We start from the raw sequence: 144,179 nt of genomic DNA, 5'->3' as shown, positions 1-144,179 counted from the left end.
TGCCACCCTGTGCCCTCAGACTCGCTGCAGCAAAATTGGCCTGATCCCTTCATCAGGAGCGGAGAAATCACCACTGTCCCACCACAGAACCATTCTTGGAACGCAGCCCCTGAAAGCAACTGCAGGATTTGAAGTGAACTTGACTGCCAAAGTTTGTTCCAGAGTGCGCCGAGGGTAGGTGAGCACTTGCAACCCTTACTGGTGGCCCCTGGCGTATGCATCCATTTTTCCACACGAGTGTCCCCTGAGAACCACTCTTCTTTATCGAGGCAGCCTGTGCTACCAAGCTATTCCTAATTCTTGGATCCTGTTCTGCCCTCTTGGGGAGACCTTCCTCAAATAGTGGCAACTTATTTTTCACTGCCTCACCCACCTTCCTGAGTCGCTACAGCCCCTGAAAGAGACCCCATTTTGACTTAACCATACGATCGCATGCACTAGCACCGAAAGTACGTCTGATCTCAAGGCTCCACTCATTTTAGGGACTGGACTGCCTCTGAAGTTAGGGTTTGAATTGTGAAGGTCTGCCACAGAGATATTAGCACTGTATATAAGTAATTTCCCTGTTGGCCATTGGTTGATGTATATATGTTTTCTAGATTAGTGTTGTGTTGGTTATGTCATTACTGCTGAATGATTAATTTGTGTTTTACTTAAAAGGCCTTTAATAAACGTATCTATATTTTTAATATAACCTGACTGAGAGTAATTTGTGGTATTGTTTGCTATGTGTGCTCATTGTGGGCTTTCAATCACCCTCACGCCTCCTGAGATCTAGTCTTGACCTCCAACAATGCTACAGTGATTGGTCTGGCTTGTCCAGAAGGTTACCCTGTACCAGGAACCTAGGCTGGCTTTCTGAATCTCTGCCCACCAGGTGAGAGTTCAAAAATCCACCTTAACAAATTGGTGGCAGCGGTGGGATAGGATCAAAGCTACCCAGTGTTGTGCACTGGTAAAGGTACTCAGATAACACTTACCCAGGACACATAGTGACCTTAGTAGTAACCTAACAGTAAAGGCTAACAACCTATCTTAAAACATGGAAGCAATACCCAACATAACCTTGAATGCTTCCAAGTCAGAAACACTGAGGATGATGTGTACCGAGACAGGCTTATCTGCTCAAGGTACAAAAAATAAAATTATCCAAATGATCATGGATTGGCAAGAGGTGCAACTTGATGTCACTACCTCAGATGAAAGTGTACAAGGTGCTGGGGCTGCTCTCACTGACAGCTCTATCAGAGCTGTCACTGCCCTCATCCGTGGGGACCATGAAGAAAGGGATGATGTGGAGTCCCAAGTTTTATCTTTCAGCTCTGATGCCGAAGCCATGCTTGAATTCAAGAAGCAAGAACTGCTGTTTAAGCAGAAAGAGCTTGAGTTCAACATGGCAAAGCTGAGAGTTGAGCAGGCAGATAAACAGAAGGACACAGATCACCAGTTGGAGCTGGCCAGGATTCAGGCTACAACAGGCTCCTCCAAGGGATCTGGACATGGGTCTGGGTCCTCCTCTCATCCAATATTTCCTAAAGATCTGCTCGGTATGTATGATGAGATGAATGACATTATGGACTGGCTGACTACATTTGAGTATGCAAGTGAGGTCCAAGAAGTTGTAGATGCTGACAAGATCACATGGCGGCTCAGTCGACTACCCCATTCTGGCTGCAGTGCAGTGCCATTATGGAAATGTCTAAGGCTGAAAGAGTAGATTTTGCTAAATTAAAGCAAACTCACATCGTAAAGTTTGGGAGGACTCCTGCCCAATACTTAAAGAGATTTGGAGAGTACAAAAAGAAAGAAGATAACACTTGGGTGTCCTATGTTACTGATTCCTTGAAAAACTTGACTGGCTGGGTTGAAGGCTATAAGGTCACCACATTTGATGGTATGATATGTTTAGTCATGCTTGAACATATTTTTATATCTTGTTCCTCTGAGCTTAAGCTGCTCTTGGCATGAGATAGATCATAAGAAGCTGGCTAGTGCAACAGATTTGTGGGTGTCAGGATGAGGGAAAAAGGCCAAAGTTATACTCCCAGACATAACTCTGGTTATAGTAAGCCTCCCTATGTCCCAAGACCCAGCGGATCTTGTGTGGCTTGTGGAGCAAATGACCATGTGAAAGGGGACACCAGGTGTAATGTCAAAACCTTGGGGGTCCACTCTGCGAGTCTGTCCTTCCCCTCCTATGAGGAGGAACAGATCACAGGTGCATTCTACTTCATAGACTCCCTTCCCAGTGGGATAGAATCTGCGGTAGTCCTAGCTTCCCTGGGTTCCTGGGAGCCTAAAGTCTCAGAGGATTAAGCTAGCATTCCAGTCAATACCAAGCACTACTTTAAGGACAGTGTGCTAATCAATGGAGTAGATACTCCTGCCCTTAGGGATAGTGGGTCCAGCAGAACTGTGGTGGATTCCACTTTGGTAAACCCAGAGGAGCTTGCCAGAGCTCCCCTGATGCTCACCAAGTTAGCTGATGACCCCCCTCTCAAGTTCCCAGCAATGCCTGTAAATCGTACTATCAATGGTACAATGGTCAGGATTCCAGTGAGCATACAGAGGCAGGTCCCAGGTAAGGTCCTGCTGGTGAATGATCTCATATACTTAGGTCTTGTGGGTCACACAGCAGAGAGACCATGCACAAGGTCACAAACAAGGGCTGCATTGGCCAAGACCAAAGCCATACCCAAGCCAAAGGGGAAACCCAAGGTTAAAGGAGTCAAGAAAGACAAGAGAGGTAAAGAAAACATTCCCCCTAACTCACCTACCACTGAGGTGGAGGTAGTTGGCCAAACACTTGAACCTAATGAGGAAGAGGTGTTGCCTGATATTCTTAATCCACATGACCATCCTGAATTCCGAAGTTTATTGGTTGAAGGTGGTCCTGATAGGTTTGAGTTCAGTAAGGACCAACGTGAGTGCCCATCTCTGGGAAGCCTAAGGAGACAGGCCTGCTCCCAGCTTGAGGGTGAACCAGGGGTGGACTGGCCTATAGGGAACTCTGGAGATTTCCCGGTAGGCCTCTGCACCCTGGGCCTCTTCTGTGTGGCATTTCCACATGTTCTCATAGTAACAGGGTTGGGCTTGCTGAAAATGTCTAATATGGGGCCACATTGAGAATTATTTTCAGGGCCTCTTTTGGTTCCCCGTCCACCCCTGGGGTGAACCTGCTGGGAAGCACAGGGTTTATTGGGAAGGTGGGCTCTTTTACAGTAAACCCACAGGGTCTACAGAAGGAGACCATCGGAGGTTGATGCTTCCCATTCAGGTAAAAGACCCTTCCTTGTGCAGCTGGTGCATGAAGTCCTCCTTGCTCGTCACCTTGGCATCAAGAGAACCAAGCAAAGGTTAGCCATGCACTCCTACTGGCCCAAGATGGGGGTCGAGGTAGAAAGCCACTGCAGGAGTTTTGCCACTTGCAAGTTATCTGGGAAAAGTGGCACAACAATCCAAGCTCCAGTGGTACCACTCCCAGTTGGGGGGGTACCATTTGAGAGGGTAGGGATTGACATTGTTGGTCCCTTTGACCCTTAGACATCCTCAGGCAATAGGTTTATCCTGGTGCTGGTGGACCATGCCACCAGGTATCCTGAGGCCATCCCATTAACAACTGTAACTGCCAAGTCAGTTGCAAAAGCTTTACTTGGAATATTCACTAGGGTTGGCTTCCCTAAAGAAATTGTGTCTGAGAGGGGCAGCAATGTCATGTCCAAGTACATGCAAGCCATCTGGAAGGAGTGTGGGTTACTTATAAGTTTTCCTCAGCATATCACCCCCAAACCAACGGCTTAGTTGAGCAGTTCAATATAACCCTCATAAGCATGATTGGAGCTGGGGTAGAGCCCCAGAGGAGAACATGGGATCTCCTTCTTTCATGCTTATTGTTTGCCTATAGAGAGGTACTTCAAGAGGTTGATGGCTTCAAACCCGTTGAGCTTCATTTTGGTCACCATGTAAGGGGACCCTTGGCTATAGTCAAGGAGACATGGGAGATGCCTACTCCCCCTATCACTACCAATGTAGAAGACTATGGCCCTCATTACGACCTTGGTGGAGGACCATGGTGCTATTAGCACCATGGTCCATGCCGCTAAGGTTGCAATTCCGCCATGGTGGTAGGCGGACTTACCGCCCCATTCCGAGGTCGGCGGGCGGTAAGTCCCCATTTCCCATTTTACCCTTCCCCATTCCCATTTTTGCCCCATAGGGCATAATGGTAGTGGGGAAGGCGTTAATTACGCCACTGTAAATTACGGTGGCGTAATTAACTCCATGGTCCCTTAGCGCCATGGATTTTAACACCTGCTAAAAGCAGGTGTTAAAAGCTCCATGGCGCTAAGGGACCTCGTACTCAGGCGGTAAGGGTCGGCGCTGTTTACGCTGCCGTAAACCCCTTACCGCCTGGGTCGTAATGAGGGCCTATGTGCTAGGACTAAGGAAGAGAATAGTACTCCTGATGGGTCAGGCTAGTGAGAAGTTGAAGGCTGGGCAAGCTCTGGCAAAACACTGGTATGACCAGAAAGCTTCCCATGTCAACTTCACACAAGGCCAGCAAGTCCTGATCATGAACCCTGTAAGGCATAGAGCTTTACAGGATAAATAGTCAGACCCTTACTCAGTAGTGGAGTCACTGGGTGAGGTCAACTATTTAGTGGACCTTGGAAGGGCTGGGCAGGCTCCAAAAGTGTTCCACGTAAATAGGCTAAAGGCTTTCATCCGTAGGGTTGAAATAGCTGAACTGCAGTTAGCTTCAGATGTAGAGGAGGAAGAGTCAGAAGCTCTTCCTGATCTGTTCCAGGGCAGTCCTTCAGACAACTGCATTCAGGGTGTCAAAGTGGCCCCTCACCTGACTTCTGATCAGCAAGGTGAGGTGAGAAGTCTGCTGAGGCAATCCTCCCCCTTGTTCTCCCTAGCTCCTGGTTTGACACCTTGGTGCAAACATGACATTGACACAGGATATAGTGTACCTACCAAAAGTAGGGGATGCAGGATGTCAGATAAGGTGAGTTCTTACATCAAGACAGAGGTTAACAAGATGTTTGATCTTAGGGTGATTGAAAGCTCCAGCAGTCTTTGGACCAGTCCTGTGATTCTGGTTCCAAAAGCAGGTTCCTCTGAGTTGAGGTTCTGTGTGTATTACAGGGCTCTGAATGCTGTCACCAAGACAGATGCACACCCCTTTTGTAGAACAAATGAGCTGGTGGATACCTTGGGTGCCACCAAGTGCTTCATCATATTTGACCTCACTGCAGGGTATTGGCAAATAGCCCTAGCAGAACATGCCAAGGGAAAGACAGCATACTCAACTCCAGAAGCCCTTTACCAATTCAGGGTAATGCCATTTGGGTTGAAGATGGCACCTGCTACTTTTCAGAGGCTTGCGAATCATGTCCTTAATGGGTTGGATGAATTCTGTCTTGCATATCTGGATGATATAGCAGTTGTCAGTGACACCTGGGAGGATCATGTGAAACACCTTAGAATTGTGTTGCAGGCTCTTCAGAAGGCCACTTGACCATAAAGGCCAGCAAGTGTCAGATTGGTCAAGGTTCAGTGGTCTACCTTGGGCATGAAGTAGGTGGAGGGAGGATTCAGCCTCCCCCCAGTAAAGTACAAGCAGTACAAGACTGGCCTACCCCCACTGCACAAACCCAGGTGAGAGCCTTCCTAGGTCTCACTGGGTATTACAGAAACCTTATAACAGACTATGGTACCATAGCTGCCCCTCGGACTGTTCTCACAACTCCTAAGAAACCCCATTGGTCCGAGGAGTGTGGGAACGTCATCAATCATTTAAAAGAGTCCTTGTGCCACACCCCTTTTCTCAGGGCCCCTGATTACAAAATACCTTTTATTGTGTAGACAGATGCCTCTGACACCGGGATAAGTGCTCTACTATCACAGATAGATGACAAGGGCAAGGAACACTGTATTGGATTCATAAGTCGTCAGCTTAAGGACAGAGAGCTCAGGTGATCCAAAGTAGAGAAATTATGTTTATCTGTTTTGCGGGCCCGGAGGAAGCTGAGGCCCTACCTCTATGTGACCCACTTCACTCTGCAAACTGACCATAAACCCTTAAAGTGGACCTTAAAGTGGCTCATGAACATCAAGGAAGATAATCCTAAATTGTTCAGGTGGTCCATAAGCCTGCAAGGGCTTGACTTCACCATTTAGCATAGGCCAGGTGTCCAACATGGCAATGCTGATGGGTTGTCCAGAATATTTAACCGACCTGAACAATAGGTTTATCCAGGGGTGGATTAGTTCCCCATCCCCTTGGTCTGGGTGGGGCGAGTGTTAGAAAAAATTTCCATTTATGGGTAATTTTCCCTCCAGTTTTGTGGGGAAACTGACATGCCCTTAAAACAGTCAGTGCTGTGAGAATTTCTCTCCCTTAGTCTTTCGCTTTGTTGCTATTTCTTAGTAACATTTTATCAGTGCACAAAGTACCTTACAGTACAGTGTGCTGGGGTCCTCTTTTCATTTTGAAGGCCCTAGACACCCTCAAAGGCTTTTTCAGTGAATTGACAAGTGTGCCTTGGACAGAGTTGGTGGCAGCTGTTACTTTTCATATGTTTTCAACTATTTTTGAGGGTCCTTACCGCATTTACCACCTTTGGCCCAGGACAGTGGCCAGTGCCTAAAATGGCCATGCCACAAGGTCCTTTATCTGTCCTTTGGTCATCTTGTCCCTTTACCTTCCTCAGCTCGAGCAGACCATGGAAATTCCTCATTTGGTCATGCAGACCCCCACGCAAACCAAAGCTTTCACCGGCTTCTCCATGCCTTGTGTGTGTGCTGTCAGGATGTGGGCTGGAGCTGTCTACTTCCAATACACATCCTGGGTGCCAGGATGTCTGGTGTGCTGGGATGACTGGGATCACTGTGGTCCATGATTGGTCCACGTCTGGGGTGGCTGTATGTGAGCAGATCTCTCATTGGTTTCTCTTCGTTTTGGTGCGAAGGAGATTTTGGATAAGAGAAGGCATCTTACACCCGTTCCAGGGCGATCTTCTGAGTTCACACCAAACTTAGTAAAGGAGCCAAGTATCCTGAATCAATTAAGCAGATCCGTGGAACCGCTGCTGACCCGCTGGTGACCCGCTGGAAGGTTTGGCACCCTGAGCCCACTGTTGTCCCATCAGACCCCCTGTTTCTGATTGAACCTAGAAGGCCTGCAAGGGCACTTCGACCCATTGGAATGGTGGGACCAACTATTCTCAGCAACACCAACTTAACCTGCAAGTGAGCCACTTCGAAAGTGTTCTTGGACCGCACAGTGACTGACCAGCTCGTACAGGACCTTTGCCCTGGAACCACCGCTGTCTCGAGTTTTTACTTAAGCCGTTGAAGACTGTAAACTCAGGCTATAATGCACTCTCCCGCAGAGTTTCGTACACCTAGCATTCCTAGGTCTGGAATTAGGAGAGTATGCCTGAACCCGAGCATACACGGTCACTGTGTTGCCCAGCTGTAGTGACGAACTTCATGGTTGTCTTTTCTGCTGTGCCCCTCTGTGCACTCAGACTTGCTGCAGTGGAATTGGCCTGATCCCTTCATGAGGAGTGGACTAATTGCCACTGTCCCGCCACAGAATAATTTCTGGTATGCAACCCCTGGAAGCCACAGAGCGGCGCAACTGGAGGTATTGAACCTGCGACCGAAGTGGACTCGACTGCCGAGGTTTGGTCCGGAGTGCGCCCAGGGTCGGTGAGTACTTGCAACCCGTACCGGTGGCCCCTGGAGCATCCATCTATTTTTACGTACGAGTGTCCCCTGATGGCCACTCTTCTTTACCAAGGTAACCTGTGCTACCGAGCTATTCCTAATTCTTGGATCCTGTTCTGCCTTCTTGGGGAGATTCTCCTTGAATAGGGTAAACGTATTCTTCACTGCCTCACCCACCTTCCTGAGTCGCTACAGCCCCTGAAAGAGACCCCGTTTGACTTAACCGCATTCACTTGTGCGCCAGCACTGAAAGTACTTTTGAGCTCAAGGCTCCACTCATCCTAAGGTCTGGACTGCCTCTCAAGTAAGGGTTTGAATTGTGAAGGACTGCTACAGAGATATTCGCACTGTATAACCCCTTTCTTTACAGGTTCTGGAACTGTACTAAGTAATATCCCTTTTGGCCATTGGTTGATGTATATATGTTTGCTAGATTAGTGTTGTGCTGTTTTTTTTATAACTGCTGAATAATTACTTTGTGTTTTACTTAAAAGGCCTTAAAAACATGTATCTATATTTTTAATATACACCTGACTGAGAGTAATTTGTGGTATTATTTGCTCTGTGCTCATTGTGGGCTTTCGATCACCCTCACCCCACCCTCACCCCTCCTGAGACCTAGTCTTAACCGCAGCCAATGCTACTGTGATTGTTCTGGCTTGTCCAGAAGGTTACTCTGTTCCAAGAAACTAGGCTGGTCTTCTGAACCTCTGCCCTCCAGGTCAGAGTTCAGAAATCCATCTTAACAGCAAGGAGTGCTGTTAATACTGCAGCATGTTGAATGAGTTGGCCCCTGTTCTTGCCTCGCTATCTCAGCTGCAACAACACCCTTACTTATTTCCAAATGTGTGGCCTGTTGCTGCTAACCAATGGTACTCCTGTTATGCATTGTTGGGTGGTATTGCCATTAGTATGCCTTTCTCGTTGTTACAGTGAGGTAGTTATTGTCACAGAAAGTGTTGCACACTTCAGTGCATCCTGTGTGCCCTACTATCATGCAGACGCATATCACATTGTGCTGGGGGCGGGTGTGATATTGGCCCTGACCTATTCGCTCTGAAGTTTATCAAGCGCTGCCTGTTGTGGGCATGCATTATTTTGACACAATGGTGTGGCTATGCATGATGTGTATGGCAGTACTCCTGTGCCTAACCTAAGTTATCTCCTTGTCTCTCTTTGCTCCACATGTCCATTGCATTGTCTGTCGTTCTACTTACCCAATATCCATGTATGATGTCCCTGTGGGAGTCCATGTTTCTGGGCAGGGTGCTGATCTGGGAAAAGGGCACAGCAGTTGCTCATCGTCAGATTTGCATCATACATCATTTACACATTCACCGAATGGTTCTGCTTCCTGTTGCAGTAGATTTGCTCCGGTACCTAGGGTGATACCAAAGCCACATGCATACAGTCCAGTGTACCAATCGCATTAGGGAATCGGGCTGTTGCATAGATATGTGTTTTGGTGGCATACACCTGGTTCAGGATGGTGCACATTGTTTTTTTGTGCTCACAATGCATTAGTGTACACATTAGACAACTTAACAAGTTCCCTCTACATACTTGGTGTGAAGCTATTTGTATTGGCTTGGCTTTTTTCTTACCCCTAAAACCCCCTCCCTATCCCAACAGATAACCCTTAACAACAGCACAGTGTCTTCCCACCACTTGTAACTCGCCATAGTACCCATTTATGATGTATGGGCTTCAATAGTATACTACTGTGGTTGGCATGCCTGCCTCTGTTATGGGGGTCACACTTCCTGGTGCACCTGTGGTAGTTGTGAACAGTTCTTGTATGAGTAATCTCCAGTCTGCCCTGGCGATTCCTTTATCTGCCTAGCCCCAGTGGGTAGTCCTTTGCCAAACCGAGATTTCTGCCATTGTCCATTGTCCTAGGTACTTCCACCATAGACAAGTTGCTGGACTGTTCTAAGACTTCCATCCCATTGCTATTCTGCATTTTGCCAGTACGTACGCCAAATGTTTCAGTTTGTTAATGTGCTTCCCTTTTTTGGGCCGTGGGAACAATCCTAACAGACAGGTGCAGGGGGAGTTAACATTGAGCCTCACATCTGCCCCAGCCAGCGTATCTTTTATTTCTACCGAGTATTGCTGCACTTTGGGGGTAGGACCAGAACATATGTATCATTCCAACATTCTCTAGCCCTCACTTTGGACAACACTGCGTCTCTGAGTTCTGGAATCTAGAGACTTTCTGGGATGTTAGGTATGCCCTATGCATGGTGAACAGTTGTAGCATTTGCAATTTGGCTTTCCTGGATACCTGTTTGTGATATGAGAGCACCCGTACCCATGTTGTGTCAGTGAATGGTTCCCCGAGATACTTTTCCCAATGCCTGTCTCGCTTTTCCCCCAGGGGCCGAGTGCTGTGTGAGAAGCAGTTCATATATGCGGGACACTGTATGCCCTCCCTCTGCCACATTGTGCAAGGTTTAATTTGTTTCACTTGGGTCAGGCTGGGCGTTTGGAGTCAGACAGTTTTTGTTTTCAGAGTGCTAAGCGGTGTGTTGTACATTATGGCTAAGCCCGTCGCGGTGACAAGGGCGTCGTTGTCTGCTGTTTCCCGCTGTTTACGCTGGATACGCAGTAACTAAGTGAGAACCTGCAACCTCTACGTCCCTACACATTCAAAAGGAAAAAAACAAATATGGAGAACACCAAACCCAGAACACGCCTCCAAGAGAAATTAGAAGAAACTGTTCCTAACTTTTCAAAACATACTTCAACACTGAACTCACAACCCACTGCACCTAAAGAATCCAGCAATATCACAAGCAAAACAAAGCCTCTTACCCTTTGTCCGCCACAAATCCTCAACAACAACAAAGACAAATCAGTATCTCTCAGTCCTACGAACCAAGAACCGTCACTTACCCCTACCACTGAGCTACCAAGCAATTCACCATGCTCTTCCAACCATCCTGATGAAGAACTGAAGCACCAAAAACCCTCAACTGCAGTTAAAACACAGAAGAACTACAAAAGTCAGAAAACTATTAACAATCAAACACCAGAAACGACTTCCAAATCATCCCCACTAGTTTGTGGAAAAAGAGGCTTCCCACCTGCACTCCAATCTGATCTCCAGTTCCATACTCATGTAACCAAAAAATCGAAAGATCCAACGCTGAACCTAACACTGCGACAAAGAGCACTCATAGCAAAGCAACAGTGGCAGTCAACTTACCACCTCACAGACTCCCCCCAAGACAACCTCTCCAAACCTTCAATCCGAGCGTCTCGAACTTCAATCGACATCACAGCAATAGATGCCATCATGGACTTCCAAGAACAGAAGAAAACGAAAGCCGTAACAGACAAACACAAGGGAAACACGAATGTGATATCTAGTACATCGACACCACTTCCCACCAAAGCAAACTTGTTCTTCCCTAAAACATTCCCGGAAGAGAACCAATTGAATGCAACGACGGCTGCCCTAAACCAACAAGAGTCAAATTACCCTTCACAAAATGCTGAAAAAACACCCAGTACTCCAGAATCCAGCAAAAGAATTCCAACGACCGTGTTGGATCTCGAAAATACGCTAGTGGCTGTCCTATCAGTAGCGATGCTCCCCTTCTTAAAGATCCAAGAAGCAACAGTTGATGCCACCAAAGAACAAGCCACTCTACTTGCAATGATCCTAACAAAACAAACAAACATAGACTGCTTCATAACCTCAATACAAGACCGACTGAATCATGAAGCAGAATCTACAAGAATATGGCAGAATCGCCTAGCCGAAATAGCAAGAACTGATCGACTAGATAAGCAAACTCTCATAGAAACACTGACAACATTTACCACCAAAATGATGGACGACAAAGCCAAAGGACACGTCCAACCGTTCAGGCCCCAAGAGCAAGGTAAAAGGCACCCTCATGCAGAATATTCCTCACCAAAAGGCGAATCTAAAAAAGACAAAACAACCCAATATGAACTTCAAATGCACAACCTACCCACTCATCTCGATATCGCCAGCACAGAACCTCCAGCATGCACCCCGTTTGACATTTTTGATCTAACCAAACGCAATCAGTCGGGTAAAGCAATAACTACAAAAGAAACAACCAAAACAAAACATCAAACAGGATCAAGAGCCTTTCTGCAAAAATTGCAACTCAACCAAGAGCACAAGTCGAAACCCCACCCCTCAACAACAAAGAATCCCATCAACAACAAAAATGACAAGTACTAATCCATTGACCAAAGAAACGACAATGACTAATACAAAGAATAACAAAAAACGGACACCCCAACCACAAGGAGAATTGATCTCAATCGAAGAACAAGAACCATTAGACGCATTACTGGATGCCATCGACCACGACACCGAGCCTAAAACACCAACGGCAGTAGATACACAAAATACAGCGTTGATTACGTCTTCACTCCAAACTAACAACAGAGAACATGACTCCCAAGAAGACTCAATGATCATAATAGATGAATACTGTGAGATCTCTTCAACCTCCATCTACACGAACAGCGACGAATCAACGCCAAACATGTCACTTGTGTATTCATCAATATCTACTGAAGAATCCTGGTTTTCGTTGGAACCTGAGGTCCCTTCTGATACCACGGGAAATAAACTGATTGATATGAATACATCTCTAATTAGAGCAACGTTTACAGATCCGCGTCAGGAACCAAGCATATTCAGACTCTCGCTAACTGCTATGAATCTAAGACTGGATGAAAAACTAATCTTGAACAGAGTAAACATCCTTCGCCTACTGAACGCTATCCCAACATTGTCGAAGATCGCTACACAAGACATCAACGTCATACATTTTCCGAACAAGAAAAAGATGGAAACAGTCCACATTGATTTTTATCACAACCAAACAATCCAACTAGTTATGTCTGCCAAAAAACAACTTGCCAAATGGGGCTTCATCATAGAACCAATCCAAGTAACAAGATTTATGGCTCTCAAAGAAAAAAAATTGGACACCAACTTCAGGCCTTAAGTTGCCCCGATTCATCGCAAACATGACCAACAACAATCTTCAAGTATACCACGAACAACCGAAGAACCATACCTAAAAAGAAATGACAACCAGTTCAGGCAAACAAATTCACACCAGACAACCAGAATCCCAGAAGTACCAAGGGAGACAATCACCCCTAAATATTCGACCAGAAATTCACCACCCAGAAACACTTTCCAAAGTATACAAAGGAAAACCTTTTTATAACAACCAACCTCAAATTGAAATCCAACAACAGAAACAACATTATCTTTATGGAATACGAGAGGGTTCAAACATCTCCTCTCAGAGGGACCTATAAAACAAAATGAAACAGCTATAATATGCCTCCAAGAGACTTGGCTATCCACAGAAGTGGCCTGCGATGGGTTTTCCACTTTCATGAACCCAGCAATTAAAGCACAACAAGGCAGGCCATCATCTGGCATGGTAATCTTGACTAAGATAGACCCCAACAGGTCAATTGTCAAAAAGGAAAATATCCATCCATGGGCCCAATACATTGTCATCTGTATTTTGATCCCGCCATCCAAACCAGAGCAACCTCCGAATAAAACACGCTTAACAATCTTCAATATCTATTAGAACGCAATATCAATGACTGATAATAAATTCATAGATTCCATCTATGAAGAGTACGATAGAATAGCAAACTCTTTCGCGCAAACTGAGTTTGTAGTCGCCGGCGATTTAAACATCCACCTTTACAACTCTGAAGGAATTTGTCTAGACACCCAGGAAATATCTCCAAGAGCAAGAAAATTGACCAAAGAGATCGAGATCCGTAATTTGACCCTAACAGAACAACCGTTAAACACACAAGGTCAAATGCCCCCAACATGGTCCAGTGGTAACTCCAAATTGATTATTGACTATATTTCCATCTCTGAAGGAATAAAGAACAACTTAATTGCCACTGAAAACTCTGCACAATCTAACAGCGATCACTGTCAAATCTCAATAACATGGCAAACAGAACAAATCGAGAACTCGTCCCTGGACCTCACAAAACTCTAAATAAACAACGGACTAACGAAACTAAGAATAAAACAGCATCAAACGATCGACTTAGTATCCAAATTTGAAAGATCTTCGATGCCTGACAATGTAAAACTCAACTATGAATGGGTACTCAGAGACTACCAATCCTTCGAAAGTACCAATCCCATTGTTACACATAAACATGCATTCAATATGGAAATTAAAGAAAAGAAAAAAATGCTTCGAAAAAAAATACGTCAACTAAAAAAACTGAATACAACAGCAGCAAATATCGCCATAAAAAAAGAAAAACAGATCTATTCTAACTCGCTTAAATCAGTCAAAGTATTATTGCAACAAGCTGACGCTGAAGCTATTCTAGCGGCAATCAAAGGGAAAAATACGAGGCAATTATGGTCACTCATAAACGAAAACAACAGAACAACAAACATGATCCAAGAAGTTGATCCAGAAGGGTGGACTGCACATTTTAACACCTTATATAACAACAGTGCACATGCAGAGGCTATCCCACAAGAATCCACTTGCCCAACATGGAATCTGAAATGGGAAACTGAGGACATCATTCAAAGCATTAGAACTCTAAATCCATCAAGAGCGCCAGGTCCAGACGGATTATCAAACGCAATCCTGAAGGCTGCACCGGAAAATTGGGCCAGCCTCTTCTCCCACCTGGTCCTTATCATTGAAAAAACCCAACAAATCCCACATAGCTGGACACTAGCCATCTTGATCCCTATTTACAAAACTGGTGACAGAAAGAACCCACATAACTACAGACCCATAGCCCTGCTCGACCCGTTAGGAAAACGTTTTGCAAACTTTCTACTGAAAAAACTTACTGATTGGGCAACAAACAACGGGAAAGTTGAAAAAAGGCAAACAGGATTCGTAGGCAAAATCGGAACCAACGTCAACTTGATAATACTGAGCCTCCTCAAATACGAGGCGGCATTAAGAAATCAACAGGTTTATGCGGTTTTCATCGACCTAAAAATGGCATTCGATTCAGTAAACAGAACCAAACTATGGACCAAACTGACAACAAGGGACTGTCCACCAGCAAATCTTCATCCAATCAAGCAACTATACACTAAAACCTCAGTCCGAGTCAGGCTAACAAAACAAGGTAAAGTCACACAACCGATCAATACCTCCAACGGTCTCAAGCAAGGATGTCCCTTAGCCGCCTGCCTCTACAATCTATACACCTACGACTTTGTCAACTCAATCAAAGATCCACTCTCAAATCCTCGAAAATAAATAATGAATCAGTTCTATCATTAATATATAGGCTGATGACATCACAGTCATGGACAAAACCCCATCGGGTCTACAAAAAACTCTGGACAAAGTAGCAACCTACATGACAGCCAATGAACTTCAGATCAACATAAACAAAACCAAAGTAATGAACCTAAAAACCCAAAAAACAAAGAAGAACCGAAAAACCCCAAAGTTCTATCTTGAAAGCAAAGAAATTGAAACAACAAAATCCATCAAATATCTAGGGGTAATGGTCAATGCGTCATCCACGGAACAACAGTGGAAAATGCACATCGAAGACAAAGCCAGATCCCTAGCCAGACTAGGTCGGTTCTATCACTGCAAATTCGGGACATATTCCTTTAAATCAACAATCATTTTCTATAAACAAAAAGTTGTTCCCATATTGACCTACGCTGGCGAAACCCTGGCAAACAAACAAGGACTGAAATGGCACCTCTACGAAGCAATATTCTGGAGGAAAACACTAGCACTACCAAAAAACTTCCCCATGACAAGGATCGTTGGAATCATTACAATCCATAATATCATGGAAACAGATGGATCTCTACAGAAAAATAATAAGCCACGAAAAGATCCCAGCCATAGAAATATTGAAAAGCAAAAAAAACGCTATGAACTCAACGATTCTCCAACAATGGACCAACAAGATCCAGACTCAAATGGAAGCTGAAGGCATCACCGAAGAAACGTTAATGAACAGGCCACAACACGCAAAGCTAACACTACAAAGGAGCGACTGGATAAAAACTCTCGAAGATCATACTAAATATAAATGCCACCAAGTATGCGAAATAGACATAAGAGCCCTTCATGAACTTCCACCATACTTGACCTGTTTTCCAGATCGACATACCCGAGATCTCTTCTTAAGGTTCTGATTGAACATCTTACCAACCCAAGGCTATCTGAGTATCACCCAACAGAAAGAATTCAAATCCTCAGACTGTCGCTTCTGCCAGAGCAACGGAACCAAAGAGACATTGTTCCACATCATCATGATTTGTCCAGCCCTACAAGAAAAAAGAAATCTATTCAAGGATTTCTTTAGAATATCAAAAAAAACAGATGACTACAAAAGAACACTGGAACCATCTGCTAAAGGGCAACGACGAACATCTAAATCTAACGGCCATTAAATTTTGGATCGAGACCGAAAAGATCACGAAAAAAAAATAAGAAGTAAATCTTTCTTTAGCAATTATCCTAACGACTCTTCGAAAGACAAATATAATGAAAAGTTTGGATTACCAAACATACCATTTAAAAAAAAAAAAAAAAAGATTGTACATTATGTATTGGCCTTTATGTAGTGCCGTCTGTTCTGTCAAGGTTGTGAAGTCTATTAGCGTGTCTTCCTGGAACAAGTCACTGACAGTGACCACTCTGTTGGGTTTCCAGTATTTGCGTATGTTCAACCACCCTTGTTTGTTGTCTGCTTGGTGTCTGCCGTTATTGTCACTTGAGGGATTTGCAGGGAGAATGGGGCTGTTATCTTCAGGGTTTTGCAGGACCTATGCCATAATTGTATACCTAATATCACTAGATGTGGAATGTGTTAAAGGTGTTTTTTGGGTACCCACAGTATCTACATGCCAAAAGGAGAACATGTAGCTCCCAGCATCTTTTTGAATTGTCTATGTTCGACTACATGCCAACCATTCCATGCACCTCCATCCGACTCCTTCCTTCCCGCCATGCATTGTGATACCTATGCCAAAGATGCTAGGGGGCAGCATCTTGACAGTAGTGGAAAGAGGAATTTGAAACCTGCTGAAATATTGTGAGGGCACCAGAGTATGTTTACGCAAGGAAGAAATTGATACTAATACATTGTTTCAGGTTGGAGCTCCATAACATGTGCCAACATATGTTTAAAACATTGCCTCCAGCGCTCACTAGACCTAATCAGAACATGAGTGTCTCTGATGAAGCTATTATCTGTCGTGAGAAGGAGTGTGCTCTGAAAGTCAACTTTGTGAGGGAGCTGGAAAAGGATAACTGCTTGTATTGATCGAAGGTCCACAGCATTGTGGAGAATGAGCCATGCAGAGTAACTATATCTATAAGGAGTGTATCACAAGTGAAGAAGCTTGAATGTTCCTAGGTGTGGCATCTGTAACCAGCTAGGTAACTCCCAGTCCTGCCTAGCATCAGGAAGAACCTGCTCGGCCTGGGCACTTTGCCCAAGAAAGACAAACAAGGCAAGCCCAGAGTATTCTTGGTGGAAGAACTTAGGTCTCAGTTGATGAGGGTTTGTTGCTGACATGCACCTGCATTGAGGAACACTACATCACTCCTGAAGGTGATATTTACATAGCTGGCATGTGTATAAACGGCCTATGCAAGTCAGGCTCCCCCTTAGCCAAATTGAAAATGTTGTATTTCAAATGCCTAGTTGGTGAACTGAAACCCTCAGATATCAGTCCTGGAGGTTATTCAGGCTACAAGATCTGCATCACTGGGCACTTTGATGCCTCCCTACGCTTCAAGGTTTTCACAACTACGGGGAAAATGTATGTGGTCAAGAGCTGTGCAGTCTTCTAGTGCTGGCTACATCTGGCCTCATTACATGTCAAACTGCACAGTTCTGGAGAGAAACTCATTGCAGTTACAGGCATTAGCCAAGACAATGAGGCTTTTGAGGCTTTTGAAATTGTAGAAAATGTCCCTGACATTTCCTCTAAGAGGTTGGGGTTTCTTCAAAATGTTCAGCACTGAATCAGAAATATAATAAAACGCTGTGTGATTCTGGCACAAAGTACGACCCTCTCCTGTCCTCAGGAGGGGCAACGTCAGGCAGATTATAAGGGATCTAGGGAATGGTGAGGGAATATTGGAGGGAAAGTCATCTGTGTGGGTGCAGAAGGACCGTTAGGGATGTGCTCATTTGTCCAACATCATCATTAATGCACATCCTCTCCCCAACATTTTGCTTCTCTGAAACCCGGTAGCAAAGCCACTGTGCACACCACCCTATATCGCAGTTTGGCCTATCATCAAACACACATGCACCCCGCATTGGGAGAGTACCCCACCTGCGTGATTCATTTCCTTGCGCTTTTGCAGGGTTAGCATTGTCAGCTTCCTTTTCCAAAAAGTTGTGCCTCAGCTCCTAGGAATCATCAAGGGATGGTAATCTTCCAAGATGGTATCTTAGTACACTGAACCATTCGAAATGACATGTTGGAAACAGCAAAATAAAGAATTCAGACTTTGTCCCATCATTAATACCGCTGCCCCAACTGCACCCCATACATAAATATTATTGACATTTGCCCGCCACCATATTCGTTAGCTAATTGCCGAGCAGTCCAGCCTGCCATGCAAGTTCAAGCCCAATACCTCTAGTGCTTGCCTCATTGCCATTCCCATTACCCATTTCCCCAACCAAAAATCCCACACTCTTTACCAATGCAGTCCCTCCCCAGGCTGTCTCCTCCTGAGTTTTCCACCAGGCCATTCTGAGGCACCTAAAGCCCCCAGGCTCATGGCCCAGGTCCACAGATGTACACAAAACCATTTAACTTCCCCTCCACGTGAAGAGCAGTCGATGCCTGAAGCAGGTTACATTACTAAAGAAAAGTTAAGGATCTTCGGCCGATGATCAAATTCACTGAGGAGACATGTACTGCCCTATCTCCATTACCCCCTTCCTGGGAAAGCCCTTGGAGAAGTTACCATGTCCCAGCTTATCCACCACTTTGAATCTGTTGGTTGCCTCCACGACCACCAGTCTGGCTTCAGAGCTGTCAGAGGCACGGAAACTGCTCTCCTGAATACCTGTGAAGACTTACTCTCTAATCTCGACTGCAACGCTCCTTCCGTTTTCTCTTCCTTCTTGAGCGTTCCTCTGTCTTTGATATGGTCAATCATGTCACCCTTATAAATCGTCGCTGTGATACCCTTGACATCACAGACTTGGCTCTGAACTGGTTGACCTCCTTCCTCTCAGACCGACCTTCCCAGGATCAACTGTGCCTCCTTTCTACTCCATCTAACTCTCCACCTGCAGTGTCCCTCAGGGCTCCATCCACTCCATTGCCCTGCACTTGCGCGATCTCAATGTCACCTGGCCTAGTAAGATAATTGTCTCTGTCTTTCCTCTGTTCCCTCTCCCTTGCCTTGTCACGCTTTGAAAAACTTGTGTATAGGCACGTTATAAATGCAATATCATATCATATCTCGCCTTGGCTTTTCAACATCTAACTGGCCCCTCTAGCCCATTTGATCTCTACCTTCTCTCCTAACTTCCAGTGTTATGCAGCTTCAAGCTTCCCTCCTCTGCCTCCTACTCTTCCTCTCTCATTCCTGACTGCCTGTCTGCTATTCAGGCATGGTGCACTGCTAACGATCTGTGCCTTAATGGCAGTAAGGCAGAGATCCTTGTCATTGGGACACCTGCTCCCTCTTTCCCTCCCACACTCTGGCCGCCCTGCATGGGCCCTCTCTGCTCACCCTCCTGTAAGGCAAAAAACCTCAGTGTCATCTTCGACTCCCATCTCTCCTTCTCTCCTCATATCACAGACCTTGCCAAAAAGGCCCACTTTCAGCTACACCTCCTCAGAGGCATTCTACCTTTCCTCACCTTCCCCCGGAAACTCAATGTCTCCAGAGCTCTAGTCCACTCCAGGCTGGATTACTGCACCAGCCTCTTTCTCAATCTGCCTAACTCCTCCCTTCGCCCCCTTCAACTAATCCAGAACAGGAATGCAAGCCCAGGGACTGCATCTCTCCAGCCCTAAAATCTCTCCACTGACTCCCGGTTGCTGCGAGGATCAGGTTCAAGACCCTCTGCATCATTCACAAGGCTTGCTGGGGCCTGGGAACCCTGCTACACCCAACTCACTCCCCCTTAATACTTTCCTGCCAGAGCCCTTCGGTCTTTTAGCTCTAACTCTCTACAGAGAAGATGCTTTTCCAAGCAGAGAGTGGGGGGTAGATCTCTCTCCTCCGCAGGTGCTTCCCTCTGGAATGGCCTCCCTGCCCCTCTCAGACTTGAGCCAGATCTCCTTAAGTTCTGGAAGCTTCTCAAGACCTTCCCTTTCTCTTCCTCCTTCCCTCTCCCCTCCCCTGCTAATATCTGCCTCTTGACAGGCTGTCTGGTTCCTTTAGATTGCTAAATGTAGAAGAATGTGTCTTATCAATCCTTACCTCGTCCTTGGAAGGCAGCCTTGTGTACATTGCCTAAGGAGCCCAGCCTGGGAAACATGTATCATGAACTGCTGTTTTCCAACTTATCATTATGTGTACAGAGACAACCCTTATTCATTGATTATGATTTGTTTGTACTGATACTGTATACATAAATAAAGAGGCTGATGAGTTTGGCATGGGACCTGTGCCTGTTTGTGTTTGCTGCGGATGTATGTTGTCCTTAACTTTCCACCGCACAGAGTCTAGTCTCACGGGAGATGGGACCTAGGCATTCCTGTTCCTTCAGTACAGGACAGTGGTGAGTAATTTAGAAGGAAATCGGGAAGGAAAAATGTAATTTCTTCCAAGGGAAGGTGAGCTACCTTACCCACGCTATTTATTATCCATGGGGTAAGGTCATAGGAAAGCTTTTTGCAGGCCATTTTCGGAGCCCCGAGTCCTGAGAGTCACGACCAACAGAGGTCCATCATTCATCTGCACAAATGTAATTCCAAACACATCTAAAACCTTGCCACCATTATGAGGCAGGCAGAAGAGGACAAACACAGCTTCAATGAAGTGAAGAGGGAAATCATGGCAGAAAAAACCTTGCCACCATTATGAGGCAGGCAGAAACGGTGCTTCAACCTTTTGATCGCAAAGTGCTATTATAGCTAGGAAGCCACCTGCTCAAGAGAAGGGGGAAAGGAAGTCAACGTGGCTTATGGCTCAGGCATGCTCAAGCAAGCTGAGCTCAAATATTCTCTCATCAGCAAAGAGAATCTGACGGTGTGTGTGGGGAGCAGAACAATGCAGATAATATCTGTGGGGCTCTATGTTTACATTGAAGAAGGGTGACAAGCCCCTGGTGAGATTGATTTTCAAGGATGCTTGTGAAAAGGTGCCCCCAGGCGTGTTAAGCTCAAAACAAAGTTGCAGTAGTATGCCTTCACGGTCAAGCATGCCCCAGGCTGAGCGAATGTGATAGTAGGTTGTTCTCACATTTGCCATTTAACAAGGCGTCCCCTGGGTTGTGTGCCTCTGACTTCTCTATTGACAATTCCCAGAGGTGAGAGTTTGCTGGGGACAGTTTATACAAGATATGTGGGTGCAATCACAGGAAGCTGACCCTGTACTCAGAAATGTTCGGCAAGAGCTTGTGAATGGTTGGTCACTTTCAAGCTAGTGGACACAAAACTTCATCCCCAACAGCAAGTGCATGAGGATTGCATTTTAGTTGGAGGGTTGGTCTTTCAGGGGCGAGGTGGTTCCTCCCAGGACCTTGCAATGAGGCTGGCAGCAGCTGATCACTCAGGTCATGTTGTAATCTCTGCCACCAAGCACTTGTTTAGGTGTGAGTACTGGTGGTCTTGGATTTTCCTTGTGGTGAACAGTCTGGTGCTTGAGTGTGATATTTGTGTTGGGAGGCAAAAGGGCTCAAGCTGAGGACCACTTTGAAGGATCTACTAGAGTTGGCATCTGGAGCATTGACCAAGGTGAATGTAGATGCAATGCGTCCAGTAAGGTGCCTTCTCTGCTTTGAGCAGTGTTCCATAGCCATCATGAACAAATATAACAATTGGCCGAAGGCAGGCTTTATTGAGTCCCTATGCTTGGCTAGGGTTGTAGCTTCGTTTCTTGAATTCCTCATAAGGGCAAGTTTCATGAATGGAATATACTGTATCAGGCACATACAGGTCTGTGAAAATGTCTGATTTCCTGGGAAACATTATTTCCCTTCCATAAAAGGGTCATCAAGCTGTTGATGTGAGTGCCATGCACAAGCAGACTGTCAATAAGGACTGCAGTAGAAAGCCAGCCATATACAAAACTGTACATGTGAGGGATGTGGTCTGGATCAAAAGGTCCCAGGTCACTGCAACCTGGAGTGTTACATATGCTTTGCAAATCTTTGCATGTCTTATAGGTGAGCAGAACCACTACTGTGGTGAGTGATCGACAGTGAGATGTCGCTGCATCTCTCAAGTCTAAACACATGGAGCTGGGGGGCTACATTTCATTTACATCAGCTACTCTCGTTTCTCTTCATCACCTACTTCCTAAAGGTTTTTTCTCCTCAGGATGTTCATCATGTGCTTGACACCTGATCCAGGTGTACTTTAGTTTCTAGTGTGCTTTGTTGAGAGTTGCATAGTCGAGGCTCGTAGAGGTAGTTCGTATTTCTATGACAAATCAGATAATCCCAGATTTTAGACCAGATCCATGTCTACTGTGTGATTTTCTTGGCTGGAGACTAGCAGACCTTGTATGGATTAGTAGACACTGAAGGACTCTTAGGTGCAACCCTGGGAAAGTAAACTACACGATGAGGTATAGGTAAGAAGCAGACATCTTGATTTGGGTTATATGGAAGATGTTGTACACGTCCAGGCTGGGAAAAAGCTAGCTCTGTGTGAGACACAGATGGAAAGAGAAAGTGCCTATACAGAAACCAAGGAATTAGATATCAAGGGTATGGAAAGAAAGAATTATACATGATAAAATCAAAAACAATCTTCATGTGGGAGATCATCCTGTTGCATGGTTTCAGTTTCATAGAAATAATCATTGCACCTCGGAGCAGAGTGTACATATGCATTGTGCCTTGTTTTGTACTGGGATGGCAAGAATTTAAGTTATTTTCATGTGAATTCCCATGTTTGCCTAGGGGGGAAAAGGAGCTTACCATGGGTGGATGCATTGCTCCATACTGTTTTAAAACGGTTAAATCAAGGTGGTACAGGAAGCCAGAGTTTATTCTGCATGTTAGCAACCCAAGGCCCCAGGTGGAAGGCTACAGAGGCCCCAGTTTTCTGCTTCAACAAACATGTAGCTAAGCACAGACATATTCTTTTATGGGGTGGTGATACCATGGCTTATTTCCATCATTCCACTGCCGCCTTTGTCCTCATGAAATTCTAAGGCGTGGACCAATGGTGAAGCTAAAACCTAGATGCGGGCCCTGTATCCACGCTTGGCCGACATGACAGATGCACCGCAAGAACTGGATGAGAGGAGAGTGAGTGGTTGGGGACGTCTTTTAACCTCACATAGTATAATGCTAAACCAAAAGAATGAGGAGTTCGGGGAAAGGTGGGTTGCAAATAAAGCAATCAGGAAAGGACATACTATTCAATGATGGCAAACCACAGAGAAACTTCAATAAGTGAAACTCTGCACCTCAAATAAAGGTGGTGGCTTCTTTATTTGTTTCCTGGCTAAGAACCCCAGGAAGACTGGCAACATTGATGATTGTTGGGTTTACTATTGCTCAGTTTTCATTTAGCTTCATACCATTGCACTTCCTCCCTTCAACCCTTGTGGGTCCTTGGACTTGCTTCTCACCTGTGTTCTCTGAAGCTGTGTTCTCTGAAGCTTAGCATAATGAGGGCTTCTTCTAGCAGGACTTTATTAATTCCCAAGGTTTCTATTGGCTGCTGAGTAAGAAATGTGTGCTCTCATTTTGACCCTGAGTGATATAGATATATTCATCTATTGCTCTTGTTGATCAACGTACTAATGGCTGCCTTTGTTACTACTAGGCTCCATTCTCTCTCTCTTTGCCGTCTTTCTACAACATGCTGATAACTGCCATTTTGCCTGTTTTGCTTGCTTTTTGTACACTGTGGACCTCCTCACGAGGTTAGTGTTAGCCCTTAAATGCATCGGTTACGGTATTACCGCTACATTTAAGGGCTAGCCCTATCACGAGTCTGGCTTATTTACCCCCAGCTCTGAGCTTGAGGTAAATTTGCTGAGAAAATTCCAATTTTGCTGCAATTACCGCCGGTAATTGCACTGAAAATTGCCCATTGGGTCCAATGTGGAATGGTGAATAACAGTTAGCGCCCAACCCATGATCCGGCGGTAATGCTGTCGGAATGGTGGGCGCTGTCGCTAATATAGTTGGGTGGTATCTCAGCCGGGATTCTGTCCAACTCGTGATCAGGCATTGTGTGTCCTGGAACTTCTTTTTCAAACATCCCATCAATTCAGTAACTAGATACCATGTTGCAGTATCATTGACAACTTGATCTCATATCCTGATGTGTTCTGGCGGTCGCTTTTGTCAGACATCTGTTCTGAGCCACGCAGCTTTGTATGGCCACTGATTGAAAGCAGTATTAAAACCTGAATATTTGCTGATTTCTTCTTAAGGCTAGAGTGGTCAGTGGCCCAAGGAAGAGACTATTGTGATACATTTCTGTTAACAGATCTATATCACAGAGAATGATTATGAAGCCATGATGACCCTCCTGATGGTCAAACACCAAGCACCTCAGAAATGTAGGTTCCCTACCTTCTCCATCATGTATCTAATGGCCCTAATCCTGTCGCTGAAAGTCTTCATCCCCTCCTCGGAATGGAAAGGAATCCTCAATTACTGAGACAACACAACCACAAAGTTTCATGTCAACAAAGGTGAGTTCCGCAACTTACGCAAGTTGCTTTTATAAATAGAGACTCTTTCTGGGAACACTAGTCTGTCTGCCACCCAGTTGGCCGTATTCAACAGTGTTCAGGGATTTACTGGACAGACTTGCTCACTCTTCTCATATGTGAGAGCTTCACTCAGAGTGGGATCCCTGCTCTTTCCTAAGTAAAGGACTGTTGTCTCCTTGTTTTACACCCCGGATTCTCTGATACATTAATAGTTCTGGCAGTGCAAAGAAGGCCCTCCATAATGCTGAACATCTTGGTTTTCCCACAAGTCTAGAAAGTTATGGTCATTCAATTGCTGATTCTCCCACAAGGATTTGTTTTTGTGTTTATTTATTAAAAGGGTGTAGTTTTGAACAGAGTGACTTATAAAGTAGGCAATAACAGAAAACAGGGGCAGTCCTGGATTGAAGGAATTATACCAGGTGGCAAAGGGTATGACTAGGAACCTAAACCAAGGACAGGGACTGGAGGTAATTATAAATGTTTTACATTGAGAGACTGAGGCCAGTGTTTACATATTTACAAACTGCGTAGAGTAGCCAAGGTGGGTTGTGTTGTTATTTTGGATAGGAGGGTAGAGGGATTTGGAGGGTGGGGGGTGGCGGCAGCAAAGTTCAGGTCCTGCAATAATGGGTTTAGAATAAGACAACATTTTGCTGCCATGGGTGTGCTAGGGACAAATCAATCAGTTCAGCTCCATAGTAAGTCCACTTCAAGGACTTCTCTCTGGTGAAGCATCCTGCTGTGACTGAAGATTGCATGTCAACCGTTACCTCCTGCTCCTTCCCCAAAATCCATAACTGAAGAAGGTTTTCTCTTATATACTGGTACCAAAGTTTGTTTCTCACCGACATTCTTTTGATTTTCCCCTTTATTGTTGCATTTAAATGTTTGACTTCCATATCTGGCTAGGTCTGGTCCTCGACCTTCACTATTACCACGTTTTCCAATGGATATGGGCTTGGCCCCTAGAACCTTTCCCCCCGGCCCCATTCTGGCTCAGGAGAAATGCTTAGGGACATCTTAAGGACCTGACAAGTGAAACTCTGGTTTTTGACTTGATGGAAAAGGTCTCTGGAACCTGGGAAAAGCCTCTGAATACAACACAAAGTCTCTTAAGTGGTCCAAAAGATGTTCCTGGGGTACCTTCAAGTAAGGGATGATAGAAGGTCTGACTAGCTCTCTGAGATGACATCCATCTGAGATTAGGTGAGCTTGTGCTTAAGGTCTAGACAGTGGCTTGAGGCAGGGATGTAGGCCACTGGACACAGCCTCAAAGTTTCTACCAACGGTGGGCCAACGGGCTGGGTGCTTTACTCTGCTTACCCTCCCCATCCATGAGACCTGTCTATACTCCCCTAATCCATGCCTGTCTTTTCCTTCACACCATACCAGGACAATCCAATTTCTAAGGCCTTCTGACTGATTCATGTCTAATGACATTCACTTACTCCTCCTGACCCTCATTCCTCAACCTGACTGGCCTGCCATCACCTTGATGCTTTTCCACTTGCTTGTTCATCCTGCTTACCTCCACTCTCATCCACCAGGCATATGATGTTCATGGGGTTCCTTCTCCCTCTATGTAGGCCTTTCTGGGGTATTCTTTCTTGTCTTATGTAACTCTAGCCATCCCTCCTGTGTCTTCCCATCTGCCTTATAATGTCTCACCACCTCTGCTTCCTATGTCTACAGTCTCCTTGTCTCTCCTCCTAATTCTCCTTCTCTGACCTCCAGCTTTCTCCACACCAGCCTTAGTCTCTCTTTTCCAGATGTATCCTCCTTTAATTTGCTCCTTCTGCGTACTTGGCTACCTGTGACTTCCATGCCCTTCTGCCTGGCTCTGTCTCCTGGCACCTCTACTCTCTTAGGAGTGTGAGTTTGGCTTTAGCGAATATGATTGGTTCATTTTGGAGATTATGCCGTGTTTAAGCCATTCATTTGTCCCCGACTCCCCTTTGCATGTCCACGGGACAAGTCAAAATCTGGGGCCGGAGCCAAGACTAGCCAAAACATTGATTGGAATAGGAGATTCAAAATGGCTGCACAAACCTTAGTAATCATGCTCTGCCCTGTCATCTGACAAGGGTCAGTTTACAAGAAATGCTGGGGAGTGTACGGATATATTTAGCATTTTTATTGCCAGCATACAGTAGGTAGCATTTTATTGCCAGCAGATAATAGCATTTTGCAGTATGTAATATGGCATTTATTTTTTCAGAGCACACATAGAAAAACGTAGTGTGCTGCCAGGTTCAAATAATGAAGTGCACCATGTATTTTGGATGATTCATGTATGGAGACTACATTAGAATACATAAACGACTAACATTATTAACATAACTACTAAATGCTAACTTTTAACATGAGAATGTAGTCTTCTATGCAAAATGAGGTGAAATCCATGTTTTGGTGGCACTGCTGAGATTCATTTTTAAATGCACACTGGCGTTTTCTTCAGCTTGTGGAGAACAGAAAATATGCAAGCTGCAGGAAGCAAAGTGAAACAGTAACTCTGGGCCTGAAGCTTTCATTATTCTGAAAATGAAGACTGGCACATAGCACATTCTTTTTAACCTGTTTGGGAGAAAATGTAGGCAGACAAGCCACATCAATAAAGGGACAGGTAAAAGTTTTATTGGAAAATAGAAATGAAGAGAGCAGTTAGTTCATGCTGGGATGAGGAGACAGACAGACGGAGTTTCCAGGGGGTAGAGCGCAGACTTTGGGATCTAATCAGTTGGCGCTTCCCCACATAAGCTTACGGAAGAGTTTCGTGCTGACACTGGTTCTGCATCTGCGAACACAGCGAGGTTGTGCGGGGACTTCAAAGAATTACCGACTTTGGTAAGATAAGTGCTAAGTGAGGACCAGATAAAATGCTGTATGTGTTACTAAGATTTATTGCAGTGTAAAGAAGTTAGAAAATCATTGCATGTTTATTTGTCTCTATTTTCAGAATGTGGAAACATTAATCCATGTTACAAAATACCTGCTTGTTCTATTTGTTCTTTTATATTGCAGATGATGCTGTAAATAACATGGTAAGATTTTGTGACTTGTAAATGAGATGCAATACAAAAAGCATATATAAAAACAAACGGGATTTTTGTGTCATTCATGCATCTGTGAATTATTTACATAAGTGAAGTACAAAGGGGAGGTTTATATCAGTGCAGTAGTGCATTTACTAATTTACCACTGTAATTGAAATAGCAAATAAGAGAAAGTCAGTACTAAATATCTACAAAGTAAAGGATGTGTGCGCTATGTCATGAGTGAGCCCTTCCTTGCATGCTGATGGGAAGGTGTCTAATCTGATACATAGATGACTGGATGTACATAAACCAGTAATGCCAAATGGCACATAGATTACTGGATGTACATAAGCCAGTAATGCCAGCCACAAACTATAGGTGGCGCATTGAATAAACTCATTGGGTTCACTGAAGTGTATAAGTCTGGGGTTCTCTACAGACAACTAGAAGGTATTATAATAGAAAGAAAAGGGTTGTTTTATAATGGGGTTATAGTATAAAAAAGAAACCATGCTCACCACTACACCACAGGAATAATATACCACAGGAATAAAATAGTGCAAAACAAGATACCACTAAAATTACCACTAATACAAGCTAACAAGGTATGGTCACTAAAATAGTGTGATACCAAACCCGCTCTAAATTTAAGACTAATTTACTGCCAAATTACTGCCAATATTTTTACGGTAAGAAAATACCGTCAAATCCCGCATTACCCAAATAAAACAAAATCTCCTAGAGATAATGGTGCGTTGGCCGGGAATCGAACCCGGGTCAACTGCTTGGAAGGCAGCTCTGCTCACCACTATACCACCTGACCACTATGCCACTATACCAGCTGACAGTGCAAAGTCATATTTTGATAAAAAGACGTCTGTGAAAGAGTATAATGTAGGGGATCAGGTATATACATTTCATTTTGGAAAAGATAAACATAAAAATTCTAAATTTCTTGCGGCCTGGCAAAGGCCATTTCGAATAGTGGATAAGATGTCCCCAGTAGTTTACAAAATATTAAAGACAGAGGGTGAAATGGTGACAGAACAATTTGTTCATGTTAACCAAATTCAACCCTGTCACCCCAAACATGAAATCAGGAGACTTGAGCAAGTAGAGACAGCTTAAGTGACCTGAATGCATGGAGAGAAAGACACAGTTACTGTTTTCATAGTGTCCCAAGCCATAAAAATAAAAATAGATGTAATGTTTATGGTGGAGATAAATGGAGATAAAAATACCACATTTGAGAATGGTGTGGTAATAAAAATTGATAGAAGGTGCTGGATCAGGTTAACTTACTATGGTACAAATGAGATATTCTACATAAAAATTGTTTTGATGTATGATGTTGTTATGTGTATGTTATTGTTTCTCTAATATGTGCTTAGTTGCAGATATCGGAAGAGTCAGTCGGAATGTTTTGGAATACATTTTATTTTTGGTGAAGTGGTAGAAAGGGTAAAATTGGTATTGTGCTATATACTTAATGTGTCCCTTTTCTATTTAATTTAGACAATTAACTAACATTGATTGGAGTCGGAGGTCGCAGGGCCGGAGGACACGAGAGATGACGGAGTCCTGGAGTCTGCAGGAGGAAATTCCAAAAAAGCCCCCGGCACGGGCGAAGACCAAGTCTGCAGGATGGATGACACTGATCACCAGCAACATGGATGATGATTCTTATGGTTGCAGGGAGTTTTAAAGCCACAGAAGCACAGGTTATCATTGAGCCTGGACCAGCATCTGGCATTGCAGTGGAGGAAGCGCCTGGGTTTATAATGGGTAATAGAAGGCTGATTTTCCAGAATATCTACATACCCATGAACCCTGTTAATTTAATTGAAAGATTTATTAACAAAACTGGAATTGTAACTGACCAGACTAGAGATTGGCTATAATTGAGAAAAGAGGACGCTAAGCAGACAATAAGAGAAATGGTAATGCAATTAGAAAAGACATTTGTGAATTCAGCGGATATAAAGAAAAGGAGGGGAAAGAGAGGGGCAGTAATGCTTGTGGTATCTTTGGTAATGTCTATTATTGGAGCTGTAATAGGTACTACAGTGTCAACAGCTAATGCCATTTCAGTAGGGACATTGAGTGCCAAAGCACAACAATTGACTCATGATCTAGAGATGATCCAAAAGGTTTTGGATGGAATTAGAGGTGGATTGGACGAACAAGTGAAAGTTGTTAATGAGACTGTTGTATTACTAAATGAACAGGCTGAAATTCTACAACATGGTACAAAGGTAATAATTAAGCATGAACGAATATTGAGCGATATTATGAATGTAATAAATCCTCTTGATAGATTGGTGACAAATTACATGAGGGAGGTCCAAACTGCAATTTCCCAATTAATTCAAGGACATATACCGTTATATTTTGTTTCGCAAGACATTATTCATCAAATGATGGAGAGGATCACAAAAAGGGAAATAGAGGTAATGCAGGTGAAAGTTGCATTTGAATTGGGCAGTGCAATGCCACTATATGTGAATTTGAAAATAATGGATATAGGGATTTTGCTGTGTATTACATATATTGCTCCTGAACTTATTTACCAAACTGAGTGGGTACATAATGTGGGATTTTGGCAAGAGGGGAAATACATACAAATGAAAACCCCAGAGGTGGTGGCATTCCAGTCATTGGAGCCTGAGGTTTACTTGATTCCAAACCTGGAAACATGTATAAGGTTTAAAGAACAGAATTACATGTGTCCAGGTAAACCATTTGTTCCTGATGCTACAGATGCTATCTGTGGATTAAAATCTGACCCAGGGGTGTCAGGGGGATGTGAGGTAGTTAGCAATTTCGGCGGTGAGGAGTTAGCACAAGCCAAACTGGTTAAAAATAGATGGTTGGTCAGCACCTCTATGAAAAATTGAAATATAATGTATTTTACTTGCAGGTTCCAAAAGATACAATCGTCTCGGTTGGGGGTCTAACACTATTCCATATTGCAAATGATATTTGGGAAAGCCAAGTGGAAAATATTGAGTTTTTTCAAAGGGATACCTTTCCGATAGACCCGGATATAGAATTTCTATTGAGTCATAAGGAAAAGCACACCATTTAGATGAATCTGAGGAAGAATAACATTACAGTTAGTAGTCTGGGTGTAATGGAGGTGGATATGTTTAACTGGGGAACCTGGGTGGAACGTACCATGGTGTGCTTGGCAGTAGTGGTTTTAGTGATGGGAGGATGGTTGATTATTTTGTCTATAAAGATGAAGATGTTACTTATGATATTGGCAACAATGGGAAATGAAAGATATCCCAATGCGCATACATTCTAAGGTAGAATGAAGAAGAATTTGTGTTTCCTCCAATTGTGGGTTTGTTGGCCAGAATTGTCGGAAAAAGGAGGGTATATGTAAGGATATATATAGCATTTTTATTGCCAGCATACAGTAGGTAGCATTTTTATTGCCAGCATACAGTAGGTAGCATTTTATTGCCAGCAGATAATACCATTTTGCCAGTATGTAATATAGCATTTTTTTTGCCAGTATAATATATAGCATTATTGGTAGTATGCAAAGTACAGGATTTATAACAGAGCCAGGCCCAATTTGAACTGCAGATATTCAGAGCACACATAGAAAACCTTAGTGTGCTGCCAGGTTCAAATAATGAAGTGCACCATGTATTTTGGATGCTTCATGTATGGAGACTACATTAGAATACATAACCGACTAACATTATTAACATAACTACTAAATGCTAACTTTTAACATGAGAATGTAGTCTTCTATGCAAAATGAGGTGAAATCCATGTTTTGGTGGCACTGCTGAGATTCATTTTTAAATGCACACTGGCGTTTTCTTCAGCTTGTGGAGAACAGAAAATATGCAAGCTGCAGGAAGCAAAGTGAAACAGTAACTCTGGGCCTGAAGCTTTCATTATTCTGAAAATGAAGGCTGGCACAGAGCACATTCTTTTTAACCTGATTTGGAGAAAATGTAGGCAGACAAGCCACGTCAATAAAGGGACGGGTAAAAGTTTTATTGGAAAATAGAAATGAAGAGAGCAGTTAGTTCATGCTGGGATGAGGAGACAGACAGACAGAGTTTCCAGGGGGTAGAGCGCTGACTTGGGATCTAATCAGTTGCCGCTTCCCCACACAAGCTTACGGAAGAGTTTTGCGCTGACACTGGGTCTGCATCTGCGAACACAGCGAGGTTGTGCGGGGACTTCAAAGAATTACCGACCTTGGTAAGATAAGTGCTAAGTGAGGACCAGATAAAATGCCGTATGTGTGACTAAGATTTATTGCAGTGTAAAGAAGTTAGCAAATCATTGAATGTTTATTTGTCTCTATTTTCAGAATGTGGGAACATTAATCCATGTTACAAAATACCTGCTTGTTCTATTTGTTCTTTTATATTGCAGATGATGCTGTAAATAACATGGTAAGATTTTGTGACTTGTAAATGAGATGCAATACAAAAAGCATTTATAAAAAAAATGGGATTTTTGTGTCATTCATGCATCTGTGAATTATTTACATAAGTGAAGTACAAAGGGGAGGTTTATATCAGTGCAGTAGTGCATTTACTAATTTACCACTGTAATTGAAATAGCAAATAAGAGAAAGTCAGTACTAAATATCTACAAGGTAAAGGATGTGTGTGCTATGTCATGAGTGAGCCCTTCCTTGCATGCTGATGGGAAGGTGTCTAATCTGATACATAGATTACTGGATATACATAAGACAGTAATGCCTAATGGCACATAGATTACTGGATGTACATAAGCCAGTAATGCCAGCCACAAACTATAGGTGGCGCATTGAACAAACTCATTGGGTTCAATGAAATGTATAAGTCTGGGGTTCTCTACAGACAACTAGAAGGTATTATAATAGAAAGAAAAGGTTTGTTTTATGATGGGGTTATAGTATAAAAAAAGAAACCATGCTCACCACTATACCACAGGAATAATATACACACAGGAATAGAATACTGCAAAACAAGATACCACTAAAATTACCACCAATACAAGCTAACAAGGTATGGTCACTAAAATAGTGTGATACCAAACCTGCTCTAAATGTAAGACTAATTTACTGCCAAATTACCACCAATATTTTATGGTAAGAAAATACCGCCAAATCCCGAATTTACCCCAATAAAACAAAATCTCCTACAGGAGGAAGACTGTGCTAGAAGTTTACCCAATCAGAGGCAGGAGAACCAGGAGTGACTCTCCCTGCCAGTCATACCCTGTGAGGTGGTGAATAAAAACGAGAAGATGGGGGAAAGAGGAGAGTTACCAACCAGACTTGAAGGTGGAAGGATCAGTAGAGTCACTGAAGCTGCAGACCTTGGCAGATCAGCAGAAAAGGTCTATTGTCCATTTAATGTTGAGTGGAACTAAACCTGGCCCTGATCTCCAATGAATGTTAAATAGGCAACATATTCGGGCCCTAATTACCTTCATTCCTAATTGGGTGACTGGACCTCTGGATAGTATCCATTAAACCCTGGATCTAAAACTGCATCTGTGTGCTGTTCATAATGAAACATGCAAACACTAGTCTTTAACCTCAATTGTTCTGTCACTCCTGAAAGGACTGTGAACCCTGAAAGCACTTTAAACTACAAAGAAGCTGTAAACCTCAAAACCGCAATTAACCCAGGAAACAATGTGAGCCCTGAAAGTGCTGTACACCCAAAAGCACTGTGGACCATGAAGTTGCTGTGAATGTTGCTGTATATGGTCTCTTGCCTCCACTACCTTCAGGGCTCTGTCCTGCTCACACCACTGAAATTGAACCTGTACATTTCATAAACTCCCTTACCTCTTCTCGCCATTCTAAACAGTCTTCTATTTTTATTCATCTAGTTTTTTTCTGGGACTTTTAAAACAGGATAATTCATATTCCCTGCTCTTATTTATCTTCTGTGGGTATATCTAGTTCAACTCTTGCCCCTTTGACTAGTTATAGTCGACCAGGCATTTTAGTTCTCTCAGAGTTAACAGGTGTTGAATGCCAGTGTACTCACAGTTTGGCTGAAAGAAGCTTCTATTGATGAGAAGTGGAAAGATGTTATTGTTCGGCAAATGTTTTTATGTTTTCAGCTTGCAGGTCAATAGACGGCTCAGCCTTGTGTGAGAAACCAAGGGGGTATCCTCACTCCTGCTCCGCCTGGGTCCTCTTCTGTGGAGGCCAGGGAAAGGCCATTGCTATTGAATCCTGACCCTGGGGGTGGAGAAGCGACAGAGGATCACCTAGGTCGAAGGTCCTTGGGGATTGGGAGTGGGGTACCCACAGGTGAGACATGGGGCCTCATTACGAGTATGGAGGCAGCCATGCCCTTACTAAGGCCATAGCTGCCTCCATACCGGGTTCCAGTATCGGGTTCCTTCAATGAGGAATTACTAGGTCATTCCAACCTTGGAGGACCCAGTAATTCCTCATTGAAACACCCCACCCCCATAGGGCTCAATGGGAATGGGGAGGGAGCTAATAACGGGCCCGTTAATAACAGGCCCGTTATTAGCTGCCTGGTCCCCTTGCGGGACCCAGTAAGGACACCTAGTTTTACCAGGCGATCTTACCGGGTCCCGCAAGGGAACCTCGTAATAGGGCGTCCTGTAATGAATGGTGCCGGTCCCGTACCGGCACCCTTCATTACGGGAGCGCCTGGGTCGTAATGATGCCCATGGTATCCCCCTTTTCCCACTGAGAACCAACCTAACCCTCCCTGGCCTTTTTAGACTTTTGTAGATCCTTTCCCCACTCTCCCCTTCATAGTCTAAGTTCAGAACACCGCTTTGGTACAGGGACGAAAAAGAGGATGAAAAACCTCCTGACAAGGAAGACATGGAGAAGGAACCCCACAGATAGCAACCGAGGAGAAAGCGGAATGCAGAGGTAGAGAGCCCGACATACCCTGTGAGTCCATTGTGTGGTTATGGCCCCATGCACTTGGTCTCCCATTACCCCTCCCCCGTGCACTATCCTGGCTATGCCTGCACCCCTTGATGAGCCCCTTCAGTCCCTTACCTTGCACTAAGCACATGGCCCTTCCTTCCTCTGCACTCTTTGCATTGCCCTGGCTCTGTCCGTCCTGACCTGCACTCCCACCTAAACCTGCTGCACTTCTATTTACTGCAGTTGCATGATCCCAGTATTACAAGTTCTGGTAGGACCGTTTTTGTTGTCTCCCCTGTTCCCCCCTTGTCTTGTTGCACCTTGAAACACAGTGCGTATAAGCGCATTATAAATACCCAATGAATAAAAATAAAAAATTAAATAAATAAAGTATGAACCTTGTCAAAGACCCATAGAGAACACATTTTGGCAAGAGCCATAGGAAATTGAATGTACAAAATATGAAATAAAGGTGCAAGTGAGAAAGAGCATGACAGAAAGGTGGGGAACAAATGAGACCACCACAAAGCGAATTCTATAGAGAAACACAGTGCGGCAAAGCCAAAGACTGGCCTAGGATGTATGACACATTGTGGCAAAGCCAAGAGGCTAGTCAGAAGAAGCAAGAGAGTGTGAATTTGCACATAAAGCTAATAGGTCGACAAGGAGAAGTTAAATCAATGTGAATCTGCCCAGAGGTAAATGCAGACGAACATGTGTGGGCTAAAGAGCCTAGGGTTCCTGGTTGCACGACCTGTGATGGGTGGACCGTGTGTTCTGACAACTGCGCCTAGACCAGGGAACCCTGAATCGCGAAAGCCAAGGACATTGTGACTTAAAGAAAGAAGGAGCCTCTTTGGGTGAACTGTTGGTACTATCCCGAAGGAGTGTAAAGTTGACCTGAAATTATGGTGAACCTTGAAAACGGAAACCAAGTATGAGTTGATACGTTTGAGTCTTGGGGAACCGAACCCTCAGTCTTGGTGAACTGCAATACTGTCTTGAGGACAGAGCCCTCAAGACCCTTTTGTGTGGAACTGTGTTGCCTTGAACTTGGGAAAGGGACAGGATATGATGCACTGTTTGAACTTGGGAAAGGTAATCTTGAGACTTTTGTGGAACTTTCTTGAATTTATGGAAGGGGAGCTGAACAGGAAGCTAAGAGCTAGAAGAAGCTCAGAACTTTGTGTTGATAACTATTTCTTTTATTATTGTCATCCCTACACATTGGTTAGCTTTAGCTGTGAGGGAAAGGATAGGTTTTGGACACAAACAGACACTTAAGTTGAACTGTCTGACTTTGTCTTTTCTTGGTTTTGTTCAGGTAGGGAAATCCCACCTTGGCAAAGGGCAAGTTAGGCCTTCCACCATCCCGACATTTGATTTAATAAACCATTTTATTTTGAACTTTGAATTTGCTGTCTGTCTCTTGCTTCATGATGCCTTCACACTTATGAGACAGGACTGGATTCCATCAGCAAGGAATGTTTATCAAATATCTGTGTAGCTGTCCAATCACAGTGACAGGTTCTGGTACATTTGATGGTGTGGAGAGAAGACGGCAAATGTTCAGAGATGTTGTTCCAATTTTGTGCAAATATATACAGAAGAGAACAGACAGCTAGAGCATAAGAAGCAGATGTGTCTTCTAAGAATCAGCAAATATGAGGTAAATCATAAACTGAAAAATTATGACAAGTATCACTCCCATAATAAAAAGGTTGGTGAGCTTAGAAAGATAAAAGATAACTAGTACATATATTAGGTATATGGGTGACTGGTTTAATAGTGGAATTAGTTACAAGATAATCAAGCTCCATAGACATAAAAGCAAGTGCATATCATTCAAGTCTTAAAAGGAAAAATATCACAAAAAGTTGATTCAGAGGCTAAATTAAGAAGTGTTCACGGATAAAAGGGAAAACAAGTATTAGTTAACTAATTGTAGATCACTGTAAATTGAGGAAAAGGCTTGTAGTGAATTCAGATGTGAAGTGAGTTGATAGTTAATAGAGTAGGTGAATTGGATGATCTTGCAAGGGCGAGGGATTGAGCTCATTAGTATAGAGTCCAAAGAGCCCAAAGCATTGCTCAAAAGTCGTCAATTAATTTATGTGTCTTAAATGACAGGGGTAAGTGTTCCCGCAACTGAGGGCCATGACTAAACTGTGGAGTCCTCCATCCTCATTGTTATCAATGGTAGAGGGAAACAAAATATGAGTCAACTCTCAATGTAAATTAGTTCCCTTGGCGGGTCTTGCTAGAGGGGTGCTTACAATTAATCAAACGTGCAGAAGCAGACCCACTTATCTTAACAGGCATACAATCATGCGATTCCAACTGTGTGGGGTTGATGCACCTGCGGCTAATATAATGTTACCATCCTAACTATCATATGCATCCCTACTAAGGAAAGCATATTCTTCTGAGGCATAAAGCACCTACCAATAATATGAATGATGTTAGCATCTCTTGATCACTTCGTGCTGCTTTTTCCACTTGTGACTGCCCCACAATGCCAACCAAACGGGTCCTTTACTGAGCTAATTACGTGCTCGGGCAGATGTGGTCATCTGTGGGGATGACCTTTGGACAAGAGCAGAAGCTCATCCATACATGGCTGACTACATGAAAAGTTGAAGAAGTCAGATACACATTGCCGCCTAAATGGACGACCAAGGATGAGGGTGTTGGCTTACCCATTCACAGCCGTGCAATTCAATGAGTAATGGTCATGAGTAGGAGCTGTGCGGTATAACTGAATGAATAATCAAGAGAAATAGGAGCTTACATATATATCGACACTCGAATGAGAAGGCATAACACAGAGGGCCTGCACATGTTGCAAGCAATGATGATGTATACCACCCCCCACCCTCCCGGTGCTGAAGAAACACAGCTCACAAGCCTCCACACAGTGAGTAAAAGGATGAAAACTGTGATTACAGAATCTAGAATGTACGTGAAACTGTTATAATAAGAGTCTGGAAATACACTTTTATGTGTAGCTTGTGGGGTGCATTTAAAGGCCCCAAACAGAAGTCCCTTTCACATGAATAGCAAGATGTTAAACACTGAAACAAAAACGGCCTGACATTCGTTTTTGTTTTTCAAATAAAGTTAAAGAGCCATGTGGAAAGGGTCCTACCTGTCATTACCAATGGACAAACAGCATTTTTTTTTTACAAAAGATGGAGGAATCAAAGATCCTTGTCACATGGAAAACATGATTTTTAAACATTGAAAACAAAAAAAGCCTGAACATGTGTGTGCAAATAAAAACGTTTTGAAAAACGAAATTGAACTGAAAAAAATATCACTGCTCACTGAAAAATGTCAGGAAGACAAAACATGATGTGTGGGTTGACAAAAGCAATTTGTTTTATGTTTCACCTACAAAACTCCAGTGGCATTTGAAGAGCCACTTGGTCTTCATGGAAAATGTCAGCCCAAGGCAGACGCTGTTTCTGGCTGTGTGCAAAACATCTCAAAGGAAAACTCCCACCTCCAGCCTGGATTTCACCTCTCCCATCTAATGTCCACCTGCAGTAAAAATGTGCTTCTAAAGGCATCGAAATTCAGTGTTCCCCAGACCTGCTGGGTCTGAAAGCAGGGACTTCAAGGAAAGTCACCCTTGGCTGGAGCACGACTAATATGTGTGGAATGGGGACACCCACTTCAAAGAGCAAGCTTCCAACACAAAGGAGACTGATTAAGGGACAGGCTGACCCAGCGAAAACAGATGGCTGGAAGGCAGAAACTGCCATTTGTCCCACATGAACACTCACAATTAATTTAAAGGGACTATTATCATTTAGGCCTATTTCTCAGCAGCCATGATGTTTTCGTACCTTTTGTTATGTAATTTCTAGGCGATTTTGGGGATATAAAAGGCATCTACCTGTGACTCTGGGAACTGTAATGGCCAGTTAGACTAGGTTTCTGGCTGATCTGAACATGTTCCAAGTGTGGTAGTTCATGAGTGAGTGGAAAATGAAATTAGGGATATGCTTAATAACTTTCTTATTCTTAACTGTTGTTCTTTTTATGGAAACGGCAGGAATGTGCCACATGGTCATGCTACATCGTACGGATTGGTCCATGATCAGCTAAAACAGGAAATATGTGTAGTATGGCAGTTGCTAGTAAAATTATGAAGTTGTGATACATAACTGGTTTTTGGCAAAAAGTTGAAAGGAGTACAAAGTGGCGATTACAAATAGCAATTGCCATATGTTGCTCCAGACCCCTAAACCAATCCTGACTTGGAGGCTGCTTTGGGATGAGAGAGAAGGGTAACTGTGCAATCCTAGTGGCAGGAATTCTTGCAGGGTACCTCCCCAAGATTGTAAAATTGGTGATGTCATTGCTGCTATATAAGGGGGACTGCACTAGGACAGAGGAGACACACAAAAACTGGGGGGAAAGAAAAAGGAGAAAGGAAGGAGGACAGAGAGGAGAGACAGACCATCAGGAAGACTGCTGAAATGTACCATCTGACAGTTGTAAGGAGACCCCAGAGGAGATTGGTAAGAGTTCATCTGGGTGGAGCTGTCTATTTCTAGGAAGGCATCAAAGCTGACTGGGTCCTGTGGTGGAGAACAGGAGGCTATCTTTGAGAGTGGAGTGACCAGGTCCCTGCCCTACCTTTGCAGAGTGTCCTAGATGCAGCATGGCTTTCCTGAACCTTAAACAGAGGCTTGCTATGTAAGTAGAACTAAGCCCTGGAAAACCAAAAGGTGGGGGGAGTCTGCTTGAATTGAATCCTTTCCCTTTATAGTGGGTGGGCAGGGGGGCACAACTGTGTAGATCCTTAGCCTATTTAACCAAAAAATATTAATTTAATTAATTCCTCATTTGGCAGAACACTGGGAGGTGTATTTGAAATTAATAAAGCTCACTACCCAGTGTGCGCTGAAAACTATAGCGTATAATTTAATTGGGTAATCCTTGTTGTCCAGCTGACCCCAACTTCTTTAAGGAAGAGGGGTGTCTTTGTTTTTAAATTAGTCCAACCTTTTTATCCCGCTTCCCCAACACAGGCCTTTCAATAAGGGGGGTCTTAAATCTAAAATTCCCCAAAGCATTCCAATTTTTCTGTCTGACTTCCGAGCATAGATCAAAGTAAGGGAGGGGTCTGAAAAAAAAGCGATAAATCACCATGGGCCTCATTATAACCCAGGCCAGACGGGGTTAAAAGCACCGGTAAAGGTGCTGGCGCCGTCAACCCCATCCTGCCAGATTACGAGGTCCCCTCGCGGGACCCGGTCTGCACGTCTGCAGACCTGCAGAGCACTTCCCGCGAGGGGAGGAGGGAGCAAACAACGGGCCGCTCGTAATCGGCCCGTTGTTTGCTCCCTTGCCCATTCCCATTCAGCCCTATGGGGGCTGAAATGGGAATGGGGAAGGTCCGGGTCCGGGTTCCTAGTAGGAGGAATTACCGGGCCCTCCGAACTCGGAATGGCCCGGTAATTCCTCATTCTGGGAACCCGGACGTGATTTCGGCAGCAGCCATGCCGCCAATAGCGGCATGGCTATGGCCGAGGTCGTAATGAGGCCCAATGTGTTTGTTTTAAACCAAAGATTTGGGCAAAATTATATTACTGAACAGTGCAATTGGCAGAAAGTGTACAAATGTGATTGTGTTCTTTTTAACCCACTTTTGTGATTTGTTTATGCTGGTCGAAGTAGATTGTGTTGTGCTACGGATAAAGTGGTGTTTTGACCTTTTTGTGCTAATTTCTATTACTTTTAATTTAAATAAATACCAATATATTTCCTGTACACCGGCCTGGTTCTTGGCTCATTGTTAGTTCAGGGGAGGGGGATCCAAGGGGCATTATATGTGTCTGAGATAGGTCTAAGAAAAGAATCTGTTAAACAGTTTGTTGCATGACCACTTCATTGGGAAGGGAAGCAACTCCCCCTGTTGAGGGCGGCTTCTCAATAAATCATTACAAGCTGATGCTACACAGAAGCCCTAAGTAGAATGCACTGCTATGCGCATGCAAACTGGTGTTTGAATTTAACTGATGATAAAAATGCTGAAAAGATGAGGTCCTAATATGAGTATAGAGTGTGCCAAATTAAGGTCTGAATTGTAAAATATGAAACAAAGAAATAAATGAAAAGTTCTGACCATTAAACTATTTGCTTCTAACATTTGAGCAAACCTTCATTTGAACTGGAGTGTGGCTGATTCATAGTTGCAGAGAATGCATAGATTCTACCGAGCCCCATTTCATGCTGGAGAGACTTATTCAGATGTTTTACTTTTTCTTGCATTCTTGGACTTGTAGTCTTCTACTGATAATCGGAAGACACATCTGCAAGCCCTAGAATGCAAAGAAAAAACTGCACAGGGTGAGTATGGTATTGGTGTTTGTGGGCATGCATATGCAACTGTCCCTCCAAAATGTGCTACACTGTAAAAGAACATGATACATACACCATCATTGCAAGTTCGACATGTAGTACATTTCTGGCAGTAACTCTATTACTGCCACTAGGTGTGACAGTAACACAATTACTGCCAGTTGTACACGCATTATGAGATTTATGTCAGCATAACTGCTTACAGTCATTCCCACTAAATCTAAAACGGGCAGGTGAACATCACCAAAGCAGGGATCAGAACCTGGAAGTTCGAGGTATGTGACTAGCGAGATTAAAACCTCTACGGTTTAAGACACGGATGTTGTACACGTGGATGGTTTTATTGAAGGCACGAGAGAATTTTAGCATTTTCTGACGGGCATATGTAAAGAAATGTGATCACACAGGATAAGTGAAAGCTTTGGTTTATTCTGTACGACGCACAGCAGGCACTGCTCATGGTAGCAGGCTCTAACTGCCCATACACTCGAGAACCCCAAGCAAATGTAATCATTCCAGTAAGAATCAATTGAGGTCACAATATTGTTTGTGTCATACATGTGATTAATACAAATACAAATGGTTATGGAAATACCTATAACGTGCTTAAATATCTATATGATAACTAAAGTTGCAGCATACATTAAACATGTCATTTCAAGTAACCAAAACCCAACAGCATGCTACTAGACATCCTTGGTATACCAGAGAAATAGTGAACACACGAATGATGAGCCCAATTTAGAAATGGCCAAGGCTCGGTGGTCAAGTAAACGAGTTACTTAACAGTCAGCGTGTTCAAGTTTTAACTTCAGCAAGACAATTGTGAGTATCTTGGATTTATTTAAGCTTTAGAAGCTACAACAAGAAAACAAATCGTTTCTTGTTAGTAATATTTTACTGTTGTCACACACGGTACACAAACAATTTCAGCGGTGCGGCACTTATTCCTCAGTATTCAGTAACTCTTGCACTTTTAAGCTGTAGAGGATTCAACAAGGAAACAAATCGTTTCTTGTTAGTAATATTTTAATGCTGTCACACCTGGTACACAAACAATTATAACGGTGTGGCACTTATTCCTCGGTATTCAGTAAAGATACACCTCATTACAACTCTGGCGGTAGCCGGAGTTGCATTTTTTCTGGCACCCGCGAATGGGCAAGAACCGGGTCATGCCGAGCTGGGCAGATCCAGTAATTGCCCATTTGCCGGTGCCGGAATTAAGGGCCTCCCGATCCCCATTCTGCCCCATAGGGCTGAATGGGGATGGGGATGTCGTATGCACCGGCACATTCAGAGTTGTGCCGGTGCATCCGGCGTGCTCTGCTCGCGGGTGCCGTTACACCCACAAGGAAAAACCTGGCGGGTGAGACAGCACCCGCGAGCAGAGCTCCTAGTATGGCGGTCTGGGAACTACTGTACCGGCATGCTTACCGGTAGCGTAGTTCCCAGACCGCCATGCTTGTAATGAAGCCCACTGTGTCCTTGCCGCATATCTTGCAGCCCAAACTTTCTTGTCATGTATAACTGGCTCTGGAGCTGCTACATAAACAACGGTGCATAGCGTACCTTAATATCATATCTTTTTTCTGTTTACAATAAGCCCCAGGCACTCTGATCGCTTAACTCTGGTGCCTGTTTCAATTACATTGGTCGATCGCGGGCGTTTCAACCTCTGATCACGCTCCATGCAGCCAATCTATTGTGGGCTGTGTTATCTACCTCATTTGCGGGCCTTTTAGTTTATACACGGTACACACACATTTTCAGCGGTCCAGCACTTATTCCTTGGTATTCCATACAAATATACACTGTGTCCTCACCACATATCTTGCTGCCAGCACTTTCTTGTCGCTATAACCGACTCTAGAGCTGGTGCCATATATTAAACGATGGCGCGCAGCATAACTTATTATCATATCTTTTCTCTGTTTACATTAAGCCTCAGACACTCTGATCGCTTACCTCCGGTAACTGTGTCCGTTACGTAGTTCGATTCCAGGAGTTTCAACCTACGTTCGCGCTCCATACAGCCAATTTGTTATGGGCTGTTACTGTGTGTTAGCTGTCGTTTCAATCGCTGGCGTTTCAGTTTATGCTCACACTCCATGCACCTGGCGTGCTGCAGGCCAATAAACATAGAAAGAGGACAGAATGTTTTGTGCGGTAGATGTATTCTAAATCAGGTCACCTTTCCTTAGGCATTCTATTTCAAAGGTTACTACCTAATAAAGCATTAATGCTTGATTTTATTACCTTGCATGGCATAGATAAAACAAAAACAATGTTGTTTCTGTTTGTGTCTAGATCACAATGGGATATATAGTACCTTCCTTTGATCGTATTCCCCGTCATACACCCCAGAAATCAGTCTTAGTCTGATGTTAGGCAGCACACAGTGTGTCTTTAGCCGCTTGTATTGGACCCAAGACAGAATTAGTCTCATACATCTGGTCCATTAAAGAGCTGATTTCTCTGACTTTACTTTTACCATGTACATTCTCCTAGGTGTTGAATTGTAAGGAAGCCATTTCCAGCAGTATTTAGTTATTCTTCACTCCTTCGTCTGTCCCAGTCATACTAAGACATATGGTTTCTAGCTGTCCACTACAGGAATACGTCTTATTTTCCTTCTTCTTCTGTTTAGTCTTTGTTTTTTTTATGGGTATCCCCAAATCACACGCCTAGTATAATCAGTGTGTCATCTGTTAGTGATTAGGTTATTCCACTCTACCAAAACATTTAGTCTGTGGCAAACTGTGTCCAGTGTATAAATCCACCATTGTTCAATTCTGTGAAGCGTCATTGCCATATCCCCACCATGTGCTTGTGGTTTAATGGCCTGCAGTATGAACCACTTTAGTTCAGTATCTTTGTGATTCTTTTGGATGAAATGGTCCACCAGGGGCTTGTCTGCCACTTTATTTCAAAGACACGATCTATGTTCGGATATCCTCTGCCTTGTTTGCTTGGTGGTATTCCTACATATATCAGCTCACATGGGCATGAGATGATATAGATTACATTTCTTCTTAGGCAGTTTGTAAGGTTTTGCAATTGCCATTTTATGCTGCCATGGTTGAATACATATCTATTTTCTGTCAAGGGGCAGGCAGCGCACTTCCCGCATTTATGGTGTCCTATTAATGGGGGAAGACCTAATTGGTTTGTTCCCTAATGTTTTCATTGTATGTGTGCACTAACTTATTTTCAAATGACTGCTTCTTTTGAAAACAAACATTGTTTTTTTTTAACAAACTGCCTGGTTGTTTTAACAGACTCCAATTTCGATTGACAATTTTTTAAATTTCGAATGTGGTGACACATACCAATCTGTCATTTGTACTCTTTTCTTGAGGGGTTAGGCAGACGTCCCTCTTAGTGTTAGCTGCCCCTTTCAAGTTGTCTTTGACCAGTTTTTTTGGGTACCCTTGTTCGGGCAGCCTTTCCTTAAGTTGTGCTGCATGTAAATTGAATTCTACTTTTTCAGTACAATTCTGGTGAATTCTCAAAAATTGGCCATACGGAAGGTTTTGTCTAAGTCCTGCTGGATGAAAACTAGAATAGTGCCACAAAGTGTTCCTATCCGTCGATTTCCTGTACAGTGTAGTAATGAGCTTATCACCTGATTTTCTAATCATCAGATGCAAGAAGCTTACTTCACTCTGTCTACACTTGATAGTAAATTTAATATTACCATCGCATATCTTAGGCCATTGGTGAAAGTTTAGCAAAGAGGCACTCGACCCCCTACAAATGATAAACACGTCGTAGATGTATCTTTGTCACACCCTCAGATGGTTCTTATGTTCCAGATGTTATTCCAAAGTATTGTTGGTGCCTGAAATGAATTATTGTTCAAATTTGGCCATGTAAAGATTAGCAATATCGGGAGCGAATGTCGCCCCCATGCTTACTCCTTTTTGCTGCTTGTACAGTTGGTTTTTTCACAGATTTTTTTTATATGTCATAGCAAGTCATGCACACTCTAGGATAAATCCTGTCAGTGTTGTATGCAGTGTGCTTCGTTGGTCAAGAACATCCCCCCATAGAGCTAGGCAGTCCATTTGAGGTATTGATCTACATAAGGATTCAACATCCATTGTCACCAGAATGTCATTAGGTTCAACAGTGACATTTTGTGTGCTCCTAATCATGTCTGAGGTGTCCTTCACATAAGCTGGCATTTGGAGAACGAACGGTTTAAGGTAGAATTCGCTATACACCGAGAGTGGTTCAAGTAGGGAATCAATAGCGGAAACAATTGGTCTTCCAGGGGGAATGAGCTGTTCAAAAACCAACTGTACAAGCAGCAAAAATGAGTAAGCATGGGATATCTACTTCGTCGTTATAACTGTTGTACTCTCACCTGGAGGACCATAGATTATTTTCAGGTACCCTTTATTTTTGAAAATGATTAACAAATTACAAAACTGAATATACCAATGAAATGTTTATGAATTTCTCTGCCCTTGTTTCTTTCTTCTTTTTTCCCTTATCTCTTCTCATTTTTCTTTAACTTTTCATCTCCGCATAATTTAGCCTTCATTAACTAATTGGCAACTGGTTTATGTTGCATGATTACGGGTTTATTACATAAAAACTTGTCTACTCCTGTAACTTTAGTTACTGTGATCCAACTTCAACTAACATAAGGAGTTAGGAAGCGATTAGAGAGAATGTTCTAACTGTTAACTACCTGAAATATATTAGCCATAAATTGCCTTAAAAAAGCTGTAAGGGTGAAACTTCAGGCAATGGAGTTGGTACATCAGGGTAAATTAGATGGCACACTAGACTTAATTGGATAACAAACAAGTCACTGATCTTACTAACACACCACAATATCTATGACGCAAAAATGCAAATGACACTATGTGATTATGAGGCAAACTTGTAAAAGCAATTTCTGTTCAATACAACTAAACAACAAAGCAACTTTCTGATTTGTTTTATTAATGATGCATGTGAGTAGCGCTTGCAATGTGTCGGGAGGATAGCTCAGTGGCAACATGCTCGCCTTGGAAGCAAAATGACACAGAGAAACACAGGTTCAATCCCTGGGTCTGCGCTTAGAAACCTCTGGCTATTAAGCGTGTTATAAATAACCTATCATATCAATGGGGGATCTAGTGCTCAGAATCTTTAACAAGGCCTAGGTTATGGGCCTTCCCTCGGGCGAGCAGCTCTCTGTATTTACCGAAAGACAACATCGAATCACTATAATTCAAAGCGACTTGGTAGCGCAGTCAACACAACTAAACAGCCACCATTTTGTCTTGAACATCACTACACCACCACTCCTATCCTGCGATAAACCAGCAGAATCGAGTGGCAGCAACTGTAAAATAGATTGGCAGTTATTCCAACTAAATTATTGCCAAACTTGTGATGGAGATAGTGCTTACACGAGAGTATTATTACATGTGCACTCTGCAACCCTTCTTCTATGGCATGCCAAGTAGGCACTGGACAGTTCTGCTCAATACCATGATAGGCATTCTCTGTTTCATTTTTCTCATTTATTGTAATGATTCTGTATAAAATTACATGAGGTTACCTTTCAATAAGTGTTATACTCACTTTGTGTAAGGAAATACAACTGACTAACTTAATTGAAAAGATGTTGTGATTTGTAACACAATCAGGTTTACCAAACAGATATATTTATTGGGACACCTCTTACTCAGTCCTGGGCACTCATTTTATACAATAGTGTTATCAAGTGTGTTAGTCCAATTGTTTTATTTGAAACAAATAAATACTATGGCTTCCTGAATGGATTGGTTTGCCAATTCAGAGCCCAAGTCTGGAGGCGGGCCCTGGTGACATGGAGTCATCTGGAATTACATCCTCTGTGAACAAAAGGCTATTCTGAGCAGAGGTGACTGAAACTGTACTCTCCAAGCAGATGGGGTCTAGAGACAGCTGCACTTGCTCAGATCTGTTGATTGTAAGGTAGGGGGCAGTGAGAGATGACAGATTGACAGATTCCACCCGACATAATATAAAGCATTCATTTGCTACAGTATCTGATGCAGCTAAGATACATGCTTCTCTGAGCAAGTAGCCTATGCAAGTGCAGCATAAAGTAATCATGATTTAGCTGCCGGCAGTATGGCCTATGCCTGCCCTAGGACTTCCTTGTCCAAACGAGTGTCCATCCTGGATCAGACTGCCACTAACGATTAGGAAATCAACCTCCATCTGGATGATCCTGTTGGTTTAGAGAGCATCTTGAAAGGTGAGGAGAATGCTCCCTCTTCCAGCCACATGCCATACTTTGCCCTCTCCACCACCCCCCCTACACCATCCCCTACTTCATTTTTACCACTACTGCTTCATGATTTCAATATTTTGAATCTCCTCTTCTGCAACACTGTGCCGTTTTATGCTGCACAACTAAACCCATGGGTGCTGTTAGGTGCACCCGACTCACTTAAACTAACCACCCTCCCATACCACCACCAACCCATTTTTGCCGCTGCTGCGCCCTAACCTCACTCCTCTAAGCTCCTCACCACCCCACTATGTGCTGCACCATGCTGCCCACCTAAGACTAACTACGCCAGCAGTAGTGACCAGCTCATTTAAAAGTACCCTTTCCCTCCTACCACCCCTATGCTATTCTTGCCACCACTATGCCTTGAGGTCACCCCTGAGGGCCCGCTACTCCCCCACCCTACTTTGCATTGTGCTGACTTGCACCTCAGCCCACCCACTCGGACCAGCTCCTCCTATCCCTCCTCTTCCAACCCGTGCTGCACCAGCCTCACATACCCATGCTCTGGGATACTACGACCCCTTAAGCTAAGCGCCCGTTCCTGGAGTTCAGCTTCGCAAATGATTGGCCTCGCACTACCCATCTTAGGTGAATCCAGACATTCCAGGCTCGCTATGCGCACCACCCAATCCTACTCCCTCCTCCCCGCTACCTCCACACCCATTTCCCTACTGCCCACTCCAATCCCCCTCCCAACGTACAGCCCTTGCCATCTCCTAAACAGGATGTTTCCATTAACTGTTCCTTGCTAAATGTCCGCTCCCTCGGAGCCCATGCCATTGCTGTCCACAATCTCATCCCAGGCCATCCCCTTGATATTTTTGCTGCCACAGAATCCTGGCTCCATAATGCTTCTGGGCCCCTTACTCTCTCTCGCCATTCCCCCTAGCTACACCATTCTCAGGGCGGACCGCGCCAATGCGTCAGGAGGTGGTGTTGCCCTCATAGCTAAATCGTCCCTTAAAAACCAACAGATTTGCGCCCCTGATATACCTGGCTACAAAATACTCCTTACTAAACTATCCATCAACCCCCAGACCACTTATAACCTATTGCTCCTCTACCAGCAAGCCAACTCCAAGAGCTTCCCAGAGTTTGATATATCCATCCTACTCACTCCCTTCATCAAACTCACCACAACATTCATCATACTAGGAGATGTCAATCTGGGCTTTAGCGACCCATCTGATTCTAAAGCCTCTGTCCTTGCAAATTCACTGGTCAAAATGAACATCTTACAACATGTCTCCTCTCCCATGACAAATGCTGTATCCTGGACTGGATACTCGCTACCAATGCAGCTATTAACATATCAGCCATCAACCCCGTAGCCTGGTCGGATCACTCCCTGACAGAGTTTAGCATCTCCTTCTCTCAGGCTGTCTCTTAGTGATTCTCCCTACAACATCCACTCTTATGCATACACCCGCAAGCTGACTGAAACGACACGTGGGCCCAGTCTACAGACCTTACTTACTCCTTTGGTCCCTCCATACAAAGACCCCCAAATCCTTGCAGACCTCTACCACCAAAGCCTCAGATCTGCTTTGGACCAACATGCCCCCCTAAAACACAAATTAATGAAACCACATAAGATGGCTAACTCCTGGTTTACAGAAGAACTTGTGACCCTCTGCAGACAAAAAGAACTTCAGAGCACAATTGGAGGAAACATACTGTGAAACATTCTTTAACATGGCCAAAAAGTACAGACATGCCCTCATCGCTCTCAAAGCCAATTCCTACAACTCACATTTCTCTAACACTAGTTCTAATGCTAAAGAACTCTTCACTCTTAAAGAGCTAGAAAGCCCAGTCCCCACTTGCTCCCAAAGGCATCCAGAAAAAGCCTGGTGCTCCACCATTTAATCCACCCTTTCCAATACAATGGACACCTAAGAGGCAAAATTACCATGAAACAAATCCAATTTACGGCCAAACTCCATTATTCAGACACCCCAGACTGTACATACCCCCACCCCACTTCCCCACCTCCTCCACCCTTTAGCTTTGGAGACTTGGGTGAAGCTGATGTGCTCAAAACCATCCTGTTACTCAAACCATCCAATTGCAAGGGTGGCACCACACTAACCCCAGTCCTTACCGAATTCATCAATGCCTCCTGCTCAACTAGTTCCGTCCCCTGCAGCCTCAAAGCTGCTTGGGTCACCCCTCATTCTCAAGAAACCATTGCTCGACCCTCCCCTACCCACTAATTACCACTGCATCACCTCTGTACCTTTTCTCCTCAGAATTCTTGATCGCATGGCCTACCACCAAGTTTAACATTATCTCGAGCACCACCACCTCCTAGGTGCTAGACAATCAGGATTCCGTCCCATAGATAGCACAGAAACAGCCCTGCTAGACCTTAAAATCCTGTCAGCCCTGCTACGCACCATCCGAGACTCGGGTAACATTGCAATTCTCCTCCCGCTAGACCTATCCGCAGCATTTGACCAAGTGGATCATGATCTTCACTACCAACATTCGGCTAGAAATTCCAATTCTCAACCAAAGCTACAGCTTTGGTCAAATACTTTCTCAGTGAATGCACCTCTAGGGTCTTCATTGGGGACTCTGCTGCCAATCCCATTGCTGTCCCCAGTGGTGTCCCCCCAGGTTCCAGTCTCTCACTGACCCTCTATAACTCCGACACTAAACCTCTCTTCGACCTGCTTGACTCCCTTGGCATTAGCTATACTAAGTTTGTGGATGATACCCAGATCCTAATCCCCATTTCAGGCAATGGTTCTGATGACACAGCCACAGTAACTAGGGTTTACAGCATCATCCAATATTGGATGGCCACTTACAACATGTGTGCCAATACGTGGCACGGGTTTGAAAGAGAATGAGAAGGAAGGAGAATAGAGCAAAGGAGGAAACGATTGAGAGAGGATGCCATCAATGATCCGCAAGATGAAATATGAGGGAGGAAGGTTGAGAGTGATAGGTTAAGAAATAAGGTGAGAGTGTGAGAGGGGTTAGAGAGTGGGTTGGGGTGGGTGTTTGTATTGTAGAGAGAGTTGGGTGGGTGGGAGTACAGAGAGAGAGAGATGGATGGGGTAGAGATAGTGGGAGGTTGTGTGGGTGGGGGTAGCGAGAGTGGGGGTAAGGTGGGTGGGGGTAGAGGGAGTGGGGGTGGGGCAGGGTGGGCGGCGGCAGGGTGAGTGTTTGGGGATAGAGAGGGGAGGTCAGGTGGGTGGGGAGAGAGAGTGGAGGTGGGGTGGGTGTAGGTAAAGTGCAGGGAGGTAGAGTGGGTGGGCGGTAGAGAGAGTGGGGAGTAGGGTGGGTGTATGGGGAAGAGAGACTGGGGTTATGGGTAGAGAAAGTGGGTATTAGGTGGATGGGTGGGGGTAGAGATAGTGGGGATAGGGTGGGTGGTTAGAGAGATTGGGGGTAGGGTGGGTGGTGGTAGAGAGTGGGGGCAGGGTGGGTGTTTGTATTTTAGAGAGAGTTGGGTGGGTGGGGGCAGAGAGAGAGAGAGGTGGATGGGGTAGAGATAGTGGGAGGTTGTGTGGCTGGGGGTAGAGAGAGTGGGGGTAAGGTGGGTGGGGGTAGTGAGAATGGGGGTGTGGTAGGGTGGGTGGGGGTGGCGGTAGGGTGAGTGTTTGGGGATAGAGAGGGGAGGTCAGGTGGGTGGGGGAGAGAGAGTGGAGGTGGGTGGGTGTAGGTAAAGTGCGGGGAGGTAGAGTGGGTGGGCGGTAGAGAGAGTGGGGAGTAGGGTGGGTGTGTGGGGGAAGAGAGACTGGGTTTATGGGTAGAGAAAGTGGGTATTGGGTGGATGGGTGGAGGTAGAGATAGTGGGGATAGGGTGGGTGGTTAGAAAGAGTGGGGTAGGGTGGGTGGTGGTAGAGAGTGGGGGCAGTGTGGGTGTTTGTATTGTAGAGAGAGTTGGGTGGCTGGGGGTAGAGAGAGAGAGAGAGGTGGATGGGGTTGAGATAGTGGGAGGTTGTGTGGGTGGGGGTAGCGAGAGGGGGGTAAGGTGGGTGGGGGTATTGGGAATGGGGATGGGGTAGGGTGGGTGGGGGTGTTGGTAGGGTGAGTGTTTGGGGATAGAGAGGGGAAGTCAGGTGGGTGGGGGAGAGAGAGTGGAGATGGGGTGGGTGTAGGTAAAGTGCGGGGAGGTAAAGTGGGTGGGCGGTAGAGACAGTGGGGAGTAGGGTGGGTGTGTGGGGAAGAGAGACTGGGTTTATGGGTAGAGAAAGTGGGTATTGGGTGGATGTGTGGGGGTAGAGATAGTGGGGATAGGGTGGGTGGTTAGAGAGAGTGGGGGGTAGGGTGGGTGGAGGTAGAGAGTGGGGGCAGGGTGGGTAGGTGGGGGTAGAGAGGGTGGAGATAGGCTGGGTCGGTATATAGAGGGTGGTGTTAGGGTGGGTGGGTGTTCATAGAGAGAGTGGCGGTAGGGAGGTAGGGTGGGGTTTGAGAGTAGGGGTAAGTTGGGTGGGTTTGCAGAGAGTGGGGTAGGGTGGATTGGGTAGAGAGAGTGGACATAGGGTGGGTGGGGGTAGACAGAGTGGGGGTAGAGTAGGGTGGGTTGGGTAGAGAGAGTGGGGACAGTGGGGGTTGAGAGAGATGGTAGAGAGAGTGAGGATACGGTGGGTGGGGGTTGAGAGAGAGTGGGGGTCAGCTGGGTGGCAGTAGAGAGAGTGTGGGTACGGTGGGTGGGTGAGGGTAGAGAGAATGGATGACAGTAGAGAGAATGGGATTCGGGTTAGGATGGGTGTGTGGTGGTAGAGAGAGTAGAGTTAGGATGGGTGTGGGTTGAGAGTGGGGTGTAGAGTGGGTGGGTGGTGGTAGAGAGAGGGGGCAGGGTTGGTGGGTGGGTGGTAGAGTAGCAGGGAGTAGGGTCGGTAGGGGTGGGTGAGTGGGCAGGGTAAGAGAGATTGTGGGAGGGTGGGTGATAGAAGATGGTTGGGGACAAAAACAATGACGAACAAAGCAGCCTCAGGAACACTTGCCAAAAGTACCCCAAAATACTCCAAACAGAACCCAACCAGCTCAAGTAATGGGACTGTGTTGGGTGGGTGGTTGTAGAGTGAGTGGGAGTGGGGGGTAGAGAGAGTGGGTTTTAAGCGGGCATTGTGTGGGTGCTTATTTGTAGAAAGGCCGCCTTAGGAGGACAAAAAAACAGATCTGCAGTCAAAAGTAGCCCAAAAATAGCCCAACATAACCCAATGTGAAATCACTGCACAGCTGGGAAATGGAAAATAATGCACCCGACTTGCGTCTTTCAAAGCTGCTGATTGGACAAATATTGTTACGGAACTTCTCATTGCGTGGTATGGTGGCCGAGTAATTAGACATAAAAATAAATTCTCTAGTGGGATACGTAGTTGGAATCCACTGTAGAGTTTGCATTTAAATGAAAAGGGGCTTGCCTTTTAAAACTGAAAATGTGTTCCAAAAAGTGCAACATGAATTGACTAACTATAAAACACTGGCAAATACTGGTGGATTTTGTTATTGGTCCAACACGTACCTGGAACCGCTTGTGCAGGCAGGAATAGAGAGTAAAAGTGAAATAATAACAATGAGGCACTTTTTGTCAAATAAACGTGAAACTATAATACTACGTTCAGAAAATTATTCAAGTTGTCAGTCCACCAATTGAGATGGGATGCTGCTTCAAGTCCAGTATCTGCTGATGGGCAGGTGTGAATGGGAACTCGAACTCTGATTGGCCTGACCTGTTGATCCCTGCATTAGGAATATAGCTGTGGTGCCACTGAGCCTCAGCTTCTCAATTAAGAGTGCATATGCAACAATCATAAAGTTACAATATTAGTGGCACTAGGTGGGGTGAATCCCCAGATGTCACAAGACTGTATGTGCTGCTGCAAGCACTGGATGCTGAGTAGAACTATTGATAATTAGCCATGTAGTGCTCTGAGCATTGGCTGGATGACTAGGGCTGTGCCCCCGTCTTGGGCCCTGTTGTGGCCCATTGCAGCTGAATGTGTTGCACCAATGGTAATTACACCGCTACAGATTGGAGAATGAAGAAGATAATTGAATTGATCGACTGACAGATAGTATATGGGATACAGACACACTAATGATCCCCTAATTGGACAATCAAGGAAAACACAGTAGATCCCTGACACACATGTATTTATTTATTTATTTATGTACAGGGCGGCTCAATGCTCTTTTGATCACAAAAGAACTTACAATAGATAAGAAATCAGATTTCACAGGAGCCAGTTAGCTTCTTACTTTGTTAGTTTGAGGGACATTCTGACCAGGTTATGGAGGGGAGTAAATGGAACAGGCACCGGGGACAATACATAGGTGGACATACATAAATTAAGGACGAACAACATTAGGCATTTTTTTTAGTGCAGGTAGGTAGTACGGCTGTGTAAGGGATGTGACCATGATGAATGAAGTGCTAGGGTGGAGGCAGAGAAAGTGAGGGACAGAGGCAGGTTAGAGATGAGGGAACCATTTTTCCTAGAAGGCAGATGAGAGGTAAGTTAAGAGGGTAACTCAGAGGCGAGGAGGTAGGTTTTTAGTTTGTTTTTTAACAAATTTGTGTGTGCTGTTTTTCGGATGTCTGGGAGAAGAGAATCCCATGCAAGTGGAAGAAGAAGAGAGAAAGAGCGGAAGTGAGAGGAAGCACAGGGAGGGTGAGGTGCCACAAGGGTAGTCGAGGAGGCTGAGCAGAGATTATGAGAAGGCTTGTAGGGTTAGACAGGAGGATAGATAGGGTTGTGAACCAGGAGAAGAACTTTAAATTTGGCCCTGTTGTGCATCCTCAGCCATCCAGCCTGGTGACGGTGCGAAGAGAAGGAATTCAAAGAGAGTCCTGCAAAGTTAATGATCTTGTTGAGAGGACAAAAGCATAGTTTGGTGAGACCAAAGAGTATTCTTGCACACTAGTTCAGTTTAGAAAAGACTAGAGTGGTTAAAAGATGCTTGGAGGGGTTGAAAGGAAGGCAGTGCCTGATTTTCCTAATATTTAGGAGGTTGAGGTGAACTACCGTTGCAGTTTTGGAGATGAAAGCGGAGAAGGTGTGAGAAGGGTCATATATGACGCTGAGGTTTCTATCTAAAGTAGGGGAGAGTGTCAGATGGAAACTGGATAGGCAGAGGAAGAGAAGACAGAGAGTATTTGAAAGGGAAGGAGGAAGAGCACTTCTGGTGTGGTAGAGTTTAACATGAGAGAGTACAAAGCCATCCAATATTTAATAATAGTGAGACAGTTGGAATAGTTGATGGAAACATTGGAGGAGAGTTCAGGAAAAGAAAAGAAGATTTGGGTGTCATCAGCAAAGAGTTGGTACGAGAACCCAAAGGAGGAAATTAGTGCCCCAGGGGCAGAGGTGTAGAGTATAAAGAGGAGAGGGCCCAGGACAGTGCCTTGCGAAACTCTGTTAGAGGGGTGAGTTGTAAGGTGCTGTTGCTCCAGGACACAGAGAATTGGTAAGGTCGAGGTAGGATTCAATCCAGGCAAGGTCTTGATCGCGAATCCCAAGAAGAAAGAGAGTATTAAGGAGTCAGAGTGATCATTGGTATCAAAGGCAGCAAACAGGTTAAAGAGAATTTGTATAAACGATAGGTTGAAGTGCTTAGTAGAGGTGATGAAGTTTGTGACGTTGATGAAAATTGTTTCTGTGGAGTCACAGGAGTGTAATCCTGCTTGTAGGGGGCCTCAAAGGTTGTGGATGTCTAAGACATTTGTGAAACCGTTTAACCCAATGTTTTCGGGCACTTTAGAGTAGTACAGAAGGAGAGACACAGAGCAAAAGTTAGTCGGTAGGTTCGTGTGAGGGTGCTGTTTTTAAAATAAATGGAAAGCAAACAGAGTGGAAGGACAGGTTGAAGAGTTAAGCAGCTTGACAGCCCACTAACGTAGCAAGAGGGTATTATGGGGTACACGAGGGGTTAGTCTTCAGAAATAGAGATACAACATCTTCCTTATTAGTGTGACTAAAGTGGGAGATAGATGCAGGGGATGATGGTAGAGTAGGTGGAATATAAAATGGAGGAGGAGGGAATTTGAGTAAGGTCTCTAATTTTGAAATGTTTTGCATTGAAGTATTCAGCTAGGTCATTGTGAGAGTGGAATTAATAGTCATAGATTTAGGAGCGAGGAGTGGGTTTAGGGTGCCCTGTAGCTGTTGAGGCTGGTTGGAGTGAGAGTCAATGAGGGTCAGGTAGAATTCAATTTTTGCTCTATCAATAGAGGACTTGAGAGAGTTCAGGGCAAAGAGGTAGAGTTGCAGTACCTCATGCTAGTGGGTGCACCTCCTTTTACGCAACAGCTGATGAATCTCTGTGCGGAGAGAGCATATGAATGGGTTGGCCCGTGGTTGAGGATGGTGAGACTTAAGGGTGAAAACAGTGAGACGAGAATGTGTCATATAGTAGGCATTCGAAGATGGAGAAGGCAGTGTTAGTGGAAGAGGGATCAGGTGTGAACGAGGAGAATGAGAACTGTAGGTCAGTGAGAAAAGGAGAAAAGGCAGGAGTTTGAAATTTCCTTTTAGTAATATTTGAGGGAAGTGGTGAGAAGAGGTCAGAGGGTGGAAAGGAGATGTGGCGTAAACAATGGGGTGATCAGGAAGGGATGGTGTGACAGTAGTATTAGTGGCTGAGAGAGAGATGGAGATGAATAAGAGATCTAAACAGTTACCCCTAGTGTGGGTAGGTAGGTTATGGAAAGAGTGGAGAGCATGGTCACTAAGAAAAGACTGAAGTTCATGTTTCTGAGAAGCGGTTGGAGAGGGAAGGTTAAAGTCAAGAGAATGAGGTGACGTTTAGTGGAAAGAGAATCAAAGAGTTGTCCAAGTTCTTCAAAGAATGGTCCAGTGAGACCAGGAGCGCGACAGATGGAAACGAAGTGTACAGAGTGAGGCGGAGATATAGTACACATGGTGAATTCAAAAGAGGTAGGAGAGGACATGGCATTGAAGATCTGTGAGGTGTTGAGGCGGGAAACACAGTAGGTGTGTCCGATGCTTCCACCTCTGACAGTCAGATGAGGCGAGTGAATGAAGGATAGTTTGGAGTTATGTAGGGCAGCCAGAGTGGCAGTGTCAGATGGAGAAATCCATGTTTCAGTGGTAGCAAGGAGGGCTACGAGAGGAGAGCTGGCTTGAAAATAGTCCGTGATAATGTAATGTAATTGTCATTTGTATAGCCTCAAAGCGCTGTAGGTGAAAGCCCTCAGGGGACCCATGTCCAAGGTATGGGAAATTCATCAGAGGAGTTTAGAATGCGTGTGTGCGTTTTAGCCAATATGAACGTTGGTAGTGGTGGCGAAGTCCCTGCTAGCTACCCATATCTTGCTGGCATGTAAATGGATGCTATGAGGTAGTCTGGAGAGTATGTGAGTGCAGGAGACTCATTATTTGTCCAGCTAGATTGAATTTGTGTTGTGCAGGATAGCTGCATTCTTATGGCAGAGGTGTTGTGCGATGTGTCTTAAGGTAGTGTATGATAGCAGATGCATGCAGGTGGGTGGCCGTGCCTTCGGCTATCTTCCATAAGCATGAAGTGTGATATGTAACAGTGTGTCTTAGCTGGTTTATTGGTTTCGCAGATGTAACTGAATTTAGAAGGGGGCAATTTCAAAGCACAGCTAAATTCTACACAGTGGCTATATTCAAAATGCAGGTGAACTTTACTCAGTGGCTATAAACAAAATGCAGCTAAATATAACACAGCACAGTGATACCCAAGAATGCAGCTGATTTGAAAGAGCGCTATAATCACAATGCAGCTCGATTTAAAGGGGGCGAGTTCAAAGCGTGGCGAGTTTTATACAGTGGCTATATTGAAAAGACAGCTAAACATGACACAGTGGTTATACTAACAAAACTGTTGAATTTAACACAGAGCCTGCACAAAAAAATGCAGCTAAATATAAGATATTGGCTACACTCAAAAGGCAGCTAAATTCAACAAGGTTGCTTTACTCAAAAGGCAGTTAGATTTAAATGGGGGCAGGTTCTAAGCGAGGCTAAATTCTGTACATTGGCTATAATCAATAATTCAGCTAAATTCAACACCCTGGCTACATTGAAACGACAGCTGAATTTAACACACTGGAAAAATTCAAAACGCTGCAGATTTAACACAGTGGCATTACTAAGAAGGCAGCGCAATTTAACACAGGGGCAATACTGAAAGGGTAGCTAGATCTAAGAGGGGGAGATTTCTAAGCAAGACTAAATTCTACACTAAAAAAAGCAGCTGAATTCTACACAGTGGCTATACTCAGGAAGGTGTGTTGCAAACAGACTGAGAACTCAAGAGTCCAATGTACAGTTCATGCGTTAAGGAAGAGTGGAGATATTGTGCCTCAGAAGCAGAGAGCTGCAGTGGATAGTTGTTGGCTCATCATCTTTGTTTGTTGGAAGTAGGTGAAAGAGAGGTGGAGTAGTGAGAGTTTCAGGATGTGAGTTTTGTAATAGAACTAGGAAAGGAGGACATTGTAGCGTGATTGGAGACAGCGTGGGGAGAGGTGAGTAGGCGGAACAGCAGGAGGAGCAGGAGTGAATGCATTATAGGTGAGTAGCGCAGTGTGGAGACAGCACAGTAGGTACTCACAGGTGCAGTAGCTAGGAAGGCAAAGAGAAAGGCTGAGACGCAAAGAGGCTTGTCAATGGCTGGTCTTCACCCTTTTCCCTGTACAACCCTTAACTGGAAACAGCTGACTGGGTGCCGCTAGGGTACATATGGGTGACCAACATAATGAAAGATGAAGACACGGAACATCACCTAAATGAGCAAATGTAAAAGTGCAAATGGTCCCCTAGCAGACGAACAAAGTAGAGGTTGATGAGAAAAGGCACAGATGGCGCCTTCACGGTACAAAAGAAGAAGTGGACAAATAGCTCAGATGCACATAATCACTCATATGGGCAATTGAGGAAGACGAGCTGTGACTTACATGCTCACCTTAGCCAGATACCTGCTAAAGAGGACGAGAAACTCAGCGCCACATTTGTAATAACTTGGGGACCAATGAAGAAGGCAGGGTGATTATCTCTTGTAAAACCTGCAGCTCGATTAAGAAAGACCGCTTTTATTATCATTCACGTCTGCCTCACGGGAGGTAGGTCTCAGAGGTAGGCTCAGCGGCAAGAGAATGCTGGGAGGAACCTGAGCCGTGCCGGTGCCTCAGGTGCCAACAGTCACCAGGGAGTCTCTCTGAGTAGACAGGCAATCAAGAAGAGATGCTACAGTTGGAGCAACACATCTTGCTCTCCAGTCCGAGATTACAGGTGAACTCGGCCCTTTTCCAAGACTCTGTAAAACGAGATTTTTGTAATCTGAAAAGGTAACATGCTTCATGTAGCAATCTGGAGCCTCTTGTACGTTCCAGGTCATGTTTATTACAAGAGATCAATAAGTATGGTGCACAGGACATAGACAGAGGATAAAGTATAGAGATTACTGGCATCCCCATCCAAGGTTAAACTGACCAGGCTGGAACACACATTCAAACATCCACCCATCCAACATTCCAAGGGATAGCACCAAGACTCAGTCGGAGCTAGACATTCTCATGCACGCCGGGTAAAGACATGGACTCTGGATGGAAAAGAAAAGAACAGTAGCCATGAGAGTTCTCAGAAAGCATGGTTACAGGTGCAGCCATGCATCACTCTGAGATCTGAATGCACAATCTCACAAAATGCTCACAAAATCACCCCACGCAGAAGATTTAAAATTAGAGTAAGAACCAAAACAAGCACTAAAGACATACTGGTCAGAGAGCAGAAGGAAGTGCTCCGAACACACCACCCTGGGACATATACAACCAGTCTCACACCATCAAGTGGACCTTCAACCACTGAAGAAAAAAACCCAAGTGGAAAAATAGGAAAGTTGGGCATGGTTGCCCAGTTGCCCAACTTGCACCACACTGATAAATCACAGCAGTTTGTCAGCCACAGAACCAGGTGTGCAGAAACACAAACACACGTGTGCCCTTCCTAAACTCAACACTATTCGCAGAGCCCCAGCCACCAGTCCCATTCTCACTGAACTTAAAAGCAAGAAACAAGCACACGAAGAAGAAGTGCCTTCTAACTAGATGTACCCTGGAGGTCAAAACAGTCTATCCGTCATCAAGTATACCTTGCACGCCGACTAGGATAAAAGGCTAGAAGAGAAAGCACCACACCTACCAAGCCATTTCTTATAGGGCAGCAGTCACCAATAAGAATGCTCAAACATGCGAGGACCGACTTCAAACAACATCACATCAAATAAACCCCAAACGAAAGGACAGCCATACTTACTGGGCTACAACTTACATGTTAACTGGCCCGAAACCCAAACACATATTCAGGGCGCCTCCTAGACGGAGGTGGGGCCATGGGGTGTACAAAGCATATTGACACCTGGAAAGGAAATAAAATAAGAAGCCACACAGAATAGGAGTTGTTCCATTAATGGTGTACCTGAACTTCTAAAGTAGTTACTATGTTGACTGTATTGCTTGGTTTCTGATCAGATGCAGTATCCTCTCTCATAGGGAGACACTTTGAACTTTGAACAGCAGCAAGGGGGCAATGGAGTGTGGTTCCACCACCTAGTGGTGCCTGGAATGGAGCAAGCCAGAACGACTGGCAGAGACCATTTGAGAGAAGGGGAAGAGACCAGACCAGGAAAGAGAGGATGATTCCCTGACCCCCTGCTGCCCGTCATCCCCCACAGGCTTATGACAGAGTATGCTCTGGACTGCACGAATAAAGCAGCCTAGGTCGCGCCCCCTGATGGCACTGAGTTCAGGGTTATTATGTTAAGGTCTCAAGCTCATCCAGTAACCGGGAGGAGACGCTAGGATGGGGTCCCACTCACTCGGTCCTGACTCTGGGTATTCTCTACGAGTCCCATTGAGGGGAGTTCGTCCCGGTTGCATTAGATGGCTTCAAGGTGCTTTTGAAGTTACATACTCCAAAGCAAAGGAGGTAGGAGGTTCAACCTTTAATAAGAGCAGATTTCGGGAGCCCGGTTGAGGAGCAGTCTGCGGCAGTCCGCTGCAGACCCAGAGCAGGACCTGTATGGAACCCGAGGTCCGTCCCAGGAAGAAATCAGGCAGAGCCCTGAATATGTCTGCCGTGCACAGCACAAGCACTAGCAAAGTAACCACCGTGGAGGAGCTGCACGACGAGCAGGACGAGTCCGCAAGTCTGTTCACGGAGGCGAATGCGCAGGAGAAAAACAGCGGAATGAGGAACAAAATGCTGCAAAACAGACCAAAGCCGGGGGAAATCCCACCCAGTAAGAAAATTGGAGAAGAGAGTACTTACCAGCCCCGAGACCCACAGAGGGGAAGCCCGTCAGGACCATTATCGACGCCGATGCCGCAAGTGATGAGATTCGAGGTTCCCTGCCCGTGGCCGGTGGTGGTCTGTGTGCCGCCCTAGAGGCGAGTGCCCCGAACGTGGGAATGGTCGGAGGACGGTCCCCGCTCGAGGCTAACCAGAACGCCGCAGGCGGGGCGGGCGACCTCCCAGCGACAGACCCTGAAGGACCGGGGCAGGATGGAGCCGCAGCAGGAGCCGCGGAAAAGCAAGACACGCAGGACAAGCAGGAGGCAGTGTCCGGGACAATCACCTCACAAGAAAGAGGAGAGGAAAACAGAAAAAGGACCAGCCCTCACAATCTCGAAGAGTTAGGGCTCATGGAAAACCCAAACGAAAAAAGAACTGACTCAGCGCCGAGAACACTGAGCACAGACCAGTCCAGAAGGGGTCACCAAATAATGGCACAATGCCATGTGCTGGACAAGGACTTAGCTGACCCTAGGCCACTCCTAACATTGGTAAACCCAACGCTCAATACGCTGACGACTCCCTCGACAATGGCAAAGAAAGAAAAGAAGCAGAAACTAAAACCATCAAATAACTGCACAGTCTACGAAATTGAGACGGAAGAAATCTCCACAGAGGAACTGGCAAAAAACGTGGCAGTTCAGGCAAGAAACTCTGGGGTTAAACCGCAGACAGCAGCTAGAAAAGTCCTACAAACAAAGCGCAGAAAATAAAATACAAAAAAAAGCGTAAAAGTAACCGCACCAACAAGAAAAGCAGCCAAAAAAGCCAAAAAAGGTCCAGACACCACGGTGGAGGAACCAAAACTTCCTCTGAACGAGCATGAAATCGTCAAAGTCATCAAAAGAAGCAGAAAGTTAAAAGACAACTTACCAAATCTGCTTTTCTCACGTCTGTTACAGGCGTTTTTCACTAAACAATACAAAAGAAAGTTAACACCTGAATTAGAGGTCTCTGATGCCGAGATGTTGGAAATAACTTTTGAACAACCTAAGAGTTCCAAACAGAAAACTATGGAATCAATTTGGACGTACAATCATCTACAACCAAACGTGACCACAGCCAAGTGTGGAAGGGAGTGCAAAACCACAAACAACAATAAATTACCAAGCCCACAAACTCAAAACAGTACAGAGCAGGACAAACCAGCGAGGCCAGCGCAAGCAGGAAACAGGACTACGCCACTGAAGAGCCCGACAACCGAGCAACTGGTAAACGGCCAAACAGATTCCATAGAACAAAGATATGCATGGACTATACCGCATCTACCAACACCTTTACCAAAAACACCACACAGAAACAATTATGGAAACAGAAACCCCACAACCAGGCCGGGCTGGGGAAAAACAAAGGCCGACCAAGAGACAAAATAGAGTCGAACAAGACCAAAACAGATCCATAGAACTTGGAAACCAAGACCCTGAGACCACACTAAAAAAGGCCGACAACACTCCTTTTACGCCAAAAAATCATCGCCTCAGCGACATAGCAGCAGGCTTGCAGAAAGCTACCACAAACGACAAACCTGAGATGATTACTATCATGTCGGCAATGTCAGTGGTTCTAGCCCCTTTCTGCAAGCTATATGAGGCAATAAAAGAAGACATTAGAGACAACACATCGATCCTGACGAACATGATCGCAAAGATCTCACATGTGGAGAGTTACATAACGGCAATCGAAGATCAGGAAAAATGCACAAAACAAGGCAGGACCAAGAAAATCGAAGAGCTGGAAAAAAAGATTGCTATTCTAGAAGGTCGTATAGATGACCAGAGGAGGGTGGGAGATGACGCAACAAGGTCACAGCTGGTTGGAGAAAAAAGGGAGTAAAAAAGGCCAGCATCCCTTCTAAACCCTAGGGCGCAGCAACTCCAAGCAAGCACCTGCCCCAGCTCGAGCATGATTTCGGGCAGAGCCGGAGCTGAAGTCGCCCACCTCAGGCATACCATCACAGAACAAACAGTACAGCAGAAAGAAACCCAGAGGACCCACCAAATTATCATAAGCTCTCCACGAACTACACAAGACTTCCTGCGAGACAACGCCCTAATGAACTTGTCCCAACACCTGAACATTTCAATTAGCTCAGAGGAGGTTAACTCCTCCCCTAACTCGGGAAAATCATCACCAAACAGAGCAAACCGTCACAAAATAACACAAGGGACCAACCAAGGCAAACCTAACGGAGAAAAAACCAAAGAACAGTTAGACGCAACACCATCTAGAGAGTTAAGAACAGTCCCACGGAGAGCCTAAGAAAAAACAGCGACTAAATGGAGAAGTAAGACGACCTCCCAGATCCAACACACAAAGAACGAAACACGCCTCTTTAAACTTGAGCAAAAAGAAGAGGGAAAAAATTATTTGATTTTAAACCGCTCGACGGTAATGTATCTCATAAAGAAAATGAAATCCCTGAGAAATATGGAAAAGGAAGATATAAAGCGTGTGGAACCCTACCATAGAGGAAAGCTAGCGAAAGCATACCTACATGTCAAACGTGAAATAGTGGAAAAAATCAATGTCACTGCCTTTGAAGAAATGGAGAAAATGGGTTTTAAACTAACGGAACTGGCAGCACATGACAAAAAAGAAGAAAAAGAAGGTTCCGACACGAGAAGAGGAGGGAAAACAAGATCGGAAAGTACATCAAAGAAAATATATAATTCTGATCAAAAGATCCATACAGAAGACAGTTATGGGAGTGAGCCTGACAAAACAGCAAAGGAGCGCCATCAAACACTCGGAGCCATAGATGGAAAAGCAGAAAAAGAAAGAACAAAAAAGAAATCGGCAGACCAAGGTGACGAAGTCTTGGCTAAAACCACATGGTACGGCCTATTTAAGCTGGAACGATTCGACGCATCGAAGGACAGAGCACCCCTAAATTGCTCAAAGATACTTCAGATAATGAACAACGCAAAGGGGCTGAGACATCTGACAATGGAAGACATTAAATTAGTCGAACCCTATCATAGGCAGGACTGACCAAAAGCTTATATACATATTGAAGCCGATAGCAGGAAAAAAGTAGGAATAAAAGCCTACCAAGAACTGAAAGAGATGGGCCTCCTGCTAACGGACCTAAAGAAACAGAAAACAAAAAGTGAAGAAAACCAGCAGTCAACAACCAATAGACAAAAACAAAACGTAAATTTCTTAGATCATACTAAAGAACACAGTCAGAAACAGCAGGACCCAGCCACACATGGAAGAAAAGACCTGTCAGAATTCCAAGAAGTAAGGAAATGCAGAGAATTAACATCACCAGCGCGCAAATTACAAGGTCCCTGGAGCTGGCTGCGCTCAACGCTAAATGCAAACAATACCAAATAGCAACGACAAGGGTCAGTCCTCCCAAACAGCCACGGTCCAGCAGGAAAAGAGGAACGGTCCGCAAGCGGGGAATATAGCCTGGGTTCATGGAACACCCGAGGACATAACCATCTCACCCAGACAAGCGATGTAAACCTGGGCCTTTTTGACATACTATGCCTACAGGAAACTTGGCTATCAATCAAACCAACAATCGATGGCTTCACCGTTCAGATTTCTCCGGCGGTAAAAGGCCTCTTGGGCAGGCCATCACCGGGCCTACTGACGGCGGTCAAAACAGGCCGGGGCATGGAAGAACCCAAGAAATGGAAGGAAGCCTATGAAATGCTGGTATCTGTGACTACTTGGCCCGACCAAAACAACAAACAGAGAGCAAAGCGCAGCAAAAAACTTGCCATTGTCAATTGCTATTGGAACCCCCAGCGTATGTCAACTGAAACCTTCTGTCTAAATATGGGAAGCACGATAGATCAGTTATATGAGGCATTCAAGGACATCAATATCATCATATGTGGTGACCTAAACGCGAACTGCAGTGAGCTAAACAGCACAACCTCCAAACCCTCAGACCACACTCAAAAACGAGGGAAAGCGTGGAACGAATTGATCATCGGAAGAGACATCCAAAACATCACAACTTTGTTCCCAAATCAAACAAATATTCCAACCTGGGAACGTGGAGAGTCAAAAGCCACAATAGACCACATTTGCATCTCAGCAGGCATGATTGACTCGATGACGAGTTTCAGAGTGGAAAAAAACAGTAACAGTGACCATAACATGATCACATGCACGTGGAAAGGTATGATAACAACTAAACTAAGATATCCCCTAGAAACAGAAGCCAACAACCAGAGCACTCGACTAAAGCTCACGGAAAACGATATAAAGAAATTTAGGCTCGCATGGGAAAACAAACTAAAGTCGAACAAAAAGGAAAACATAAAAGAAAGACCGGACTACACACCTTTCTTAGTGTTGTACAAAAAACAAGGAGGAAAATCCAACCAAGTCACCAACCCACAACACGCCTTTAACAACGAACTGGTCAAACAAAGAAAACTGAGCCGCACCTTGAAGACAAGAGCTAAAAAATCAAATTCCAAGTCTGATTGGGACGATGATGACAAGTTTGGAGTCAAAAAAATCAAGTGCATTTTGGTCCCTCCTCAACAAGTCTTTCATTCCGAAACCATTGCCCTTATGTAATGCAGTGTCGGAGGAGAAATGGATAACACATATCTCATCAGAATTTAAAGAGGCTGAAAAATTCAGCATTACTTGAACCAGAAAGCAATGGCACAAACTGGGTAAATGTGACTAATCAGGAAGATATAAAAGCAAAAATCATGAAGCTAAAGGCCTCAAGAGCCCCTGGACCGGACGGGCTAAGCAACGTAACGCTAAAACAATTTCCCACACAATGGTCAGAGGTGATAAGCAAAATCTTTGAAGAGTGTGAACATACAAAGAAAATCCCAGAATCTTGGCTCAAAGCCGTAATAGTACCGATCAACAAAAAGGGCGCCCGCGAAGATCCGGCAAATTACAGACCTATAGCCCTGTTAGATGTTATCGGCAAAATATACGCATCCCTCTTACTTGACAACTTCAGGGTCTGGGAAAAGAACGCCCATTTCAGAGACAACCTCCAATCAGGTTTTCAAAAAAACGGATCCACAGCAACAAACATTATGATTATCAACATTTTAACGGCCAAAATAAAAGAAGGGGTCCCAAAACTTTACTTAGCCTTTATTGATCTATCAAAGGCGTTTGACAAAATAGATAGAAACCTGCTGTGGGCAAAACTCCAGAGCTGGAATTGTCCATCATCAGTTCTGGAACCAATAAAAGCGCTGCACACGGACAACACGGTCAGAGTCAAACTTAGCCATGAAGGAACTTTGTCAGAAGAAATCAAGATAACACGTGGAGTCAAACAGGGTTGCCCCTTAGCACCAACCCTCTTCATCTCATTTCTGAGCGATTTCCAACATGCCGAAAACGAAATCAGGTGCTTTCCACCGAAAATAGGCAAAACCACTGTACCAAGACTTTTATACGCCGACGATATTATCTTGCTAGACCACACGAAAATTGGTCTCCAGCGGAAACTAGACATTCTGGCGATTACATCAACCAAAACCGCCTGGTCATTAACAAGAATAAAACAAAGGTGCTGGTTCTCGAAAAAACACAGAGCTTAAAATCAAAACATCAAGTACTGTACCTGGAAAAAGAAAAACTAGAAACAGTCAAATCAATCAAATATTTGGGAGTTGACCTGGACAGCACCAACACAGCTCAATCAATGCAGAGGACTTTATGGGACAAAGCAAAGAGGCTAACATCACAGACTCGACTGGTCGATAAGAAGTTTGGGAAATTCTCCCTGACACCTGCGATTAACTTCTATAAAGGGAAAGTTATACCCGCTTTGATTTATGGAACGGAAGTATCTCTCGCAATCCCAACAAACATCTGGACAAAATTAGAAGGCTTAATTTGGAAATAGGTTTTGGGAGTTCCAAAATCAACTTCAATGGCAGCAATAAGAAGGGAACTGGGCCTGGTATCGCCCGAATCCATGGTGGACCAAGCAGCTATGAATTTCTTCAGGAAAACCATCTTGGAAGAGCGTTTGCCAGCCATCACCATGATCAAAGAGGAGATGGACTCAGCCAAATGTGCAGCCCTGGAATTATGGAAGGAAAAAGAAAAGAAAAACTACTAGAAATTGCGTGTTCAGAGAAAGAACTGAAAGAAAACCCTGACAGAATAAAGAAAAAAGTTGTCATATGGGATTGGATAAGAACTCTGGGTCTAGTAACAAAAAACAAACTCCTCACCCACCTGCCTCCAACTTTCAATAAAGTAAAATCACCAATCAAGTACTGCAAAACATTTCCAGATAAAAGGAAAAGAAACCTGCTCATAAAAGCAAGACTAAACCTGGTACCTACCAAGGAAATACTCTCGATTAGATCTACCTCTGGGGAGGAAAATTGCACACTATGCAAAAAACCTGATACAAAAGAAACTTTGAAGCACTTGATACTCAACTGCGAAAACAATAGACAGAATAGAACGATGTACTTAATTCCCTTGGCAGAAAACCCATGGATGTTCTGATTTCGGGAGAATCCACAAGGTGGTCAAAGGCCATGGTGAATTTAATTGAGGCAACCGTTAAACAGCTAAGGGAAAGCCCTTCGCCAAGCCCCTCGCCACAGACTACACCTGACGTTGAGGACTCAGTTATAGGCTTTAGGGAGACACCCACGCCGAGGTCCAACAACCAACAACTAATAGGCCTCAGTCCTTGATCAGGTCCACATAGCCAAAACTGTGTTCTTTTTCCCTTACGCGAGATATAAAAGGACTAAAATGACTAAAATGTCAGCTACGAACGATGAACTAACAAAAGCAAGAAAGAAAGAAACAAAGAAGAAGTTCAGAACGGTTCGATACATTTTTCAGATTTTTCTGAATAAAATAAATCGAAAAAAAAAATAAAAAAAAAAATAAGATTCAAACCTTGATGTTGTTTGATAAAGAATAGGTAAAAGAGTAGGTAGAAATGTGACAGTGCTTGATGTGGTGCCCTGACTTGCAGTTAGTTTGCTGATGGCATTAAATAATCTTGTCTCTTCTCCACTTGCTGAGTACGTAATGTACTTTTGAGTACAGAATGTGTCCTTAGGATGTCTTGACAATTTGAGATTACCGGGATATACCCAGTAGATCGGTGTTAGCCCACTGCATTACACGTTACGTCATTTGTTTACCAATGACGTCATCACACAAGCATGCCGTGATGATGCTATATATATAGCTGCCATTTTAGAATGGCGTGCGGGATCAGAATCAAGTACATACACGAGCGTTTTCCAGATGGGAACATTTATGGACCAGGATTTATTAATTTTGACCCACTTTGGGACCGAGCAGATTACTAGCATTCTTCACATTTTTACCTACTCTTTTACCTATTCTTTTCCCATTTTTGATTTTGATACATTAATGGTCACAGGAACCTAGCGACTCGAAACAGGATTATCCCCACTTTACATAGTGCATATCAACACATCTTTAGAGATACCAACAAGAGGTAAGCCTCTTTATACCACAGTTATTATACATACTCTTGACTCCATGCATTAGCACCACTTTAGCTTAGACTCCACTTTTGCTATGTGTATTAATACAGGCCCAGTAAGGCAGCAGTTACCACCTCTTCCCTACATATCCAAATTGGACACTAATCCTCACAGGAGTGGTGGTATGTTATAGAATTACCAGCATCAAACGCCTATGACCTTGAGCAACATGATACCTTGGGGAGAATAAATACGTGAATTCATAAGACATTATTCTCAACAGGTATGTGGCAAAGGCCAGCCTGTGGGCATGGGCAATAGTACTATGGGCTACACAGATGCTGCAGACAGTAAACATACAGAGGTGTACCAATTGCAGTCCATACGAATAGGACAGAGATGACAGGCAAACCTTCTTCGTTCCTGTGTACTTACTCTTCTCACAACCTCTTATGTCTACTCTTGTTTTCTTTTCCTTCGAGATACATTAGGGATGTGTTGTAAATGGAGTCTGGGGGTCATTACGAGTAAGCCGGTCCAGGAACAATGCTGGTAAAACGGGCGGCACTACGGCTGCAGCATTTTTCCCAACTTGGCTGACTCTGAGTCTGCCGGTGGGGCAGTGGACTACCAGCAGGCTCGACCTTGCAGGAGTTCAGGCCCCTACCGGCAGAGAAATCACTGAACCACCAGCACCATTGCTTCAGTGGTTCCCATCGATGGAGTCCTATGGGACTCCATGGAATTGGAACTTACCGCAGTGGCCCGCACCCATAAAATCCCAGTCACACTGGGATATTGGGCACTGGTAATGGTAAGGCAAATCTGCTGGTAACCCGCCAGTAGCACCAGCGGGTTACTAGCAGACTCCTAATGAGGCCCTAGCATGCATGAGAAAACCTGGCTCTCAGTGAGTGTTGATCTCATACCTTTGTTGATTGCTTACCTTTTTTAATCCATTGTGCTTCACGCTTTGGTTCTCATCCCATCCTCGTCACCAGTGTTGTAATCAGAAAAGTTAATATGCTTCAGGTATCTCTCTGAAGGCTCTTTTTAGTTTCATGTAAAGTTTACTACAAAAGCAAGAGACCCATATGTATATTGCATAGGTCATAAACAGGGCGTACAGATACGGAGATCACTGGTGTCGCCATCCCAGAATTAAGTGACCAGAGGGAGAACACTAATTCAACACCTAACATTACAAGAGATAGCATCAATACTTATTCAGAGCCAGGCATGGTCATGCTTGCAGAGAAGACACCCTCCGTTTGCAACAGAGGGAACACCCAACTTCTTACCACTGGCCATGACTTGGAGGCATTTTCCAATGCACTTGCTAATTTATGTCAGCAATGTGAAGAGACTCCACCGCCCTTCCCCAGTGCCCTTGACAGCAGCAGCACTCAGCCCTTCCTCATAACCTCTGGTATATTATGGCTGACATTGGAGGTACTACTTGGCCCTTCTACAGAGCTCCTGTAATTTATTAGCACATATGTGAGATACACATAGTCCTTCAAAGGCCCTGCTATTCGATGTATTGCAGATATGTGAAGAGTGCATGACCCTTTTGCACATCCCCAGATTGTACTGAGTAGATATGCAACATTAACGCTCAAACCTACCCCTTCTATTGCAGTGACGGTATGTTAGAGAGCAACCGCCAGCCAATCTACACTACAAATGTTCCAGGGTAAATATGCTACCAGAAACACTTAGAGGCTTTTTCACAACCTTGTGATTCCAGCATAGATATCTGTTAGAAACATCTAACCCTTTTGCACAAAACTTATTATATCATGGCAGATGTGTCACCAGAAAACTCAGTCGTTCCGCATAGCGTCTATTAAGTAGCATCTACATTCCAAGGGCAGTCCTGCAAGACTGTGACACTTACTCCTTCTCCACTGCCCATATCATTACAATGAAGATATGTGGCATGAAGACTTCATCATTCCCCTTAGCCCTTCTAATCTAGCGCAAACATGCAAACACAGCTGATACCGATCAAAGGCTGCTTGATAGTTGTAGTAGTAGTAGTCCTTTGAATAGTGCCTTTATCCCATTGGTATGGCATCAACGCACTTGTGGTGAGAACGTCCTTGCGGAGTGAAGTCCAAGGTGTGTGAAGTTGTATAAAGGCTAGTAAGTGTGTGTGCATTTGGCCAAGATAAGGAGATATGAGGTCTGGCGGGGCTCCAAAAGAGCTACCCATGAAGCCAGGCACACCGATGGGTGCTGAGTGGGGGAGAATATGTGTGATAGCAAGAGAGAATCATTAAGTGTCCAGCAAGACCGAATTTGTCATAGGTCGTCACTGCATTCCAATGGAAAAGAGGTGTTGTGAGCAGTGTTTAATTCTGTGGGAGCATTATGTGACCAGCAAGACCAAATGTTTGTTGTAGTGGTTGCTGCAATTCCACTGTGTGCGGCTGGGTAGCCTTGCCTGTGGCCGAATTTCATTGCAGAGTTCCATGTATACGAACGTTGAGGCTCGGACAGAGCCTTGTCGTTGAGGTAGTTGGTTACTAAGGTCACCTTTAAAGCCTACGTTATCCCTGGGAGGGAGAGGACATGCTGGCCTAATACATTTTCTAAGCGTAATAGACAGGTTGTCATCATAAAGTTTATGATTCCAATTTCAAGTATCTTCTGAGTGCATTTATAAGCAATCCCCATACATCTTTGACAGCCGATAGGCTAACACTATTGGTCCTCTAGGTGTGTCGCTGAGGCACGGTGCAATGGACGGGGACCCAGTACTTATTTCGTCCCTATCCTGATACATACCTTGAGAAAAAGTAGTACTGTCTACCCTCAAAACTGTCAGGAGCTATATAATGGAAGCATTTGCACACCAGGCTGAGAGAAGGAGGTCTTGTGGGCTGTTTTGTGTTAGAGTACACTGAGTGGTGTGCGGATCAAGTGAGTAGGACAGGCTGCTGCGACAACGGTCGGCATACACCTGTAGGTGTATGTGCACATGACATTGTTGGTGTTTTGAAATGTGAAGGGCGGGCCGCCATGACAACGGCCAGCCTTCGCTTGTTGGTGTATGTACATGTGACTTGTTGGTTTTCTGAAGTGAGTGAGACTAATGCATGCAAATGATGCCGTGATGATAGAAATAGGGGTGAGGAAGAGGATTTCAGGTTGCCACGGGTAATAACCAAGTTTTGAGCGCCTTTCTGAAGGAGAGATAGTTGTCAATGCAGCAGATGTGGAGGGGAAGGGAATTCCAGATGGTGGGGGCTTGGATGAAGAATGAGGATCCTTTCAATCTGGTGGAATTGTAATAGGGGATAACAAGGAGAAGAGCAGAGCCAGATCTTAGGTTTCTGTGGGGTTGATAGCATGTGAAATTATCCTCGATGAATTGAGGTCTGGTGTTATGGAGGGCCCGGTGTGTGATGCACATGGCTTTAAAGGTAGTCTGTCAGCCAATAGGGAGCCAGTGTAGCAGTCTCAGTGCAGGTCTAATATGTTCTCTTGGTGCGAGGGCAAGTAGGAGATGGACAGCAGAATTTTTGATTTTTTGGAGTTTCCTGCGCTGGTATGCTGGAGCGCCTAAGTAAAGGGAGTTTGCATAGTCTATGCGGGAAAGGATGATGGCAATGGTTGCAGCAGCTCAGTGTGGGTAGGAGAGGTGCAGGAAGATTCGCCTGATGAAGCTTAGGTGGAAGAGGCAGGTTCTGAACACGGAAATGATGTGGTGGGAGAGTGACAGATTTCAGTCCAGCGTGCACCTGAGATTTTTTACAGAAGTGGATGTTGCAGGGGATAGGTTGGGGAAAGAGAGAGGATTTGTTGCATATTAGGATTTCCATTTTGCCAGGGTTGAGGAGGAGGCGGTTCACTGTCATCCAGTGGTTGACTTCAGAAAGATAGGAGGAGTGCTCCTGACGGGGGGAGGCTGGCGTCTTAGGGATCTTGAGAATTATCTGGGTGTCATCTGCACAATTATAGCAGATAAGGTTATGAGAGTGGATGAATACTGGGAGTGGGCTATGGTAGATATTGAAGAGGAAGGGAGGGAGAGGGAGGCTCCCCGCGGGAACCCTTTTGGAATAGGGTGAGAGAGGGAGAAGAAAGGGGGAGAGCATAGTTGGTGAGTGGTTCGAGAGGAAGGAGAAAAGCCATGTTAGAGCAGAGTTTTTGATCCCTAAAGAGTGGAGCCTGCCTGCGAGTATGGTGTGATCGATGGTGTTGAAAGTGGCCGAAGACTGTGGAGGATGAGTGCAGCGCATCCTCCTGAGTCTGCTGTTCTTTTTAAGTCATCCTAAATAGTCCGGTCCAGCAGTTTGGCAATGAAGCAGGTGTTAAACATAGAGTGGTAGTTGGAGAAAACGAGGGGTTTGAGAGAAGGTTTTTGAGCAGAGGTTTGATGTGAGAAGTTTTGAAGGCCTTCGGGAGGGTACCTAAGGAGAGGGACTGGTTAATAATGGACTGTGCAATGCTGCACGCACATGTCATTAGGATGTTCTTAAGAAGGGGGGCAGGGGTCTCCAGGGGAGCCTGAAGGTCGACTTTGTGCTAGACGTTTGAGGAACGCATGGTGTGAGATGGTGGTGAAAGAGGAGTTGACGGGCATAGAGGGAGGAGTAGGTCTGGGACTTGGTGGGGAACGGGAAGCAGTGGGGGGTGCCCCAGCTTGTTTGGAGAGGATGGAACAGTTTCATCAATAGGGATATTGTGGAAGTGGATGGACAGACGGTTGCAGAGTGATTGTGAGTTAGGGGAGAGAGGGGTTGAGCAGCATGGAATTTTGAATTCTGTGATGATTCTGTGCAGGGGTGTTGCTAGGTCTGGAAAAGATCTGGGGCTACGTGAATGTCAGGACTGTCGGGACTCGGGGCTAGCTATCCTTTTGGTTGTAGCCCCTGAGCTTCTATCCAGGGCTACAACCAAAAGACCAGGAGCTATAGCCCTCTTACCCCCCCCAACAACGCCTATGATTCTGTGCAGTTCCTGGCTAGGGTTGCAGGAGTTGGAGATTTAGTTCCCATTGTTTTTTTGGGAATTTTTCTAATTTCTGTCTCGTAGACCCTGGTCAGTCTTGCAAGAGGGGTTTTGTTTTGAGGTGTAGGTTTGCTTCTCCAGGCGGTGCTTGAGGGTTTTGAGAGATTTGAGGTGGGCTGTATACCACTTGGGGTTGGGATCTGGTCTCTGAGAGGTATGCCTGATTGGACTGAGGGGGCTGAGGGCCAATGATCGAAGAGTTCAATGGAGGTAGGACCTTCCTAGGGTGAGTGCTGGGAGTGAATTAAGGAGAGAGTTGGCTAGATAAATTAATAGTGACTTTATTCCAAAGAGGAATAGGGCAAGGGGACGTTGCAGAGGGAAGGCTGGTGTCACAGGAATGCGAAAGTGAGGAGGCCAGGAGCCAAAAGATGATCACAGAATGATCTGTCCAGATTAGCGAGCAGGGGGTAGTGTGGATTTCAGGTTCGTGGAGCAAGGGTGTGTCCTGTGGTGTGGGTAGGGAGAGATATCTGTATGGTCAAATTGAAGGCTTCTAGGATATCAGTGAGAGAACGGATCATAGGGTTTAAGAGGTTGTCAAACCGAAAGATATGTGGCATGAAAATGTAATTGTTTCCCTTAGCCCCTTCCAATCTACCGCAAACATGCAAACACAGCTGATATTAATCAAAGGCTGCTTTATAGGGGAACACTCAGCCCTCTTGCACAACTTCTGCAACCCCAGGACAGGTCTGTGTGTAGTACACTCAGTCCTTCCTTACAGCCCATACTATTACCTTAAAGATATGTGGCATGCAGACTTTGCCATTCCGCTTAGTTGCTTCTGTTCTGGGGCAAATATGATACAGAAACACTCAGCTCTTTTCCTTTGCCCCTCCTAATCTATGACCGGTAACAGACCAACACATACATCTCATGTTCCCAATCACTTATTCCGTGGTAACTATTTTATGAAACAGACACACATTCTCAATAGCCCCTGAAAACTACGGCAAAGATGTGACATGGTCACTCTCCTTTTCACACAGCTCCTGCCACTGTACGGTGGCTATGTGACAGAAGCATTCTGCTCTTTTAGAAATCCTCTGTTGCTCCATAACAGAAATGTGATAGGGACACACTTAGCCTGTCCCCCCAGCCATACTATGCAATGGTAGATTTGTCATGGGTGCACTCCGCCTTTCTCCAGAGCCCCCAAGCTCAGATGTGTCACAGGAGAATGCATCCAATGCCATCACTGTTCTAAGGCAGACTTGTTAGGGGAATACTAGGTGCCTCTTCCCAATCACTGACATCCCAGGGCAGGCGTGCAATGTGGACACTCAGGCTTCTTGCACAGCTCCTACTGTTCACTATTCAATCGTTCCCTACAGCCCTTGCTATTGAATGCCAGGTATTTGATGGATATCCCTGTACTTCTTCACAGTCCCTGATATTCTAGGGGGACATACATATGAACAATCACACTTCTCTGCAGCTCCTTATTCTCCACACTACTGGGCCGGGTATGTGAGAGGATAGCACTGCTCTGCTCCACTGGACCTACTATATCAGGGCATATACTAGACAGGAGCCATCAGGTCTACTCCACAACCTTTGTGACACAGACGCTTCAACACGGCCCCAGCTGCTGTAGACTGGCAGATTGACAGGGATACTCAGCAGAGCACCTGTCATTCCATGCGAGTTACGACAGGAGGTCACTCTGCATCTTTACTTTCGAGGGGGAGTTGTGCCCTGGCCCTTTTCCACAACCCTTGATATTTCATGGCAGATTTGTGGAAAGACAACACAGCCTTCCATCACAGAACTCTGCTATTCCAAGATGATGTAGTAACATGAAGACCCAGCCCTTCGGCACAGTTCCGGCTAGACCCTGCCTGATTCAGTACATGCCAATGACAGGTAGTCCCCACCACAAGTCAATGCACTGTTCAGGGTGCCACGGATGGTCACATGTTGGTGATGCATGGCTTGATTGATTTATATGATATTCAATGTGATTTGCTTTGCTTATTTATAAAATGAATCACTCAACATATTTGTATTCCTTATTGTGCATTCGTTTTAATAAGTTCTTTAAACAAATTATTTCCAAAACTATTATCAAACATTTCTTTCATGTTGTCATTTTTTGTCTTTTGACTCAACAAGGCCACCCAGAAATGTGTTTCACTGTAAGCACAGCTTCTTCGTTTTTTATTTATTTCATATGACAACAAAATCAAAACCGAAAATGTACTTAACTACGTATTTCATTGCGAAATAACCTCACCAAATTGTGTTTATTTGTACCTTATGAACGCTTCTAATGAGCTCTAATTGAAATGTTTGAATTATAGATAATAGTAATAGTAAAGTTTGTATACATGTAATCTCTTCTTTATCTGTGTGATGTAAAAATATACATATGCCTTTTGTAGTCTCTGCTTAAACTTTATATCTGATTTTCTACTTAGGTTTGCAGTGAGGTTTATCATTTCCCTATAATTGTCTAAAATGTGTCATCATGCTAATTTTTGTTCTTAAAGGAATGGTTGGGTCAGAAATATTATTGTCCCTATGTTTCAGCCATATGGTTTTAACCATAATTCGATCGATCGTACAAACATTTCATCTGCACCTTACCCGAGTCTCATGAACACAAGCAAAATCAGGCAGCAGGGCGCGGCCATCTTGTGATAATCTTATCACTTGGCGCATCGCCCTGGATGACCTGCATTTGCGGCACTAAATCATATCTCCCACCCCTGAGCCTGACATCACCAAATCATTTATATTCTCTGCCTCTCTCCGTGATGTTGCTGGGCAGCGTGGCCTAACCGCCCAGTCGTCACCTACGTGACTAGACGCGGAACCCAGAAAACAACACACGTCATCTCACAGCACGGCACATCACAATTGGGAATATGAAACTGTACTTTAAGAGGAAACAACAAGATTGTACAATTGGTAAAGTACATTTATTTCACATTAAATGTTTCGATAACAATCAGCTTGTGACCTAATCAATTAAAATAGAACTTTTTTTCTTTGCTCTCGTTTGATAAATTTGCAAATGTTTATCATGAGTCACGCGCTGTTCCTTTTGGGTACACAGGGTGTTCGTTTTGGGTTACCGAAGCACTTTGGTCGCAAGATGAATTGCAAGGCTGGTGCTTTAATTTGGCACTAGAGCACCGCAAAGGTTGTTATGTTGCTCCTAACGGCCAGTACCGCGTACAAACAGATTGGACCTTGTCTGTTGTCCCAAAATACGATGAAGTAGATCCAGCGATTGACATGTAGCTGCAGCTGGCGGTTGAAGAAGCCATCAGTCGGGGTCTGGAATAAATGACAATCGCAGAACGGCACGATGTACCTGTTTGCAAAAGATAAAATTCGAAAAGTGTCTCAGTAGCCGATCTTTATTACAATTATTCATTTCCTTTATTAGCACAGAGGTGACACAATGTGAACCGAGAGAATACAACGTGGAATATCAAAGTACTCTGCTATTTGCTTCTGCGGATAGTGCGAATGAGAATGTTGAGCTCCAAACATAATGCGTAAACTGGGGCAAGAATTCGAGGAGCAAAAACAATGTAATGATTTATTAGCGTAGAGCCAGGGAGAAACGAGTGGTGTTCTACATGCGTCTCGATGCTGGCCTGCCCCTGTTGCCAGAGGCGTGGCCAGGATTGTCTAACAACTGGGGCCTGAAGCTAATGTAGTTGGGCCCACCACAGTGACATTAACATATGTAAATTCCTACACAGTGCTGCTGAGTGAACGTCTACAAATTTTCGGTCGGCCTTGCCTCTTAGGCCCTACCCTGTCTACGCCTTTGCCTGTTGCCCGGTAGATAGAAGTACTAGCACTTCATTGCAATATGCCAAACAGAACGAACAAGTACAATGTCACTCATCAGTAACGGTCAGCTATTCGTATTTCGATTAGTTCTGGTATGAAATTGTCTAAAGAGAAACTTACATTATATTCGCAATTTCTATTCTCTAGGTGTAATGCAGACCGTGATGCAGAATCCTCCGTTCGTGTCAACGTTTTCTCAAAAACTGAACTTATATGTATCTAGGTGCAGTTTCGGAATGGGCAACCTTGTCAGATCATACATTATTAAACCCCCCTTCAATTCAATCCCTTTCGGAATGGTCCCAGCCTCTCAAGGTCAAAATAAAATAGAACCTTATGCTGTTCGAGGCACGCGTGGGGTCTCACAGCTCCCAAGCCGAAATTCAAAGCTGGTGACCTTCACTCAAAATGAACGTAGATTCTTACTTTGCAACATCCCGTGTCAACGCATCCACGAGAAAATGAATTTTGAAACACTGGCTCAGGAAATAGGGGGCCGCTCGTTGTTCGTGGCGCTGCTCAGCTGTAGGTGAAATTTGCCACTAGGGCCACCTCTGCTTATCTCATGGCCTCCTGCCCCATGGCATGTTTTCACAGTCAGTACTTCTTGCATGCCTAGAATGTTTTGTGGCCTAGGTCTAATCCCTTTTGTAGGTCCAGCAGTTATTCAGCTTTTTGCGGAACTTTATTGCAAGTCAACTGCCAAAACCCAAATATTCTTACACACTGTTACCCATTGTTCATTAACACGAAAAATGAAGGTCCCACAGTATCTCAACTAAACTGTGAAATGTGAAAGCAATCGTAATAATTGTAATATATTTTTAAGAAAAGGACTGAGAGGATAGATTTCAAAAGACAAAATGCATACTTTATTTATACAGATTATAGAAATATTTTTTGCAAAAATAAAAACAGACGATCATCATTTCAACCGGGATTTGAACGATTTAACAAGCTCTGCTTTGGGTGGACATGGCACGCTGGCAATGTTTTGTGGCAATGTATGTGTGCTCTGAACAGATTTGTGCGCAATTCCATGACTATGCAACTCGACGACATTAACAATGAGCTCTTTCACAAAATCGAATTCCATTTTATCATATACTGGCTTGAACACCCATTTTTTGGTTCTTTTTGTAAAGGCCATATTGTAGCGAAGCATCCCTAAGTTTCCAGCTGTCCTAGAATGTTCACGCCCACATTCTCGTTATGCGCTAATACCGCTAGTAAAGTCCTACATTTCATCCCCTGGATGCCAAAATGCAATCTCTTTGGCCTGTACTTTAGGTACATATTGTGGAACACCTCCAAATCTCCTGTGTGACAGAATTCTGTGAGTCCCTTCAGATCTCTTGATAGAGTTTTATCAAACACAATCTTCTCAAGGGCTTTGTGTGGAGGTGAAGATGGCATCAACCACTTCTTCTTCCGTGCCTGCTCTGGGGACAAAGGGCCATGTTCACATTGGTGGAAATGTTGGTTTTCTGTCCAGTGGTGAACGTTGGAACAATGGTGCATAAGTGAGCGCCATTTCTCCAGTAGAATTTCCACAGGCTCATCACATGTTTTGGAGCTCCACCAAAGATGGTTGCTGAAAGACTGGGACCATTGCGAAATACTTTCTAAACCTTTTTTTTCCCTGCAGCCGAGATTTTATTAATAATTGATTTGGCAACATCCCATACATCAAACTGATGTTTAATATTTGGATACTGCTCTCTCATTGGCTTGGCTATTGAAACGTATCTGTCCGTGGTATGAGTTCGATTTGCATTCCCCTCGATTGTCGATCTTCCAGTGATTTTATAAAACCAAGTTTCTCCATGGCCACCGAGGATTTACATTGGGACACCTGCACGACCACCAAACTCACAATTTTCTTACTTTCCATGTCCTGAAGATGGTAGGTGCAGTACTTAGCAGAAAATCTGGGGCTGTCACACTGTCCATCGCTGGCTAGCCTGAACCGTTTGTCGGGGAATGTACTTTCAATAGCCAATTGTTCAATTTTCCAAGCATCACTGATGGCAGAGAATAGATAATCACGTTGGTATTTGTAGTATTGCGTTTTGGAAATGAAATGGAGTCCCACAAACTGAAAGAAACTGGATAACTTTGTGAAACTAGAGCCACTGAAAAGTAAAGCTGCTGCTCACAGTAGATTGCCAGCTGGCAGTTTCCCCAGCATCGGTTGAGCGGACCATGAAAATGCTTTATGTGACTTTTCACAGGTGGCATGTATTTTCAGGTTACTGCCTTGTGTTAGATGAGTCATGCTCACCAATGACTTTCCACATACTTCCCCTCCCACTGAATGCACACATTTCAGCATCTTTATAATCTCCATCAAACTGCTTTCGAATACTATGTATTTGGCCTCTTTTATAATACTGTCATCAGGCATCATTGTTGTTTCGGACTGACCCGTGGTGGACATATCAGCAAAACAGGACATACTATAGTTGATAGCTTGTCTGTTTTGTCGGTCAATAGTGTTGATGCTTCAGTTTCTGTCATTTCAACATCTGTTACTTGCCGATAGATAGGAGAAAACATCAATGTGGACTGTTTTCTGGGGGGGCATTTTATTGGCGGGTGTCGATTGTTTCAAGTTCTCATCGAGTAATGTAAAACTATCTTCTATAAATTCAATTGCACCTTCCTCTGGTGGAGCGGGCGCATTGTAGCAATGGTCCAAGAACACTTTGCTGGAATCGCCGGTCTTATTATATTCATTTTCTGGCCATTGGACATAGGCATCTCGAGTGTAAACACGACGCGCCTCAATGAATAGTTCCTCCATGGTGAAAACAGTTTGGCAAGCAGCATCTGTCATTTGTATCGCTGTCTGTGTCTGCATAGTCCGTACTCGATTGGGCAACTACAGGACAGATAGGAAAAGGGATATTCAGTGTAAATCCAACATACAGTGTTGTACAATTGACATTAAAAAAAGCATACAATGAAGGCCTTGTTACAAAACTTTTGCCAACAATAGAAAGTGTTTATAACTAACCTTATTTTTATTTCTTTTCTTTGAAACCTTCTTTACTCTAACATCAACAACTGGCGGACCGACTCTGATACACGTTCCTCCAGTTCAATATACGGATCTTGTATACATCCCTATAAAAAACAGTATCCATTTAAAATAAGTCATAGGCATTACACATCTAATTAGACCGACTTTCTTTTATTCGATGGTACTGTCAGTGCGCATACCTCTGGCTCCGGAGCAACTGTATGGTCTGGTTCCGGAACAACCACAATGGATAATGTAATTGTAGAGGACGCTGCAGCATCTCCCTGAAACACAGTACTTTTATTAGTATGGTCGAAAAGATTGGAAACGGGACAAAGACGACAAAGGTACATATCAACAGTAAAGTGGCAAAGAAACATTGTGCAATGCAATGACACGTTGCGAAAATATGATCAGATTATCTCGTCCTATTGAGCTATGAAGACCCATACCTCTGACACCGGAGCTACTACGAGGGATTGTAGTGGACGCTTCAGCATCTCCCTGAAACACAGTACTTTCATTAGTGAGGTCGAAAAGATTGGAAACGGGACACACAATTTGGAAAGACGACAAAGGTACTTATCAACAGTAAAGTGGTAAAGAAACATTGTGTAATGCAATGTTACATTGCAAAAATATGATCACATTATCTACAATTCCGTACATAAAACCAGTCTAGATCAGAATAGCTAGGTAAGATTACTTGATACGCGTTGGAAGTGGTTGACGACTCCAGGCAAGACATGGATGTTGAATCTTGTTCCTTCATATTCGGTGGATAGTCATGGAGTGGTAAAGGGAAAGTATTAGTCGATTTAGAAATTCCAACATTACAAAATGGCATGCAAGGAGACTGAATACGAGAAAATTACACTTATTGAAACGCATAATATAGCATAGTTATCCGTCCCCATAAATCATTTTTCTAAGTGGGTTCTACAAAACAAGAACTGATGTTTAGCAAAAAAGTCATTATTTCAACAGCTATTCAATCACATTAATATGGAAAGTACTATAAGTGGCATTTACACCAGAAATACAGGTGTAAAGCTAAATCCGGAAGCGTGACTCACTTGTGGCGGCATTTTCATAAGTAAAGTTGGAATAGCGTTTGGGAGCAATTTCCGAGTTGTTCTCGGTTGATTCCTCTTTGTGTACAAGGATGTGTCGTACATATCCGGTGAGAAGTGCAGGCTGCAGATGCGGTATTGATGACCCCTCTTGTCCTCCAAGACTTGTTTGACTCTACTTTCAAGGTCTTCCAGTGGATATCCGCAACGTCTGACCCATTCTCTTATTCGATCAACAGTCTTAGGGAATACATGCATTGTAATGCCTTCAGATTTGTCATGGGTCTTCGAAGGCCAACCGAAAATAGAACATGCAGGCATTGTTGTAAATTCTGCAAAATAAAGGTCACCATAATTAAAAAAATATTTTGCATAAGCATGTGAGAAAGAATGAATTGGACCATACATTGTTCATTGCACGCTTTCTTTTGGGCACCACAGCAAAACCAGTGCAGCGTGTGCGGCTGTATTATAGGATAAATTTCACAAACGATTCATTGATGTGTTGAAAATCAGAACATGTTACTCGCCCCTTGAATGTTCTATCATGCACGAAAAGGAAACATGCTTATACTATAGACACGGTCCGCGAAGGATGCAATACGATGCCAATTGACACTGATCAAAATTGATATATCGATAACATAACAAAAGAAACTCAAGTCAATAGCAATGATACAAATTAACATAGCAGTACGGAGTTAGATACTTCGAAATAGAAATAAATTTACAAATGAAGGAGATATGATTAGGATACATGCCCTTACCTTGACCAACAAACAGTTGGATTTAGCAAGCAGAGTAATTAGTGGCAGGAGAACAGGGAGATGTTCACAGGTAGCACACTGACGAGTTCACTCGAAGCGGTCACAGTGTAGCACGTTCAGGAGTTGACTTGCTGTGCTCAAAGATGCTCTCATGGTAAATATCCAGTGGTTTATAAAGAATAACAAAAAGGGGTGTGTTTGTGAATGAATGACGTGTATATGTCGTGGTATTATGTGTATTGCAGGGGCACGGTCTGCTTCAGGGGAGGCCTGCCTGAAGACACGGGGTCTGAGGAGGCCATGTGAGCAATGGCTCCTGGGCGTAGGATACCTTTTGAAGTGTACATGTTGTTTGGCACCTTGGCCGTTAGTGCCCCTGACAGCACCCCATGCCAGCGCACAGCCACTGGTGCGAATTGCCTTTGATAGTGGGGGGTGGGATGGATGGGCCGGGAGGCGTGCAGACAAGGCACCGGAACACTGCTGAATGGAGACACACTTATGTGGATTGCAGGGGCACGGTCTGCTTCAGCAGAGGCCTGTCTGGAGACACGGGCTCTGAGGAGGCCATGTGAGCAATGGCCCCTGGGCGTAGGATACCTTTTGAAGTGTACATGTTGTTTGGCACCTTGGCCGTTAGTGCCCCTGACAGCACCCCATGCCAGCGCACAGCCACTGGTGCGAACTGCCTTTGATAGTGGGGGGTGGGATGGATGGGCCGGGAGGCGTGCAGACAAGGCACCGGAACACTGCTGAATGGAGACACACTTATGTGGATTGCAGGGGCACGGTCTGCTTCAGCGGAGGCCTGCCTGGAGACACGGGCTCTGAGAAGGCCATGTGAGCAATGGCCCCTGGGCGTAGGATACCTTTTGAAGTGTAAATGTTGTTTGGCACCTTGGCCGTTCGAGCCCCTGACAGCACCCCATGGCAGCTCACATCCACTGGTGCGAACTGCCTTTGATAGTGGGGGGTGGGATGGATGGGCCGGGAGGCATGCAGACAAGGCACCGGAACACTGCTGAATGGAGACATACTTGATTCACTTAAAAACTGAAACAACAATTGATAAAAAATATGTTGCATTTTATTTGGTTTCTTATTTTGATGGCACAATAATACTAGACATTGTAAAGGTCTGATTGCAGCTCAGTGAGGGAAAATCCCCTGTACTGACCACTGTAGCTGGGGAAATTTTGTCTAATGGCGTCAACGACACAGGCGGGTATTACTCGTCGAACGCGGTTTCCAAGTCTCCCTTGAAGCCACCATGTGTACGAACGATAGGCCACCAGCCGGTACCACCTATGAAAGAGAAAGATACAATCTGTTTTTAAATGACCAAGATAAGTGTATTAAACATTAGTTGTCAATGACAATTCTTGTATGCAATGGCATTTTTGCCATGAAAAATGTTAACTAGACACTGCACAATATTGAACGACTTTTATGCGACTATTACTAAAGAATTGCAAGACTAAACGGATATGACAATGATATCTTGAAGGTACGAGAATATAGTGGACAACCAAGAAATAGTAGTGGCCTAACTGACATCACAACCATACTACACTTACTCGTTACTTGGATTACGAGGACAAACTGTTGCGCGAATTTCGTGAAAAAAGAACCATCAAAATCCTCAACCCGGACTGTGTGAGACAGACTGCCGTGAAGTCTGGCAGCTTGGTAACGCATTGCGGCTGTGGATCACCTTGCGATATGTAGGACAAGCATCCAGAGTTTTCTCGTCAGCAGCAGTTCTCCACCTCGGTTGCCATTAGCGTGCACTGATTGCAGGTACACCAGGTGGAAACACTGTCCATGCGACTACGCCCAGCTCTTCATCTGTTGAAACGTCCGCCCAACTATTGTCCAAATCCCCATCGTCTACAGAGCTTGCTCCTTTTCAATAATTCCTCCTCGGAATACTCGGGCTCTTACAGGTAGGGCATTATTGTTGCCATTGTGTGGTAAAGAAACGAAAATAATTTATAGCGGTCGTACTGGTATCTGTTCACACGGGCTACAAGCAACGAAGGTAGCTGACCAGAGCACAGAAACGAGTCACAGAATACTCAAAGAAATACAGCGAGAGGAATGGAAAAGAAAATCTGCTGTTGTGTGTTGTGAAACGCTCTATTTATACTTATCGAGGAAAGAGGCTTCCAGCTGTTTCCATGGCGACACATCATTAGCTGAGGCGCAGAGAATGTCGACACGAGACGTGCTTTGGCGTTGTGAAATGGGCAGTACGCGTCTAGTGATGTCAGGCACAGGGGCGGGGGATATGATTTAGTGCCGCAAACGCAGGTCATGCAGGGCGATGCGGCAAATGATAGGATTATCACAAAATGGCCGCGCCCTGCTGCCTGATTTTGCTTGTGTTCAAGAGACGAAAACTCGGGTAAGGTGCATAGGAAATGTTTGTACGATCGATCGAATTATGATTAAAAGCACATGGCCGACCCATAGCGACAATAATATTTTTTGACCGAACCATTCCTTTAAAAAGAATTGGTGATTTTTTTTTTTTTTTGCCTGCAAGGTTCAATGTACAGAGTTTCTATCCATCAATGTTATTTTTTTTATTTTTTTTATTTCTTTCTTTATTAACATTTCACAGAAACAACACCCCAAACCAAACCCCAAGCCTCCCTCCCCTCCCCCTTCCTCCCCCCCCGGCACGAGAATGTTCCACACGCCTGAAGACAAACAGAGGTACATGGATGGTGAAATACCTAATGCAATAATACAAAATATACACCCCACAGGGGCAGATCCCAAACCCACATAGTACTACAAGAGAAACACAAGTCAATACAAGTCAATACAACCCCCCTCCTTTACCCAGCATTCCAATAGTCCAGGGTACTCCTCATCCCCTAATGAACAGGGCGCTCAGTCTGGTGATGGTGTAGCCGAAAACTCCTCTGATGGTGCGGCACCCGCTTCCCCACCGCTGCCATCAAGGAGATATGACGTATATGCGTCCCACATTCCAGTATCTCCCCAGTTCTTTCCTTTCACCACCCCCCATCTCAGCTCCATGTCGTTACATTACAGAATATCCTGGGACCATTGGGCAATCGTTGGAGCAGTGCTCTTACCCCACCCCATAGCAACCCTGCGCTTGGCCAGGATCAACAGAAGACTTATCCACTTACGAAATCTCTTCGGTACCTGAGCAGTGTATCCCAACAGGCCCATCACCGGATCCGGAGTATACCGCTGACCCACAATCTGCCCCACCACATCAAACGCTACACCCCCAAATTGACCAAGCGATGCACAGCCCCACGCCACATGGAGAAAGCCCACAGGCTCATAACCACACCTAATACAAGCCGCAGACCTGTGAGGGAAATATTGATGTAGCCGATCCGGGGGGTGATAGTATTGGTGTAGAAATTTAAAATGGACAAGTTTGAAACTTGTATTAATAGCCCCTTTTCTCGTGCCTTCACAACAATACAACCTTGTCTCCTCTGAGATCTCCCTACCCAGCAGCTTTTCCCAGTCCAACCTCGAAGACAGAGCAGACAGTGGCCTGCCCCTCGACCCTTCAGCGTAGAGCTGTGAAATCAACCCCTGATCCAAGTCACCTCTTACCACCTTATCTAACAATTCCGCCACTTGGGGCTGCCCCGGAAAGGTCAGAAAGAGCCGCCGCAGTGCCACCCAGAGCCTATAGTAATGAAATATGTCTCGGATCGATAGAGCCCCCCTGCCTTTCAGTTGATCAATAGTAATAAAGTTGCCATCCGGAAACAAATCCACAAACTTGGCAAGATCCATCCGCTTTGTCATAGCAACATAGCTTGCCTCACTAGTCACGGGCACCCCAGGGATAAATATAACCGGGAGTTCTGGAGAATAAAGCACACCCTCCCCAGGCGCACGCCCCAACCGAGACCACGCTCAGCTCCACCAGGTTTCGTGCAAACCCAGAGTGACCCCGGGCCGTCAGAATAACCGACGTCAGAAGGGCCGGGGACGCAATTGACTGCTCCACCTCAACATGCCTATGTTCAGCCGCCAACCCATACCAATACCTTAGGTAGCTAGCCTGAGCCACACAGTAATACAATTCGAAATCAGGGAGCGCCAGGCCCCCCTGCGGACAGGTGCCGTAAGCTTATCCCATGCGACTTGCGCCTGCTTCCCAGCCCAAAGAAATCGAATCACTGCTGACTTGAGGTCCTGAAAAAATGTTTTAGGCAGTCGAATGGGAACATTGAGAAAGACATACAAAAATCGGGGCAGAATGGTCATTTTAACTACCGAAACCCTACCAAACAAGTTAAGCGGGAGCGTAGCCCACCTTTGCTTCGCGTCCTTAGCCTGCTGCAACACCGCTCCATAGTTACTACGGAACACTTCATCTTCGGACCTAGCCAAGGTAATCCCCAAGTACCGAGTACTATGCATGTCCCATTGAAACCCCCACTCATCCTGAAAACGAACCAGTCCCTCAGTCAAAGGGAATGTCACCAATTTAGTAGGGTTCACCCGCAGCCCCGAGAGTTCACCAAAGTTCTGGATATCTAGCATAACAGGGTTCAAATTGACCTCCGGATGGCGTAGAAACAAAACCATATCGTCTGCATACAGCGAAATCACCACTTTATGGATATGCAACTGGATTCCCCTATGAATATGAAACTCCCTCACCCTCTCAGCCCAAGGCTCTATTGCCAGAGCGAACAATAAGGGGGACAAAGGACACCCCTGGCGTGTTCCCCTTTCCAGTGGAATTAATGCGGTCATCTGCCCATTAACCCTCACCCTTGCAACAGGCTTTTCATATAAGAGAGCTATTAAGGCCAGAAAGGACCCCCCCAAGCCCAATCTACGCAAGACCGCGAATAATAACGGCCACTCGATAGAATCAAAAGCCTTAGTGGCATCCAATAAGACTGCAACAGCTGCGTCTGTGCACGGCAAAGCAGCCAACAACCCAAACATTCACTGCAACCCAAACGACGTCGACTGCTCAGGGATAAATCCCGCCTGATCGGCCCTAACCAGCGTAGGCATTAATGGTGCTAAGCGGGATGCTAGGATCTTGGCCAAGATTTTATTATCCAAGTTAATCAGGGATATTGGGCGAGACGAAGAACAATCCCCCTCCGGTTTCCCCGGCTTCAACAACACCACCACCAGGGCCTCCCTGAGCGATTCCGGCAGCCGACCCGTAGATACTGCCTCTTGATATATCCGCAGCAGGTAAGGAGCCAATTTATCGACAAAACATTTATAAAACTCAGAAGTGAACCCGTCCGGGCCTGGGGATTTCCTATTAGGCAATGACTTTATAGCCTCCTGCACCTCAGTCATTTTCACTGGTCTATTCAGCCACTCCCTCTGCTCCTCAGAGCACCAAAACAAGCTCACCTGGTCGAGGTATGCTTCTATATCCGCTTGCGAGGCCCGGGACTGGGTAGCATACAGACAAGTGTAAAAGGAATGGAACTCCCGAAGTATCGCCTCATCCTCGAAGTGATTCGTCCCCCGCTCATCCGTGATTACCGCCACTCTGCCCCTGAGGCGTTTAAACGTGTGACCTGAGCTAACGACCTACCCGGAGCCTGCCCCTCACCATATCTTCGAGGGGCTGATCTGTCCCACAGGTACTTAACCTCCCGCTGGGCCAATGTGCGGAATTCCTGGAGTTTCCTCACCATCTCCCCTTGCTGAGATTTGGAAGGAATAGGAGAAGCCTTTTGCATGGCGCGTATCTCCTCCTCCTTTTCCACCAAGTCTTTACGTATCTTTTTCAGTATCCCGCCTCCTTAGTGATACACTCCCCCCGCATCACACATTTAAACCCTTCCCACAAAATGCCCATCGAGGACACCGACCCCTCATTCATCTCAAAGTAGTTATCAATAGCCTTCCCCAGTTCTTCTCTGAAAACTATATCCGTGACCCCATCACTTTTGAATCTCCACGGTGGCCTCCCCTCGGCTCGGCCCTTCAACCGGACAGCTAATACCACCGGAGCATGATCAGAGAGAGTGCGAGCCAATATTCCCACCTCGGACGCCTGTCCCAACAGACTATCAGATACCAAAAAATAGTCCAGCCGCGTGCTGCCGAGTTATGCGGCACAGAGAAGTGAGTATATTGAGTTGCCCCCGGGTTCTGCACCCTCCAAACATCCGCCAATTGCCACACGTCCAGCATACCCCGAAGTTTAACCGAGCATCTGCTATATAACCACGGATGTTGCTCCGTCCGATCCTGGGCAGGGTCTAACACCGCGTTTAAGTCCCCCGCCCACAGTACCTCCCCCGCAGGCATATCCACCAGTTGCCGCTCCACCCACTCTAGCGACCCAGTCATATCCTGATTAGGGCCATAATAACAAATAAAAGTATATAGCCTACCCTAGACAACCCCTTGGACTATGAGTGCTCTCCCCTCCTGATCTCTGAGCACCTTGGTCAGGCGAAACCCCAGTGACTTGTGCACTAGGATACACACCCCCCTAGAGAAGGAGGAATATGAAGAAAAATACCTATGGCACCCACAGCATTTACCGAACTTTGTTTCCGAGTATACCGTCAAGTGGGTTTCCTGAAGAAAGGCCACCTCCACCTGGTGCCGCTGCAAATATTGCAGCACCTTCCGACACTTCGGTAGACTGTTAAGGCCCCTCACATTCCAGGACAGAAGTTTAAGTGACGCCATCACCAAGCTTCTCAGAGCACATCGAGCATTTGCCAGCCAACCCCCCCAGACCTGTGTTTCTCGTGCCATTTCTCCCCCCTCCTCCCTAGAACTCCCCCCTTACCCCCCCTTGCCCCTCCCCTACCGACAACCCCCCAACTCGTCGGTGCATTCCCAACTTACCGCCCCCCCACACAACCCACCCCCCTGCTTGCCAGACACCCCAACTCTCCAGCAGTGGCAACACCCATAACATGGCAGACAGCTTTCGCGCCGGAGGGAGCTACCAGCCCGACCCTCCGGTCCCCCTACTGCAGAATCCCCGACTCCTCCTACAGGATCCAAACATAAAGCTTATGCCAGCCGCAACATACCAAAACCAAACATAATTCTGCCCCCTCATCAGACCAAAGTATTGCTCACGAGCCAGGGTCCTCTGGCAACATATCCAAAAAGGACGCTGCTTCCCCAGGAGTTTGAAAAAAGAGCGATTTGCTCTTATGCTATCCATCAATGTTAACACATCATATGTCTGTGCCCAGAGTATACGTCCTGTTGCCCACATGACTGTTTTTTTGTACACAAGTCTTTTTTTTGTGTCGTTCATGTATAACTTCACTGTGCAAGATGCACTGATGTGTCAACTCTGCCTTTGCACAATTACGTCATTGATGCAATTTTGCCGTGTTGTTGATATTGAACTACATTTTCTTTCAGGGACACGATTATGCTTTAGAAATAATGGCTTGAAAGAAAGCGTGTGTTGTTTGCATCATGCGTTATAAAGCGATTAACATTGGGAGTGTTAATTTTATGTTTTAACTGTTTATCCAATTGAAAACTAAAAATGTAATATAATGTATTGTTTATTTTGTCAAATTGTATCTTGTACTGAATGAATTGTTGCCAGTGACCCATTGCTCTATGAGGAAAATTATGCAGTGACAAGAAGGGGTATTGGGGCGGGGGGGGGGGGGGAGTACACCTCCTACACAAGTGCAAAAGGGCGTACGCCAAGGTAGTGTTTTGGACCCAACCCGGTTTCTACTGTATATTAAGGGTTTAATAACCAGATTCTTCAACAATTCCACAGATGTCCATGTCTTGGCAGGTCAGAAAATTCCAGTTTTACTATTTGTGGATGATGCTATCCTGATTTCACGAACTGTCTCAGGCCAGAAAATTCAAATGTGTGTTTGTACTGAATTTTGCAAAGACGGGGGCTTATCCAATAAAAAATATGACCTTTTCCAAGAAAAGGAAAAAACTTGGTTCTACAAGCTCGCTGGGGGTGTTGTGTGCCAGCGGTTCTCCCAGCCCGCATTTCCTGCTTCTGAATCGTCGTTTCAAGCCACGCCCCCTAGACTTAACTGGAGCTGCCATTCCCCTGGGACAAGGGCAATGGGGGTGTTGTGCGCCCTCTGGGTATTACACACCCACGTGGGGTGCACTTTGTGTCTACGGTTCGTGTGGCCTGTGTACTGTAGCCGCTTGTCGAATTAAAGCAGAAAGGAGAAGGCTACCAACAGCCATGGTGAGCAGCTTTGTTAAAGTGGCTCGGGGGTGAGCTACATCCGAACTGTTGTGTTTGTCTGATCTGCTTGATCTGTTAGTCAGACAACCTCATTTTTACCTATTACCACCTCTGCCTATCTATATCCAGTATGCTAGCCACTACTACAATAACGTCAATGGCGCACATGGCTGGCCCCTCCCCACCACCGTTACAAAGCTCTCCAGTATTTAATGGATCCAAGAGGAGAATTCTAACAGTTAAATGGAAAATGCTGGTGCTGCCCCCTGCATCAGGTGTTGCTCCCGGGAGAGGCAAGGTGCAGCCCCATGGCCCTAGTGTGCTCATGGGCAACGCCTGTCAGCTTAATAAACCACTTCCTTGGGAGCCCTCTGGACGTTATGGGGAGCAAAGCCTCCGGTTGTGACGGGGAGGGCAATCCACCTACGAAGGACAGAGCAATAAACATCAGTAGTGCGATCACTCACAGCCTAGGGAATAGTGGTTTGGATTGCCTTGTAGCAAGCTTGTACACCCAAAGTGCAATGCAAGAGGACTTTTTAGAGGCACCATCCAACAGAGAAGGATGTCACGAGCAAACTGTCCCCACTACTACAGCTGCAGCCCCCAATATCTCAATGGGACGAAATCCCTCCTTATCCTCTAGTCTTGTTGGCGATGACGTCCTAAATCCTGTTACACCTAGCTTTGACATGGGAACCCAGAATGTATGGTGCACCCCACCCCCAAAATGTTTGCAGGGGGATGGATCCCATTACGTATTACTACCCTGTCCACAATTGTATCAAGGGATGATCTCGAAAAACATAATGAAAAGGCACAGGCCTTGTGCGCTGCAAGGACCCACTACTCGAGTACCAACTCTTTCTGCACTCCAGTCACCATTACAACTTCTTCCATCCCAACTCCGACTCAGGCAAATGAGGGAGCGCAAACGGAATGCAAATGTAACCTCATCTTAAGCGAATTAGCAGAAGTGAAGAAGCTTCTTTTGCTTAGTTTACAAGAATGTGGGGTAGTTGGTGTAATGGGGGAGCGACAACCAAGCCCGGTGGACCCCATAAGGGTCCCCCAGCAAGCGGCTGAGAAATCATATAGCACCCGGGCAAGTGCCCCAATCCAGAGTGACAGAATTTTTGCCGGCATCCCCCAGATGGATGAGGGGCCATTGTTACAAGTGGATCCTAGCATTTGTCCTGAAAGTTGAACCCAGATATGGATATCTTTGCACAGATTCCCCAGAGGTGCAAGTGATCAACCCAAATCCAGCGACTCACCAATCAACAAGTGTACTCACTGGCTTTGAACGGTGTGTGGTTGCCGTTCTTTAATTCAAGAGGATTTATTAAACTGCACGAGAAGCCATCCTAATAACAGAGGGTGCCCCTTTGACTCTATTTGTATCGATCTGTGGGTCATGAGAGTGGCCAAAGGAATTTTGGGAATGGCTATGAGACAGTGCTTATCGCCCTGTAGCATGATTGAAATCAGTGCTTCTCCTTACTATAACAATGCTTCCCTGGAATAAGACACCAACTTCCTTTGCTCTCCACTGCTAATGTAGTCCCACTAGGATAAATAACTGGGATGGGGGGGGGGGTTCTGAAGGCAGTGGGGTGGCAGTCTGCATGGCCAAATGAGCTGAGCCTAATGGCGGCATTGCTTGGTGATATTTAGTTTAGTTCGGGGAGCATAACCACTGTAGATATGTTTATTCCGCTGCCTGGAAGTCCTGCAGGCAATCAGAGCCACTGTAAATGTACTTGAGAAATGTGTTTTGTATTTGTTGTACTCTGATGGCCCTAAGGCCAAATAAAGTTAACAGTGACTGACTGAATATGGGTATAGAGCATGTTAATTACTAGTTATCTTGGTGTGCGATTTACTACGTCTTGCAACTGGGATTAGAAACTTACAAGAGCAGAAAATATTCTTGTGAGATATAGTGGTGCCATCACCAAATTCTCATATAGCTAGGGATGTGGAGCATTAGGACGGCTCTTGCAAGTCTACAAGGCCCAGTCTAGACTGACTGATATATATATGGTGCTGAACTCTGGGGTACTTCAAAATGTGACAAGCTTGCGATTGTAGAGAATGCTTTTCGAAAAGAAAACTGTGGGACTCCCAACAGGGACATCGACTGCTCTCATCCATGAGGAAACAGGTTTAGCTTCTATTGGGGACGTGGTGGCACTTATGCCAGTTCTGTATTGATTTAGATTGTGGCGTAGTGAGGAGCTCCTTAAATTTAAGGAAGCTGTTATTGACATTTTGGGTCAGTTAGGGGGATCATTGCTGAAATGGTTCTTACATGACCTGGCTGACAGTGCTAGCATATGCTGATCTATGGAATTACCCAGCTGACACTGTGTCAAATGACAAGCAAAAAGTTAAGGCAAGTTACTGGCTGAAAATTGATCAAGAGGCCCAGAGCACTGCACAGACTTCCCCGGCCACGACAACCTATTGGAAAACCAATATCAATATGGGCTGTTAGGCAGAATTATATGCAGTACCCTTTGGGAACACCACACACAATTAAGACTACAAGTGACAAATTAAATCCACCTTTGGTATAAGCCTGTACTATACAGAAAAGTGGTAGCAATGGCTGAGCAGCCAGATTTATCTCAAGAGCAAGTGAGCAGTATCAGATAGTTACAAAAAGGACAGCAATTACTATGATTCAAACAAACACTGACTCAAGGTTTCTGAGTAAAAGAATATACATTTATTTACACATCAGTTGTAAAACATTTCACTAAAGTAACGCAGTTTAAAAATCACACTCTTAATACACCACACCCCTCCCAATAGGTTTCAGACAAGTTAAGCTCACAAATCAAGTGGGAGCAAAATGGCAACCCAGAAATGTAAAAGGGAGGGAAAGACAAAGTTAGGCAGAAATTGAAAAGCACCAACAGGTAAGTAAGCAGGGCAATGTAGAAAGAGGAACTACAGTGACGGAATCAAATCAAAAAGGCTAAGGGCCAAAGTCAATAGGACAAAAGTCTTTTGCTCAAGATCACACAGTTCAGGGTAGTTCACGGTTAAGTCTTTGCCAAGAGTTCCAGACGAGTTTGGTCAGCAGAAAAGTTAGTTTAAAGAGAAGAGAAGGTCAAGCCCTCGGATTGGAGAAAGATTTCACACACTTTCACTGCGGCTGAATGAAACGAACAACCGGATTTTCACAGTACCTTTGAATGGAGAAGAAGCTGTAGCTGAGGAGGACATTCCTGATAGTTCCTGCAGGCTCACTGTTCCTGAAGCGACTGTCGGACTGACATGAAGTAGGAAGACTGGGGGGTCCTGCACTACCCAGGGAAGAAAAAGCAGTAGAGCAAAACAAAATATAAAAGGCGCGCTCCTTAAAACCCAAGCAGGGTCCGACCTTCCTGGCTATCCGGCCCACTGTAGCTCTGTACAGTGAATTCGACCAGAGGAGGGAGTCCTGGCTTGCAGTTTGGGTGAACTGATTGGTCCCACCAGCTATGGGGAAGAAGATTCCTGGAGGATCTTCTATGTCGTTGGAGTTCGAAGATTCGGACCTGCAGCAGGGCTTCACCGGGCGGTTCATTCGTGGTAGGGGTCCTCTTCTGTCAGCTCCTCTTCGGTTCTTTTGTTCCAGTGTCGACTCTGCCTTTCCAGCCCCAGAGACCTGCTTTTTATGCAGTTTTCTCCCATTCACACAGCCTGGCTGTCAATCACACAGCAGGGTGGCTTTCCCACTGGGACAGTCACCTAGCCAATCAAACAGGGGTGTGAATTGGGTTACCAAGGAAACCCATGGCAGGAGTACTAAAACCGCTCCCTCACATCCTGCCTACCCAGACTTTCAGGTGCCTAAGGAGGGCTTCTGTGCAGAAGCCCACGAAAGGACGGTGAACAAAGGAACCAAACCTGGGTTGGCATGCAGAGAAAAAAACGAGAAAGACATTTTCAAAAGAAATGGCAAATAAACCCAGCTGGAACCAAATTAAAACAAATATGGTCCAGTGGATTTAAGTTCGAAGCTACCAAGATAGCCTAGAACTATACCAAAGTTATTTAAGATAACCGCGGTAGGAAAAATAGGGTAGTTACCACTGCCACCAGCCAAGTCTTGATGAAAAGGGAGCAAAACAATGCTCCAAGAGAAACAGACAAAAAGGGATACGTATTAACCCTTTGCAGTACTCTATGTAAGATAGTTTGTACTGGGTCTGTGGTTTTAAAGAGACTATTAAAGTTAATGGTAACTTTAAATGTTCTGGGAGACAGTGGTCAGTCCCAGAAAATGGAGTCTGAGTTTGGAAGTCTAAGACAACCCTGTGTCACTGCACCGAGGGTGCTGTGTAACACACACATTAAAAAGATGATGCCTGTGGATTAGGTGAGGCTCGACAGTCTCTGAACACAAGAAAATGTTAAACACACACAGCAAAACACATGTAAGAGTGGGAAAAAGGCTCACACTCCTACCAGGTGAAAAAAATAAATCCTACAAATCCAGCAAAGGTGCTGAGGGACTAAGTAGGTAAGGGAAATTAGCCATTTTGGAGAATTCTCCCTAACCTGGGCTATAGATATACCAGGATACGATTAGACCTAGATTATTACAGTCATTATATATTAAATTCAGGTTTGGCATCCTGCCAGGGGCTGCATTACATAACTCTTGGAATCCCAATGAAACAAATAAATGCCCATATTGCCGGGATGGGGTCGAAACTGTAGCTCATGTCCTCTAGGTCTGTCCCTTGTATATATCTTATAGAAGGGGGAACTTGAATCCCAGATTTAGGGAATTTGATATTAGGGAATATAGAGAAGCTATGGTCCTTTGCAGAAGAACCAACAACAAACAGCCCAAATGTCTTCGCTTTTGCAAATATATTTTCAGAGAATGGCTAAAAAGGTCTGCATACCTTTTAATCAGGATATGCTTTTTCAAATTGTAGATTAATTCACTATATTTATAGATACATGACTTTGTTGTAATATGTTTTCTTTATGTTTTATGTTTTTAATTTTCATTTTGGTCATCTGTGTTGTATTTTAGATTTATCGTGATATTTTAACTGTCTGTATTTGTATATTGGGAAAGTACCAAGATGTCGACTTTGGTACATATCCTTTTGCTGACTCCCATTACTGCGCCCATGCATGACCATGCGGGTTGTGGGGGTGTCCCCCACTCTCCAAAGGTGCAGTAACAGGAGTCAGGGGTTAAAAGTGAAAACTTAATACAAAGCACCCTGCAGTGTAAGCTCCGACCCACGTAAATCAGGTCTTGATCCAGCAGCAGGCCCCTTCTTTTTTAATTTTTTTTAATTTTTATATTTATAAAGCACTCACACAGCCCGCAGGCATCGAGGTGCTGTTACAGGAATTGTTTGTTTTTCTTAGTTGCGTAATTGTGTTTTTTTTGTCTTAGTTACGTATTTATAACGCGCTTAAACACCCAGTAGTTTCTAAGCGCAGACCCGGGGATCGAACCTGTTGTTGCTTCATGTCGTCTTGCTTCCAAGACGCGCACGCTGCCGCTGAGCTATCCTCCCTTCTCACGCTCTAGGGACTCAGGGGTCAGATGGGTTCTTGTTCTAGCGCTATCAAACATGGGGGAGGCTGGCACACAACTGCAGGGGACCTTCAACATGCAGAGGGTCTGTATAAAAATGTGGCTGGCAAAGAGGCAGGTCTTGTTCCATCAGCAGGTTCACCCACAATGGTCCCTGGGGATGGTTCAGGGACTGAGATCACCTCTGCCTTGGAACACCTGCCCCCCTCCAGCCTCCTTCTGCAGGAGTCTGTCCTGATACATTCTGGTTTCACCATCACCTTCTTGTGGCCAATGCGTTTTGGACTTCATTGATTCACGGTGTGTCACCCTTTCTCTGAATCATGCTGTTCCCATCTTCATCTTGTATCCAGGCATGGAACATTATGTGTTACTTCGACTTCTGAAATTGTATTCGCTCTGCCCTCTTGCTTCTCCACTCTTTTTGACAGTTTAATCTCTGTTATCTCCTCTATCCCTTTCTCCCTTTTCCTATATCCTACCTTCCTCCCTTTACTTTCTTCTATGCACTTACTCTATCAGAATTGTCCCTGGACCTAGTATTATAACAACCTCGTCTGTCTCCTCCCCCATGCCCTTACATGTTTTTTCTTACCCTCAACCCCCCTTCAGAACTATCTGAAATGTCGTCAGGCCTAGTACGATAGTTGCTTGTTTTGTTCCTCCCCTCCCTTTCTGCACCCCTCTCCCTCACCTTTTGTTTTCTCCAGCTGTACCAGAAATGTCTTCAGGCCTAGTACGGTAGTTGCCTGTCAGTTTCCATTTTCTTCCCACTCTCCCCCTCCCTTCCTTATCTATGGCTTAGCTCTTGAACTATCTGAAATGGCGTCAGGCTGAATACGATAGTTAATTTCACATCCTTACTGTTCATGGCCTGTAAGAATGTAATTGTATTTTTCCTTGTTCCCTCCCTTGCCTTGAAGTGCTTTGAAACACATTGTGTATAGGCGCTATATATATAAATAAACTATCATATCACATCATACCTCACAACTGGAGGACTCTGGAAAGGACTTCTCGCCCAGCAAGGTCCACAATAGATGATAACACGATAATTAAAAGAAGTGGTATGAGACCCCTTTTTTAAAGGAAAAGGTCTACAGGTGGTTGTAGTAAAGCCAGCCTGTTTCTGAGGCCCAATACATGCACTTGAAACAAGTCTGCTTTGCCCACCTGACATCACATCAAAAGTGCTTTGCTCCAGAGGTAGTGGAGGGGACAGGCAGGAGAGGCAGAGAGAAACAAGATGTTGGAAGTCTACCGCCACTGTTCAGAACCCTTATCTACTCTAATCTCTCCCCTTCCCTTCTCACTAGGAACAAAGGCCCTTAGAAATGTAGCACCCTGGTATGAGGATACTCCCTTTGAATGGGTGTGCTCCTTTGATGCCCGACCCAGGACATCTGCCTGTTGTGCGGCTGTCTATGGCAAAGGTTATCGGCTCTCAGAAAAAAGATCAAAGAAGAGGCATGGTCATCCAGTTTCCTGTCCTGTCACTTTGGCAGGATCAGACTGTCTGGCCAGAATAGACATTGCCTTCAACAGGTGTGGTGGCTCACTGGTACTGTTACCTGATATCAAATTGGATGCAGCTGCAAGGATCAAAGGTAGTGCCATGCACCACTCCTTAACTCAGGCATAGCCTATTTTAACAGTTTACCCTGCCACCATCATGATCTACTTATGATCATCACAGTTTTGGAACAGGGTTGCATATCTTAAATGCCTTCCCTGCAGTGCAGAAACCTGGCTGTAACTGCAGCTGTCAAATGGGCAACTCTGGCCTCTGAACCTGCTACGTGACACTGGTAGAGTAGTCACAGAAAATCAGGATACTGATAGAGCAGGACACAGGTGCACACTATGATTTGGACATGGAGCTTATGGACCTGAGATTACCAGTTTCCCCGGGAGTCCATACGAGATGAGGTTCATCAGCCACCCAGTGTCAACACAAATTATGCAAAAAGGGATATTGGAGCAGCCAATCATGGGGGACACAATGACCCAAATCCTAAATACTACAGTGCACCTATATCTCGGAACCGGGAGGGCTTGATTAACAACAAAGAATATGGGGGCCAAAGGAAGGGTGTAGTACTTCTCCTAAATAAATGTATGCATTAGCTTTGCACAGTTAGGGGCTGTTGATTTGTCAACTGGGAAGTAATAGTGAACTGCTCTAGATTATACTTTGAGGTTGACACTTCCAGTGACTTTGTGAAGATGGTTTTCAGGGACCAGAAAATGGCCAAAGGGGTGTTGAATAGCAATGTGAATCATGGCTGGAAAACAAATAGTACAATTTACATCAGTCCCATCCTTCCAGTAGTACCAGCTGTCTGGAAATAATTATATAAATCCTGTCCTTTCTGGTGGCAACATAATACCATTGGGGAAGAAGAGGCTCATGGCAATCTCCTTGTTACAGGAACCAAGTGCTCCCCAGTTTACAGATGAAAATGAAAGGGGTCTGTACCGTTGTGTTTCATGATTTTTGATAATGTAAACTATTTTGGTTATGTTGTATTAGGATGTACTTTGATGGCCTCATTGCCGAATAAAGTTATTTGATGATGTATGCTGCATTGAGCAAGGTACACAAGAGTCTCAGAATTAAGTGTATGAAGAACCTGAGGTACTTGTGAATTGTCCCACGAAGGGGTTTCTGAACCCATATGTATAGGAAGAAAGCAAAGTGAAGACAACAGTGAATGTTAAAGAGAATTCATTATTTAGTATCCTACAGTTAAATCGATAACTTTTAATACATCTCACATCAACATTTAATTCCATCAATTCATCGTTTTTGTTAAAACCACAAAGAGGAGTGAAAAGAAAAAACAGCATTCACACATCTAAAACCAGTATGATTTCATAAATTTCTTTCCACAATTTAGTAAAAAAGATAATACAACCCTTGTGTGCTGCAGACAGGAACATTTCCGATAGCACATCAGAAGTAACGGATATTTCAAGCCTTGACACTTTGATCGCCTTTGCTCGACGGACTATCATTGCACTGCACTCAAAGAGAAGGTACCAAACTGATTGCACTTCCAACTCCTGGGAAAAGTGGCATAATATGTTATTTCTTGGGATCTTACGTCAACTCCCAGTGATCTCAAAAGATTTGATCACATCAAATTTTAGACACATTTAGTCCCAGACATTGGTTACCAATCAAACTGTGGATGTATAAGGGAACAAACTGTCTTTCAGAGATGTATCTGAGAACACCTCACAGAGCATCCCCATGAGTGTATTTTGATGTGCATGGGCTAACTTCCAGTGCAGCGTCAAACCCTTCGGAAAGATACGCTCTCTGATCAGTAATATGCTGAACTCCAAGTAAAACATTTCAGATGAGACAAACAAGGGTAATCTTAAAATCCTCTTTAAGATTCCAGTTTTTAGAAACTGCCTCCAGGGACCCCAAAGCCCACACCTCCGCAGCATACGAAATAATGGGTGATATTTTCATGAAGTACAATTTTACTAGTGTGCCCACGGAATAACCTCCTCCCTTGGGAGCAAGGGAGCAGACCGCCCCTGATGTTTGTGCAGATTGAACCTTAAGTTTGTTCAATGAAGGACGCTTGTGATTTTTGGATCAATGATGATTCCAAGATAAATATACTGAGTGACGACTTCTATAGAGGCGCCCTTCAATTTCCAATTGGCTTGAACCGCTTGTTTATGTTGGAAATCAAACACCATAATCTTGGTTTAAGAGGTATTCACTTTGAATGAGTTTGCCGCCGAATAGGAATTGAGGTCATCCAGAGCTGTTTGGTGTCCAAAGGGGGTTAGATCGAGGATAACAATGTCATTGGTGTAACCCATCCATTGAACCACTTGATCACCAAGTTTAGGCAAAGCAGTGCAGTCCTCTGCAAACAAGTCCTGGCAGGTGAGTATATCAGGCAAAGACAAGTGTATGAGAAAGACTACAAGCTAAGCGGTTTCAAGAATGCATACACGTCCTGGCAGACAGTATACCAGGCAGAGCTACGTATTTGAGAAGGACTGCAAGTTAAATGATGAAAGTCTGTATAAAAAGACCTGGCAATGAAATACACCAGGCACAGTCATGTTTGAACCTTACGCATTAATGGAAACAGTGGAAAAGAACCAGGGGGCATACAAGGTGACCCGCGAGTCTGAGTCTCCCACCTAAGTTGTAACTTGAAAGAAAACTCCAAGGAAGACCCATGCCTTTGGGATTTTGAACTATCTTGTGTGTAAAGAGGAGCTTCGTGAAGGGAAACATTTCCCCGATAATAGTGGACCTTTCAATAGGAAAGAACCTCTCTCTTCATTTACCAGGAACTTGGCCATTCTTTTGTTTATGAACTGATGAAGTTGAGCCTGGCGAAGGGAATCCTCCCCTGGAACTTTGAGCATTTTTTTGTTTGGAACTCTTTGGTGAACTTACATTTTTGTATTGGATTTGAACATGTGTGCACCTTCAAGATCCGGAGACAATACCCGTTACACCTTAGATTTAGTTTTACAGTGTGAGTGCCAGAATAGGATTATGGACACAGGACATATACGTTTGGATATCTTAACAAATGACAGGCTTATTAGTTTTGGTTGAGGCAGGGAACTACCTTTAAGACTATGGATAGAAAGACAGTTTCCCAACACCTTTTGGTTTCATAAAAGACTTTATCCCAAACCATGAGTCCTCTGTGTCTGAGTCTCATTCCTGGCTCTTCACACTTGACTTCCTGTCGACCGAGGGTGCTGGATACTTTACCTTTCCCTCAGTCATCTAAGTGGCTCTTGTAACACACTTTAAATTTACCTACTTTTGATTTGATATGATGAGGCATTTATAACATGCCTCTACACAAGTGTTTCTAGGCGCGACAAGACAAGGAAGGTAAGGACAAATGGGATCAAAATAAGCAATCTTACTAGGCCTTGTGTCATTCGGATTCTAAAAGTGCAAGGGGAAGAGAGAGGAGAAGTGCCGGGTCAAGGGAAAGGGAGAGTGCAATAGCAAAGTTCAAGTAAGTGCTGCTAGGGTGGCCGGTTCTAATTAAGTGCAAGGAGGTAGGGGACTGCAGGGTTGCAGATACAGTCCCTAGTGTGTAGTAGGCCCAGAGAACGTGCATCGCAGCTACTGGTCATGAACGATCCTCGTCCTCATAAGATTCAGGGGGTGGCCAGGTAATCAATTAGTGCAGCAGACAGGAACATCAGCAGGGATGAGAGAGAAATCAGAAGCGAAAATTAAGGTCTAGACTTGCTTCTGAAACCTAAGGTGGCACTGCTCAAGTTTGAGGGAAGCAGGGAGGCTTTTCTAGAGGAAGGGACCAACCGAGGAGCGAGATCTACCCTCCACACTCAGCCTGGAGAAGTGTCTGACCCTCAGAGAGTTGGAGGTGGATGAGCGGAGGACTCAAAAAGGAAAGTACTTAGGAAGAGAGAGGTGGATGTAGTGTGGTCCCCGGCCACAGAAAGCCTTGTGGACAATAGAGAGGGTCTTGAACTTGATCCTTGCAGCCCCCTGGAGCCAGTAGAGAGATTTCAGGGCTGGAGAGATATGATACCTGGGATTGAGGCCAAGGATAAGTCTTGCATTCGTGTTCTGGATTAGTTGAAGAGGATGAAGAGTAGAGGCAGACATATTTAGAAGGAGGCTGATGCAGTAGTCCAGCCTAGAGAGAACCAGGGCTTTGGAGACAGTGAGCTTCTGGGGGACAGTGAGAAAAGGAAGAATACCTTTGAGGAGATTCAGCTGGTAGTGGGACTTCTTAGCGATGTCTGTGATGAGAGGAGAGAAGATGAGGGTGGAGCCGAAGATAACACCAAGGTTTTTTGCTTTGCAGGGAGGTGCAGGTAGAGGGCCCAAGGAGGGCATCCAGCGTGAAAGAGGGAAAGCCGGAGCAGGGGTCCTAATGAGAAGGATCTCAGTCTTACTGGCATTTAGGCAGATATCGTTAGAGGCACACCATTCCTGAATCACAGATAGACAATCAGGAATGAGCAAAAGACGAGCGGAGTGTGCGAGGAGCCTGAAGGAGAGCTGAGTGTCATCCGCACAACACCGAAAATTAGGAGAGAAGGTCATAGGCCAGAGGTGCTAAGTAAAGGTTGAAGAGCCAGGGTGAGAGGTTAGAGTCCTGGGGAACACCATATGTGGAGAGAGAGGTGGTTGAGAGAAAGGACCCCAGTTGGACCTCGGATGGTTGATCAGAGAAGAAGGAGGCCAATCAGGCTAGCGCATGATCTGTGAATCCCAGATTGTCACAGAGGCGATTGATCAGGATGGCGTGGTTGACTGTGTTGAAAGAAGATGATAGATCAAGGAGGATGAGGACAGAAGGAAGGCTAGAGTCGAGATTTGAGAGCAGGTCTTCACAGGTGTTCAGGAGGGCAGTTTCCGTGCTTCTGGCTGCTCTTAGGTCAAACTGATGTTCATGGAAACAACCAACAGATTTGGTGTGGAGAGTAAGATGAGAGATGGCTAGCTTTTCTAGGAGTTTGCCCAGGAAAGGAGTGCCTTATTTTAAATTAATTTCATGATTAATTTACAGTTGCACTTTTTAATGATGTACTGAAATATTACCATAGATTTCTTTGGATACCAATTCCCCTAGTGTGATTTCAATGAATTCATTTCACCAAAAATGGTAGGTAATGGGTAATGCATAATAGGTGGGGTGTAGGGCAATGGTATAAATTAGGGTAGGGAGTGGTGAGGGGTAACTGCAAGAGGCCTCCCCCCGCATTAAATAAGAAGTAGTTTTTCAGTGAAATGGATTTGGTGAAATCTCCAGTAGGAGAAATATATTTGAAGAAATCACTTATATCCGTACCAAAATGTACCAAAAATAATTCACTAAAGCAATTCCACCTTCTTGCTTTGTCTGTAACATTTTTGTACATATTCATGGCAAGATTATATGGGAAACCTGATATCTTTCCCCAATACCTGTCGAAAACATAATGATTATGAAGTGTGAGCCAGAACTTAGATTGCCACGTGATGGTTACATGGCATCCCAGCAAATGATAAACTGCTTGAAGCTCAACATCTCATGGCAACTGTGTCCTTGGCATGACACCAGGCATATCAAAACCCACGTAGTGAAGATGCTTGTCTATCACCACACATCACAGATTGCACATGTCAGACAACACATACACCCGCAATTCTAAGCTGAGGGATATTTTCAAAGAGGAATGGGGCAATTGACTGTGCATACATGATATCACTGCACTGCAGAGGACTGCTTTATGGTGGAAGGAAATTCCTCAATTTAATCAAGTGTAGGTCACCATACATGCCAATGCAAACTTCCCAGGGAAAATCCACAATGGCCTCAATTGCCAAATGTTTACAGGCTTTGCCTCATGAAGGCGTGTGGCTGCTGCATGTGTACGACTGGGAATATGGATTGTGAAGCACAAGTACTTGTGTGGTGTCCTATGAAATAAGTGGTGAGTGGTATTAAAGGTAGATTGTCAGTGTTATTTTATGGTGAAGACGTCCGGTTTTATGGTGTTTTTTTTCCTCACAATTTCTGTCTGTGTTTATCCATATTTAATTCTATTTGTATTTATCCACGTGTATTTTCTGTAAACAAAATAAATTGTAACTAATACTTTTACGGATGTGTTCAAAAGAAGAATATACTTTGCTTGGATGCTCATAGAGCTGGGTTCTTGCACTTCAAGTCAAGGGCCATTTTCACCTTAAAACAAATGGCTGTTCCTGCTGTTGCTGCTAACCTAAGCACTGCCGCTTATCTACAACCATTTAGACCAATTAAAATCAGGGCTCAAGTCGTGGGTGCACGCGCCCCCTCCTTTTTTCAGAAGTCCCGCCACTTTTTTCAGGGGGCACCTTGATATGGTAATTTCTGGTGACACCACATACAATTGGTATGTTAATGACTCCTCCCACTTTTATTTAGGACTTGACTGCTGATTACAATGGAAATTGATTTATTTTTCAGCCTATCGGTTATTTTACTTTGCACAACCACTGACCTGGAAGGTATAAATACAATACAATACATGCAATTTACACTTTTATTTTACAAATAAATACTGGATTGATATAGTAGCACTATTGTTTAGGGTCTCATAGGAGGATCCCATTTCTTTTTTTGAGCCTCTAGGCTCTGTGGTTTAATTGTGCCTTTGGCATGGTGTTCATGGTTGTGCATAAGGTTGCTGTGGGGCTTTGTGGGGTTACTCTGAAAGTAAAGAGGTTACAGCGGGAAAGGATTCACTGAATATGCTCATTCTGTCTTGCAAAATCAGAACATGCCTAGCAGCACTGAGGCTGTGAGGGAGAGGACTGAACAGTTTGATTTATGAATGAACAACATTAATTTTTCACCTAAAATTTAGGAAGTTACTAAAAACCTTGCTCTTCAACACTACAGACTCAAACTGGAAACCGAAACAACAGAAAGGAAAGGGATGACTAAACCGGAGTGGACACGGACAGCTCCCAGAACCGACTGGGAAGCTCCCACGGCACCTGGACGGGTGACGCTGGGTAGAGTGGAACACAGGCGACACCCATGGAGACGGAGTCAACTACCCCACCCTAATCCCACCCAACACCTGCACTCGCCCCTTAGTTGCCACCAGGTACCACAGTGTTGTGGAATTGTCGGGATATTGGCAATCACCACACTAGCTGAGTTGAGGACATTGGCAGGTGCACTGGCCGTATGAGTGGGAAGGGAAGACAGGTAGGACTGTGAGGGAGGCTGGTGGAGGAGGGACCAGATGTGAAAGGGACCTTGAAGGCCGGACAGACCGAGATCAGGACAGAGGCGAAGGGGTGCTCCCGAACTCCATCTGGGGAGAATGCACAAGCCCAGCACGTCAATTCAGGATAAGAGATGCCAACTAACCAATTGCACTAACAATTTCCCCCTCTGCATGCACCTCTCAAACTCCAAACCAAACACAACCACAAACCTACAGCACAACAAAGCGCACAAACTTCACTACATTGCAACAACAAAACAAAATCACACATAGACTTGCACAACAGTACACGACGACTACTGGCTGCAAACACCAGAGGCCCAGCCAACGGACCCACCGGACGGAGGCCGCCAACAGCACATCACTGCTTTCATGCACTTTTCCGGCTTCCTCCCACTAACCCTTCCTCTTTCAGAGCCGCCAGAGTGCCAGGGGACCACTCGGGTGGTGACAGTGCGCGGTACAAATGTCCTTTAACATTAACATGAACAGTGGAGAGCAAGCAATGAAGAAGAGATATTACCGGGGACGTCATCTCACAAAATGCCAGGGGTAGCGGAAGTGAGATCACATGACCCTTGAACTCAGATGACATCACAGGAAGTGATGTCATTTGACCACATCCCCACATGACATCGCAGGAAGTGATGTCACACAACCTTTCACCTCTTGACAACACAGGAAGTGGCATCACATAGCACTGTTCCTCAGTACGCTAATAAACAAATGGTCATATCACTGGAATATGATATACATTTCATAGAAGAACGGATCACCATATGCAGCATTAATATCAGTGTGTATAGGCCCATATTACCAAATTACTGGCTTGCCTGTAATCTCGAGGTTCCGGACAAGGCAATAGAAGCTGCTCCTGTTTGGTGTTGGTGTGCTCCGGCCGTCCTGCTCCCAGTCCTGTGCCACAGGATGCAGAAACCTGGCATAGAAGAAAATGGCAACGCATGGTCATGGTGCACAATTACACTTAAACTAATGCAACATGCACCTAACAAAAAAAAAGAGGCAAAGCAGCATGCAGCAAAGTACCCCAGCAGTGAGCACTTAAGCCAGTGAACTATTTTACCAGCTAGCTGTTCTTAAATGTGCATACCACATCATTTGGTAATGTGTTAGCTATGGGGGTAACATTTCTTATCAACATAACACTTATTATTAGAGTGCTTAGAAGCAGCAGGGATATATCTTTCTGCATTAGTAAACCTGATAATTGTAGTGCTAGATTGTTTGTACAGAACTCGTAAAGTTGGTGGGTAGATATGGCCTTTTTTATTGCCGCCGCAAAATGTGCTGTTTCAACCCATCTCCAGACACCCCTTCATCAGCGAGCTGGTGGAGCCACACAGCTACCATGAGCCCCCAGAAGGAAGGTCATACCCGTACGCACTCTGGGTTGCCAGCGGCACTTTTCCAGTTTAACCATGTCACGCTCTAAAAACGTCCTCATTGTCTAACTCGCAAGACATGCATAATGTAAGCAACGATTTGTAATTCCAATTTTTGTGTTTCAAATGCAAATATGACATATACAGTATGCAGTTACAACTTGTGATGGGGTGAATGGATTTTGCCCATATGGGTATATCATGTAAATGTACCCACAACTCATAAGGAGCAAGGATTACTGGATATGTTGTGCATTAAAAAACAAAAAAAATGAAAGTGCTAATAGCATGTTCCAATTAAGTTTGGTTTCATGATACTTCTAGCTGGACTGCAACAACTTCTTCTGATTTCCCCTGCAACCGACTGTGGACATGAGCATGTGCATTTGCAAAATTTCAATGGTCAATTAGATATGTTTAAAGCAAGACACAGTGACCTCTTGTGTAAACAACCTTTTCACAGAACTCGTTTCCACCAAGAAAGCAGTCTGTTCAAGAGGACAGACTGTGCAGTGAGCATGCATTATTGTTTGTGAGAGGGTACCTGCAATTGCTGTCAGCGTGGTCTTCGACTCGATCCTGAAGCGCATTTCTTTCACAGCTTTTTCCACTGAAGTTCCAAATATCACTGTGTTCTTCGTGGTCAGAGTGTCACCAAGGGGATCGCTAGAAGGAATGCTGCCATCTAGGTGTTGTAGGTCCTTTGTGTGCATTGTGGCCCCACCTGTACTCAGGCCCAGGCCCCCTGGTACCTTAATGAATACGCGGACACACGTCGGCCTGGTACGGGCTCCCGGCGGCAACTGCCGTACTCACGCGTCCCCTTTATTCAAACAACACACGCGCGACGTGCGCCATCATGACGCACACGAACAACCCATGTGACTCTGAAACATCCCTCCTTTTTTATAACAAATACAAACTTCAACTAGCTTAGCTGAACTGTTACCATGACACGTAAACAGGTATAGCATACCAAACAGTACAGTTTAAACTTTCCCTCCTGTTACTCACGGACTTGAGCCCAAAATGTAGTCTTTAAATCTGGTGGGACACCATCATACTTCATGGCGGGGGTAGTGCCCCTCCTCATGGCTCACAGCTCTGGGCAGCTCATCTGACATCGACTCCTCTGTGTCCTTGTTGTCTCGCCCTGGTAGTCCCCCCATGGGGCGAGTAGGGGACCCACACTAGAGGGGTTCCTCCTGTGGGTCGGGAGTTTTGACCTTCTTAAAGAAACAAGAGTTCCTTGTCATTGTCCCGCGGCTGTTGGCCACCCTATCCATGGACCCATTGACATGAGTCATGCCCATGGGAGTTGTGTCGTAGTTTAATGACAGCTTTCCTTCTAGGAGCCGTTTCCGTATGAGGACCATGTCCCCTTCTTCAATGTTCGCCGATATAAGATGCCTCCGGACGTTTTCTCGCTCATTCCTCACACTCCGTTCTTCCAGGGCCTTGTGGTCCTTGATGATTCCCTCCATTTCTGGTATCAGCCCTCTTGGGCATTGGTTTAACAGGGTCTCTTTGGAGGCCACTCCGGTAGACTGGTGGGACGTCGACCGATATTCACAGAGAAACTGGTACAGGTTTCTCTTCAACTCCCTCTTCTGGCCTGAGTGATTCGGAAAATCTTGTTGAGGGTACACCTGAAGTGCTCCTCCTCCCCATTGCTCTCGGCCATCCCGGAGTCACCTTCCTGTTTGTTATTCTGCAATCGTTCATATATGTCGCAAACTGGCCGCCCTGAAACTAGGGTCCATTGTCAGGGCACAACTCACGTTGGAAACCCTGGGTTGCGAAGATCTTGTCCATCGCTTGCATGGTCTGGTCACTGGAGGAGGACTCCACGATTTCCACTTCTGGGTAGCAGGACCATTGATCGATCAGGACCAGGAAGTACATGCCCCTTCCAGTGGATCCAAAGTCTGCATGTACGGTACCCCAGGGTTGGTCGCTTCTTTCCATGGTTTCGATGAGTGGTTCTTTGTTTACTGGTGCAGCCGCTTGACACCACACGCACTGGTGTATGTACTCGTCTACTGTTTTTTCGAGCTCAGGAAACAGACTATTGCCTGCAGTCGGGCCTTTGTCTTGGCGTTGCCTTGAGGGACACTGTGCGCAAGTTCTAGCACTCGGTTTACTAGCCCTCTCAGGATTACGATCTGTCTTGCCCTTAGCAGCAGGCCTTCATCGGACGTGGACAGTTCATGACGTGCACACCATAGGGATTGCATGTCCTGTTGTACCGCCTTTTCTCTCCTGGATATGTCCGTCAGCATTGACTTCCAGTCACCATTTGCTACCGCCTTCCGAATTATCTGAAAGCACCCGTCGGCTTTGGAGGCTGCATCCACCTCATCCAGTGTCAGGGCTATAGGCATAGACGCTTCCACCACGTGCTTAATAACTTCCTCACACTCCTCTCCAGCATTCCTTGTGTGTATGTCATTTCCACTGGGGTGGCGGGATAGATAGTCCATTGGGTTGTTGGTACTTGGTCTGTACTGCAGCTTGACGCCGTACTCTATGAGTGAGAGCATCCTCCTCTCTATCCTCGGAGGCGATTTGGAGGACGCCCTTGTCATGATGTGAATCACAGGCTTATGGTCCATGATGACAGAGATGGGTTTGCCTAGGATGTAGATCCTAAAGTGCTTGCAGCCCCACAGTATGGCCAGTGCCTCCCACTCACTTTGAGAGTATCTTTTCTCTGTGTCGGTCAGGGCCTTACTGGCGTATGCGATAATACACATTTGTCCTTGAAGGTCAGGTTGGAGTAGTACTGCACTGAGGCCTACAGGGCTGGCATCAACGACTAGCTCAGATTTCTTTTCAGGGGTTCCGAGAGGGAGGCAAGGTTGGGGATGAAACTCCCACAGTAGTTCACCATCCTGAAGAAGCTGACTTGGAGGGAGTATCTGGGGGCCTGGCCTCCTGAATGTCTCTCACCTTTTGCGGGTCGGGTGAGAAACCTCCAGCGTGGAAAGTGAATCTGAAAAACGCAATGCTTTCTTTAAAAAAATCACATTTGTCACAATGCAGGGTCAAACCTAGGTCACGGATCTGCTGCAACGTCTTCTCCAGCCTGATCATATGTTCTGCTTCAGAAGTGGCATGCACTAGGATGTCATCGCTCAGGTTGATCACACCCTTGAGTCTGGCGAGAGCACCCCGGATAACGTTCTGGAAAACGTCTGCAGCAGATGATATTCCAAAGCTGAGCCTTTTTTACTGATACAGGCCATTGTGGGTTGTAAAAGTGATGATGTACCTGGAGTCCTGATGTACCTCCAACTGGTGGTATCCCTCCCGTAGGTCTAGATTCAAGAGCAACTTAGCTCCCTGCAGCTCCCCTACCACGTCATCCAGCGTGGGCGTGAGGTGTTGCTCCCTCTTAATGGCCATGTTGAGTAGTCGCATGTCTATGCAAATGCGTACTGCCCCCGGTTGTTTTGGTTTTGTTGCCACCACGATGGGAGACACCCACGGTGTGGGGCCCTCAAACTTCTCAATGTTGTTGAGCTCCACCAAGTTTTGGAGTTCTTGCTCGATCTGCTCTCAGAGGTGAAAGGGAATGCGTTGGTGCTTCAGGGCAGTCGGGCGCACCGACTTGTCAATGAGGAGGCGTATCGGCTCCCCTTTTAGCTTTCCAACCCCTTTGAAGACGTCAGCAAAATGGTTGGTGAGGTCTTGGATGTCCGTTTACATACTGCAAGTGCAAAGTGCACTATATCCAGCGCCTCAGACGCAGCGCAGCTCAAAAGCGAATGTGGGCTCACAGTAGTTACATAGAATTTTGCATTTATTGAGCTTCCAGCGTGTGCTATTGAAGTGTTGAACACTCCTTGTAGTGGGAGAGGATGATCTCCGCCAAAGGAGTATATCTTTGCTTTCGTGTTGGTCAAACAAGGTTGTCCAGGTAGGGCCTTGTAGTGTCATGATGCCATCACACACACAGGCGCACCTGTATCAATCAGTACTGGGGTGGGGGTGTCGCAAATGTCTACAGTGCAAGTGAGCTGCATGCGCTTCTTAGAGATTGAGTCGATGTTTGAGATAAAGAATAACTCCTCATCATCTTCTTCCTCCTCAGCGATATCTAACTCCTGGAGTTCTTGTTCCACAGCGGCCACACTTTTCTGTCTCCGTATGGCACCACTGTTAGGTTTGCTTCGACCAGGTGGGATGACCACTGGATTTGTGGCACAGCAGATCCTGGCAAAATGGCCGCCAGTCCCACAGCGCCTACACACCCTCCTCTTTGCGGGACTGTTAAGACGGATTTCTGAACTCTGTCCTGGTGGCGCAGAAATTCAGAAGGCCAACCTAATTACTTGGAACAGGGTAACCTCTGGACAAGCCAGACCAATCAAGGTAGCGATCGCGGCGGTCAAGACTAGGTCTCAAGAGGGGTGAGGGTGACTGAAAGCCCGCAATGAGCACACAAAGCAAGAGCGCTTACAAACTACTCCAAACAGTTGTTATATCAAAAATAGATACACATTTATTTTAAGGCCTTTAAAATAATGACCGTAGCGAGAAAATCACAATATCACAATATTAACCCAACACATACCATATCAACACAATATATATACAAATACACAGTCGCAAGCGTTTAAAGCACGAAATATGTAGTCCACCTGCCAGGGAAGGAAAACAGGCAGTGCGATAATGCTTTAGACTCAGTTCGCCTTCAGAGGCACCTAACTAGATGGAAGTCCGAGCCCTGCGAAGAGTGGAGCCTTGTGCTCAAAGTACCTGCCACGCCGGTGCCGACGGGCACAAGGGGAAGCTCTTCGGAGGAAGTCAGGCGGTTCACGTTAGTGCACGGCAGAAGAAGAACAGGTTCCGCAACTCAAGCGCAGCCTCCACAGCGGGCAGAAGCAGAGCGCGAGCACGGCAAAAGGGTGCTGTTTTTACACAGCAGGGAAAAGCAATGGGATACTGCAGGAGGGCGACCAGATCCTAGCTAAACTACTCACCGGTCCCCGAAGCAAGCAGACCCAGGCTTCTCCACGATAGTTTCAGCAGCTGGCAGGTTCAGAAGAGTAGGGAACGCATTGTAGTCGTGTAGAGCAAAAAGACGTCCCAATCGAGAAACCGGCACAGTTTTGTTGCCGCACAGGACAACGGAGCGGCCGTGTGTATTCGAGCCAAATGAACCCTCCTCCCTTCAGACCTGGGGACGCCAAGCGTACGAAGCGTGGGAGAGGGTCAAGGACTCGCAATACAACACAACCTGGCGGCGGTTGCAGAGCCAAACTCCTTGGTAAACTGGTCAGTCAACTGGATGGCCCAGAGACGCTTCCGAAGGCTTACTTGGCAGGAGATGGTTGAAGATGCCGGGAATAGCTGTTCCTGCTATTCCAAAGGTCGAAGCACCAGTACAGGCCTTCTGGTTCGATCAAAGGAGGACAGGGGCTCTCCGGACGACAGCAGTGCAAAGGAGGATTCCTTCAGCGGGTCACCAGCGATTCCTCGGTCCAGCCTCGTAGTTGCAGGATACTTGGCTCCTGTATTCCTTCGTTCGTGAGAACTCAGGAGATCGACATGGTAGTGGTGTTTCCAGCCCCCTCTTATCCACGGTTCCCTTCGCGCCAAAACGGAGGGGAGCCAATGGGAGATCCGCTCATCAAAACACATACCATACGTGGACCAATCACGGACCACGGTGGTCCCAGGCATTCACACCACCCTAGACTCTCTGGCACCCAGGATGTGTATTGGGACCAGACATCCCAGCCCACACCCTGGAGGCACACAAACGACATGTAGAAGCCCGCGAAAGCAACCACGTTTCGCGGGAAAGTACATGCCCAAATAAGGAAGGCCCCGGGTCGCCGGACCTGGGGAAGGTGAAGGAAGCAAGACGGACAGTGGACAGGACAAAGGAGCCTCGCGGCCTGGCCATTTTGGGAGCCAGGCCACCATTTTGGGTTCAGTGCAAAAACGTGCTCAGAACGCCAAAAGGAGCTCAAAATAAACAATACGATCGCTGCCACCATTCCAGTCCCTGAATGACTTGCACCGATCAAATACCATCCTAAAAGAGTATCTAGGGCCTGTAGAAGGCTAGAGACCCAAGAGAGCTGTAACTTAGCTTACAGTGCCCTCTTGTGTCGTATTGCACTAAAGCGGCGACACGATAAAAGAAACTACGGGAAACCACGTTCCCCGGTACTGACTGTCTTAAGGGCATGTCAGTTTCCCCGTAAGAAAGGAGCGAAAGCCCAGAGAAGTGCGGCAGAAGGCTGTACTTCTCTGGCAAAGTCAAGAACACGGTTAAAAACAATAGCAAAAAGTTTAGGGGTTGCCACATGGAAGGAAAATTCCCTACAATAACGAAATCTTTCCTAACACTCGCCCCTCCCAGACTATGGACAGGGGGAACTAATCCACCCCTGGATGAGTCTCTTGTTCAGGTCGGTTAAACATTCTGGACAACCCATCAGCATTGCTATGTTGGACACCTGGTCTATGCTCAATAGTGAAGTCGAAGCCTTGAAGACTTATGGACCACCTAAGCAACTTTGGATTCTCCCCCTTCATGTTCATTAGCCACTTTAACGGCTTATGGTCAGTCTGCACAGTGAAGTGGGTCCCATAGAGGTAGGGCCTCAGCTTCCTTAGGGCCCACACAACAGAGAAACATTCTTTCTCTACCGTGGACCACCTGAGCTCTCTGTCCTTAAGCTGGCGACTAATAAAACCGATAGGGTGTTCCTTACCCTTCTCATCTACTTGTGATAGTACAGCTCCTATCCCAGTGTCAGAGGCATCCGTCTGCACGATAAAAGGTCTTTGATAATCAGGGGCCCTTAGGACAGGGGCCTGGCACAAGGAGTCTTTTAAGCCATTGAAGGCCTTCTCACACTCGTCGGTCCAAGTTACCTTCTTGGGTTTCTTCGGAGTTGTGAGGGCAGTCAGAGGAGCAGCTATGGTGCCATAGTCTGCCACAAAATTGCGGTAATACCCCGTGAGTCCTAAAAAGGCTCTCACTTGGGTTTGCGTAGTGGGGTTAGGCCAGTCTTGTACTGCTTGTACTTTACTGGGTAGAGGCTGTATCCTCCCTCCACCTACTTCATGTCCAAGGTAAACCACTGAGCCTTGTCCAATCTGGCATTTACTAGCCTTTATGGTCAAGTGGGCTTTCTGAAGAGCCTGGAGCACAATCCCGAGGTGTTTCACATGGTCTTCCCAGGTGGCACTGAAAACTGCTATATCGTCCAGATATGCAAGACAGAATTCGTCCAACCCATTCAACACATGATTCACAAGCCTCTGGAAAGTGGCAGGTGCATTCTTCAACCCGAACGGCATTACCCGGAATTGGTAAAGGCCGTCTGGCGTCAAAAATGCTGTCTTCTCCCTGGCATGTTCTGCTAAAGCTATTTGCCAATAGCCAGCAGTAAGGTCAAACGTGCTGAGGTACTTGGAGGCACCCAAAGTATCCACCAGCTCATCTGTTCGAGGCAAGGGGTGGGCATCTGTCTTGGTGACAGCATTCAGAGCCCTGTAATCCACGCAGAACCTCAATTCAGAAGTGCCTGCCTTTGGAACCAGAACCACAGGACTGGACCAAGGACTACTAGAGGGTTCAATCACCCCAAGATCTAACATCTTGTTGACCTCGGTCTTAATATAAGACCGTACTTTATCCGACATCCTGTATCCCCTACTTTTGGTAGGTACACTGTCTCCTGTGTCAATGTTATGTTTGCACCAAGGTGTCAAACCAGGGGACTGTGAAAACAGGGGGGAAAACTGCCTAAGCAAATTTTTCACCTCAGCCTGCTGATCAGAAGTCAGGTGAGGGGCATTCGGACACCCTCAACGGAGCTATCTGAAGGACCGCTCTGGAACAGGTCGGGGAGAGGTTCAGACTCCTCTTCCTCAACGTCTGACGCCAGTAGCAGTGCTGCGATTTCGACTCTTGGGACGAAAGCCTTCAGCCTATTCACGTGGAACACTTTTGGAGCCTGTCCAGGCCTTCCAAGGTCCACTAAATAGTTCTCCTCACCCAGGGGCTCCACCACTGTGTAAGGGCCTGACCATTTGTCCTGTAAAGCGCGAGGCCTTATTGGATTCATGATCAGGACTTGCTGACCAGGTGTAAAGTTGATGAGGGAAGCTTTCTGGTCGTACCAATGTTTCACCAGCGCTTGCCCTGCCTTCAATTTATCACTAGCCAAGCCCATCAGAAGTAGCATCCGTTTTCTGAGCCCTAGCACATAGTCAACTACATTGGTAGTAACAGGGGGAGTGGGCATCTCCCATCCCTCCTTGACAATGGCTAAGGGTCCCCGTACGGGATGACCGAACAGAAGTTCGAAGGGGCTGAAGCCAACACCCTCCTGTGGTACCTCTCGGTAGGCAAACAGCAAGCATGGTAAAAGAAGATCCCATTTTCTTCTCTGGGGCTCCTCCAGAGCCCCAATCATGCTCCTTAACGTTCTGTTGAAACGTTCCACCAGACCATTGGTCTGGGGGTGGTATGCAGAAGAGAACTTGTAGGTGACCCCACATTCTTTCCACATAGCCTGCATATACTTCGACATAAAGTTGCTGCCACGATCTGACACAACTTCTTTAGGGAAGCCAACCCTAGTTAATATGCCGAGTAACGCTTTTGCAACTGACTTGGCAGTTACAGTTTTCAATGGGATGGCCTCAGGATACCTGGTTGCATGGTCGACCAGCACCAGGATAAACCTATTGCCCGAGGATGTTTGCGGGTCAAGGGGACCGACGATGTCGATCCCTACCCTTTCAAATGGTACCCCCACAACTGGGAGCGGTACCAACGGAGCTTGGATTGTCGCGCCAACCTTACCAGACAACTGGCAGGAGGCGCAACTCCTGCAGTGACTTTCTACTTGCACCCCCATCTTGGGCCAGTAGAAGTGCATGGATAACCTTTGCTTGGTCCTCTTCATACCAAGGTGACCAGCAAGGGGAACTTCATGCGCCAACTGCAGGAGGAAGGGCCTAACAGCAAGGGGAACCACCAACCTCCTATGGTCTCCTTCTGTAGACTCTGTGGGCTCACTATACAGGAGTCCACCTTCCCAATAAATCCTATGCTTCCCAGGAGGTTCACCCTCAAGCTGGGAGCAGGCCTGTCTCCTTAGGCCTTCCAGAGATGGGCACTCACGTTGGCCTTTACTGAATTCGTCCCTATCAGGACCTCCTTCAACTAACAAGTCTTTTAGTTCAGGATGATCGTTGGGGTCGAATACTTCAGGCATCGCCACCTCCTCGTCAGGCCCGGGCGATTGACCAACTTCCTCCACCGCAGTGGTAGGCGAGCTCGGGGGAATATTCTCTTTCCCTCGTTTTGACTTGTAGACTCCTTTCGCCTTGGGTTTCCCCTTTGGCTGGGGCGGTGTATTGGACTTGGCCAATGCTGCCCGTGCTTGAGACCGTGTGTAGGGTCTTTCGGCAGTGTCTCCTACGAGCCCTAAAGCTCTGAGATCATTACCCAACAAGACCTTTCCCGGGACGTTTCTCTGAATGCTCACTGGAATCCTGACTGCTGTACCATTTAAAGTAAGATTTACAGGGATCACGGGAAACATACGGAGGGGGCCGTCAGCCAACTTAGTGGGCATCAGAGTAGCTCTGGCAACTTCCTCTGAGTCTACCAAGGTAGAATCCACTACAGTGCGACTGCACCCATTATCCCTAAGAGCTGGAGTATCCACTCCATTGATCAGCACACTGTCTTTAAAGTAGTGCTTGGTATTATCCGGAATCCTAGCATACGCCTCTGCGACTTTAGGCTCCCAGGAACCCAGGGACACTAAAACTACCTCAGCCTCTATTCCGCTGGGAAATGAGTCTGAGGAGAAGGATGCTCCTGTAATCTCTTCTTCCTCGTAGGCGGAGAAGGCCAGATTAGCGGAGTGGACCCCCAAAGGTCTAACCTTACAACGGGGATCCCCCTTCACATGGTCAGTTGCTCCACAAGAAAAACAAGCCCCAGAGGGTCTGTTTACGTAGGGAGGCTTATTGTAACCAGAGTTCTGTTTCGGAGGCGCACCTCCACTACCCTGTGAGTTCTCTTGTGTCTTACCCTTGTTTTTCTTTTTGTGGCCCTTTTGGGAAGAAGATTTAGCAGATTCCCCACCCTCCATATCTTTGGACTTTTCCCCTCCTCCTGCTTACCAGGATGAGTTTTGTCCTTAAGGGACACTCGATGTGACACCCATAAGTCTGCTGCAATGGCCAGCTTCTTAGGATCTATCTCCTTCGAATCGGCCAAATGCTGCTTAAGCTCCGGGGAAGAAGAAGCAAAAATGTGTTCCAGCATGACAAGATTTATCATGCCGTCGAAGGTAGAAACCTTATAGCCTTCGACCCAGCCAGTTAAGTTTTTCAAAGATTCAGCGACATAAGATACCCAAGTACCACCTTCCTTTTTCTTATACTCTCGAAAACGCTTTAAATATTGGGCCGGAGTCTTCCCAAACTTTAAAATGAGAGTCTGCTTTAACATTGCGAAATCAGCCCGCTCAGCCTTCGACATTTCCATAATGGCACTACAGCCAGAATGGGGCAGTCTACTGAGCAACCACGCAATCTTATCAGCATTGTCAACTTCCTGGACCTCGCATGCATACTCAAACGCATTCAGCCAGTCCATAATGTCATTCCTCTCTTCATACACACTGAGCAGATCTTTTGGAAACCGTGGATGAGAGGAGGCCCCAGACCCATGTCCAGGACCCTTGGATCCATTTGCAACCTGAAGCTTGGCCAGTTCCAACTGGTGATCCCTGTCTTTTTGTTTTTCTGCCTGTTCGATTTTTAGTTTGGCTATGCTGAATTCAAGCTCCTGCTGCCTAAACCGCAGCTCTTGCTTCTTGAATTCAAGCATAGCCTCCCCATCAGCACTGGCAGAGGAAACATTAGACAGCTCGTCCTCCCTGTCCTCGTGGTCGCGGTGGAACAGTGCGGCGGCAGAACCGTCGGTTCTACCAGTGAGAGCAGCCCCACCACCTTCCGCACTGTCCTCAGAAGTAATAGCGTCAAGCTGCACTTCTTGCCACGCCACGATTCTTTGGATCATTTCCAATTTCGTGCCTTGAGAGGAAACACCTCTCTCCGCACACATCTTTTTCAGCGTTTCTGATTTGGAAGCATTTAAAGTTAACAACGTACTTGTTTCCATACTGTTTGATAGGACTATGGCCTTTTTAAAGTTATACTATAACAATTCACTACGTGTACTGTTTGGAATAACCTGAAATGCCTTAGTTCGAGCGCAACACTGGATACCTTCAGTCGTATCCCACCGCTGTACACCAATTTGTTAAGACGGATTTCTGAACTCTGTCCTGGTGGCGCAGAAGTTCAGAAGGCCAACCTAATTACTTGGAACAGGGTAACCTCTGGACAAGCCAGACCAATCAAGGTAGCGATCGCGGCGGTCAAGACTAGGTCTCAAGAGGGGTGAGGGTGACTGAAAGCCCGCAATGAGCACACAAAGCAAGAGCGCTTACAAACTACTCCAAACAGTTGTTATATCAAAAATAGATACACATTTATTTTAAGGCCTTTAAAATAATGACCGTAGCGAGAAAATCACAATATCACAATATTAACCCAACACATACCATATCAACACAATATATATACAAATACACAGTCGCAAGCGTTTAAAGCACGAAATATGTAGTCCACCTGCCAGGGAAGGAAAACAGGCAGTGCGATAATGCTTTAGACTCAATTCGCCTTCAGAGGCACCTAACTAGATGGAAGTCCGAGCCCTGCGAAGAGTGGAGCCTTGTGCTCAAAGTACCTGCCACGCCGGTGCCGACGGGCACAAGGGGAAGCTCTTCGGAGGAAGTCAGGCGGTTCACGTTAGTGCACGGCAGAAGAAGAACAGGTTCCGCAACTCAAGCGCAGCCTCCACAGCGGGCAGAAGCAGAGCGCGAGCACGGCAAAAGGGTGCTGTTTTTACACAGCAGGGAAAAGCAATGGGATACTGCAGGAGGGCGACCAGATCCTAGCTAAACTACTCACCGGTCCCCGAAGCAAGCAGACCCAGGCTTCTCCACGATAGTTTCAGCAGCTGGCAGGTTCAGAAGAGCAGGGAACGCATTGTAGTCGTGTAGAGCAAAAAGACGTCCCAATCGACGAAACCGGCACAGTTTTGTTGCCGCACAGGACAACGGAGCGGCCGTGTGTATTCGAGCCAAATGAACCCTCCTCCCTTCAGACCTGGGGACGCCAAGCGTACGAAGCGTGGGAGAGGGTCAAGGACTCGCAATACAACACAACCTGGCGGCGGTTGCAGAGCCAAACTCCTTGGTAAGCTGGTCAGTCAACTGGATGGCCCAGAGACGCTTCCGAAGGCTTACTTGGCAGGAGATGGTTGAAGATGCCGGGAATAGCTGTTCCTGCTATTCCAAAGGTCGAAGCACCAGTACAGGCCTTCTGGTTCGATCAAAGGAGGACAGGGGCTCTCCGGACGACAGCAGTGCAAAGGAGGATTCCTTCAGCGGGTCACCAGCGATTCCTCGGTCCAGCCTCGTAGTTGCAGGATACTTGGCTCCTGTATTCCTTCGTTCGTGAGAACTCAGAAGATCGACATGGTAGTGGTGTTTCCAGCCCCCTCTTATCCACGGTTCCCTTCGCGCCAAAACGGAGGGGAGCCAATGGGAGATCCGCTCATCAAAACACATACCATACGTGGACCAATCACGGACCACGGTGGTCCCAGGCATTCACACCACCCTAGACTCTCTGGCACCCAGGATGTGTATTGGGACCAGACATCCCAGCCCACACCCTGGAGGCACACAAACGACATGTAGAAGCCCGCGAAAGCAACCACGTTTCGCGGGAAAGTACATGCCCAAATAAGGAAGGCCCCGGGTCGCCGGACCTGGGGAAGGTGAAGGAAGCAAGACGGACAGTGGACAGGACAAAGGAGCCTCGCGGCCTGGCCATTTTGGGAGCCAGGCCACCATTTTGGGTTCAGTGCAAAAACGTGCTCAGAACGCCAAAAGGAGCTCAAAATAAACAATACGATCGCTGCCACCATTCCAGTCCCTGAATGACTTGCACCGATCAAATACCATCCTAAAAGAGTATCTAGGGCCTGTAGAAGGCTAGAGACCCAAGAGAGCTGTAACTTAGCTTACAGTGCCCTCTTGTGTCGTATTGCACTAAAGCGGCGACACGATAAAAGAAACTACGGGAAACCACGTTCCCCGGTACTGACTGTCTTAAGGGCATGTCAGTTTCCACGTAAGAAAGGAGCGAAAGCCCAGAGAAGTGCGGCATAAGGCTGTACTTCTCTGGCAAAGTCAAGAACACGGTTAAAAACAATAGCAAAAAGTTTAGGGGTTGCCACATGGAAGGAAAATTCCCTACAATAACGAAATCTTTCCTAACAGGGACACTCGCTGGAGTGCAGAAGGTCGTATCGCATTTCTGGCACAGCTGCAGTACATCATTCTTCTTTTGGGGCCACTGCAGGCGTTGGGGTCCGCTGTTAGCCGTACGCCCAATGGCATAGGCCTCTTCACCCTTCCCTGATTTGGCTGCTGCATCCATTCTAGCAGCCCGGCTGTCAGCCAGTTCATAGGACCTGCCCATGTCGAGGAACTGCGTCAACGTGATCCCTGGTTCGCAGAGCACTTGCCATCGCATTTTTACCGAACTGCAACCCTGGATGAGTTGATTACTTATCATCACCTCCTCATTCTCCCATTGGCAGGCACTGGCCAATTGGCGCAGTCGGCCACAGAAGTGATCCAGTGACTCATCCTCCTGCTTTTCGCTAGTCATCACGAAACGGTCAAAATCCAGATTGGCTAGGGGTAAGAAATGGTCTTTCAGGGCATCTTTCACTGCCTGATATGTGACAGCAGAGGAGTTTAGGGACTCAAAGATGCTGTGGACCTCGGAACCAGCAGCATAGAGCAATGTTGCAACTTTTGCATCGTCGTCCATCACACCTGTGGCTCGAAAGTACATCTCAAGTTTCTTTATCCACAACAGCCAATTTGGGCCTAGCTTTGATGGGGGCCCTGACATATTGAATTCCGGCATGGGAGCCAGAGTACCTTGTTGTCATGGCAGCATTCTGACGGGAGGTTGTGGAGGAGGCTGCATGTTGGCTTGGGCACCTTCGCCTGGGCTACACATTTCCGCAGACCGGACAAGCACCTTGCACTATGTGGAGGCCAAAAATCTGCAGTGGTGTGGAATCTGTGGCACCATAGAAGAAGGAGGTCCCTCAGGCTTACATGCAGACCAGGATGGATGACGTTGCTACCTGGCGTGATGAGGGAGTGAGACCCCTGACAGCTGTCCCACACGAACTTGTCCCAAGAACAAGAAAACATTTTTCCACAATGTGGAACTTTCAACAGGAATCTCCCACCAGGACAGATGTCTCGCAGGACGGCAAGTGCAGGTCTCCCCTTTTGCAATTTGCTGATTGGTGCACAGTGGAGAATGTCCCCCCTTGACAGAACCTGGGTTTCTGTGTCAAACCAGCTTGGGAAAGGTTTCTGCCCCTCTGTCTTTCTTTTTTTTTTTTAATTGCCTCTTGAAGGCTCCAAAAATTATTCTCAAATGGCACACGAGCACCCCGTGGGTCTGCATCCGTTGGAAATGCAAAAATGGTATGCTCGCGTGCACCGCACGGTTGACGCATTTAGTGGGCGCTCAAAGAGATGTCCCTGAATCCACTCATGGATGCTAATCACTTCTTCCTCCCACTCAGTGGTGCCCTCGTCACCAGTGTTGTAGGTCCTTTATATGCCCCAGGGCCCCACCCGTACTCAGGCCCAGCCCCCCCTGTACCTTAATGAATACACAGACACACATCTGCCTGGTATGGGCTCCTGGCGGCAACTGCCGTTCTCGGGCGTTCCCTTTAGTCAAACAACGCAGGCGCGACATGCGCCATCATGTCGTGCGCACACAACCCATGTGACTCCGTAACACTAGAGATTGCAAAATAATTACAGAGGCCACTGTATATTACAAAAGGGACGGATGGGAGTCACGTTCTGGGCGGTACTGATGGGCCAGTGATATACAGCATGTAATAAATAAATTAAAGTGAACACAGGGGAGCAACATCACAGTAGGGGGCATCTAGGAGAAACACTACAAATTGGGGAAACCTAGGATCAAAATTGCCTTGGGCTCTACCTGTCAGCACAATCACATTGAGGCACACCTAGGAGCAAAATTCCAGTGGCGATACCTAGGCGATACCTGGGCGCAAAATCATGCTGTTTAGTACCTGCAAATAGATTTACAGAAGCTGGCACTTAGTATCAAAAGTATGAAGGAGGACGCTAGTAGCAAATCAGTGTATAGAGCAGCCAGGGGACAAATAAAACACACAACACCAGAATCAGAGTTGGGGACACCTAGGAGCAGAAATATAGTGGGGAACACTCAGGAGCAAAATCACTTAGGGCTTGTAAGATTATTTAGCAATTTATTTCATGCAGCACCACTGCATGGGTTTGGTGCATTGCTATAATGCGGTACAGCAAGGCATGTGTTGCCAGTGAGACATGGACATGTAAATGAAAACAGGCTATTCAGTCAAAAACGATTTCTACATCTAAAATGCAAATAATTTTTTTTCACAGTTAAAAGCATATATTTTTTTTCTCACCTGAAATTTCTCTGTTGCAGGAGACACATTTGAGGATTAATGAACTAACCTCCTTAACAATACTAACATGATTCTAACTCATTAATAATATAATGTGTTCTCCAGTGCAAAATGACAGGCTCTGAAAGTCATTTTAAACGTGCATCCAGATTTTTTTCTCTTTGCTTCTATCTGTGCTCTGTCCGCAGTATTTGCAGGAAGCAAAGACTTGAATAAGCAGGAAATCAGTTTAGTTACAGTTGCAACTGTATAAGCCAAGCCATTGTTCAAGAGAAGGAGGGTAGGACATGATAGAATTTCATTGGTTGAACTCGTTTGGCAGGCTGTAACAGAGCTTTTCTAATGAATCTCGGGGAAGGAGAGAGGAGAAGACGTTTTTACACAGCTCGGAGAAAGACCTGGCTGGTGGCTGGGAAGTTTCCTGATTGAAAAAGCAGATCCCAGTGCACTGCTGCAGAAACTGGGAATTCCAGTCAATAAGCCCCGGTTTGAGTGACGGCAGATGCTCGTCCTTGCTGGGGTGATTTGAGAGGGAGCATTGAGCCACTTCCAGAAGGCGACCAGCTGAAGAATTTCACATGCTGAACAGGCTTGGTAATTATATTACATAGTGTGGGGCCAGTGTGTATGTGTGCGAAACTATTCAGTCAGACTAGAAAAGTGAATTCCAGTGTTTTATCAACATGTTTAATGTTGCAAACTGAATATGTTCTCGCCGCTCTCTTATCATTTTGTTGCAGATAATGTTGTTACTGTGCAATTTCCATTTATTTCTGTAAAAAGAGTAAGATCATGTTGAAATGCAATTTTATTATAATACACAAAAATATCTGAAAGCAGACGGGTAGTGTGTTTTATTTTTCTCTTTTCTTTGTGCATCTACCATTACAGTACTGATAATATGGGGAGATGTTTAAACAGTGCAATTGTCAGTTTTAAGCTAGCTAAAAATAAGACTTGGCGGTAGCTGTGTGCACGATTCCATTCAGTATAAAAGTGTGTGTTTTCTGAACGGAACATAATAATAACATAATGAAATAGCCTGCTGCTGGAGATACATGAGTCAGCAGAAAGAGAGGCCCTGGACATAGTTCACTGATGTAGATAAGTTGGTGATGAATACCACATGTTAGCTCGCTGTCGTAGATAAGTCAGTGAGGACAGCCCATGGTGGCACTCCAAATGAAAATGTGGTGTTCCTGAAATGTAAGCCTGAGGCCTCTCTAGTGATCACACAAACAAACTAAACAAAAATAAGGGGTTCTGGATATTGGGGCCTCATACAAAACAAAGGAATTATGCTCACCAGAAATACCACCAATAACGCCTACCAACATAATGTATACCACTAAATTGTGCTGAAATAATGTATGTATATTGTAGTACTATATACCAAATCTAATCTGAATGCAAAGAGTGATTATTACTGAATTATTTTCATTTTGGCGGTAAGAAAATACTGTTAGGCCCCAAATCTATACAAAATACCCAACATATTTATGGTGCGTTGCAGGCCAAGAAAGTGATCATAGAGCACCTACTGGGCGTGGCAAGTGTGTTTCACACTGCCATCTCTACATTAAAGGGAACCCATTTCATAATAACAGTGTGTCACCAAAAACGAATTTCAGAATGTCACAAAGGGAAACCACATTCTCAGACCTAGTTCAATATTTAGAGGCAAAGTTGTTTGCACATGGGACGTGGTCATCAAACAGTGCCTCAGAATGGCATGACCGCATTCAGAGTGAGGTGCAGAAAGAAAAACTAGACAATATTTTTGCAGAAGGCAGCATAATTCAGGACTGCCTTACAAGGTTATTGAATGCAGCTGATAAAAGTGCAGAGAAAGACTGTTTAATACGGCTATGCGCCAAAATATGGTTTATTTCAAATAGGTCCCTGCGAATGCAAGAAAATGATACCCAGCTAATTAACAGGTTAAAGACTGACTTAGATGGGGCAAGTAAAAAAGAGGAGATGTTAAGAACAGAATTAGAAGGATGCCAAAAAGACATGCAATTAAAATGCAGAGATTTTGATATTCAGTTGTCCAAAAGCAAGAAACAATTTGAAGACAGTGAGCAAGAATTGGTACACTTAAAAGCCTTAGTGGATCACATTAGACAGGATAAAGATTAGATTGTTTCAGAAATGCAGATTTTACAAAAAGAAAATTTTGAAAAAGAAAGTGATCTCCAAGGTGCAGAGCAAGAAATGGTTAAAATGATTCAAGAAAGAGACAAGAGAAACAAAGAATTCAATGAATGCCAAATGCAAATGTGCGACATGCAGGAGGTAATAAATAAAATGAGTGATGAAAACAACTATCTGCAAAATGAAGCAGTCAGGCTCCTTAAAAAGTGCAAGGACTTAGAACAGCAAATGTGCATTCCCAGGTCCCAGGAGAGGCGGCAGGGTACTACATTCAATGGAGTGGAGGTGAATTCTAGTTCTGCCCAAAGAGCTAGTGCTCCAGTGACTGGGCCGGTGACTGAACTTGGTTGCAGCGCCCTTGGGGCATTTGATACTCCCATTAGGGGCCACCACCAATCCCATACACCTGGAACCAGGATTGAGTCACCAAGTAGTGCAATTCCATGCATTGCAACAAGTAGCCCCATAAAAATAATGAAATCTATTAAAGCTCTGATCAAACCTTTTAAAAAAGGAGGGGAATGCTGCATTGAGGATCACTTAGAAGCGGTTCATGACATTTTTAAAGCAATCCAGATACCTAAGGAACAGTACAGACAATATTTTCATTTAACTTTAGATGCTCCGACGGCCAGCATCATAAGGGGATTAAATGAACAGCAGAATATGACATGGGTGGAGTTTGAAAAAGAAATTAGGCGTCATTTTTCTCCTTTCCAGTCATTACAGGAGGCAAAGAAAGTTGCTTACACACTTACTGCTGGGCCTAATACATCCCCTCGCCAGTTTTTACATGACTTAAAAAGAGCATTTTCTCGCTTTGATGTATCTTTTGACCCCAATTCTAATGAATTTAAAACCACCTACTTCTATGGGCTACAGAAAGACATCATATCCCAATTAGTTTGTGAATTTGATTGTGACAAGTCCCTTGAGTGGATTGTGCATCAAAGCGCAAAACTATATGAGGTACTCTATTGTCAGGGTAGAGAAAGTGATAAAATGAAAGATACTAGACCTAAATCTAAAGAATCCTCAGCAACAGTGATGGAAATCAGGTCAGTCAAGATGTCCCTTGAATCTGCTCAAAGTCCAGGTAAAAATAATTTGGCACCTGAACAAAGGGTTAATCAACAAAGGTCATCACACTCTGTACCAATGTTTCAATCACATGATCCTAGCAATAGGGAGAGCTACATCAGTCCTAGGTATTTAGGAGATAGGCCCCGGGCAGGCTATCGGCCTGATATGTCAGGTATAAACCATAATCAGAGACAAAATCAAGATCAAAGAAATGATGGTCCCTACCAGACATTGGGGACACAGAGCAAATTTGATCCCAACACCATGATATATGGTAATCAGGATAGACCCCGATATGTGGATCGATTTGCTGATAATGGGAATCAACATAGGGGCCAGTACCCACAACATGAGAGACAGGACATGAGACAGAACATGAATTACACTCCATGTCAGTACAATGATTCCCCATCAGGGGACTACAACCAAAGGATGGGTGCACCCCGCTCCCCTCCACAAATGAATCAAGAGTTCAGAAACTATCCCAATTGAAATCACTCACCTGAGAGGTATCAGAATAGATCCAATCAGGGAGAAAGCAACCAATATCGATCTAGGCCACAGAGGGAGGATTCTAGAGAGATGGAAAGGATCCAGTGCCTTGAGGCCCAAGTGAAAATGTTGGCTGAACAAATAGGGAAGCTTTGTACAGCACAAAAACAGTCATCAAAGGAGGGGGCAGATGGCCATAGCAATGACCGGGGGGCTTCTTCTGAAAAGTGACTAAGTACTCAGGATACATACAGCACCGAAAAGACAGATTGCTCTGATGTAATTTCGCATAATGACTCTGAGATGTCTAATGATTTAAAAGTGAAAATGCCAGTAAATGAACATGTAACAGAAAGTGCAAATACTTCTAAAAGAGAGGTACGGTTTAACCTAGAGCTAAATCAAACATTGAAGATTTGTACAAATGAAATAAGAAAACCTGAAAATCCAAGAGAACAAAGAGACAGATTTAAGAAAAATGACTCATGCATGGGGAATACCAGTAAACAGGGAGTAAGTGGGGATGCTATAATTTCTTCCCTGGACACTCAGAACAATGACCATACACAGGCAGAAAAAGGAAATACTCAAAAGGAGGGTACAAGTCAATCACCTAAAGATTTCTTTGAGCCACATATTTTTGAAGAGGCTGAAAGGGCTGGTACCACAATAAGTGATCACAAATGCACAGAATTAAACAATGACAGATTGCTGAATGATGTTGTTACACATGTTCAGTTGGAGGGTTGTAATGTGGCCCCTGATGATACCTGGATGGAAAGGCGAACAGTGGCCACACTCCAAAAAACCTCTGAACATGGAGAAATGAATAAAGTCTCTCGCGCAGAAAGGGGTAAAAAGGAGGGAAAAATGTCTTTCCATTTACCAATGTGCTTAGCCAAAAGTGAAAAAGGCCTGAGAAAGGTGAGTCCTGAAATCAGTAAGAATTCACACTTCTTATGTATATTAGAGGAAGTTGAGGACAGGTATTATGCTCCCATCACTGTAGAAGAAAAATGCCAAACATTTGCAATGATTGACACTGGTGCACAGGCCACAATTATGTCCAAGGAGCTGGTAAAGAGTGTCAATGAAGGGAGATCCCCACAGAATCAAATCACAGTGAAGGAAAATCAAGGTCCAGTGCATAACTTTAATGGGGAGGAGGTGCCCATCATAGGTGTAACTGAGGTTGATATAAAAATAGGAAAACACAGAATGATACAAGAGGTATTGATCACATCTATTTGTGAAATTCCATTTCTGATGGGGACAGATTGCCTGAAAAGATTGTCTCCTCTCATAGATGGGGTGAATGGAGTGCTGTGGTCCTTAACCAAAAAACCATTGAGACCTAAGAAACTAAAATCACAAAACAGCAACATAAATGAATGTCACACCGTTGCCAAAACAAATGATGCTGTGGAGGTATATCTCCAGAATAGTTGCATACCTAGTGTCACTGTTATATTAATGTGTCAAGACAAAATGCAGAGCGACAATGAAAAACTACCTGTACAAATATACTTTGTCCCAAGGAAAAATTGGCAGACCGCGATAGATGAGCACACATTACGTTTTTATTTAAAAGAAAAGATATGCAAACAAAATATTACTCCTAAAGCAGATTCAGAAAAACACATTACCACTCTTGCTGAAATAGACATGGAAGATGAGCAACCATGGGTTCATGTTGGTATAAATGACTGTTTTAAAACAATAAAAGCCACTTTAGCGCTTGAGCAGGAGTGGAGCTTCATTAATGAGAAATTGTTGCAAAAAATAATGGAGAGGGAGGAAATCCTGAAGTTTAGGATTAAAAACCAATATGTTTCTGGGTTGGACAGTCCAGACTTTGAAAACAGAATTGCAGGCAGGTGCATGATAAAAATTAGCATTGGGCAGAAAACGATTTACCATAATGTATGGATAGTGAGTGGAGCACAACATGACTTTTACATGGGCAATGACATCATGCACAGAATGTGTATGGTGTTAGATTTCCTTAATCAAAAAATATGGTCACGCCTAGGTGGGCCGGCACCTGAATTTGAAGACAAAAGAAGGGCTTATTATTGTGCACAACTGGTTCCTTATGCAATCGAACTACAAATGAGGAAAGATACTATTATTCCTGCATTTACAAAACAGTTTGCAATAACACTGAAATGCAAAAATGGACAGCAGATGAAAGACTCTGATGCATTTGTGTGCCTGAATGAATCCATAAAACAGCAAGGCCTGGATTATTAATACATTCCATTGGTAGATATTGGTGAAGGGCCTGTAAGAATTATGGTAAATAATAAGGGTTGTCAAGATATTCACTTAGAGGAAAACTCCCCATTAGGAATGGCCATACAAAAATCACATTATACTGCAGATCTAAATAACATGTTGATTGGAAATATCCCTGAAAAGTATGTAGATGCCAAGGGTGAGTTGCCAGAATACCTGGACTCTCAGCCCAAAGGAATATTTAAAATTCATTCTGTGTACCCTTATGATTCAAGTGATACAGTGTGCTGTTATCAAGAGAGTTGTATAACATTTGATTTAAGTGAAAATGAAATGGAAAATCAGCCCATTGAAATGGAAGCTGACATGCCAAAACATTTAAAAGTGGCAGCTTTACAAAGAGACACAGCCACACAGCTAGAGGAAAGCGCCGAGATTCCATTACCAGAACATTTTCCAGAATTTTCCAAAATGGTAGAAGAGCAGAACTCCTTAGCGGATGTGTGTGACAACGATAAGGATAGAAATGAATTGAGGAAGATATTTATGGAATTTAAAGATGTATTTGCAAAAGATGCCTATGATTGCGGGTTAACTAATTTACATGTGGCCACACTTCCGGAAGGGTGCAGCAGAAGTCCAGTATTTGTACGCCAGTATAGACTACCGCTGGCATGTTTAGAATCATTGGCAGAGATTATTAAAAATTTAGAATAGCGAGGAATCATCAGGCCTATCCATAGCACATCCAACACGCCCATTTTAGGTGTGTTAAAGCCAAATGGTCAATGGCGGCTATGTGCAGATTTGAGGGAGTTAAATAAAAGAGTACCAGTGTCCAGATGGCCACTGCCATTCATTGATCAGGGCCTAGCTCAGGTACATGGTTAAAAAGTGTTTACCACATTAGATCTCACCTCTGGATATTGGTGCGTGCCATTGGCAGAGGAGATACAGAATGTATTTTCCTTTACATTTGACAGGACTCAATACGCATGGGTTAGAACTCCGTTCGGGTACGTTAATAGTGGGAGTGAATTTGTAATATTTTTGAGGAAGGCCATGGCTGATGCAGCGGAAAGAGGAACCATAGTTTATGTGGATGATGTCCTGATAAAAAATGAAAGCTTAAAAAACCATTTTGATGAAATAAGACATGTTCTTGGCCAATTGCAGAAAGCAGGCATCTAAAATGCAAATAATTATTTTTTCACAGTTAAAAGCATATATATTTTTTTCTCACCTGAAATTCCTCTGTTGCAGGAGACACATTTGAGGATTAATGAACTAACCTCCTTAATAATACTAAGATGATTCTAACTCATTAATAATATAATGTGTTCTCCAGTGCAAAATGACAGGCTCTGAAAGTAATTTTAAACGTGCATCCAGATTTTTTTCTCTTTGCTTCTATCTGTGCTCTGTCCACAGTATTTGCAGGAAGCAAAGACTCGAATAAGCAGGAAATCAGTTTTGTTACAGTTGCAACTGTATTAACCAAGCCATTGTTCAAGAGAAGGAGGGTAGGACATGATAGAATTTCATTGGTTGAACTCGTTTGGTAGGCTGTAACAGAGCTTTTCTAATGAATCTCGGGGAAGAAGAGAGGAGAAGACGTTTTTACACAGCTCGGAGAAAGACCTGGCTGGTGGCTGGGGAGTTTCCTGATTGAAAAAGCAGATCCCAGTGCACTGCTGCAGAAACTGGGAATTCCAGTCAATAAGCCCCGGTTTGAGTGACGGCAGATGCTCGTCCTTGCTGGGGTGATTTGAGAGGGAGCATTGAGCCACTTCCAGAAGGCGACCAGCCGAAGAATTTCACATGCAGGACAGGCTTGGTAATTATATTACAGAGTGTGGGGGCAGTGTGTATGTGTGCGAAACTATTCAGTCAGAGTAGAAGAGGGAATTCCAGTGTTTTATCAACATGTTTACTGTTGCAAATTGAATATGTTCTCGCCGCTCTCTTCTCATTTTGTTACAGATAATGTTGTTACTGTGCAATTTCCATTTATTTCTGTAAAAAGAGTAAGATCGTGTTGAAATGCAATTTATTTATAATACACAAAAATATCTGAAAGCAGACGGGTAGTGTGTTTTATTTTTCTCTTTTCTTTGTGCATCTACCATTGCAGTACTGATAATATGGGGAGATGTTTAGACAGTGCAATTGTCAGTTTTAAGGTAGCTAAAAATAAGACTTGGCGGTAGCTGTGTGCACGATTCCATTCAGTATAAAAGTGTGTGTTTTCTGAACGGAACATAATAATAACATAATGAAATAGCCTGCTGCTGGAGGTACATGAGTCAGCAGAAAGAGAGGCCCTGGACATAGTTCACTTATGTAGATATGTTGGTGATGAATACCACATGTTAGCTTGCTGTCGTAGATAAGTCAGTGAGGACAGCCTATGGTGGCACTCCAAATGAAAATGTGGTGTTCCTGAAATGTAAGCCTGAGGCCTCTCTAGTGATCACACAAACAAACTAAACAAAAATAAGGGGTTCTGGATATTGGGGCCACATACAAAACAAAGGAATTATGCTCACCAGAAATACCACCAATAACGCCTACCAACATAATGTATACCACTAAATGTATCTGTGTGCTGAAATAATGTATGTATACTGTAGTACTATATACCAAATCTAGTCTGAATGCAAAGAGTGATTATTACTGAATTATTTTCATTTTGGCGGTAGAAAATACCGCCAGGCCCGAAATTTATACAAAATACCCAACAGGCTGCACTTGCAAGCAAACTCTCAGTAGGGGTTCTATTAGCAACATGCCAACCGGAAATAGCCAAGAGTTAAATCTTAGTGGGGGACACCAATGAGCAAACCTACATTAGGCAACACCCAGAAACAAATAGGAGAACCATCACATAAGGCTGTACCTGCAAACAAAATTAGAAAATGGTATTGGTTGCATTTCCGTCACCTCAAGAAATAAGTAAGAAAACCCACACAAATAGGTGTGCACACCTTGGATGACTGTTTTGCAATGAAAATACCATCACTGGAGCCCATACATCATTCACAGGTTTTGGTGACCACCTTGCCATCCAGTTCACCATAGCCACCCTATATGGAGCACTACCAAATAAGTAACAAGTCTTAGTCGACATGAATCAGAACAGAACACGGGATCAATAACTCTTCTTCCATGAATCCATCTCACAAACACTTGATGTATTGGCCCCATAGATGCCCCTAAACAATACTCCCATAAGAAGCAAGACACTAGATAGTTTACTACCAAACTAAGCCATCTCAAGAAAGAGGATGGAAGGCTAGTGCCAATCTGGTGGGAAACCATTATTCCAACAGGCAGGATGCAACCCTACTGACAAATCCAGATGGATGGAGCAGAAACCATAAAGGCACACACATTCCATTTCACACACACCTCTGCACAGCACGCTTAGGAGTAAATGTTCACAATTATCAAAGATTTTTAAAAACCTTCATCCTTACAACAGTCACCAACCCTATCCCAACCACTCTGTGACTCTCTCCACACTTGAGTGACAACATTCTACACAACTAAGTCTACCTGGAGAAGACAGTCCCAATAAAATTACCAATAGAACAAGGCTTCATCCAATAAGCCCTCAAATCCACTGCGATTAAATCTCTACTCAAGGAAGTCACTGCTAAATCCAGTGACCCATCAAGCTATCATCCATCTGGAAAACACTTTCACCATAATAATACTAAAACCATTCTTCTATCAACAACTCTGGAAACACATGGAAGCCAACAATAGCTTTCACAAATCACAGCACAGATTCAGACTTCTGAGAGGAACGGAATTGACCCTTTCTTGCATATTGGACAAAATAAAAAACAACACCGACACTATGAGATAAGAAATCCAACTAAAAAGCTTCTGTGACTTTGGATTAGAGGTAATCGCGCTATGCTGGATCACATCTTTTCTTTCAGACATGACTGTGCCTACCTATGTGGCCCCTTCAAGGCATGCCCCATAACATCCACTGTAGAATTTCCCACTGATCAAGCATATCCCCACTACTTTTCAATATTTTCAGGGCCCCTGCCAGACACTGGGGGATCGACAATGAACCTTAGACTTGTATATGTGTTAACATAGACGTTTGCTTTAGGTATAAAACACAGGATGGGTTGGAGTAAGTAACCAATGAGAGAACTGTATCCTTGAAACGGCCTCATGGTGCAAAATGAATAAAAACAAGTCAATTAATGTTTGTAGAGTCTAGAGCTAAACATATGACATGGTGTTGTGATGTTTCATCTGTCTTGTATTACTGCTGGCCGTCTGTGAGGCTGATGGAATGTTGGTGTAGGAGTTACAGAAAGCTGGGTAGAATGTTGGTGTGTGATTGCAGGTGGGTGGTGCATTGAATGTCAGTTCGGCCCAAACTGTCGTGGTGTGAGGATGGCCGGTGGGTGGTAGCAAGCGTGGCATGTGTCCCCTATCAGTCTTAGTGCCGTCCCATGTGTATATAGTACTACAAGTAACTGGAACCCTGTAGATATGTATATATATGTACAATAAAGCCCCCCTGTACCCTGCTCTACAACCTTGCAGCTGGTCTCTGTCATGGTGTGAGAGTCCCCATGAAAGATGCATCCTTATTACAGCACAGGACGGGGTCCTAATTCCCCAAAGTTCTATTAGGTAATAGATAATAGTCATGGTGAATTCTCTTGGCTGATGCATTGCGTCACTCACAGTTCTCTGTGCGGCAGCGTTTCCGGCACACTTCTTTGCAGCTCCTGATATACAATGGACCTTCTGGGCTGTAATCAAAGGCTTGCTGATGACAGTCTATTTCTTCGCTGGCAAAATGTTTGATTAACATTTCTCAAAAACTCAAATCCACAAAGAAGAATTCTACTAAAGGCCAGCAATTCCCTCCACTAAGTCAGGCTTAACAGTAGCACCAAGCTTCAATTGCAAATGAACAACCGGATCCTCTTTTTCATTTCTGCCAACCAATTTATGGAACTCAATGCCCAATTGACGCCACTCAGAGGAAGACTATCTAGTCGTCCGGAAATATCACAAGTTGGCTATTCACAAAAAGTAAAACAGAAAAAACAGCTTGGCACCTTCCAAAAACCAAACAAACGAGAATTTTCAACATACTAGCCAGCCCCGCTTAGGACTTTAAGACCCATCCAACCAATCTAGTGAAACCAGCAGGGTTATGAAACTCTGAGGTAGGTCAGGCACAGGAGACGGACAACTAGGCATGGTTGCAACTGATAAACTTTATTAAATTAAAGAAGAAAACTCTCTCCTAACCGTACTGATGTAATGAAGGGTACCTATGCTCATTTTATTTTTTTAAGGTGTTCGTCAGAATGTCTCACAAAAGTATAAGCTTGTCTTCCTTCCAAACCTATGATACCATACTAAATAACATTACCACTAATGAAGGTGAGACAAGCATTGGCCTGGACAAGTATGTATCCTCTCCCTTCTTGGCTTCTGCTGGTTGGTGCTTGGCCCCCTTCTACAATGTCTCTATATGGCCTTCGCCTGCTCGTAAAGTACAATAATGTCTCTGGGTTCCACTTTGGAACTTCATGCAAAGGGTCTACTTGTACAGTTCAGAATGTCAAGACCCTTGCTTTCCTCCACGAGAGGACTACTGATGACCCCTTCTAAAAAAAGTCTGTTTCAAGATAAATAGTTTTGTCTTAGTTATGCACTTTGTTGTAGCTTAGGTCCATCTTCTCTCTCTCTCCTAATTTCAGTTACTCTTGATGGGTAGGTGCTCTCGCTTTCACCCTGTAAGAGTGTTATCTTCTCTTGTGGATATTCGGTAACCTCTGATGGGTAATTAGTCTCAGTTTCACCCACTTGGAGTGTTTCTTTTCATGGAATATTATGTTTGGCGTGACCCCCTTAGAGTCTTCTATCTTATCAGTATTCAGTTACCTTGTGGGTTGTTATTCCCACATATACCCCCTCGTTTTTTTTCTGTCTTATGGATATTTTGTATCCCCTCATGGGATATTATTCTGGCTTTTACCACCTCAGAGTGTTATTCTCTCTTTTAGATATTCGGTAATCCCTTGTTGGTTATTTTTCTTGTTTTCACCCCTTTTTAGAGAGTGGCTTACTCTGGGTTTTCTTATAACCCTTTTTGGGATATTGACTAGGTTTTAATCCTCTTGGGGTTTTTTCTCTCAGTCTTCGCTTTTCTATAGCCCACCGGGGCCCGTGGATAGCTGATCCATCTTCTTCGAGTTCTGACCTCCAATGGATGGAGTTGGATATCCGCCACCCTCCTCACTTTCCTTATAGGGAACCACATACCTATTGTCCCGTGTGTCTGCCGTCAGGGTGCCTCGGTTCGGGCATGCATGCCTGTCTGTCATTGGGGTAGCAGCTTCATCTCTCTGCTCCAGTGGCTCAGGGCTCAGGGCTTCCGGTGCACCTGGGATTAGAGTTCTGTGGGCTTCCAATACTCTCTGCCCACCACAGGTAGGTCGTAGTCCTGCCTCCAGCTTCTGCTCTGCACTGTAGCAGCAGATTCCACTTCTGCTGCCCCTCTCTGACTGGGTCTACCTGCTCTGCCATATCTTCTCCTCCAGGTAAGAGTCTTGTCCATTATATGCCTTTGCCTGCAATGAGAGAGAACATCCCATTGGTTTCGCGGTTCAGGCCTCCACGAGGGGTCACCAGCATAACCAAGCACATTTAAAGGTCCCTTCACATTAACATTGTGATCAGCCCCAGTGTATTCAACAAACACTGGGGTTATGAGTGTTAAGGGAGAGGATAAAGACTTGTCTACTGGGGATTTTACATCCCCTACGGGAGGGTGACACCCAGTAAGATCCTGTTTGTCTGGTCCCCTAGGTAGTGTTTTGTCCTGTGGGCTTATCTCCCTTGTCTCAAAGGGGGTAGCTTCCCCTTGGAGAAAAGGGATGAATTTCCTTGGATTCTTCACATACCTTTCCTCTTGTACAAAACGGCCCCCTTTTCTTCAGTTATTTCTGCAAAGGTCCTCTTTCGCAAAGCCCTAGTAGTTCATCAATCTCTTATGAGGACTTCGCTAGTTGGCATAGGGGATATTGAATGATGAAATCCATCCTCACATATTTTTCATCCTTAGTTTCCTCACTGTTTAGGGAGGTGGGTTGTGAGGCCCTGGTTAGATCTTCTAAAGAGTCACTCCCAATGGATCCTTCCTCCTCTAGCGCTACCAGATAGAACTTGGTGTCTTGCTCTTACTCCCCACACCAACAACAAAGCAAACAATTCTGCTCAAAATGTTCTAGTGAAGCATCCATTATGTCTATCCTTTCCCCTTAGCTCAGTGACTTCTCTGTGCCTAGTGGGGCTGCCAGAAATGTATAGGGCAGTGGCTGGCTAGGTGTCCCCCTTCCCTGCATGATAGGCAGGCTTGGCGATTTCCCCCTTGTAATTCACTTTGTGCTTTCTTGTTGAAGTATTCTGTATTGGAGAGGCTAGGTGCAGTTTGTACTACCTCCCCCTTTTGGGTCTCCCTTGAATCATGAGGACATTGGGGTTTGACACAAAGGGCATGTGTGTAAGACCTGGCCTTAAGAGGTTCGTGGTTTCAGATGGAGTTTGGATAGCAGATGTAATAGCCTCTTTTGGACTACTGGCTGGTCTTGGGGTTGCTGGACTCTACCCAGGTTTGGTTTCTGGTTCCCTCAGTATTGACCCCTCCCTCTACTTCTCCGCCCCTCCCTGTGACTTATATGATATGGGGGAAAGAAATTCTGGGTGGAGCTTCCTCTGATCTTTCTTTAGGAATCTTGGTTCGCTCCTTCACAGGCCTTGTGGGTCATTTTCTTTAGCATGGTGCCTTGGAGGGTCCTTCTATCTTGGTGGTATCCGGGAACCCCTCAAGGAGGCTTACAATTAGTTTTATCTCTGTGGAGGGTTCCTCTCTTCTGTCAGTGTTCCATTGCTCCTCTGTGTTTATCCTCATCCCCATTGGGAGTCTTTCTCTCTGATCAGTATTCAGTAATCCCTTTTGGGTGGATATTCTTGCATTTACCCCCTCAGAGTGTTCTTCTTTCTTTTGGATCTTCGGTAACCACTTGTGAGTTATTATTCTCGCTTTCACCCCCTTGGAGTGTTCTTCACTATTGTGGATATTCGGTAACCCCGTGTGGGTTATTATTCTTGTTTTAACCCCCTCAGAAAGATTTTGCCTCTTTTGGATATTCAGCAAGTCCTCATGGGCTTTTATTCTTGTTTTCACCCTTTTTTAGTGTGTGGGTTACTCTGGGGCTCATGCTCATCAATTTCTAATTTGACTGCAGGGAGCTGTTACATGTATACTTTAACGTAAACGTCTCACTGCCACCACATTTTCGTGATTTGCACTGCAGGGTGCAAATGTAAAGGGCAAAAGGCGGCGTACAAGCGTATACACTACCTTTTGCCATTCACATTTGAAATCCACAGTGCAAAGTAAGTAAACACAGCCTGGCATGTTTTGCAGTGTCTCTGAGCGCTGCTTGCCATGCTCGCATTGGCGAGGCTATTTGCGGTTGGTACTACTTCCCCCTTTTGGGTCTCTCTTGGATCACAAAGAGAATTGGGGTTTGACATAAAGGGCACGTAGATAAGCCCTGGCCTTAAGAGGATGTTGGTTTCAGATGGAGGTTGGACACCAGCTTAATAGCCTCCCTTGTGTAATTGACCAGTCTTGGGGATGCTGGACTCTCACCGAAATTAGTTTCCAGTTCCCACAGTATTCTGGGTGGAGATTCCCCTGATCTTTCTTTAGGAATGTCAGTTCTCTCCTTCCTGGTTCCTTGGTCTGAGGCATGCCTCAGGGAGAATACATAATTTAGAGGACCCAATAGATCATATCTCTCCATTTTTATAGTGCCATATCTTCTCCTCCAAGTAAGGGTCTCTTGTCCATTATATGCCACTGCCAGAAATAAGAGAAAGAGAATTCCATTGGTGTTCTTTGAGGCCTCCGGGGGGAGGAGGGCCATCAGCACAATCAACCAAGCACTTTTATAGACTTGTCTACTGGGGATTCCTCGTGCTCTTAGGTGGGGTAGCCCCAATGAGATTTTGCATGTCCTGTCCCCTATGGAGCATTTTGTCCAGCTGGCTCATCCCCCTTGTTTCAAAGGAGTTAGCTTCCACTTGGGGAAAAAAGGTATCCTTCGGGGAGGATTCATAATTTGGAAGACCCAATCAATCATACCTCTCAGTTTTTATGGCGCCGGATCAGTTTCTCCAGGTAAGGGTCTTGTCCATTATATTCCTCTCCATAGAATGAGACAAAGAATCGGATTGGTATTGTGATTATGGCCTCCAGGAGTGGCCATCAGCACAACCAATCACCTTTAAAGGCCCCTTTACATTAACATTGTGATCATCTCCCATGTATTCAACAAACACTGAGGTTACGGGTGTTAAGGGGAAGGTTATAGACTTGTCTATTGGGATTCCTCTTCCCGTGAGGGGGGTGTCAACCCCAATAATATCTAGCCTGTCCTATCCCCAGGGAGCATGTCGCCCTGTGGGCACATCTCCCTCGTCTCAAAGGGGGTAGCTTGCCCTTGGAAAAAAGGGATGAACTCCTTGGATTCATCACAACTCCCGTAGATCAGACTGCTCTGATGCTAACAACATAAAAAAACATCATGGATTTGAATATGAAGACTAACCAGACTGCCAACCTCACACACCAGGAAAAGAACAGATGGAGCCCATTCAGGTCAACCTTTCCAAAAGATGCAATACTCCTAGTTACATATATCAAGGACACCTTGTAAATCAGTCTTCATTGAGGCCGTTTCCCCACCCTCTTTGCACCGTCAGACTTATGAAAGTGTCACCACCACACAGTTACCTTTAAATGAACCCCATAACAGTAAGAACTCCGTATCCCAATGGATAAAATGTGGCAGGACCACTGACTTCAATCCAATTGCAGAATTGAGCTCAGTTCTGCTTAGCCTTAACATTCAAATAACCAGAACCCTCAAAGTCCTCAACCACTTTCCATTCTCTCACCCATTGATCTACTAGAACTTTTACACAAACGGAAACACACACACACACACACATACACGTACACCCACCCACCCCCACACATCCCCACCCCCTCATCTTTATGTCTCGTAGCATCACGTGTATCAAATTAACCATGGTGAATTTTTGAATCCTGTCACTGGATGGGCCTCTATGACTTTAGCCCTTTATCTTCCGCCACAGACCAGAGGGTCTCCTTTTGTTACAGTGCTGTCTTCTTGGGGTTTCCCCTTCTCCATATAAAACATATACCCATATATGTGTCACGACCTCAAAGCATGTAGAGCTGTGCCATGTGTTTTTACTCCTGTTGTTTTCATCGCCAAATATTTCATTCTTGAATGTTCACTGTTTTTAAATCTAGAGCAGCAGAAAAGCATGGGGGTAAACCCCTGTGCAGCCACAAAGTATGCCCCCCAATCCCCACTCTTGGTCCATCTGACCACTCCTCACCCCAATTCTCGTTCATCAATGTCATACTAGTGTACAGCTGATCATCTCTTCACTGACCCGTCTTCCAAGTTTGGACCAAGTTCAGTGCTGTGCCCCTCAATTCACTTGTCAGCCTGGACCACGTCATATTGGCTCTGAGTTAGTGGTGTCTCCTGCTGGACTGCACCACTAGGTGAGCCCAATACCCAGGTTGCTATAGGCGGATCAGTTAGGGTGTATCTCCAAGCCTGCTAATCTATGTTCCTTATTTTTACAAGCCCACTAGGTTGCTGACTGCACTTTCGACCCCAGACGCCAGGCCTGAGTGTTCCAGTAACCTCCTGATTCCTCCATTTGCTTTTGCTTTCTGGACATTTTTGTAGGTAATCCAGGCCCACGGGCATGCTGTACTCTTCTGTGCAGATAGAATATTGTGGTCATGCCAGGGGGCTTGGCGTGTGCTGTCCTCTATTCCAATGCAAAGTGTGGTGAGTTTATTCCTTCCAGTTTTCAAGGCCATTACTCACACCTGGTTTAATGGTCTTGAATGTCACCCTTTAGCAATTGGCCACCACATTGGCCAAGGTCAAAGCAGACCTCGTGACCACAAAGTGGAAAAATGCTGCTCTCATACTATTTGAATACTACAAACCCAGTTTGGAGAACAGGATGCTACTCCACAGGGTCAGCAGGCCCATATTCAAACATTAGCTTCCAGGAGTAGTAAGGAACGACTCTTCAGGATTGTACCTTCAGTATGCCATGTGAACCCCAGCACAAATATACTTTGTGCCAGTCCCCGTGTCTTCTGCATTTCCTGATGTAGCTGTCTGATTTCCTCATCGACCAGTTCAAGTTTTCTTTGTCATCTCTCTGAGACAGACACCATAGCCTGAACTATTCCCCTGCTCAGTGCTGACAGTCTACTTCTCGACAACTAGGTTGCATTCAATGCAGCTTTTAAAAAGATACTAGAGCAACTTTGCACTCTTCAAGCTAAAGGCGTAGACATGCTCACCTTGAAGCAAGGACTCTAAGATCTTGCACCATATGTCACAAACTTGCTCGTCATGGAAGCTCATTAGTCTGAGTAATTTCAAAGAACAGTTCTCCAATAGGGTTGCAAGACAAGTTACAGGACACCTTTCTCCAGGTCCATTGTTTGCCTTTCACACGTGGGCATGCCATGCCACAACTGGATGGGGGGTTCCAAGAATGCAGGGTTCAGCTACAGGAAAGTTCAAGCACATGCACCTTTATGCCCACCCTTAATAGGACATATTTGGTGGAAAAAGTCACCCTTGTAGATCCTGGTTGGCTAGAGCCCAGGGAAATCAAAGTTCCATGGTGGCCACTCTGGAGGAATAGCTGTGCCGAAGACAGTAGAACCTTTGTACAAACTGCGGCAACAAGCAACGTTACATACGAACTTGCTCCCATTCCAGTTCAGGAAAAGCGTCAACTGAAAACTGAAGTAATGGAGAATTCTCTTTTAAATGTGGGTCAGATACCTCAAAGCATCTTGACATCAAAACCAGGCACCCCTCATGTGGTAGATTTGCTTGGCACTGGATAGCCCCTATGGGGCACAGCGCAAATCGATTTCAGGACCACTGGGCACTATATTGCCCTCTCGTTTGCTCAACAGTATGCAATGCCTCTGCTTCTCACTGCCTCACTGCAGCCAGTGCATTCTGTGGATGGGTCCTCATTGAAGTCTGGCACAGGCATGCAGGCCACCATTCCACAACTGGATGGTGATCGCGGGAAAACCAAGAGCACATCCATTTCGATTTGATTCATGCCCCACAACTCAAGCTCATGCCCTGACTTATATGCCACAAGTCCATAATTGCCTTTCAGCTGCACGTTGTCTTCCTGTATGTCAATAAGTATGCTGCCTGTATGCCTTTCAGGGGGGGCAGCACTGTCTTCCCCTCCATTACCGAAAACTCCAATTGCAGCCACTGAGTATCTACCAGTTGAGTATTATGGTTTCAATGATGTGATTTGCAACATGGAAGTGGCTCTATTACTACCCAATCATCCCCGCAATTTTCGGTAGGCTTCATTTTGGACCAATCATTTTGCACTGAAGGATATACTCATTGATGGTACAGGAGGAGCTTTTCTGAAGGAAAATGTGGAGGATGCTCTGAATAAAACTCTGGGACAGACTGTGGCGGTCTAATACTATGATGTCTACAAAGTCAAGCCATGAGAAAGGGTGAAAAACCAACATTTGTTGCCTCAATGGACCTGAGTATAGCCTTTGACTTGGTAGACAGACCCACCCTCTTGAACAAAATGAGAGAATTGGGTATGCCGCTCCATCTTCTTGATATTGTGTCAATTTTTACACTGACACCAAGCTCGCAATTCATTTAAATTCGGAGGGTCGGCTATCGTCAGAGATCCCTATTCTTAATGGTCTACGTCAGGGATGCATGTTTGCGCTGACAATTTTCAACTGTATATAAGTGGGGCAGAGAAAGATCTTAGTAACAAAGGTTTGGTAACACCAAAACTCAGTAATGTTCACATTTCATGGCTAGCTTACGCTGATGATGTCTTACTTTTGGACAATACAAAGGTTGGCTTGCAGTGCCTTATTAAAGAATTTGAAAAATGTATTTACCAACTACATCTAAAGATCAACCTGTCAAAAAACTGTTAACATTCGGATAGGTAAGCAATGCAAGCCTATATGTGGTTTTGTGAAGGCAAACACATAAAATGTCAACATGCATTTAAATATTTAGGTTATTGCTTCTCAGGGTCTGGCTCACACTCTGTTACAAAAATACAGCTGAATGCTAAAATTGATGTTGCTTTGAGGCAAATGCGGTTGATTGAAAGAAAGTTTGAGATATTTACTGTGAAATCCCTGAAGGAATTTTATACGAAGAAAGTGATGCCAAGGGTCCTTTATGGTCTGGAATTTTTTGCCTCAGATATTATGGAGTGTTTATTATTTTTGTAATGTAGATTATGGAGGGGAATTTTGTATTTTTTACCGGAATGCATACCTATTGAAGTGATTCAATATGAATATGGACTTCAATCCATTCACTCGTTTGTGAGTGGGAAAAGACTTCTTCTATGGAGAAAATGTATAATGTCTCGAGAAAATGATTTGTATGTAACTGCTGGTAATGCATCATCCTGTCCGTTTATACAGAAGTTACACATTGATGTGGAAATGCTATTTGAGAAATTGGGCATAGCACGTTGCACTCTGATTAGGAAACCTAACAAGATCAAGCTTATTATTGGGGGTAATGATTGGTCAGAAACTGTGAATATAGTGTCCAACTCGAAACTGTATAAACAGATTTATTCTCTGTCGAAGTTCTTTCCGGTAATGGAAAATTATTTGTGTAAATATCCCTCCAGGACAAGTGGAAATGAATTTATGCGTTGAAGAATGAATGCAATGTTACCGAAACAAATTAGGCATATAAGAAAGATTGATGAAGGTTGGCAATGGTGCCGTTTCTGCAAACAGGAGAGTGTTATAGAAACACTCCATCATATTTCATTTGCTTGCCCTGCTCTTATGACCCAGCAAATTGAATATTTTGTGAAATTTGTACATTCAACGGCCTGTGTGAACAGAGAAGGGCTATGGCACAATATGATGCATGCAAATTCAAGTAGTATGATCATACGGGTAACAGCTTTCTTAAAAAATATGTGTGATCTCTCTTAAATATTTTTTTTATATGATATTATGTTTTAGATGTGTAAATATACTGCTCTGTGAATTTTTTATATGAAATATTGTTGACATTTCTGAATGTATTGAAATGAAAATTAACTTCCTTTTGTAACCTTTTTGTAAAGGTTTATAAACAAGCCAAAACAATAATAATAATAATAATAATAATAATAATAATAATAATAATAATAATAATAATAATAATAATAATAAATTCTTCTGGTTCTCCAACTCACCAGCCGAGGTGCCTTTCTTCGTCATAAAAGAGATTATGTGAGATCTCAGGCTGTGAATTGACTACTGCAGATTGAATCCTATTTGAATCATATCATCATGTAACAGTGAGTGATAAGAAAAAGAGGTGTACTGGAATATGATAAGGGATCTCAAGGGAGATTTAGGAAAGCCCTTGGTATGGACATCAACAGATTAGACGGTTCATCAACCAGAGTCATGACTTGGATGTGCTGAAGAGACTTGCACTCGGTATAAGGTTACCACTGGAGATCTGATACTCAGACCAGTAAATTATCTAATGTTAACACTGTACAGGGATACTAAGCAGAGGCACACAAGTGAACTAATTTGCAACTAAGGCAGAAAAGCAGAATGGATATAAATAACCAAAGCATATGCATAGAGAGGAAGCACAAAGCAGAGACTGTAGACAGAGGCTGAAGAAGGAAGCTATGCAAGCACTAACCTAAAAGGCACACAGGAATACTGGTACAGAGAAAACCATAGGCTACGAGTCAGAGCAGGGATCAGATACTTTCAGGGAAGCAGGCAATGATAGCTGCCACTCAGAAACTCAGAACCCTAGCGTTCCAGGAATCCCAGGAAATGCAAAGCCCTAGTCACAGACAAGACAGAAGGTTTCTGCCAACTCACTGAATACATGGTTTCAGGAAACTCAGTGCTAGAGCCACAGACAAGACAGTAGGTTTCTTAGGTTTCTGCCAACTCACTGAATACATGGTTTCAGGAAACACAGTACACTGAAGCGTAGGCACTTAAACTATGGACTGATGTCTAGAAATAAAGTAATAAAAAACTAAACAGGAAATCTTAATATGCCAGGTTCCTGCTAACTCAGCAAATATGTGGAATTGGAGCAGTGGCCTAAGTGGGCGGGAGTATTTATTCTATGATGGAGGGCTATGTTGAAGTACTATGATGAAGGTGAAAGACTAGAACAAAGGACTATGATGAAGAAAAAGGACTTTTACAAAGGTATATGATAAAGGACTGTGAAGGAGGACCATGATGAAGGGGGAGACTAGGATGAAGGAGAAGGACTACGATGAAGATCTGGAATGAAGGGAAATAACTTTGATAAAAGTCTATGATGGAGGAGAAGGTTTATGATGAAGGGGAAGGACCAGGATAAAGGACTATGATGAAGGAGGATACATTATAGTATTGCAAAAGGGGTAAGCATAGGAGAAAGGACTATAATGAAGGGGAAGGATTATTTCCTGAATCCATGACAATGTACATGCTGCAACAATGTATGTATTTATTTATTTGCATTTATATAGCGCTCACACAGCCCGGGGACATCAAGGCACTGTTACAGGAATATGTCTTAGTTGCAATACAAGGTGGGCGATCAGTTACTTTAGCCTGCATATATGTATTATTAACAAAATGTAGGCGATTGTCTTGATTACAAATGACCAGCATTGGTTAGATACGCTTGCGTGGTTCTCTGAATACATGGTGTGGGCTTGGTTACAATGTACAAGCCAGAAAAGGAGGCATCAGGGTTCCATTAGAGCTGCGGTCATACAGTGTACACTTTATACAAACGGTCTGGTTTTGATGGACTTGCAACGGCGAGATGAGAAGGTTCATTTCTGAGGGTATGAGGCATTGAATTCCAGTGTCTAGAGGCAATGAATGAGAAACCTGCGCCACCACCTCTTGCACGTTTAATTCTTGGGACAGGCAGAAGGTTAGTATATGGGGTTCTCATGGGTCTTGCAACCAGAGGCAGGAGAACTCTGTGGGAAAGGTAGGTGGGTGTGGTGGATGCATCTATGTGTGATGGCCAGTGTTTTGAACAGGATGCGCTTGCGGACAGGCAGCTAGTGAGCTTGTTGTCTGGCTGCAGAGATGCGTTTCCTTTTGGAGATGCCCAATGCTGCGTGGAGGGCATTATTATGAATGGTTTGTAATTTGTCCACGTTTTTTGCTGAGGTTCCTGTACAATAGTCATTAAGGGGTTCTCAATCACTGCTTAGCTGCTTACATATCTTACCAAAAAGAGATAATTTTCTGGTGAATCCTGATGACACAGAAATCCTTATATCAGTTGACAGAAGCATTCTGCACTTCTCCAGTCCTCATGCAACCTGATGTCATCAAATCCTTCATCATGGAGGCTGATGCATCTAACACTGCTCTAAGGCAATATATCCTGTTAACAGCCCATAAAAAACATACCTTCCTAAAAGATGCTCTATGTACCCTTACCACACCAGGTGAATGCTATTTTTGCCTGGTTCATGGATACCTTGGTGTACCATTCCAGAAGGCTATAAGGTAAGTGTGATGTGCTATACCGGCAGTAAAGTCTCCTAGACACTAAAGTGGAACCCCTGCTTATATCCTGTCCTCTAACTGTACTATTGGTGGGCTCACTGGACTTCCTAGGACAATGCCTCTGACCAGCACTGCAAGAGCCACACTCCAAGCAGACCTTCTAACATCACCCTGAACTAAAACCAACACCAGCAACTCCTGCGTGCTCCAAC

Source organism: Ambystoma mexicanum, chromosome 13, assembly GCF_040938575.1.
Source record: "Ambystoma mexicanum isolate Mex_15411 chromosome 13, UKY_AmexF1_1, whole genome shotgun sequence".
Lineage (NCBI taxonomy): Eukaryota > Metazoa > Chordata > Amphibia > Caudata > Ambystomatidae > Ambystoma > Ambystoma mexicanum.
Note: the sequence above shows the minus strand (reverse complement) of the source record.